The 144,179-nt window shown below is 37.8% G+C and overlaps 2 protein-coding genes across 11 annotated transcripts; both read right to left on the bottom strand.

Moving 5' to 3' along the window:
* Positions 1-23,607: 23,607 nt before the first annotated feature.
* On the bottom strand, positions 23,608-67,674 carry UAP1 (UDP-N-acetylglucosamine pyrophosphorylase 1). 8 transcript variants are annotated; one of them, XM_074221861.1, is made up of 13 exons: positions 67,593-67,648; positions 61,166-61,366; positions 60,229-60,249; positions 59,047-59,369; positions 52,546-52,750; positions 50,928-51,103; positions 39,441-39,613; positions 32,596-32,789; positions 30,755-30,895; positions 29,771-29,959; positions 28,228-28,278; positions 25,149-25,215; positions 23,608-24,066 (listed from the first exon to the last, which is right to left on the bottom strand). In XM_074221861.1, the coding sequence occupies exons 4-13, from the start codon at positions 59,324-59,326 to the stop codon at positions 23,974-23,976; spliced, it is 1,569 nt and encodes a 522-aa protein (XP_074077962.1). In that variant the 5' UTR covers positions 59,327-59,369; positions 60,229-60,249; positions 61,166-61,366; positions 67,593-67,648; the 3' UTR covers positions 23,608-23,973. The 8 variants fall into 8 exon arrangements, with proteins under 8 accessions (XP_074077962.1, XP_074077961.1, XP_074077964.1 ...); XM_074221860.1 differs by lacking the exon at positions 60,229-60,249; XM_074221863.1 differs by lacking the exons at positions 61,166-61,366; positions 67,593-67,648 and adding an exon at positions 65,913-67,243.
* An 11,473-nt stretch (positions 67,675-79,147) lies between these two features.
* UHMK1 (U2AF homology motif kinase 1) lies at positions 79,148-136,803 on the bottom strand. 3 transcript variants are annotated; one of them, XR_012475582.1, is made up of 9 exons: positions 136,447-136,803; positions 134,812-135,104; positions 133,915-134,106; positions 132,067-132,161; positions 124,083-124,159; positions 123,814-123,912; positions 122,838-122,926; positions 90,147-90,279; positions 79,148-80,581 (listed from the first exon to the last, which is right to left on the bottom strand). XR_012475582.1 is itself a non-coding variant. In XM_074221857.1 (8 exons), the coding sequence occupies exons 1-8, from the start codon at positions 136,712-136,714 to the stop codon at positions 116,317-116,319; spliced, it is 1,260 nt and encodes a 419-aa protein (XP_074077958.1). In that variant the 5' UTR covers positions 136,715-136,803; the 3' UTR covers positions 116,219-116,316. The 3 variants fall into 3 exon arrangements, 2 of the variants coding, with proteins under 2 accessions (XP_074077958.1, XP_074077959.1); XM_074221857.1 differs by lacking the exons at positions 79,148-80,581; positions 90,147-90,279 and adding an exon at positions 116,219-116,463; XM_074221858.1 differs by lacking the exons at positions 79,148-80,581; positions 90,147-90,279 and adding an exon at positions 116,472-122,396.
* Positions 136,804-144,179: the final 7,376 nt, after the last annotated feature.

The raw sequence follows: 144,179 nt of genomic DNA, 5'->3' as shown, positions 1-144,179 counted from the left end.
TGGGCAATTCTGCCACACTTAAATTCAATTTTTGTACAAGTAAAGGTATCATTAGGGTTGTTATTGATCCTCCTCAAAAACAAAGGATGAAGACCACCATCAACAACAATTTTATCCTTTCAACAACCCTGGAAAATAGGTGCTATTATTTATATATGTGTAAACATATATATATGTAAACATATATATATATATATATATATATATATATATGTCTGTGCGTGTGTGTGTGAACATATATATATGTATATGCATGCGTGTGTATATAATATTATTACATTATAGGGTTACACAATTAGTAAATGTCTGAAATGAGATTTGAACTTGTATCTTCCTGATTCCAGGTTCAGTGCTCTATCCTTTGAGTCATCTAGTTAATTCCAGAAGGCATGCTCAGGGGGATCCTGGCCAAATACTTAGAAATGTAGGGAAGAAAAAACCTACAGAGACTCAGACTCAGTTCCCTTAAAGGGAAGTCTGCACATCTGCCAGTTCCCTCCAGAAAACCACATATTCCCCGAGGAATGGAACCCCATGGCCAAGATATGACAGCAGTTGGAGGCAATAGTAAAGCAGCTAGGAATTCCTGGAGAAGCAGGGAAATATTGGAAATGAGCCTCCTGGACACTGAGGAGGAGTCCCTGGATAAGATCAGCTGGAGAAATGGAGAGGAATTCCCTAACCCTTTGGTCCACGTTCATGGACAAGCAGGAGCTGATCTATACTATGAAGGGCCAGCTAGAGCACCAAACCCAGAATCAGGAAGACTCATCTTCTTGTGTTCAAATCTGGCTTCAGACACTTACTAGCTGGACAAGTCACTTGTCCCTGTTTGCCTCAATTTTCTCATTTGCAAAATGAGCTGAGAAGGAAGTGGCAAATGCCTCCAGTTTTTTGCCAAAATATTCCAAATTGGATCACAATGAATCAGACATGACTGAAAAAACAGTTAAACAACAAAAGAGTATAAAAGGATAAACTCAGCCCTTGCCCTTCCTTTAAATTAAAAGGTTGTCAAAAAGGGGTGTTCTTTTTTTTTCTATGGGGGAAACCTCAAAACAGGTTAGGATGAAGATGACAACCACCGCAACCACAACAATAATATGAGACACAGAACACTTTTAAAGTTTACAACATGCTTTATATAGATTTTATTCCACCCTCACAAGAGCCCTAAGATATAGGTGCTATTGTCACGTCCATTTTATAGTTGGGAAACTGAGGCAGGTAAAGGTTAACTGACCTATCCACACAGCTGGGAGGTGTCTGAGGTGAGATGCAACCTTGGATTTTGATTTCATGTCACTGGACTATCCACTACACCATCTAGTGCCATTATAATCTATAGCAGGCATGTCAAATGCACAGTCCATATGTATAACATGGCCTCAACCAGATTAGAAGGCAATTGAAAGCTATTTTAACAAAAATATGTTAAAACATAGATAAAATTGCATTTTAAAACCAAGACAATATGGAGCCTGTGGGGATTCCTTTGTGTAGATTAGTGGCCCCAATTTCTATTTGAGTCTGACATTAATGGTCTAGAGTCTTTATCAGTTCCACATGAACAGCAGGATTCACTGGAGAGAGGAATCATACCTTTAACCACTTATGACCTCCAGTCCAAATTCTATGTGCTTTACGTTTTCTGTTTCATGAAATAAAACCTGTCCCATATTGCTGCATTGCTATCCCAACTGCTTTCATGGGAACTGGGAATAGTTTTGCTTTTTCTGTAGAGATATGCTGTTGTTGTTATTGATTGGTCATTTCAGTCACGTCCTCTTCACGATCCCATTTGGGGTTTTCTTGGCAAAGATACTACAGTGGTTTTCCATTTTCTTTTCTAGTTCATTTTACAGATAAGGACACTGAGCAAAGAGGAGTGAGTAACACAGCTATAAATATCTGAGGTTAGATTTGGAACTTGGTAAGATGAATTTTCCTGACTTCGGGTCCAGTCTTACGGTGCTATCTAATAGCAAGCGCTATTCAAATGTTCCCAGCAAATGCTGGGTTGGATGAAAGATGAAATGACTGAGGAAACCAAGGTTCAAGATGCTAAATATCTTGATTTATTAAGCATTGCATACCAATTGCTCATCAAACCAGGATAGGCCCTAAATAGAGGGGGAGACAGATTTTTATGCATGAAAAACAATGAATAAAATAAGACTAATTAATTAAAAGAAAATAATTAACTGGGATACAAAAATTAGATAAGCTGATTTCTAATTGAAGGAAAGACTAGAAACCTTCCAAGTTGGGAGGGGGAGAGTAAACAGGTATAATTCCTTGAAATAAGAAAAAGAGGACTCATACTTGCTCCAAGTGTCTGCATTCAATCAAAGGAACATGGAAACAATAACTGACCAATTTGGAATTCATTTTCAGTTAAGACACATGGGTTACTTGAGATGTTCAACTATGAGAAAATTCATTACATCATTCTTTGGATCTGGTCAGCATAACCTAGGTTTTTAGTTAAGGGTCCCTAAGTAAGAAATAGAGGTGGTTCAGTTTCCCAGCCATACAGGTCTAGGTTCAAACAATGAGACAAGCAAAGGCTAAGTGATTTATTCAAGTCACTTATCCAAGTTTTCTTTCAATTCCCACAATTGAATAAAGTTTTCTCACAAGAGAGAAATTGAATTAGACCCATAATTGAATAGAAAGGGAATTGAACTAGTTCCAGAATTAAGACACAAGATGGAGTCAGTGTGGTTCACTCTATTCCCACAATTAACTCATGTGGTTCTATTCCCTTTAATACCCTGGATAGAAACAAAACAAATTTTAATGTGCCCAGGGAAATCACAGTGATTTGGGAGAAATCAAGACAAGTCAACAAGCATTTGTCATATGTTTTAGGCACTGTGATAAACACTGGAAATATAAAAATAAGCAAAAAAAAAAAAAGATAATCCCTACATCCAAAGGAACTTACATATTAATGGGTGAAGATAAAAGGTAAATGGGAGAAAGAAAGTACCAAGAGTCTTGATGGAGAAAAAAGTCTGGAAAGTCAAAAGAGGAATGAAAGAATGAAAATAACTACTCTAATCACTTTCCTAAAAATGAGTGTGTTCCAGGAGGAACTGGCCAATCAGAGAAATGGGTCACAGGGCTGGGGTTATCTTTCAGGGTGAGTAGGATGCTAGATAATGACAGATAAGGAAGATCAGATAGTCAAAAGAAATGCTTCCTTCCTATGTGCCAGGAAACCACAAAGCCAAAAGTGAAATAGTCCTTGCCCTCAGGGAGCATCCATTCGAAGGAAGGAGAGCATATGTAAAATATATAACATTTATATAATATGTACAAAATTAATATGAGACAGTTTGAGGAAAGAGTGCACCAGCATTTGGGCAAATTGAACTCAGCCTGTATAGTCCCAGAGGATGATTTGCAACTCTAGGCAGAAGTTGCAGATAGATGAGGACATTCCTTTGCTCAGCCATCCAGTTTAGAGATCCAGTATGGACTGGCAATGTGGTATAATATGGTGTATTTTTATGCCAATAGAATATTTGACACAATTGATCTTAAGTCTACTAAAGGAGGAGCTGGGACACCTGAATTCTTAATCCAAACTTAATCACATCTCTGATTTTCATAGATTCAATGCACAAAAGAGCTAAAATATCAGAGGTCCTCTAGTTCAACATTCTCATTTACAAGAGGAAGATGAGGTTTGAAAGAGTCGATTGTCTCAGCAGGCAATCCTTCAGAGTTACTGGTGGATCTAGTTTCCTAACCCCTAACACAATCCTCTTGGCAATGCATCACCAAGATGAGGGGTTGGACAAAGTGATCTTGAAGCTACGTTTCCATCCTGAGATTTCTTTTTAAGGGTTCTACAGCTGGAAATTATCTTATGGACAAGGGTATGTGCCAAAGCCACAAGAACTGATCGTTACAGTATTAGTGGGAGCATTGACACCTTTGGAATCAAACTATAGTACAAATAAGAGTTTAATTTATTGCTTTAAAGATCATCCAAACTTAAGATGATGGAGAAAAATGTTAGAAAGAATAAACTTAAAATGTGTACTGTATATTTTTTTTCTTTTCAAACAGCTGATAATTAAAAATTTTCCAACTCACTATCATCACATTATCAGCAGTTTTCAAATATGGTACCTGGGATTCCTAAGATCCTCCCAGTGGGGTTGAGAAGTTAAATCTATTTTTATTTGTTTTGTTTTGTTTTTTAGGTTTTTGCAAGGCAAACGGTGTTAAGTGGCTTGCCCAAGGCCACACAGCTAGGTAATTATTAAGTGTTTGAGACCGGATTTGAACCCAGGTCCTCCTGACTCCAAGGCCGGTGCTTTATCCACTACGCCACCTAGCCACCCCTAAATCTATTTTTATAACACAGATATACTGATGGATATAACTCATACAAACAAAGTTGGGGGAAGGTCATCAAAAATTTGAAAGAGTATGAAGGGGGACTGAAATTGAAAAGATGGAGATTGGCTTTAATAAAGATCATTTTATTACATAAAGAAATGAAGACTGGAGAAGGTCAAACATCAAACTGTTAAATGTTAGTTAATATTATTAAGATTAGTCCACAGAATATAGTAGGATTGCTTAATTGAATTGCGTTATAGATTCATAGATTTAGGACTAGAAGAGAACCAAATGTCATCCAAGTCAACTCTTCTCACCTGCATTTTGTTGATGTTAATTATCTTTCCAAATCACAGAGGCAAGACTTGAACCCAAGTCCTCTGACTTCAATGCAAGTGCATAGATCTAACAAGTTTGTCTCTAATGAAGATCAAACTAGCTGAAGGAGGAGCTCTCTTAGGACAATCTATCTTTCACCAGGCTCCTTTTTTCCAACCTCCATTTTTTAGCTTTTTTTCCCCCCTGGCATTACTTTAAAAGACAGTGTCTCTAGAAACAACCCACAAACTATTCAAGATCTGAAACAGAATATTATTACACAATCATAATCATATCCCAAAATGTGCAGTTGGAGTAATGGAGAATTCTTTGGTGTCTCAGAGAAAATGCCAAACCAGGAGAGGTGACCACACACAAAATGTTTTATAAAAGGGGAGGGGAGATAGAAAAAAATACACAGGAACTATGATTTTAAGGGATAATTAAAGAAACAACAAATTGGCAAAACTTCTAAGATCAAGGAATTTAAAGCAGGAAGAACCTTGGACATGATTTAGTTCAATCCCTTGATCTTCCAGATGGAGAAACTGAGACAAATAGAGATTTAGTGACATCAGAATCACACAGCTAAAAAGTGTCTCAGGCTGGATTTGAACTCAGGTCTTCCTTAGTCCCAGTCCAGTGTGCTATCCATTGTGTCACCTGAGTTCAAGCCCTACCACTGACACATATTAGCAATGGAATTCTTTAAGAAATCCCATGATGTTTTTTTGAGTATGTGTGAAGTTACAGAGTGGTACATCCAGAGTAGTAGAGGGAGTTTCCACACTGGAAGTCAGTCAGTTAGTAAATATATATTAAGCTCTGTGTTAAGCATGGGGGATAACCTAGAAAACACACACACACACACACACACACACACACACACACACACACACACACACACAGGCTTGTGGTAGCTCTCACCCTCAAAGGGCTCAAAATTTTAAGGGATATTAATGAAATCACAGATCCAGTTCTCCTCCCCTCCCCAAGAAATGTGCAGAGCATTGTATTAGATGATGGAGATATAAAGACAATAAATAATGAAAATTAGTCCCTGACCTCAAGTAGTTTACATTCTATCAGATAATGACAACAGCTTACATTTTCATAGTGATTGATAATTACAGTTTCATAAACATTCTCTCCTTTGATTTTCACAGTCACCTTTCCTAAGTAGCTTAAGTATGATTATCCTTAAAAAAAACCCCAAACAAAACAAAAAAAAAAAAAAGTATAACTATCCTCATGATACAAAGGAAGCTCAGTAGGTGCTTCTTTCTATCCAGAGCAGTGGAGGAACAGAGCAAATTGGGAATGTAATGTTGGTTGTCTAAGACAACTCCAGGGCGCTCCCCCCACTCCATTCCCCCCGCTCCAGCTTTTCTCAAGAGTTAAGAGAGGAGGGCTGACTTTTTCAAAATCATAAACAATCTCAGAGGAAGAAAAACAAAACTAAACAAAACAAACCCTTCCAGAACTAAAAAAAAAAAAAAAAAAAACCTTCTGAAACTGATGAACACTTTATAAAAAATATCTCTTAGGTATCTCTCTCAATCCTAATTCCTCATACCAAAAATGACTAATCTGTAAGCATGTTTATCACAAATATGTACGTGTGATGTGAACCTGACTGTTCGCCGTTGAGGGAAAGGGGTGGGAAGGAAGGATGGAAGGAAATTTTGCAACTTAAAAATATTCATATGCATATAAATGAATGTTGAAAAACTTTCATAACATGTATTTGGAAAATTAAAATATCAATAAAAAAATCATAAACAATCCCCAGGCTCCCCCAAAGAAAATAAGGGTTTCCCTCGTGGACTGTGGGTCCTGTTTTTACTTTACTTGGACAACTCAGTACTTAAATATTCCCACAGAGTTTCCAATCCCACACATTTCCAAGGGTTTGCTTTTGTTCTCTTTCTTCACAAAGGGCCAATTACATTGGAGAGAGTCAGAGAAAAGAAAGGGGGCCTGTTTTGTTCAAATATGGGGAGTCTGATTTGCTATTTTAGGAAGAAAGGAAGAGTCAAATGACAATAAAATTGGAAACCTAGGTTGAGGGTGGGTTCATCTGGCTAAGCTATTCCAACTTAAAAACTAAAACCAACAGATTATGGAAATATGCGGCAATGAGGACCATAATTTTAGAAACATGCCTGAAAAAACAACCCAGAGAGAAAATGACTAGAATTGCAATATTTTTGTGTCCCTACCAAATGAAAGCAATCCCTCTTTTTTAAAAAGCATCCTTTCCTATTGCAAATCAGAGGGGGGGGGAATAAAGAGAGGAGAGATGTTTTCAAAAGCTTCTGAGAATGAATGAGGAAGGATTTGACTTTGAAGGTGTTCTCAGAAAGAAACTTCCATTTCCTAGAAAATTTCTCCTGACTGAGCAGCATCATAATGTAAAGGGGACATTTTCACTCGGTAGTGAATGAATGGAACTAAATCAAATAGAATGGAATGGCCAAACTGAGCTTGTCAAATTTAGAACTGGAACTTGAGCAACTCTTAGGCTGGGACTCTGTTTCCCCTAGATAGGATATGTAAGTAAAGGGCATTGAGTTTGGAGTCAGAAAGCATGGGTTCATACCCCAGCATGACCACTCACTGCTTATGTAGGCTGACTATTTGAATTATGCCTCGCTTTTGGTCTCAGTTTCCTCTTGTAAAATGAGATTGGGTTAGATGACCTCTATATTGCTGTTGGTGGTGGTGGTAATGGTGAGGGTCTCTTCTATATTAAAATCTATGATCCTTTCAACCTACGATGGGATAGGCATGGTTTCTACACTGGTACCTCTTCTTAAAGGAGTGGCATTCTTAATATCTATTGTTATATTCTAATTCTCTCTCTTCAAAAAACTTTCTGGTTAAATGTCTTTTCCCATTTCCATACACACACTTTTTTTTTTTTGCAATCTTCCTTCATGAAGAGGTCAGATTTTTTTTAATATATTAAAACCACCAAACTAAATGACTCAAGTTTTAAATGAAATTATGCTGGTTTCTTCATAGCTCCCACTCCCAAATAATTACTTCTACTTTTCTTACCCCCAAGGGTCAGTATGATGTAGTAAATCCAATACTGTCTCTTCCATATATCAGTTAGATGACTTGAGCAGGAACTTTATTCTCTCAGTATTCCCATGTCATCTCAGCTCCCAAGTACCCATGATTTCAAAATTACAATGTATTTATTTTGTATGTCATATTTATTCTTACAGAGGCAACAGAGGATGGGGAGAGAGCAGGGTACATTAAAAGCCCAAAAGACCTGAGTTTACCTTTGATACAAACTGACTGTGTGACGCTGAACAAGTCACTTCAGCTATAGATGCTTTAGGAAGCTCTCCAAGAAGGGGATGGCACTGTTGGAGGCAGTTTATTCACCATTTCCATCCATCCCTTTGGGCCAAGTGATTACAAATATCTCATTTGATCTTCACAACAACCCCATGAAGTAGATGCTATTATTATTCTCAATTTACAATTAAGAAAACTGAGGCAAACAGAGGTTGTGTATGTATATATAATATATATGTCTATTTATTGATGATAATGTCAGTTCCTTGAAGGTAGGAGCTATTCCCCTTTTTTCTTTGTAAATAAATAGTCAACACAATAAATATCACTGGTGAATCAGGTATAGGATAGAAAACATATAATAATAGAGCAATAAAAGTATAGAATTGAGGGTCAGAAAATTGAGTCTGAATCCTCCATTAGATATTCCCTCGCTATGGGAGCCTGGGAAAATCATTTAACCTTTAAAACTCAGTATCCTCACCAGCACAATGGGGATCATAATGACATCTACCTCCCAGAAACCTTTTCTTAATATAGATAGCATTTTGCAGATGTTAAAACTCTGTAATAAATCCTAGCTATTTTTACTTCATTTCTTTTAGAGTCATTATGGTTCATTTCTCTGCTTTGGATCTTATCTGTTTATCTTTCTGTCTTCCTCTTTTTCTCTTTCCAATTCCACCTCTGAATATTTTGTGTATCTAATCTTCTCCTGCACCATCAATTACTTAATGGATGTCTCCACTCTTTTTTTCCCATAGGAATCTCAAACACAATTCATTCAAAATAGACTTTATTACTTCTCCAGTGGGTTCAGATTGGAAAAGAATAGTTTAAGCCGAGTGGACATAATATCAATTGAAAGTTGAATGAATTAAATGAATTAAAATACCTAGGAATTATTTAGAAGTAGAGCAAAGAGAAAGAAATAGAATGATAGGAGACTGTGTCAGTAAAAGGAAGTCCAGAGTTCTTGGTCATAAGAGTGGAACGTTTGTGGGTTTGTGATGATGACAAGTTCAAGGGTGTGTCCTCAAGTGTAACTGAAAACTGGAATAAGAGTGATAGGTCAGGGGAGGTGAGCAGATTGAGGATCTGGGAGATTAAGGTATTTCAGGGAATATTAGCATGAATTTCCCCTGGTATGAGAATGGTGAGAGATATTGACTCAACCATTGAACTCAATGAAAAGAGAAGGAAAATGTCCTTGGGGGTGGTTGGGGTGATGATAAAAACTAACCACCAGTACTTGGACTGGATAATAAAGTTGGATAGAGTAAAATTCAAAGGAGAAGGAATTTCTGAGTGTTAAGGATAAAGGGAGAGTTTAGAAGTAGCAATGTGGAATAAGAAGTATTCTGACTTCCCCACCAGGACCAATGAGTCAGGAGGTATGAAAGAAGGTATAGTCATAAATGAAAGGAAATTCAAGATGCACTGTCACTGAGAGGAAATATGGTTGCAGTGAAAGCCAAAATATGGAAGGAACTTGAAATGATGAGTCTAAAATGAAGTATGTTCACTATCAATTGTTATTTCCCAAGGACACAGTAGAAGGATAGGCAGAAACTGAATGGGATACTGAGGAGATAGGGAAAGGGTCAAGGTTTTTCGGAGATGAGAAAGGAAGCAGTAGATGTTAAAGAGGAAGGTTTGCTTTTTGGCCATTGGAGATGTGTTGTATTTACCTAAAAATCTACTTCCAGTATTTCCTATAACCGTTCAGAATAACACCATCCTCCCAGTCACCTCATCTTTGCCTCACCACACACATATCAAATTTTCTAATTTCTATCTCCAGAACATATCTCATATACATTCTTATCTGCCCATTCACAAAGTCATCAGCCTAGTTCAGGCCCTGATCACCTTTTGACTCAATTACTACAAAAGTCTCTCAATTGATCTCCCTGCCTTTATCCTCTCCCCATTCCACTCTATCCCACCCCCCATATGATCACCAAGGTGATTTTTCCTAAGGTTCAAATCTCACAATGTCACATTTCTACTTAATAAAATCCAGTGGTTCCAGATCACTCTAGATCAATTTTAAATTCTTCTGTTTTGCATTTAAAACCTTCCATATGCTGGATCCAACTTAACTCTGCAATTTTATTACACATTACTCCCCTTCACACATACCAGTCCACCCAAACTTGGCTTTCTCACCATTCCTCACACTGTGCCCTCTCTCTTAGTAAGCTAATAATTTTTTATTAAGTGCATACTATAAGTCAGACATTGTATTAGTTGCTGAGTTGTCAAAAAAAAAAAAGCTAAAGATGATCCCTGGTGTCAAGGAATGTCCCCTATGCCTATAAACCTTTCCTTCTTCCCTTTCACTTCTTGAAATCCCTGATTTCCTACATAATTATAAAAAGTAAAATTCTCAAATACTTTCCAATATTTGAACATATAGACAGCTACATTGTATAGTGGTCAGAGGACTGGAGATGGAGTCAGGAACATCTGAATCCTGCCTCAGTCACTTAATAGCTGTATAAATCCAAGCAAGTCACTTAGTCTTTCTCTGTAAAATGGGAGTAATAACAGTACCTACTTCACAGGGTTGTATGTGTGCATGTATATTCACACACAAACATACATGTGCAAGCATGCAAATATGCACATGCCTATTTGTGTAGGTGTGTTTTGCATGTACACATAGGTGTTTTGTGTGTGCATATTTATATATTTAGGCATGCATGCACATGCACTCATATATGTAAGTGTGTTGTGGGGGCATTTTTATAAATGCACATTATGTGTGCATTATGTATTTGTATGTATGTGCATTGTGTTATAGGTTTGTGTATTGTGTTATAGGTCTGTGTTATGTTCATGTATGTACACATGTCATATTGTCATAAAATTTATAGGCATAGATATGTATTTGTGTGTGTGCTTAATATAACATATCATACATTAGCATGCATGTATTAAGCACTCACTGCATTCTAGGTCCTATAATAAATTTTGGATATTCAGATAAGATATAGTCCCTACCCTCCAAGAGCTTACAATCTAATAGAGGAAGGCAGCACACAAAAGGAAGCCAAAAAGGGGATGGGGGCTGGTGGAGAAAGACCAGGAGATATCTTGTTCTATAGAGGTAAAATCAGGAAAATTTGCAGATGCAAAGTAGAGTGAGCTAAAAGTTCAATTTCTGACTGTCAAGCAGGGGAGAGGAGGCTGAGGGAGGTGATACCCAAGGTTCCAGTTAGCAGCAAAATGATGAGATTAGAACTGGAGAAGGAAATGGCAAACCAACCCAGGACCTTTGCCAAGAAAACAACCTCAGATGGGGTCACAAAGAATCAGAGTAGGACAGGACAGAAATTACTCAACAACAAAAAATGAGATTAGAAGTGATGAGTTTATCCAGGGAGGGGCAACGTATTCCTTAAAGTTGAAATCAAGCAAAGTAGGAATATTTTTTGCATAGATAGCTAGATTTTTTTTTCCTTTTTATGATATCCTGACTCCAGGGCTGGCGCTCTATTCACTGCACCACAGTTTCCCCATCACTAGAGATTTTCACATAAAGTCTGGGTTTGTAATAGTGGATTCTTTAATAGAGGACAGCCTTTGCAGTCCTTCCCCGCCCCAGGAGTCGGTAGCTCAACAGAGGTAACCAAGTCTCCTGTATGTAGTCTTACTGACCTGACTTAGCCATTACCTCCTCCTCTTCCTCCCCCCCCCTCCATCATTGGTTTTCAATTCTTTTTAACTGAGCCCTTGCACTTGGAGCAAGACCCACATAGAGCAGGAATGAGTCAGAAAGGGCCAGCCCAGCGCCTTCCTCAGAGGGCAGAAGGAGAACCAACCGCTAGAATGTCCCTTTTCAGGCTATGTCTTCCTCTAGGTCACCTCCTTTCCCTTTTGTTTTGATTCTGCATAGCAACATCTTGAGTTCAATTTTGAAAGGGAGAGAGACTGGTCATTGGGCTGTCCTTCCCCTAGCAGCTTCAGGCTGGTGGCCAGGGCTGCCAAACTGCATCCTATCCAGCCCAGCAGGAAAGGAAGGCCAGGAACGTCCCCCAGAGTTGGGCCTCTCCACTCATCTGGCAAACTCTCGGAGAGGTTTATTTAGATAAGCAGCTTCAAGAGTGTGTAGGATGGTGGAGCCATTTAAGGCTGTCTACACTGGATAATTACAGGGTGGGGGGGATAGTTATTCAACTCTGCCACTAACTGGCCTTGTAACTTGGGGAAAATAATTTCACCTCTTTCGGTTTGTTTCCTTGTCTGCAAAATGTGGTGGATGGATCAAATATCCTCCAAGGTCCCTCCCAGTTATGATTATATGAAATGATCTCTCTGCCTTTCTCTGCATGTCCAGAACAGAGACTGGAATGCAATGGGAGCTTAATAAATGCTCATTGGCCAACTCATCTCTCACATGTAGTTCCAGCTCTGATATTCTATCTATCACATGAGCGGGCAGCTCTCATGCCAGCCTTTTTTCAGTTAATTTCCATAAGATCAAAGGGAAAATAAAGAAACTAGGACTGAGACAAAAGAAAGCAATTACCAATCCATGGCTATGACAGTGATTTCTAGATTGTGCCAAAAGGTTTGGTTTTAGAGCAGCTCCTCAGGCCCCAAAGTAGCAAAGATAGACTTTTGACTCAAGAGGGCCCTAGAGTTAGTGTCATTATTATCATTTTCATAATCCCAACTAGCCAAAGGAAAAAATCTCTGACCTAAGTCTAGATAAAATCTCTCATAGAAAGCCCAGGAAAGACATGAAGTTCTAAAACAGGCTCATTAACTCTTTCAAGCTATATAAATTCAGATTTCTATGGCATTAATTTTATTTACTAAATGTTTCAAGATATCTTATTTGACCCTCAAACTGAACCTGTGAAGTCTCTAAAGAATGTATTATTGTGCTTATTTTTACAAACAGAGATACAGAGAATCAGAAATAGAACCAGAGATGGGATTCAAGCCAAGATCTTCTGGTGTATGGCAATGAGGACACAATCCCTCCACTGGAAATAATAGATTGTCAGATCCTCAAGCCTGTGATCCAAAGACGTTTTCACTTTGCAAATATGACTGGCTATCAATTCACTGCCTTTGAACTATCATACCACAAATCCTCAATGGACATTTCTAAGGCTGATAAGTTCTTCTGTTCTAGGTAATGGAGGTTCAGAGAGATTTTTATTCTAAGCAGGGCCAAAACTCATTAATTAAAGAGAATTATCATTCATACAAAGTATGGTTCATTCAGTAACACATTGCAAATCACTCCTCTGCCTCTCTGACCCTCAGTTTCCTTCTGGGTGAAATTGGAGGTTGGACTAGATGACTTTAGGTCATATCAAGCTCTAACTAAGCCCCAGTGTAGACAAGGATGGGCATAGGCGGTCATCTAAATATCTCCTACCAACTAGATTCCTCTAATATTTAATCAGGTTGATAATTTATCCATATCTGCACCATTCATAAAAAACAGAATTGATGGAATGGGAATACACCAGAATTTTATCCTATTTCAGATCCAAGGAATATTTAGCACACAAAAAAAAGATTATCTCCTCCCATGTCAGTGTTGGAAGATCAGGGCAAACTCAGAATTTTAACATTATGTACTCCAAGGGCTCTCTTTCACTAATAATAGTAAAAGCCAGTAGTATTCACATCATGTTTTACATCTCTGTTCAGCCTCATTCTGATAATAATAATAACTAATATTTGCTAAGTGCACTATAATTAGTGTGCCATTTTATCATCATAACAACCCTGTAGATTTTCCATGTAAGGCAACTGAGACTGGCTAAATGACTTGCTCAGTATCACCCAGCTAGTAAGTGTCTGAGACAGGATTTGAATTTAGATCTTTCCTGATTCCAGATACAGCCCTCTATTCACTGAACCAACTTCCTATGAACCATGACTTTATCTAACTTTTTAATAAACTCTATCATAACAAGGTTCAAAAATTTATAACTATTTTTTGAAAGTAATACTTACTTTAGAATTCATTTCTTTTAAATTAATTAGTATTTTATTTTGCTCCAGTTACATATAAAAACAATTTTTAGCATTCATTTTTAAAACTTTTGGGTTGCAAATGCTCTCCTTTCCTCCCTCTCTACCCATCCCCGTCATTGAGAAGGAAAGCAATTCTTTATGGCTTATGCAAGTGTGAAAGTAATACTTTTTTATTATCTCAGTGCCTGACAGTAAGAAGCACTTAATAAATGTTTGTTGTCTATATCATTCTTTATATTATTCTTTTATTATAGTCAATGTGTCATAGACATTGGGTTGAAAAGGGCCTTAGAGGTGTTTTGATCTAATCCATACATTTTACATATTCTGATCTAACCCATTCATTTTACAGAGAAGAAAACTGAAACACACAGCTAGGTTAAATGACTTTCTTGAGGATTAAGCAGCAGACCTAAGATTGAACCCTGAACATTCAACTAACTTTCTCTGTCCCACCTTTAATTGTCACATCTTGCCAGTTTAGGTTTTTAGGTAAAACAAATAGCAATGCCTATATAATACTCTCAGTACAGATAAATAAGCTAGGGTTTTGCAGCAGAGCGTCACAATGTTTTCTGTTTTGTTTTCGATACCCTTCCTGAGTAGTGAAGCAGATAGGTGGTACAGTGGATAGAGTCTGGAGTCAGGAGGAACTGAGTGCAGATCTGACTTCAGATACTTGATGCTTACTAGCTGTGTGACCTTGAGCAAGTCACTTAACCCTGATTGCCTCACATCCATGGCCATCTCCAGTTGTCCTGATTCATATCTGGCCACTGGACCCAGATGACTCTGGAGGAGAAAGTGAGGCTGGAGACTTTGACACAGCAAACCCTTCACTCAAAATCTAATTCATGTGCTTGCCATGGTTTCACTTCCCTGATGTCATGGTCTTCTTTGAGAATGAAGGACAGGGGCGGCTAGGTGGTATAGTGGATAAAGCACTGGCCTTGGAGTCAGGAGTACCTGGGTTCAAATCAGGCCTCAGACACTTAATAATTACCTAGCTGTGTGGCCTTGGGCAAGCCACTTAACCCCATTTGCCTTGCAAAAACCTAAAAAAAAAAAAAAGAATGAAGGACAACACCATCATCATCTTCCTAAAGGTGTCCAGCATTGTGATGGATTCTATGGCTTCTAAGATATGGATTCTATCATATTGGACTGTTCTCTAAAGAGAATGGGCTGCTAAATGGTACAATGGATGGATCAGAAGAATCATTCTCATAAGTTCAAATCCACTCCATACACTTACTACCAGTGTGACCTGGGCATGTCACTTTATTTTCCTCAGTTTCTTCATCCATAAAGTGAGTTGGAGAAGGAAATGACAAATTCTAGTATCTTTGCCAAGAAAATCCCAATAAGCTCACAAAGAGGCAGACATGACTGAAACAACTCAACAACAAAATCAAGGGAAGTTGCCAGTGAATTTTTTCTCCCTTTTTTTAGGTCATAATTAAAAGCTTGAAACCCATCATCCTCCTACTCAAAAGAATTCTTCACCTTTAAGAGTATCATGGGGGAAAAAAAGAGTATCATGGACCTCTTGGCAGTCTGGTGAAGTCTAGGAATCTCTTCTCAGAATATTTTTACTTTTTTTTAAAATTTCAATTGAAGGACATGGGGCAGCTAGGTGGCGCAGTGGATAGAGCACTGGCCCTGGAGTCAGAAGTACCTGAGTTCAAATCCAGCCTCAGACGCTTAATAATTACTTAGCTGTGTGGCCTTGAGCAAGCCACTTAACCCCATTTGCCTTGCAAAAACCTAAATAAATAAATTGAAGGACATGTTAAATTTTAGTTAAAGATTAATAACAATAAAGATATATTTTCCTTTTTATATTCAAAGATCTCCTGAAAATTATCCATGAGTTCCAGGTAAAGACTCTCTGCTCCAAGTAGAATTGGAGGAACAAAACATTTTAGCTTCTAGCAATTAAAACTGTCAGCAAATAATTGTTGCTACAGAGTTATCAAAAGACAAATCTCTCTTGGGGGTTTAGATCTTTTGAGGTTAAAGTTAAAACCCTGGGTTGAAATAAGGAAGAAGGTGCTCTTCAGTAATTTCAGAGGAGCATTTTTCCCCCTTGACCTTGTTACAAAAGATCTCTTTTGTACCCAATATCCTCTCTGTTAGGAGAACTGATGAATAGAGCTAGCACCAGGCCTGTGGAAGAATGGTTTCCCGGAATCCAAGTCAGGATCTAAATAGACAAATTCTGCTGTAATTTGTCCCTGCTAACTCAGCCAGGCTGGTAGTCTCAGACACCTTCCCCCCCACGAATTTTCCAGATCAACAGGAAAAAAAAAATCAAGTTGTCAGCTTGACTTTAGTCATGTGGCAGCATATTGCAGTCTTGAAGTTAAATTGAATTTCACAGTTTGCCTTACTATTTCATTATTACTCATCATGAAATATGAAACTGAGGACTATTAAAGAAATTCAAAAGTAATTATTTAAAAATTGCTAATTTTTCTCCATTTTTAATTTTTTTAGGAAACACAGCAAAACATATTTAAAGGCAGAAAAAGAATCAAACTCTTTTTCTCTAAATAGGTCTCAGAGGAGGAAAACATTGGATTCTTAATTAGAGAATCTGGATTCAAATAAGAGTTTTGTTATTTACTGTCTTTATGCCCTGGGAAAGTCATTTCTCTGTAGGTTTCATTTTCCACAGCTGTCAAATGAGAGGATTGAACTAAAAGAGTTTACAAATCTTTTCCAGTCTAACATTCTCTGATCCCATAAGAACTTGGGAAAATCACAGCTTTAAGAAGGCTAATTAAAAAAGTTCTAGGGGCAACTATGTGGCACAGTGGAGTCAGAAGGACCCAAATTTAGACCTCAGACACTTAATAATTACCTACCTGTGTAACCTTGGGCAAGTCTCTTAACCCCATTGCCTTGCTCCCCCCCCAAAAAAAAATACCTAGAGAGCAATGAGGCAAATTCTATGGGATAACTGATCTTTTTTCCCCTTCAGGAAGATAATTTTCAAGGGATCATTGAATATAAATGGTAAAAAATACATCTTTATTATCATTAATCTTTAAATTAAATTTAGCATTCCTTCAAGTTAAAAAATAAAAATATTCTCAGAAGGGGTTCCTAGGCTTCCCCTGGAAGCTGTCTCTGACCAGGATGCCCTTTGCCATCTTGGGAATTTGCCTAGACTGGTTTATAAACTTAAGCTAAAACTTAAAGAAGGGCAGGATGCCTTCCTATATTGACTATGGCAACAAAAACAAAACAAAATCCCTTCTGATCCAATAAAGAAAAAGGACCCTCATTCCCAAACCCATAATCAAACCAAAAAGTGAAGATGGAAAAACAGTTGGATGGAAAAATAGAAAGTCTGAGTTTACACCTGCCCCCCCCCTCCACCCCTGGGCCTCAAGATTCTTCATCTGTTAAAAGAAAGGCTTGAGGAAGGGTAAAGCAGGGCAGCAGATATAGCTCCATCCTTGCAGACAGGGGAGATTTTGCTTCCAGGCTTGCCTCTTCTCCAAACTGATTCCATGAACCTAGGCCAATCACTTTGCAATGGAAAAGGGGGTTTCCTCGGTGGAAGTTCCCTGTTTCAATGAAAAAACAAATCCACTCCAAAAAATGGGGTTATAGGGAGCCAGGTCTGGGCTGGTTGACCCTAAGGACTCTTTCCAGCTCCATAGAGTTGACACGTTACTTTTAGGTTGTTTCTGGGGAGCATTTTTCCCATACTATGTGGGTCTACTGCCCTCTGCTGAGTAGCACTGGACCAACCTAGGGCAGAAACGATTAGTCTCCAATAAGCACAGCCAACCTAGGACAAACCTCAAACTAATGACTTGTGTCTGACTCACAGGAACTAGCTTATACTGCATGTGCTAATAAAATTAAAAAGTTGAAATAAAGTAATCAAGTCTGCTTAAGTTACCCACTTGATTCTCATTACTCCAAGGGGACATTTCACTTTCACAGGTGTTCACAAATTCCTTCTCAAGCTGTTTTTACTCCTTCCCTTTCCTTTTTATTTTTTTCTTCTTTCTTTCTTTCTATTTCCTTGCTTGCTTCCCAGCTTCCTCTAGCTTTTATGAGCCAAGGCAACCCCTTGGCTGGTCTACAAATTAATAGGTTAGGGTGGGTCGGTCACAGGGATGTTGGCAACAGCTTCAGAAAAATGATTTCTAATATACTGCGAGAAGCAAAAGGTATGTGTGTACATATATATGTATATGTGTGTGTGTGTGTGTGTGTGTGTGTGTGTGTGTGTGTGTATGTATGTAAGTATATATTCAGGCTGAGATCTCCAGAGCAGCCACGCAGATCGTGCTTAGATGGTCTGTCATCTCAAGCCATTTAGTCAGTGAATCAATAAGCATTGATTAATGTGACACTACAAACCCTGGTCCCAACTGCCTGAAGGTTATATTTCACCCTTTCCCTATGATGCTTAGGTACTTTAAAGGGGTTTGGGGTGTGTATAAGCAATCTGCCATCAGCACCAGCTCCCACAGTCCTTTGCAATTTTGGTTCCATATAGACACCCACCATCAGATTCTATTTTACAAGGAAATGTTTACTCAAATATTTAATCACAAACATACAATCACAAAGATATAATCACGAATAACAAGTTTACTTCCCCAACAGAGAGGAGGCATAATCCTCTCTCCCCTTTCACAACACTCTGAGGACAAGGGGTAAGATTCACAGTTCCTCTAATCCAGTGCCTGTTCCAAACTAACCTCCCCACCCAGGCTCAAATCCCAGGAACTCAGTCTTCTTAGGACCTCTTGCTGGGCTGGCTAACTATGCCATCCCTAGCTCTAAAGTCCCCATTGCTCCTTTGGTATTCAAACCAAATTTGAACTCTTGTCCTTCTGATTCAAGGTCCAATACTGTCTACTGCAGACAAATGAAACAGAACAGAAACAAATACTCCCAGGTCTGCTCCTTGGAGCCAAGGTAAAAGAGGGTCTAGGAGAAGGAAATTCTTCCCCTCTTAGCATTTCAATTCAAGGTACCCATACTGAAGGGAAACTGTTATCTTCATCCTGTGGACACAACAGGAACTCAGAGAGAGAACACAAGTCAAAGAGAGAGAGAGAGATTGTCTCAGGCTCAGCTTTTAAAGATAGAACCTTTTAGTTAGATAATCAATCAAAGGAAGCTGCTTCCATCCACACGTTGATGAGGATGCAGAGCAACTCCAGCTTAGAAGACCCACTTGTACCAGGCAAGGGATGGGCATTCTCCTTTAAGGCAAGTCCAATGACTATTCTAACATAGGGGAAAGATAATGTGTCCCCTCTGAAGTGCATAATTAAATGGGTTCTTGATGGTCTTAAGAAGAAAGGAAAAGGAGAAGAGGAAAATACTTGGAAAGAGAAGATAAAATGATCTCCCATAATAGGAGTGGCCAAGGACAAGTCTATACAACAAGGAGGAAGGAGGTAGGCAGTGATTAACATTTGAATCTCATTCTCATATGAAATGGACCTAAGAAGAAAGAGCAAACACACACACACACACACACACACACACACACACACACACACACACAATTTGCAAAGCAAGTTTCATAATTCTCAATGTCTGTGGGAAAGGAGATTTAGGGGGAAACAATCACTTATGTCTCTCCCAAATGGGCATGATTTCATGGTATCCTTTGCTCTAAGTTCAGGATGCTTCATAAAATCATTGATTTAGAACTGGAAGGGAATCTTAGCAGTTCTCTAGTCTAATCTTCTTATTTTCCAGATGAGGATGTTGAGCTGAGGGAAGACCAAGGGATTAAGTCAAAGTCTTGCAAGTAGTAAGATGCAGAGAAGGGATTCAAAGGTTCTCCCATAACTTTGTTCTGTGTCTCCTTCCACTAATATTTCATTTGTTCTCTTAGAAACAATAGGTTCTCCAACATACTATTTCAGAAATAAGAATCAAAGAGGCAATTGTAGCCAATTTCAGATAAACTTTATAAAATGAAAGAAAATAGAACAGGGAAAAGCAGTTGGAAGTTCAATTCCTATCAAACCTTCTTGGAGACAACAGGGAAGGAAGGGAAGAAGCATTAAATGCCTACTTGTCCTAAGTGATTTAATAAGTACTATCTTAATTGATCCCCATAACAACTTTGAGAGGAAGGTACTATTATTATTCTCGTTTTACAGTTAAGGAAATCGAAGCAGACAGTGGTTAAGTGACTTGCCCAGGGTTACAGGGTTTGGAGCTATCTGAAACCAAATTTGACTGCTTGTCCTTCTGATTCAAGGTCCAGTACTGTCTGCTGTGGACGATTTACATTGCTTCCAGAAGGAACTTGCTAATTGCTGATCTAGGAAATCAGGAACACACTAATGGGGGAGAAAAAACTATTGGATAAAGCTTTAGGAACAAGACTGACTACAGATAAAACTTTATCCCAGAGTTACCAACAAGAATGACAGAGGGTTAAGAATCTGGGAAAGCATAGAAGACTATGAGCATTTCCCAGTGACCCAAGTTAGTCTACTTTGTACTTCTGCCTGTAAGAGCTACATAGGAACAAAATTTATACATGGTAGGCGTAGGCTAGGCTTTATTCTAAAAGTAGGGGTGATCTGGTTGGAAAGAACCCTAGATGTGGCCTCAGGTGAGTCATATCAGTTGTCCACTAATAGCTGATCTATTGGAGAGGAGGGAAGTCCCCAAATTTTAAACCTCCTTAGATGTGAAATGAGGGAATTAGGGTGATTAAATTTCCCTCCAGTTGTCCATCTATGATAAGTCCTGAGCAAGAGGTCACTGCTGTTCACTAAAGGTAGCTTCTGAGAAGGAATGGGAGGCAAACAGTTACAGAAGTTCAGGATAAAAGGATGAAACCCTTGGCCAGGAATGGAGCTTAAAACCCAGTGAAAATCTATTTGCCCAGAGATTTGCAAATCTAATCCAGAAAGAAAAGGCAAAGAGAAAGGTAAATATATAGCACAATAAAGGGAAATAAGCAATGAATTAAAGAATTAACCTGTTTCCATCCTCTTTCCCTCTTATACTATGCATATGCCAAGCCAGATGAGACCAGTATGACATTTCATCCATCTTGAAATAGCTAAAAGTCCAAAAGGGCAGGGCTAGGGATAAGTGGTTGAAGTTGTCAGAGACAAACTTCAGCTCAACACTTTTTAGGGAAGTCTCCCAAAGTGGAATAGGCTGTCTCAGGGGGTAGCGGGTATCTTATCCCTACTGTTACAGTCTACAGTCTTCTATCTCTTCTTGTCAAAGATATTAGATATTCCTCTGAGGATCCTTCCAAGGCAGCTAGATATCACTATAATGTGATGGTGGACTTGGAACCATGAAGACTCATCTTCCTGAGTTCAAATCTGAGTTCAGATACTTATTATGGGACCCTGGGCAAGTCACATCACCTTGTTTACCTCAATTTCCTCATCTGTTAAGATGAGTTGAAGGAAATGACAAACCATCCCAGGATCTTTGCTAAAAAAAAAAACCCAAATAGTTCAGAGTCAGACAAGAAGTCCCTTCCAACTCAGAGTTTGAGGTTGAGAAAGATTAGTGTCATTTTGAAAGTATGCCCCCCATTAAAGAAACTCCCATCTTTTTCTTCTTGCTTCCATAAATGTGACCATAATTTCTCTTAGCAGAGTTTTAAAAACTGGGAAGTGATTAAGTATACAGCAAAAAAGTGGAGGGGGCCGAATTAGGATGCTGAGAACACAGGTTCATATTTTTGTTCTGCTATATATTATCCAGTGACCTCAGTTCTCTGGGTTTCTTTATTGGTAAAATGAGAGGAGTGTACTAGATGACCTCCAAACTAGTAGCAATTCAAATAGAAATAGAAATAGAGTCCCGCAGGGAGCATATTAACTTTTTAAAAACTTCACAGATTAACCTTATTTTGTTCAACATACCTCAAATACTTTTTCTTCTGTTTTCAGGTGGCTGCTCACATGCCTGCGAGTTTGACATTTCTATGGTACCTGCCATATGTATAAGGTTCCTAATTCTCTCCCTAATATTAATTCACATTCAATATGATCTGCTCTTCAGGTCTCTGCAACTACTTGGACCACCCCCAAATTCCACCTACCCATAGAGATATGAACAGATATTCTCTTCATATGAGAATTCTATTTCTTCCTTTTAAAGAATATCATATGGTAGTGGGGAGGAATGGATGGAGGGAATTATAATCACCAACAGCAACTGTGGAAAAATGTGGAAGTAATTTCTATGATGGACTTATGATAAAGAATGGGATTCACCCAAGACAGAGCTGATGGTATCAGAACACACATTTTTTTCTTTCACTTTATTTCTCATGAGGTTTTATATTTTGGGGGGAGGGGGCATTATGTTTTTACTCTTACAATAAGAATATTTTAGTAGTGTGTAAATAAATTAAAGAAAATTTTAAAAAATCAAGAATATCCTAAACTGTGTGGAGTAATGAAAGAGAAGAGAGAAAAATGTAAACAAGATACTAAAAACGACCATTATCACTAATGGAAATGAGATTGATGCCAGGAGTACCTGTAAGATGTAAGTCATCTGACTACCAATTTAGTGGGCTGGTAAAATCTGTTAGATCATACAAGTCCTATGAGCTAAACAAAATTTCTGGTGTCCAGTCTTTTCAACTGCTAAAACACTTCAATCAAATAGCAGCTTTTATTTATTTAAAACCCTAACATTGATAGTGTTTTACAAGCATTATCTGAGCATTTTATGTAGTATAAATATGATTGTCCTTTTATTAATAGATCATCAAAATGAAATAAAGAAACTATGAGACATTCCTATGAGTCCATGTTAATGTGGCACAGTCAGGATTTGAACCCAGGTATTCTGAATTCAAGTTCAATACTCACTCTACTAGTGACTACCCAAAGAGTATGTTAGTTCACCTGATAAAATATAAGGAACTTTGGAGTGGGATTTTGCTTTTCTTACTTAATTGGGGTGTGGGAGGGAGAAGGGAGAGGGAGAGAATGTAGAACTGAAAATTTAATTTTAAAAAGTTTATTTGGGAAGTTTTATATATACATATATATATGTATATATAAAACTTCCCAGATAAATTTTTTATTCTAAATTCTATTTTATTCTAAATTCTACATTCTATATATGTATACATATGTGTGTGTGTGTGTTTATAAAGGGGCAGTTAGATGATGCAGTGGATAGACCCCAGTTCAAATCTGACCTGAGATGCTCAATAATTACCTAGCTGTGTGACCTTGAGCAAGTCACTTAAGCCCCTTGCCTTGCCAAAAAAAAAAGTTTATCTGGGAGAACAAGATAGTACTGCATATAAATTCCAAAGCCTCAAGCAAAATAAATCCTGACTATGCCATTCAATGAGGTTACATGTTTCCCCTAGAAGAATCTCTGTTCTTCACATATTACCACTTGGTAGTTCATAAAAATCTCAGGCTGTACATTCTCTTTGTATATGAGCCAGAGAGTAATGAGGTTTAAGATTTAATGAACTTTTCCAAATCTGTAATTTGGAAGCAAGAATAGGAGTTTATTTTGTGATCATATTTTTTTGTTTTTCTTATAAAAAGTTACTATCTGAGAAAATCAAATTCACACTTAGTACCCCAGAAACGATTCATTTGTAATGGTTTATTACTATATACAACTTCAAAAATAAATGTTCTTCAATTTTGAGTAAGACATCAAGAAATACCTTTGGTGGTATTTGAACTAGAGGTAATTTCCTTGGAGAGCCAATGGTTTCCTTGCTCTGGGGGAAAAATAAACAATAAAAATATAAATAACAACTTCAATGAGCCAAAAGCCAGAAGGAAATGTCTGCTCTCAGTCTAGGTGTCGAGTTCTTCAGTAGCTGCAGCAAGCGAACAGTTAACTGATGGCCTCTCCAACGTCAGCCTTCGATGACTGCCCTTACATTGGCTCCCAGCCAGCCCTTACACATGGAGACACTTCTGCAGTTATATGGCACTGCCACATAGTTCAGATGCCATTCTTCACCAGCTCATGGACACCATTCTCATCAATGATTAAAGGAGCATGGAATTCTTGATCTGCCACATAACTGTTAAGGCCCTAAAGGTGGAGGAGAAATGACACAAAGTTAGAAACCTGTCGGGCTGGCTCTCAGTACAATGCACTGAGGGGAGGGTGTCCATAGGTGGACTAACATACAGAAACTCAAAACGTCAATGAGAATTGAAGAAATACAGATTTCCAAAGCAGGTTTACCAGTCCAGCATGACAGCCCTAAAAAGAGGGAATCCATCTATAAATTACAGCTACTAACCCTCAAGAGGACAGCAATCATTCTTTCCATCCATCCACACTACCCAACGTGGCTGTTTCCTAGCAGGAGGAGGGTCGCAGAAGGCAGACCCACAAACTCCCTGAGGGATGCTGCCAAGGAACATGGCAAAAAGAAGGTACCCAAAGAAGTCTAGAACCTATCCATTCACAAGGCTTAAAACATTGAACACACTGTGCATGTAAACAATTGGATTATTCAGGATTAAAGTTACAATGCATTACACAGGTACAAAGACAACCCCAGTTTGGGAACTAAAGTGTGATTAGACTCAGATAAGCCCCAGTGACTTCCAATCTGAATTCACGGCCATTTCATCATCAGTATCTCCTGTGTCCAGAGTATGGTGCTGAGCTCTCCCGTGGGGTAGAGAGAAGGAGCTCAGAAGTTTAGACAGAAGCCTCAAGCTTGTAGTTTACTAGCATCAAACTATGCTCGTGGCTTTGATATACAGTTTTAATGGCAGGAGAATCCATCAGATGCAGGGATTCATAACTTGGGGATTTGTGAACTTAAAACAAAAATTTTTTCGATCAAGGTATTTTGTTACAATTGGGTTTTTTAAATATTTCTATGTTTTTAATTTTATGCATTTAAAGACATTATTCAGAGAAAGGGTCCACTGGCCTTACTAGACTGCCAAGGGGCCACACCAAAAGCAAAGAGTCTCTGAGATTGAGGATATCCAAAACAAATGCAATTTGCTTCCATAATACAGTTCTCTTTTGTCGAGGTACACTTAGAATATTTCTCCTTATTCTGACAATTGAATGCTCTAAAATGTTTTTGTGGATAGATATAAAACTTAAATAAAAATTGAGGTGTAAAGGTGCGTATGATGTGAACTTACTTCGCCAGCATAGGAGACAAGGGGCGAGATTTCACACTGAATAGGCAAATCGTTGGCATCCTTCAAGCTAAAAAAAAAAAGAAAGAAAGAAAGAAAGAAAGAAAGAAAGAATAGCACCAATATGAAAAACTCCACTCCTTTGATTATTTACTAGACTGGAAAGAGATAGAACCTGCAACCTCCTTGAAGTCTGGGAGATAACATAGGTAACTCACAGATATATTTCCTGAATACTTGAACTCACAATGCATTCAATGAATGCATTTCACATCAACTACAGATCCTAGATTGAAAAATAGTAAAGTCGGGGCAGCTAGGTGGTGTAGTAGATAAAGCACCGGCCCTGGAGTCAGGAGTACCTGGGTTCAAATCCGGTCTCAGACACAACAATTACCTAGCTGTGTGGCCTTGGGCAAGCCACTTAACCCCGTTTGCCTTACAAAAAAACTCTTAAAAAAGGAAAATGCTAAAATCATGGGAAGTTACCTTATATATTGTCATCCTGATCATAAAATCTATCAGGGGCACAGGCTAGTGATTTGTTGCTCAGTCTTGTCCAAATTTTCATCAACCTTTGCAGGTTTTCTTAGCAAAGACAAAGGAATGATTCGCCATTTACTTTTCTGTCTCAATTTACAGAGCAGGAAACTGAGGCAAACAGGAAGTGAAGTGACTTGCCCAGGGTCACACAACTAAGAAGTGTCTGAGGCCAGAGCTGATCTCAGAGAGATATGACTTCCTGACTTCAGGTCTGGTGCTCTATCTACTGAACCTTCCCAGCTATCCCATGCTGGTGATAATTGATAGCATAAAGATATTCAATGGCACTAATACTTAGTCACTTTGTTCATATTAACACACCCTATCCTCTCCTACAATTTGGAAATATTCTGGATTTCCAAAAATATCAACAACTCTTTATGTTATTTCTCAGTTCCTGCTTCTCTAGAGATGGGAATAAAAGGGCAAATGGTTTCCCAAATAAACAAAGAAAAGGATTGGCCATTTTTACTTCCAAAGTAGCTTTCTGTGGCTATTACCAAAGACCCTTTCAAAGAAGTGGCACAACCTGGGTATTATAAGTTGACAATGGCCTACATCCAATTTTGGGCTAACTCCATCAAGTCATTGCAATGACAAGATTAAATTTACTAATTTCTTTTAAATAAATTCATTTTATATTTAGTCTAGTTTAAGACCTTGAATTTCTAAAATACTATAAACTCTTATCAAAGCCAATAATGCTGACAATATTTTTTAGTCTCTTGGTTTATGGCCTGGACATTAATCCAAGATAACAATGACCAACAACACTAGAATCTCATCTCCTGCTGACCTCATGACATCGAATCCTAATGGTTTCAGAAGACCTGAGTGAGAACAGCACTGCCAAATGTTAAGAGCCACCCTCTGAGCTAGGAAGGTCTGAGCTCCAGCAAGAGATTTCCCTAGCACCCTGTGTTGGTGCTAGCACCTGTGATTCATTCACTTTGATAATATTGCCAGGTCACTGCTGTTTTTTTATCCTTTTCATCAAAAATACCTCTTATTACTCTAATCCTTTTTTGCTTATTTTCTCTCTCAACTAATCCTCACTTTTTTTTTTTTAGTTTTTGCAAGGCATTGGGGTTAAGTGGCTTGCCCAAGGCCACACAGCTAGGTAATCATTAAGTGCCTGAGGCCAGATTTGAACTCAGGTACTCCTCACTCTAGGGCCGGTGCTCTATCCACTGCACCACCTAGCAGCCCCTAATCCTCACTTTCATTCAATCTTTTCCTCTGGCTTTAAGACACCCCCCCCCAAAAAAAAAAAATTTCAGCCTCTCATGACTCTGTTTTGGGAGAAACTTTAAATTAGCCTTAATGGGCCCAAATAACAGTATTGAAAAGGTTTGCGTAAAATGAATGATTACAGATGATATTCAAGCTCTTGTTTCAGGTGAGATTATTAGAAGCTATTAAAACAGACATATAAAGAACTATTGCTTCCTTTTATAATAACAGTTGCTGAAACCCAATGACAAGAAATTTGATGTAAGAAACCAAGAAGATAGTATACAGCCAACAGTTTTTTAAAAGATCAAAATGAGCTACCATGAACATTGACTAAAAGAAATCAATACAATGAGCTCTTTTCCTCATCTACAGATGCACCTGACAGGACAGACTGCCCTCATTAGGAGTAGATGGCCCTTCAACTGGAAGTAAAGGAATCTAAATAAAATTCACATTTACTACTCTTGTCAGGACTCAACTGTCACAGTGGTGGGAGAAAACCTATGGGTGGAGTTTTTTTCATAGCTGCCTTATTTGAAAAAAAAAAAAACAGAACAAAAAGTTTCCTTCCCCAAGAGGCCATTTTTGCAAATTTTTCATTTTCCAATTCATTTTATATTTACATAAAAACTTAAAATTCTAACTTGAGCCTAAAAAATCTTCAGGGTACATCAAAAAGATTAAGGTAATTCTTCAGGTACCAGGATATTGCTTTCATCACATCCTGTGCTCCCCATCAGACTGGAGAAGGTCGGTCAGGTTCTAACTGAAAAATCCTTGTCAATCAAAAGGAATGAAATGTTCATTCTGTTCACAAAGAAAGCAAAACTAGTACGAGACGAGAGGAGAAAAGAGGCATGAGAGATCTCCCCAGAGATCCAGGTCCCTGAGGTGACCAGCTCTGTTTCGGATGAGAGTCATCTGCTCTGAGGTGGCGCTTTCTCTTCCCCCATAAGCAAGAGTTCTCCCAGACTGGGAGGAGAAGGTCATTTTGATCACAGTGATGCCTCAGTGGAGTGCTCTGAACCAGTCCAAGCCATGGCTAGTCAGAACCTGCTCTCACTTTGCCTCCACCTGAATGGCCCTCTCAGATTCTTTAGTACAGCATGCCCCCTACCCCACATCATGCACAGCAAGTCTACGTTAGTGCATCTTCCAGGGGCCCACCACCAGGGGAGCGGCGTACCCCAGCCGAGCCCCCAGAGGCAGCTCCCAGCTGCTCAGGACTCTGAGCCCAGGCCTGTTAGTACCCAGGGAAGCATAGCCCCATCACCATGCACTGCAGGCAGCCAGGTATATTTACTTGTGATTGACATCAGCTCTGAGTGTCTCTGACTTTCCATTTGTAGCATGGCTATGTGGGAATAAACAAGCATTAATGGGAATGAATAAAAATAAAACAATGATAATGAAAGACATTGAGTATACAAGACACTTGAGTGTCCTACTGGGACTTTGTTATTAATGTTGAAATTGCAAGGAAGACAAAAACAAACAAACAAAAAAAAACAATGAATAAACACATAAGCATGATGTGCTTCAGAACACTCAGAGATCAATCTGGTTGACCCTGAAATCTGCTGACCTTTTCCATGAGCTGAATGGCAATGTCAGTGTGAGCACCAACAGTATGAAATGCACATCACACAAGACATTTTGTCTATGGTCCAGTCTGACCCCCATTCACCAATCCTCACCAGGAGGGCTGCCTGGCCCTACCTGCACATTGCCAGCCTCCAGGTGTGTGCTGTCCACAAGCACCCTGGACAGTCAAGTCATGGGTAGTCAAGTCATAGGCAGTCTGGTCCTATGTAATCAGACTCCAGAAATAGCTCAGGGTTTTAAATAAAACATGAGAACCATGCAGTTTAAAGGTTGTCTCTATCATGTTAATTTATCTGGATCCCAAATATTTCCACTTGTTACTATCTCTGAAAATCTCCTAAGCTCTATGGGTTCTCCATCCAGGAGGGTCTGGGCACCATGGTGAAATGCCCTTCTCTTGGGGCTCCTGGATGTCAGACTTGGATCCATGGCTCATGATCTTCTGAGATCTCCTGGGGGGGGGGGGTGAAAGGAGATCTGATGGGATCCAGAGAACATGCCTGGAAGAGCCACAATTCTATCGCACCAAAGTTGCTGCTTCCAAGGAATCAGAACGTACAGGATTGGAAGAGAGAAATTAAATCAAGGTGGAGAGTATATCATAGAATGGAGATAAGAGTAGCTGAACCTCTGATTCCCTTGGCTACAGGGGGCTCCTGGGTGAGGAAATTTCCAGTGCAAGTTGGCACTTTCTTTGCAACTGAAAGTCTTAAAGAGTTAGAAACAGAGATCACTGAGGTCCCATGTTGACTTAAAAAACCACCTATTATTATCTATGTTGCACTGCATTTTTATTTTTGATTGACAGACATCTCTCAATGACACATGGGAGTTTTGCCCTAGCCTGGGAAGGAGGACAGGCACAAGTCTGACTTGTGTCATAAAGTCCCAGGTTCATATACTGTGTCTGAGATCGTTCTTGAGCTCAGATCTTCCTGGCTTCAGAAAACTTCCACCTAAAAAAAAAGTGCATGGAATATAAAAAGAAAATACTTGTCACCTAATATTCAATAAGTAATGAATAAAAGATGGCATATTTTAGTAATAAGAGATTCAAGATAGTTAAATCTTTAACTGGATAATGATCTCTTTTTCTCTGCAGCAATCACCACAGTCAAGTTCTTCACATGAAGAGCAGCTCCCATCTCTATTTCCCCCTTTCTAAAAGGGTGGAGAATAATGGACTACAGGAAAAAGAAAGTAAAAAAGATGATCCAACCCCAGGGGGATGTCACACTTACCGAGGAATGGCAGGAAGGCGAGAGCCATTTTCATCTATGAAATAGCCACCAGCATTGAGAACCCAGCGATGATGCAGAGACATTAGTGCATGCCGCGCCGTTGTAGGATTGTCCTTCCCATTCTGACTATTGGCATTCTTCAAGGGAGAGAACTCATCTTCTCGCAATACTTCATATACCACAAACTTCCTGGAGAAGAACCATAAGGGACAATTACTGTGAAATAATACAAGCCTAGGCCATCTCCCAGCATAACCATGCTCTTCATTTTCAAGATTATACTCTCAAATTAATCCCAAAAGAATGGTACAAGAATTAATGCCAATAGAGCAGTCTCAATTCTTCATACTGGAAACTTGAGATTTTTCTCTCCAATATGGAAATGAGGTAGTATGTTCAGGTCTCAAATGAAAAGCATATTTCAGAAAAATTACACATATCATTGTGAAGAAGGATAATGCTAAAATTTGTTTTGAATCAAAAGTATCAGAAAGAAAAAAAAGAGAAGTCAAAGGCTCTCTTTCACAAGTTTATGGAGAAGCTACTAGGAGCAAGGGAAATGTTAGTTCTTGTTCTCTTATATAAACTCTGAAAAGCTCACCTTAAACCAGATTTGTTATCTCCTTCAGAGAGCTTTGCAATTTAAAAAACTTGCATTGAGACAAAGTTATTCACAGATCAAAAATATCTCCTAAATACCAAACATTCATTCCTTCATCTTGGCAGCCACAGGCTTAGAACCAAAAGAAGAAAGTTGAGTTTGTAAGGCAGCCAGCCAGATAAAGCAAATGATGAAACTGGGAATTTATGACCCAGACAATTCCAATCAAACTGCTAGGACAGAGGTTGCACATGGGGCAGACATAGTAAGCCTAGATTGAATATGTGAAATCAAATAACCATATCTGGTACCATAGACACAATATGCTTATCAAGTTGTTTCTTTGGGGCAGTTCAGAGGGTAAGAGATAACAGAAAACATACTTAGCAAACTGAAAGATGTCAAAGACAAATTTTTCCATCTTTATCCCATTTGGTTTGTCCGGCTTAATTAGATGACCCTGAGTATCCACATATGGAATCTTCTTCTGAGCCACGTGGTGCTGCAGCTGAGGTTCATATATGCTAGGTGGGGAAAAGAATGAAGTCATCAACTTTCAGACTTAGGATAGTGGGTAATCCAATTGCATTACATCTGTCACTCAAATTTCCAAATTCAAATTTGTCTTGATCCATTCACCAAAGCTGTCAGGAATGAAATATCCAGTACTGACTACTAAGTTCCAATTCATTTCTAAATTATAAAATGAACAGACTTGCCTATTCATAAGATTACATTATTCATAACAGTCACATTAAAAAATAAGAATATAGCAGAAACTCCTGAATCTGACCTCATCTTTAGTTTCTTTTTTATATTTTCATTTAATCAAGCAGATACCCAGGTTTGGGGACAGACAACAAAAGTGCCATATGGCAAGTGTCTAATGCTACATTCTTTCCAGCAGCTAGAACATCATGAGTGAAGATTTACTATTAATACCCATTATGACTACAAAATGTTAAGTTTCTCACTTAAAACAACCTGTTCCTTTTTCTACTAGTTCTGCAAGACTACAGGACAGGTGCTCTATATATCTGTAAAGAAATATGATGTGATGCAAAAGCCCATCTGAATAAGACAACGTCTCTTCCTTCCTCTTCAATTTACATTCCTCAGATGTCTTCTGCCACTATCTTCACCCATTTTATATTATGAAGTCACTCTTCTCTTTACCAAAGCAAACATTTCTACATGAACAAGTGATCCCATTACATTCCATCTTCCCTTCTACCAAGGCCCCACTCACTCACTAATCCTCAATCTTTCCTTGTCCATTAGCAACTTCCCTACAGCCCCCAAATATTACTATGTCCTCCTTACCCTGAAAAAAACCCAAAACTCTGCCCTCTGGCATTTTCACTGGCTACCCCTCATACCAAGAATTCTTTCTCTCCTCATCCCCATCTACTGGCTTCCCTGGCTTCTCTCAAGTTCCAGATAAAATTCCATATTCTATATGAAGCCTTTCTAAATCCCCCCTTAATTCCAGCACCCTCCCTCTGCTGCTTATCTCCTGTATTTTTCCTGTATACATCTTTTTTTGGTATAAATTTGTTTGCATGCTGTCTCCCCCATCAAAATATGAGCTGATTGAGAATAGAACCTGTGTTCAATCTTTCTTTGAACCTGCAGGGCTTATCACAGGGTCTGATAAGCATTCTAATATTTACTGACAGAATAACTGACATTAATTGATAACTGACAAATATTGATGATATTTCAGTGTTTCTGAAGATCTCTAATCTCTATCCACCAGCTGATGGTCTTTAAGAGTTATCGTGTCCAAATTCATCACCGGGTGATCAATCTCCTACTAGCCAACCTTCCCAAAACTTAGCTAAAATGGTTCTAATACAAAAAATATTATTAAGTAATAATAAAAACTCTTTACATTTGTAAAGGGTTTTGTAAAGCACTTTGTATATTCATTACCAGAGGTGCAGGGTAAGAATAACTATTCCCATTTTACAGTATGATTTTGGAATGTGTAAATCAACCTGCAGTCATATAGCTGGTAAACCTCCCTTCCTACCTCAGAGTGTTACTGTAAAGGTCACTGAGATAATAGATATGACAGAGGGATATGGATAGGTACATAGGTTAGAGGCCAGTCTGAGCATCTGGTTCCTGATTTAGGGGTCTACTACTTCAAGCTTCCAGGAACAAAAGCTGAACTGAGGTAGAGTAAATGAGAAGAGGAAGGGTTCTGGAACGTCCATACTTGACCACATCTTTCAGGAAAGGCACAGTGAAGAAATGATTGGCAATGTTCCCTGCATTGAACAGCAACCGTCCATCAGGGCTTCGTCTCTGGGCTGTGGCCAGGGAGATTTCACTATATTCAACCACCTGGTAGACACCATCAACTCTACACACGACCCCAACAGGCTCTGTAGGGTTGGTCTTCTCCACAACCTGTCCACAAGTGAAGGAAAAGAGAGAACATCCTCAAATGCTATTGACTTGCTTCAGCATCCTTTACTATGATTTTATTTTAGTCTTTCTCTGCCAGTAAAAAGGAAATAAAAAATAGAATTCTAGAGTCAGAATATTCTTAACCCTGGGTTTAAAATTTTTTGACAATTTTATTTTTATAATTTCATTTCAAGAGAATAGATTTCTTTTTGTGATACTATATAATTTAATTTTTACTTTTTAAAACATGACTCTTAAAAGAAACATAAAGGTTTTTGTCAGACAGTTGTCAGACTAAAGGATACAGGATATAAAAAAGGTTGGAAGAAGGTCAGGCTAGACCTCAGTCATTGAGGCAAAGACTGTCAGGCTTAGGAGAACCTAATAGAGATTATACTGTGTTAAAATAAATAATTTTTAAGAACTCACAATCAAGTACATACTATGATGGAATATCAGACTAGTGATATAGTAGAGCAGAAGAAACACGATATTAGATAATTTAGTTAACCTAGATTAGCTGAATATCTTTACATGTTTTCATATAGAATATTTCTGAATTTGATATGGGCATGAGCTGTCTCCTTCCTAGTCAGCTCGCCTTATTAGAGATCTCCAATCAGAATATTTTTTTGAAATCTACATGTATAAACATAAAAATTCAAGTCTATACACATATGCTTAAAGGAAAGCAGACTAGAAATAAATCTGCAGTTTAATCCCAGTCCTGACAATAAATCTATGCTTGCTACCAAATTACTCTATTAATTGGTCTAAATCTATCCAAACCTAACCAGAGCTAATTAAAAGATAAATGAAATAATATGATTCTTTGAGAAACACAAAAGAAAGGTGCTTTGTGAATTGATACCATTCTCATTTTGTTATCCAAATATTTCTTATATGCTGTTTCTTCCAAATACAAAATTCAACTTGAATATATTCTCATCATTCCCACCTAGAGGGTTGCCCCCATTCCTGACTTCTGAGCTATGATTAGGGTGGCTGTTGCACATCTGTAGGTCTCAATATCCTTCACTGCAAAATGAAGCTAGGCAACCTCTAAGGCCCATATAAATTCTACTCATCTATATCAAGTATGATGATGGTTTTATGATTCCCAAACACTGGACACTCAGACAAGAGTCTAGAAAAGCATACATAATTAATACAAGCCAGTTGAATGCACCATTGGTGGAGTTGTGAACAATATTACCAATACCAGGTCTGTATCCCAAAGACAACCCTAAAAAGGGGAAAAGACCTATTTGTCCAATATTCATAGCAGCTCTCTTTGTGGTAGCACTTAGAACCACTTGTTACACAAGGGAGCAGTGAAGTCTCACCACCTGATTCCAAGGAGCTCATCTGGAAGGAATTTCAGAGGACAATTAGAGCAACACTGAACTGAAAGACAAACTTGCAGGAAAAGATAAAGCTGCATGACAAATATATTTCATAAACCACTCTTTGTCCAGTTATTAGCCAATTCATGACCAGCACTGTCTGAAATGAGCCCTGGATCAAAAGTTCATAGAAAAGACTGAGAGGATATTTTATCTCTCTCTCTCTCTCTCTCTCTGTATATATATATATATATATATATATATATATATATATATATATATATATATATATATGTGTGTGTGTGTGTGTGTGTGTGTGTCTGTGTGTGTGTGTGTCTGTGTGTGTGCATGTATGTGTATGTATATTTTTATTTTTCCCCAATTACACAATAAAAGAACTTTTTAACATTTTAAAAAAGTTTTGAGTACTATATTCTATTCTTCCCTTCTTCCACCCCAAGACTGGTAAACAATCTGGTGGGGATTATACATGTACAATGATATATAACACAGAAACCAGTAAATTCAAATAGTATGGAAACCTCTTTAAAAATTCTATACAAGTCTTGTGCTAGAATTCTATGAATACTTGTGCTGTCATACGCAGATGACTCCAATAAAGGTGAAAAAGTTTTTGAAGAGATTAATATGGCAGAACAAGAATTCACTACTTAACTTAGATTTTTGAATTGATGTCTACCTACCCAATAGATAAGTGGTCAAAGGACATGAACAGATTTCAAAGGGATTGCAAGGCATCAAAAACCATATGAAAAAGTGCCCCAGATCACCAATAAATGAAACAAAAATTAGAACTATAAGGTTTTACCTCTTATTCATCAAACTGGCAAAGAAGACAAAAGAGTCAGAGCTGGTAGGTGGGGCTATGGGAAGAAAAGCATACTGATATACTGTCCATCCAATCAAATATTAGTCTACCTAATCTAGAAAACAACTGAGAATTCAGATGATTGACTGGGGTTCACAGGTTTGAAAATAATTGCCTTCACAAGATAAGAAAAGTCAAACTAGAGAGAGATTATGAAAAAAGATATGTTTTAAAGGACTGTTAGTTTAAAATAGGCATGTTGCTGATGTGATCTTAGACTGCATTAACAGAAGCCAGAAGGAAGGGATTGGTCATTTTATTGTATTGTATTGGCACCAGAACAATCTCTGCAACACTGTGTAGAGTCCTGGATACCACATTTTAGGAAAAGTCATATGCTAGAGAACTTCAGAGAAGGATAAACAGGGTGGTGAAAGCTTTCAAGTTCATGCCATATGAGGATCTGATGAAGAATTTGAGTATGTCTAACTTAGAGAAGGAAATATTTAGGGGTATGTCATATCAAGAGCTGTCATAAGATTAGATTTGTTCTGTTTGGATCCAAAGGGCAGAACTTAAAGCAATGTGTAGAAACTGTGAAGAGGCAATTTAGGGCTTGATGTAATAAAAAAAAAAACCCTCAAAGACACTGTCTAAAACTGGAAGGAGTCTTCTGGGAAAGAGGGGAGTGCCTTATCTTTAGAAACCTTTGGGCAGCTACTTGTCAGGTTTGTGGGAGATGGTTTGCTTAGATACTCAACAAAATCCATCCACACCCACATTCCTGGCTATCTTTCCGGATCTCCATTTTTTGGATACACATTTAGCACTTTTGTTCCCAGACAGTAACATTTCACATCTGGTGTCCAGATTTCCAACCTGGAGCTAAAATCTGGAATAAGTTCTGTTGTAACAAAAATCTTTTTCAAGTGTCTTTAACATGATCAATTTCTTCCAGTGGTGAGCAGGTGCAAATAAGTAGTAAGCTCAAGTTCAGTGATGGGATGATAAAACACTGTGAAGCTGAACTGTTTTAAATTTTACCCAGTATTCTAACCATTATGAACATATTTTTCTCATTTTTCCCAAATTTGTAAAATACTCTAAAAGGTAGAATTTTTTTTCCATTAGAGTATCAAGATATATATATATACATATATACATATATATATATATATATGAAAAGGTAACAGACATGTATTTGTTTTTATGGGACTTTTTTTAGTATCTTGCACATTCATAGCTGGTATTCAAAGATGAGTTATCTGACAGTATTTCTATCCTAGAGATCTTTGAAAAAGTTTCCATTTATTTTTACATAATCTTGTAATGAAAAAATAGAGATCACTAAAAAGCCAACATATTGATACAAGATAAGAAAATTAAATATTTCACATCTACTTGATTATTTTCTATAACAACCATTTTTAAATATCACAAAAAAATCTCTCCTTGATTTTGTGGCTTCTAAGCATTCAAGGGGTCTAAAGGTCACTGAATCCAACTTCCAGAGAGGTGATCAACTTGTCTAACCTCTTCTGGTGGCAAGGAGCTCATCCTCCCATGATGACTCATTCCATAGCTGGGTTGCTATGTCAGATATGCCTGTGGTAAAGGGAAAAAAAAAGAGATCTGGACCCCGGTGGGGCGGGCACAGAGTCAGGAGGTCCAGGTTTAGATCAAAGTCCTATCACTTGAACAGGAAGATTTCAGAAAAATCTGGAAAGACTTGTGTGAACTGATGTAAAATGAAATGATCAGAACCAGGAAAACAAAGTACACAGTGTCAGTAATATTGTGAGATGATCAACTATGAATGGTCCAGCTCTTTTCAACTACAGAGACATCTGAGGCAAGTACAAAGGCCTCAAAGGAAAAAAATAAACTTTATCCTGATAAAAAATGGACAGACTCTGATTGAAGATTGAAGTATATTTTTTCAATTATTTTATTCTTTCTCATGGGCATTTTTTTCCTTTTGATCTATTTCTTCTTCTTCTTCATTGGAAACTAAATAATGGAAATATGTCTTACATAATAGCATATGTATAAGCTACATCAAACTGCCTATTAGAGTTTTGCAAAGTACATACATCATTTTGATTTAAGAAGCCAAAAGACACTGCTACATGTGGAATTATTAAAAAGTAGCATTGTGAGTAACCTTAATTTCTTTGTTTTAGAGATAAAACAATCATAATTTGAGTTAGCTGGACCTGAGTGGTCACCTAGTCTAACCCACATGAAAAGAAGTCTTTAATGTGAGTTACAATGGCAAAAAAAGAATTGGGGGTAAATAATAACTAGCACTAATAACAAGCTGATGTATTAACAACACCTAATGAATTCAGGTGCCATCATTATCTGTATTTAATGGGAGAGGGAAGGTGACTTATCCAAGGTCAGTGTCTCCCTACTCACCACAATGTTCTAGAAGCCAGAAAGGCCTCAGTTTCAGTCTTAGCTCTGGCACTCACTGTGTGACCTTAGAGACAATAGATACACTGGACTTTGAAGGAGGAAAGGCCCAAGTTCTAGTGCTATGTCTAACAGTATCTCTGTCACCACAGGTCTCCATGGAGGCCTCCTGACTTCTCTGAAATTCAGTTTCCTTATCTGTAAAGTGAGAGGAAGGCAATTAGACCAAATTAAATATAAGGTCCAGAAAAGCCTCTAAATTGTACAACCTATTTGAAAGATTTCATCTAGCTTGAAAGTTCAGTGCACCATGTATGATGCTAAAGTAAAAAAAAATATATTAAACAGGAGTGGCACTGAGTGATAAAAGTGAAAACTACATTTTGTTTCCATTAGTGAATCTTGGCTGCTTCCTCTGTAAATAGGAACAACAAGTAAAATCAATATGAGTAAAATCAATTAGAACTATGAAGAACAGATTTTTAGAAAGATAAAAAAGGAAGTCTTATTAGTCCTACGAGCTTCTATTTGTGCATATTCTATGATTTTAATACTTCAAGAACTACAATTTTGTCTGTATAATTCAAAATTAGATGATATTTGAGGGTCACTGTGCTTAAAAAAATACCCTTCAGCCACCCTGATAACTATTCCAGGCTGGTATTAGATACCAGTCAGATTCTATGACCAAGTCCATGCTCAAGAACTTTCCAAGCCCAAGTTTATGTTCTCTATTGGTCCTACCTTTGAGAAGAGGAGTTGAAAGCCATGCCACAGCAAATGTCTAAGTATTCTCTCCTCCTTGACTGGAGTCCTTGCTCTTTTCCCTCACTGTGAGTCACCTTGTTATAAACATGGTGCCACTCTCTGATCAGAATAAATCTTCCAATGACATTTTAACAAAACATTATATAGTTTTCATTTTTCCTAGTTGTCATAAAGCAAACATTCTTGAATATAAAATGATATCAAATTCCATAGAACACGATGCTTATTTTCATCATCATAGGGTTTTGATGAATGGCTAGGATTCTCCCAGAATGGTTGAAACACTTAAGAGGAAGAACTGTATGAAGGCTAGGACTGGGGGTAAGGGTGGTTTTATACTACATACATACATGTAAGTCTATCTAAATGTGACATACATAAATATTAAACATCTATGTGTGTTCATATGTTTATGTATCTATGTGTGTATATATATATATACACATAGATACATGTATGTATGTGTGTGTGTGTGTGTATACTTAATAACTTGACACATCACTGATCCAAAGCTTAATCTTCACTGGATCAGATGGCATGTGGAAATCAGTCTGGCAAAGTGCTGAAAAGTCACCTGAGACCGACTCTGCCACTTACTTACTGGCAATATGACCATGGGCGAGTCACTTCCCCTGTAAATCAGGAATAATGATAGGGATGATGATGACACTTGCCTTATTTGCCAGATGGAGTAGGTGTGGGGATAGTGCTTTATTACTTAGTGCATGCCATGAATATCTACTATCAGTCTCAAACCACTTTAAGAGGAAAGTAAAAACTATTTAAAACAAATGGAGGGAAAGTAATTCAAGTAAAGTTCTTAAAGGGGAAGATTATATCAACCCTTTTCATAGTCACATTTTGATCATCTTTTCTTCCAACCAAAGGCCTTACAAAATCTGCCACTTTGAATGTCTTCCTAAAAAATGTCTGAAAAGACACCCAACCAGGCCAGCCTACCTGAGTAATATTCATCCCAAAATGGAAAATTACCTAGTAATGAATAGGAATGCTAAGTCATCTGAAGGGTGCTGAGAAATAAGTTAGACACCCTAGAGATTCCAGTGTTGACCCTCTTATGGGTGGGTCCCCAGGTTTCCCTCCTCTCTAGACCCGATTCCTCAGCTGTAAAATGAAGGGAGAGGACCACAGTAAGTCCAATGATCCCCAGAGATAAAATCTTCATGAAGCCATCTAGATTTGACAAGTTTAAAACCTAAGATGATTGTTAACATTATTCTACTAACTCATAGTAGAGACTCCTAAGGATTAATCCAGGCAGGATATTACCTTTGCTCCACAGTCTGCTCCCTTTTGAATGCAGAATCCAATGAAACGTGGGTCTGCCACCTTCACCAAGATGTTATCAACACAGTAGACATGGATTCCCCAAATGCCCCTTTTCTCCATATCTTCCATAATGCCATGGGCTGCAAGAGCTCGGTAAAGACCACCATTCCCATCTAAGAAGTAAAACATTTCAATAATGAACCAAAGTGCCCAAAATATTCCCCCAAAAGTATGTGTTCCTAAGCTGGTAAAAGGACTTCTGAAAATCACAGTTTCACATTGCAAATTCAAATATTCCAAAGGGAAAGAAGTCAAATGCTAGATGATAATGTTTAACTAAAATACCAAGATATCATCTAATTAACTTGGATTTTCTGCCCCTTTTCTTTATTCCATTGCCTCAAGTATATCTTATTTAACAAAATGGTAAAATACCACATTCTTTTAAAAAGTAAACATTATTTCATATGATCTCAGGTTCTATTAATAACTCCCTGACATAAGGCAATTGTGAAATTATAGCCCCAAAGACACGTTCTTCAACCTCAGAAATATAAATATTTAAAAGGTATCACTCAAAGTTACTTACCAATCAATCAAACTATTGTACTTTACCTAAAGAATGAAAATGGAAATAAACTGGCATCTTTTAAAGGTTCCCACCACCCAGGGTGTTGCTTGTGTAGTTTTCACATATTATTTCTTATTACAAAGTTGCAGGTGACCTTTCAATATCTTTTCACAAATAATGGCCACACTATATGGGATCGTCAAAATCTAAACCACCCCTCCAAGAAAAGATTTAGGTCTTTCTGCCACCAATTAATCCACCCACCAGCAGTCCATTTTTATTCCTTTTGTTAGAGGGAGGGGAGATATAAGAACATATCAATAAGCTTCCTCAGATTATGATATAAAGATCAAGACAGTCAAAAATTAAGTTCTAAAGAAAATGAAGAAAAATATTCTATTCTAACAGCAAGAACTCACCTTTATACAGAATATAAAGACATGCAAAACACTTTTCCCACAACAACCCTAAGAGGTAGGTGAATCATTTTCTTCCCTTTATAGATGAAGAAGCTAAGTTTCTTTTTTTATTTTATTTAAGGCAGTGGGGTTGAGTGACTTGCCCAGGGTCACACAGGTAATTATTAAGTGTCTGAGGCCGGATTTGAAAGGTAATTATTAAGTGTCTGAGGCCGGATTTGAACTCAGGTCCTCCTGATTCCAGGGCTGGTGCTCTATCCACCAAGCCACCTAGCTGCCTCAAGAAGCTAAGTTTCTTAGTGGTTAAACAATGCAACCATGGAAATACAGTTAATAAAATAAATCCTGGGGTAGGATGAGAACCCAGGTCTCCTGACTCCAAGCCCTTTTTTTCTGCTGCATCATGCTGCCTCTCTCAATATAAAGTAGAGACTATTGAGAATTATTAGGTATAGAGTACAACTATAAAATCTTTATGCGAATCCTTACTTTGTACCTATTGAGGGTTTCTCTAATGTAAACAGAAGAGAATAGATAGGATTTTTTCTTCACAGTCTATAAACTAAAAGCTGTGATTTGTTGATTTTTTTAATCCACATTCACAAGAGCAAAAATGTAAACTTTAAAGGCTTCCAATAGGAAGCATATCACCAATAGGCAATAATATCAAGCAAAGGATAAAACTGAGAATAACAAAGGTGCTCTCCACTGTCACAGAGGACATTCACACTAGGGCAAATACAACTGGGTGACATAGAGGCTTCCCTAGAGACAGTGAAGACTTCCAGATGCTCAGGCTCCTGAAAGGACAACATGGGACAGTGGACAAAGTGCAGACCTTAAAACCTGGAAACCCTCGGTGGAAACACCACCTCAAAGAGCTCCTACCCGTTTAACCTTGGCAGGTCATTTACTAGTTCATCTCCTCCATGGGCATGAAGATAGCAGCTATTTCATAAGGTTATTATGAAGATCAAGCAAGATAACATATTTAAAATGCTTTGCAAGTCTTAAAGTACTCCATCAAATATCAATGATTATTATTTATATTACTCTTTCAGAGAAAACAGGACCACTCAGAGGCAATAGTCACCCTTTATCCCAGGTATGTCTATCTATCATCAGAACACCAAAACCAAACATGCCAAACATATGATCAGGGAATGTGAGTGGTACAGTGGAAAGTATCCTGAAAGGGTAGATAAGACACCTAAATTCTTAATTTTGGCTCAGTTACTAACTAATAGTTTCTTTTGTCAAACTCATTTAATCCCTGGATGGAGAAATAGGGGAATGGGGTTGATGGTGGTAGGGGCACAAGCATCTGTATGCAGCAATACAATTCTACCCTGTTTGTTTGGGAACAAGGAAGAAATATATGTCCAAGCACATATCTATGTGCAGTTCATGTGAAATTCACAATTTGAAAAAATATTCTCATCTTATAAAGGTCTCATTTCTATAATATACAGGCAATTGAATCAAATTTATAAGGTTACAAGTCATTCCCCAATTGATAAATGGTCAAAGGATATAAACAGGCAGTTTCAAATGAAGAAATTAAAGCCATATATAAAATCATATGAAAAAATGCCCCAAATCATTACTGAGAAATGCAAATTAAAACAACTATGAGGTCTACTTCACAAAGATGACAAAAAGGAAAAATGATCAATACTAGAGAAATGGTGGTGAGAGGATTAGGATATTAATACATTGTTGGTGGAGTTGTGAACTGATCCAACCATTCTGGAGAACAACATGGAACTATGCCCAAAGAGCAATAAAACTTTTCATTCCCTTTGACTCAACAATACCAATACTATGTCCATATCTAGAAGAAATAAAAAATGGGAGAAGTTCCACATGTTATATAATATTCATAGCAGCTCTTCTTTGGTGTCAAAGAATTAGAAATTGATGGGATGCCCATCAACTGGAGAATGGCCGAACAAGTTATGGTACATGAATGTTATGGACTATCATTGTTCTATAAGAAACCATGATTGGTTGGATTCTAGAAGCATGGAATGAATTATAGGAATTGACGCTGAGCCAAGGGAGCAGAACCAAGAAAACAATGCACGTATTAATAACAACATAACAAGTTGATCAACCTTGATGGATGTAGATCTTCTCAGTAGTCCAGAGACCAGCTATGTACAATGCTATCCCCATCCAGGGGAAGAAAAGCAAAACAAAACCAAAAATAAACTAATAAATATGAATGAACATTAACTTTACTTTTTAAAAATTTTTCTTAAGTCTTTCCTATCTCGTGATTTTTTCTTTTCCCTTAGTCCCCATTATTCATACAGAAAATGACTAATTTGTAAACATATTAAACACAAATATGTATATATAATGTTGAGACTGTTAACCATTGAGGGGATGGGGCTAGGAAGGGAGGGTGGAAGAAAATTATGTATCTTATAAATATGTATATGTACATGGATGAATGTAGAAAAATTTTCAAACATGTAATTAGAAAAATAAAAATATCAATTGGGAAAAATAATAACCACCTTAGAGGTGGATGTGGGGGGTAAGAGGGAGAGAAGGGTCAAACAGAATTATCCAATGTTAATTGGACATAGCAATTATCAGTTAGCACAGTGCTAGCAATGAGGATCCTGAACAAATTAAACTTGGAGAAAAAAGTTCAGAGTAGATTATTTCAACAGATAAACAGAAAGGAATCACCATGTAGGTGGTAGGATATAAAGAATAAGGTGAAAGGGGAATCATGCTAACTTGGTCTCCATGTATTGATAGCTAGATGACCCATAACAAAAGGGAAACTTGGGACAAAATGTACAATATTCAAAGAATAAGACCCACTGGGTATAGATAGGCTAGGAAGACAGACTATTGAGAAAAGAGGGAGCTTCCAAAGGATGGAACACCAAGACCCCTAGGAAATACATAGGTTAGCTATATTTCAGGTGGGAAAGATAGCCTGAAACCCAAAGGGAAGGATTTATAACTCCACAGACATTTACTATCCTATTATATAGATACTGTATTAATTATTAGGCTACCATAATCCCAGAACAATGGCTTTGAAGATAAAAACTACAACATTTCCTGCCCTCAAAAAGTTTTCATACTGCTGGATTCTTGGGATGGGCAATGAGATCACCATCTCACTCCTCTAGGGACAAGAGCAATAGCATTATTCCCCAGGTCAGAGGGTCTGAGAGGAGAGAGGGACAACCCTGAGAAAGAAGGTCTCAGCCTAGGACCAAGAACTTGTTGGGGAAGCTAAAGAAAGTGAGGAACTGGATGTAAGGATTATCTAAAGTTTGAACAATTTTTTTTTACCAAAAACTTTACAACTTTTACCAAGCCAAATTTATTGATCTAGGACTGAGATCCAATCCTGGAATTAGAAAATGAGTGATTAACTAATGGGAAACTACAGCATATTCCAATGGGGAAAACAATGGCTCTGTGGTCAAAGCATAAATTCAAATTCTTCTGCCCATTATCTGGATGATTGTAAGCAAGCTCCCTAGAATTTTGGTTCCCCTTATGAGAAGTTAGATCAGATAGCCTCTGAGGTTTTTTTTCCCTGCTCTATAGCTACAATCCTCCAATTCAAAGAAGAAGAAGACCAGGAAAGTAAGGCTAGCTCCAGTTACAATTATTTACATTGCCTAATATCATTACATGGCTCCATGAAAACATGAAATTCAATGAATATTATGGGAAAATTAATTCCACAGAAACGACTTTATGTGCCATGTTGCAATATGAAGAGCATCTGCAAACCAGCCTCAGAACATGACTACCCCTGGGGCTGTTCCAAAACTGGCTCCTCATCAACACTGAAGGGTTCCTTTGTGCTACGTGAGAAAAGCTGAACGACCACAATGGAGCTTTGCCTGGAGAAGTTGAAGCTGACTATCTGCCTGTGATATAATTAATGGAGGGAATGTCCAGATAAAGAAACTCCCTCTTCTAATGAAAGCTGGAACCTTTCTATAGCTCCTAGTCTTAGGGATCTTCCTGGAGCACTGAGAGGTTGTGAAGAGAGCATTCTATTAAAAACTCTAATGAGTTTGCTTGAGAGAATCTCCTAAGATGGCAAGAACCAAACAGAACCTTCTAGGCCCTAATGGCTTTGTCAGAGAAAAACTAGAATCACAGAATCTTACATTATTACAGTATTACTCAGTTAAAGCATCCCTGTCACAACATCTCTAACACAGTTGGTGAGTGGCCTTATTTGAACATTTTTGGGGACAGGGAACTTTAATTGAAAAACCCATTAACATTGAATACCACATTTCTGTAGGTCGCTAGAGGGCCTGGGACCTGCTTTCTACACTTTGCATGCTTTCTTTTACAATCCAAGCTCAGAGAGACACAATGCTTTCCTTAGAAGGAGTCATTAAAATAATTTCTATCAATGTTACCAGAATTTCATTAATTAAAGCTTTTCAGACTCCAGGAGCCTTCTTCCCTTTCAGAATCTCAGTCCAAGTTATCACAATTAGCTTTCTTCTCATCTTTTTTTTTCTTTTTTAGGTTTTTGCAAGGCAAAGGGGTTAAGTGGCTTGCCAAAGGCCACACAGCTAGGTAATTATTAAGTGTCTGAGACGGGATTTGAACCCAGGTACTCCTGACTCCAGGGCTGGTGCTCTATCCACTACGCCACCTAGCTGCCCCTCTTTCTTCTCATCTTTATGAAATGTATTTTCTAAAAGTCTCAGGCACAAGTTGAGGCTAAGCATTCTCTTCCTTCCCTACTCTAGGATAATGTGGCTATTTTGATTCCAAAGATTACTCTTCTCCTGCTGGTCAGCTTTAAGCCCAGGGAAGTAGGCAGAGTTATTTTTTCAACCTTTAGAGATAAAAACCAGTAAGCGAAGAATTAAATCAAAGCTTTTCACAGAATAAGACTTTTATCAGATTTCTGTAGAAGCAAAGACTTTTTCCTCTATGCTAGTCTTAATATCTGTCTCAGGAACGTACTATGCATTTCTTCAGCTAATCTTGCCATAAATAATAACACCCTCCCCCTCCCCTTTTTCATCTCCAAAATGATCTCTAACAGGCTAACAACCTCTGGTTCAGTTACCAAATAGTTATAATATACTTGCTTAAGAATCTAGGCTGATTGACTCCATTTATTATATGACTGTTCTATTCATAAGTGCCACCCCACCAAATCTTGATGATACGTAAAAGATCCATTTAACTTTCATGTGTTAAAAATTCAAGTTAGCCTTGTTTCATTACTCATACTCAATGCAATGATCCCCCTAGGTATCCTTCCTGATTCTCTTACCTATTATTTTTCCTTAAGAATTACTGGGGGGGGCGGCGGCTAGGTGGCGCAGTGGATAGAGCACCAGCCCTGGAATCAGGAGTACCTGGGTTCAAAGCCCGTCTCAGACACTTAATAATTACCTAGCTGTGTGGCCTTGGACAAGCCACTTAACCCTATTGCCTTGCAAAAACCTAAACAAAAAAAAAAAAAAGAATTACTGTGGGGACAGAGCCAAGATGGCGACAGGAGAGGACTGTCTCTTAGGTGCTCTCAAACAAAATTTATAAGCTAAGGACTCTAACTACAATTTTGAGGTACAGAACCACAGAGGGATCCAGTGAGGCAGTTCTCCAACCCAAAGTAACCTGGAAAAGAGCAGAAAGGCTCAGCTCCACAGAGTCAGAGGGGTAGCACACCAGAACGCAGGAACTTCAGCCTCTCAGAGGCAGCCCAAGGGTGCTGGGAGCCCCAGCTCACAGCAGCGCGGGCAGTTTCCTGAACTACACCCTGGGGAGCACCGGGCACAACTTGGGGGATCAGCAGGGGACCTCTGCCAGAGCCAGCACCTGAAGCCCAGCCCTCAGGGCACACAGCGAGCAGCCCAGATCCAGGAACCAGAAGCCTAATAAGCAGGAGCCCCCAGGACATGAGTGCTGAGCCCAGGGACAGGAATGGAGAGAGATTGCCGAGCTCTGTCCTCTGTCCCTGGAACAGGACTCTGTGGGAACACAGACTATTGTAATGGACCGCCACCTGGCAGGAGCTGGCACGCTGCCCTGAGAGATAAGGTGCTCCAGAGTCCTTGGGAGCTGGACATTCCGCCCCACAGACCAAGGGCACAAGACACAGCTGTGTTTCATCACCTCCTCCCTAACATAACCCCTTATCCTGTAATGCAAGACACTGCACGTATACACCTCTTGTGCACAACCATTCCCTCAATTATTCTTTGTTCTACACCGGAAGACCTAAAAGTATATATGTAATAGCTAAGAAGTAATAAAACTGAGCTGGAGGCATAAGGCAGTGTGGCTTGACTCCTTATTCTCAGCTCCCCTCCAGGAGGGAGGTCGTCGAATGTGGGCCACAAGGTAAAGCAAGCTACAACAGGACTCTGAGGTTCTGACTACATTCAGATCCTGATCGCAGTCTAGACCCCCCCCCCCCATATAACAGCAGGCCCCCCCCACCTCAGCCCCGTGGCAGAGGGGGACACTTATGGTCATTCACAGAACAGGAGGGAAGACAGAATCTCACACATGGAGATACATGTCGGGGGGGGTGTCCCAAAAATACTCAAAAGCTCAGGAAGCACCCCAAAACCAGGCACAGGCTGGAGAGATGAGTAAACAGAGAAAAAAAGAGGAACACCATTGAGAAATACTTTGCCTGCGATCCCAAGAAGGATCAAAACACTCAATCTGAAGATGAGGAAGCACAAGCTTCTTCATCTAAAGACTCCAAGAAAAACAGAAATTGGGATCAGACTGTGACAGACTTTGAAAATCAAGTGAGGGAAATAGAAGAAAAACTGAGAAAAGAATTGAGAGAGATGCAGGGAAAACATGAAAAAGAAATCAGCAGCGTAGTCAAAGAGATCCAAAAAAAATGCTGAAGAAAATAACATGTTAAAAACTAGCATAGGTCAAATGGATAAAACAGTTCAAGAAGTTGAGGAGAAGAATGCTTTAAAAAGCAGAATTGGTCAGATGGAAAAAGAGATAAGAAAGCTCTCTGAGGAAAACAAATCCTTCAGACAAAGAATGGAACTGAAGGAGTTTGCTGATTTTATGAGAAATTGGGACACAATACTTCAAAACCAAAAGAATGAAAAATTAGAAGAAAAGGTAAAACATCTAATTGAAAAAACAACTGATATGGAAAACAGATTTAGGAAAGATAATTTAAAAATTAATGGAATACCTGAAAGTCATGATCAGGAAAGAGCCTTGACATCATTTTCAAAGAATTACCACAGGAAAATTGCCCTGATATCCTAGAAGGAGAGGGCAAAATAGAAATGGAGAGAATCCACTGATCTCCCCAAGAAAGAGATCCAAAAAAACAACCCCCCAGGAATATTATAGCCAAGTTCCAGAATTCCCAAGTCAGAGAAAATATTACAAGCAGCCAGAGGGACACAATTCAAATATCATGGAGCTGCAATCAGGATCTCACAGGACTTAGCAGCAACTACATTAAAAGCTTGTAGGGCTTTGAATATAATATTCCGGAAGGCAAAAGAGCTTAGAATACAACAGAGAATCAACTACCCAGCAAAACTGAACATCCTCTTCCAGGGAAAAAGATGGACTTTCAATGAACTAGGGGAATTTCAAATGTTCGTATTAGAATGGCCAGAGCTGAACAGAAAGTTCGATCTTCAAATACAGGACTCAGGTGAAAAATAGAGACTGGAGAAGGGGAAAATATGAGGGACTTAATGATGATGAAGTGCATGTATTCTTGCATAGAAAATGACACTGATAATACTCATATGAACTTTCTCATTTAATAGAGCAGGTAGAAGGAGCTTTTATAGATGAAGCACAGGAGAAAGCTGAATTCGAAGATATATTGTGGTGTAAAAATGGAGTCAAAAGATAAAGGGGAAATATAATGGGAGAAAGAAATAGGTTAAGATATTTCAAGATATTGCAATAGGTTAAGATATTTCAAGATATTGCAATAGGTTAAGATATTTCATATAACAAGATTTTTCTTTATTACAATGAGCTATTATAAGATATGGAAGGGGGGAAGGCGAGGGGGAATAGGGGAATCTTCGCTCTCATCAGAGGTGGTTAGGAGAGGAAACAGCATATATACTCAATGGGGTATAGACATCTGGAGTAAGAAGGAGAGGAAGGGGGACAGGGGGAAGGGGGGATGTGAGTGATAGAGAAGAGGATGGACCGTGGGGGAGAGTGGTCAAGATATAACACATTTTCTTTTTTACTTCTTGCAAGGAGCTGGGATTGGATGGCCTGTCCAGGACCATGGTGCTGGGTGGATGCTGGGACTAAGGGGTGGTATGTTGGCTCGGGGCCTCTTGGCCCCAGGGCTGGGGATTTGTCTGCTGCGCCACTCAGTGACCCTACAGCAGAAACAGAATGAAAGGAGAGAGAAAATATAGTACATGGTAGTAGAAAAGTACAAATGGAGGGAGTTGCGATCAGCAATGGCAACAGTGGAAAAATATGGAAGTAACTTTTGTGATGGACTTATCATAAAGAATGTGATCCACCCGTGACAGAGCTGGTGGTGTTGGAACACAGACTGAAGCACATTTTTTATTATTATTATTATTATTTTGGGGGGGGTTGCAGGGCAAATGGTGCTGGGTGGCCTGCCTAGGGCCGCACAGCTGGGTGATTGTTGGGTGTCTGAGGCCGGATTTGGACCTGGGTGCTCCTGGCTCAAGGACTAGTGATCTGTCTGCCACCTAGCCACCCCTACTATTATTACTATTTTATTTTATTTTGGGTCTTTTTTTGGTTTTTGTAGGGCAATGGGGTTGGGGTGGCTTGCACAGGGTCATACAGCTGGGTGATTGTTGGGTGTCTGGGGCTGGATTTGGGCTCAGGTGCTCCTGGCTCCAGGGCTGGTGCTCTATCTACTGCGCCACCTGGCCATACTTATTATTATTATTATTATTATTATTATTATTATTATTATTATTATTATTATTATTATTTTAATTTTTCTCTCTCCCCTTTACTTTATTGCTTGCAGGTCTATATTTTTGGGGGAAGGGGTTTTATGTTTATTCTTAAGCAAAAATATTTTAGTAATGTATACAAACATTGTTTGTACAAAAATAAAAAAGAAATTAATTAATTAATTAAAAAATAATTACTGTGTATCATCTTCATTACGGGTTGTGTGTGAGCTACTAAAAGCTCTCATTAATTGGAAAGAAACATAGGAGACAATCTAGGCCACCTTCGCAAAATTTCCCCTAGACTAGAGCATCCGCATGAAGTGATCATCCAGCTTCTGCTTGAATACCTCAATGAATAGGAATTTATCTCCCAAGGCAACCCATTCTACTTTTGAAGTTTTTTTCTAATACATTACTGTATTACCTAATATATTCCATTGTCCTGCCACTGGTCATAATGTACCTGGAAGGACAGAAGAAATATCCCAAAATCATGATTCTCTATGAAGTAGACAAGAAGACTGTCCCTGCATTGATTATAGCAGAATTTGGGCTATACTTTGTTGTATTCCATAGAACCCTGAATATCATTTAGATACCTCTCAATCCCAGGGATTAGCTGGAGTCTAGTCATTTGCAGATCTTTCAATCGAGGCTTATCCTAAGAGAACCAAAGGATCAAGGTCATGGGTCTGTCTACCACTAGATGGTACCTGTATGAGGCAGGGCTGGGGGATGGGAGAATAGGGAACTATGGGGCTAAGTAATCCCTTTCAAATAATAATAGAAATGTCTCAAGAGGTTTCATTATCCCTTCACAGTTCTGTAATATCTATATAGTCATATATGACTTCTCACATCCATAAGCCATTTCTTAACATTTAATGAAAAAAAAATCCCAAAAAATGGGGGTTTTTTTAGGTTTTTGCAAGGCAAGCAGGGTCAAGTGGCTTGCCCAAGGCCACACAGATAGGTAATTATTAAGTGTCTGAGCCTGGATTTGAACTCGGGTACTCCTGACTCCAGAGCTGGTGCTCTATCCACTGTGCCACCTAGCCGCCCCACAAAAAATGTTTTGAAAGATATTCCAATAACAATGATACCAATGATAAAAAAGAAAGATTGGTTGTGAGTTTTTAAGAATAAAACTCTACAACAAATCTCAAAACTATTGGGTGGGGGCAGCTAGGTGGCACAGTGGCTAGAACACCAGCCCTGGAAGTCAGGAGGACCTGAGTTCAAATCCAACCTCAGACACTTAATAGTTAGCTGTGTGGCCTTGGGCAAGTCACTTATCCCACTGCCTTGCCAAAAAAAAATCTATTGGGTGATTATGCAAACATCTTCATTTAACAGGCAATTTATATTTTTTCATTTTTAAAGAAATAAGTCCTTTGAAGATCATTCCTAATGATCAGCTTTATTTAAAAAAGTATTATCAGAACAGGATTCATTTTTACCTTAGAGAACAATTATGGCTTAGTAAGTTAATTGGAGTTTGATTATTCAGATCATGAGGGTCTCTAATTACATTAAGATAATGGTCAACACAGACCTGGAGCCATGGAAACTTTGCTCTTCTCTTCCAGAATAATTTTTCCATCAAACTGCATTGCTGGTAGCATTCCTTGTTGAAAAAAGATTATATTCTCCTTTTTTAAACCAAAGTGCTTGTGCTTTGCAAAAAACTCCTTTGTAGATTCCATTGTCCTGCCACTGGTCATAATGTACCTGATAAGACAGAAGAAAAGTCCAAAGATCATGATTGTTTATGAAGTAGACAAGAGGAGGACTGTCCCCTGCACTGACTACAGCAGAATTTGGACTAGACTATTTTGGTCTCCTTAAATTTCATTCTAGATAGTTCCTATTAGGAGACAGTTCCTGATAAGCACATGCTATCCTCAATACATTTCTTCAAGTAATCCAGGACTGAAACTGTGCTATGAAATGGAATCAAGATACATTTCTAAAATTCTTAGAGCACCTTAGCATATATTTTATGATATGTATTCTAAGTCACTGTGAGACATTCTACAGAAATAAAAAGAATAAGGGGCAGCTAGGTGGCGCAGTGGATAGAGCACTGGCCCTGGAGTCAGGAGGATCTGAGTTCAAATCCAGCCTCAGACACAGCCTTGGGCAAGCCACTTAACCCCATTTGCCTTGCAAAAAAAAAAAACCTAAATAAAAATAAATAAAAAGAATAAAACAACATTCAGTAATATGTTCAACTACAGAATTTTTTATAAAAATTTTGTAATGAAATTAGAAATATTCTCTTAACACTTCCACTGACTTTGCAAATATAAAATAATGAATAATCCTCTACCTTACCATTTTCTGTGATGGACACACATTAGAACAACAGAAAAATATTCAATCCACACTAACAATTGCCATCAACATGGAATAGTAAGTGTATGTCAGAGGATCCTAGCAGGGGTATTTCCAAGAAAATACTGAAACAAATACTACAATCTAGGAAGTCTGGAAACTCATATATACAGGCAGATGCAATTCAAAAACTCAAACAGAAAAATGTGGTTTTAGTTGCATTAATGTGGTTTATAAAAGCAGAAAGAAATAAAGAAACTCAGTTTTCCCTGTTTCAATTTTATCAAAAAGGAGAAGTGCTGGAAAAAATAAATCTGGTGTTAAGGTAATCAAACTATTGTTAACTTGAAGAAATTATTTTTCATCCTTAAAGTACAGGAAGAAGACACTTGCAAATGACAGCAAAGTACCTCCTTCAATTTATAGGTCACATGGAAAAATGGAGTGTAAAATGAATTTAGTTTACAATATCCTATTTATAAAGCACCTATGGTAAATTCTCTAAGGTAAAGAATCTTTTTGTCACATTTACATGTGACAAAATGTTCCCATTAAGAAATCACCTTTATCTAGGATAGCTGACCTCTACTCAATCCCTATTAATCTTTGACATAATGAATTTTCTTTCTTATTCCTAACTCTAGGCAGGGTGTTCAAAAAACAGAAGTGCATCACTTTTTGAAGCCACAATGACTAATGAAATGTGGATGGCAAACTTAATGCCCCTTTCTTCCACAAAGGACAGGCAATATATCTGGTTACTACAATCAACATACATTTTGAATCTCACAAACCAACCTATATTAAGAAATGATTGCTAGCCAAGGCCGTTTTACCAAGGAATGGTGCACTGGCTGCCGTGATGTTTTTCAACTAGTTGTTGTAGCTTCAAAATGCGCTCAGCTTGGATCTGGAAGAGAGTTTTATGCGATGGCAAACCCACATCATACATTCCTTTGGGATATGCCACACCAAGTCTTGTTCCCTGGCCACCAGCCAGGAGAAGAACTGCCACTTTGTTTTGGGAAATCTGAAGAAATCCTAAAAGAGAAAAACATGGATTGATACTGACTGGTCCCAAAGTTGTCCATCTGCAGGAGTTGTTTCTGTCCTTAAGGATTGAACTTTTTTTTATCAACTATTCTCATATCCAACACACATATGCAGGTGACAACAGGATCTCAGGAGCATGATCTCATATGAATCATTAGAAATTAGCAGAATTGCATTTTTAAGCTTTTCTTACTAAAGTCATTTAACTGAATGAGAAGTCATGCTTCAAGTATGACAGATTTCCTATTTTCATTTCTCTCCCTCCCACCTCACCATCCCCACTGAGAAAGGAAAAAGAAAAAAAGAATCCTAGTAACTAAAATGCATAATGAAGTAAAATAAATTCCCATATTGACCTTCTCCAAAAATAAATGTTTCATTCTATGTCTTGAGTTCATCGCCTCAGTCAGGAGGTGGGTGGCATCCTTCAACTCAGGTCCTCCAGAGTCATGGTTGGTGAATGCACAGATAAGAATTTTTAAGTTTTTCCAAATAATTTTTTTTTGGCAAGACTGATGCCAATATGTTCTGCTCACTTCACTAGTGAGTCTTCCTAGATTTCTCTGAAGTCATCGCTTTCATCATTTCTTAAAGCACAACAGTCAAGTAATAAATGCTACACTAAGTGCTGGAGATAGGGAGAAAGGTAAAAACCCTTCCCTATTCTCAAGGAGTTCATAGTTTAATGGGGGGGGATGTACAGGACAAATTGGGGATAATCTTGTAGGGAAGGGACTAACATTAAAGAGGCTAGAGATATTCATATGCCTTATTTGGTTTAGCCATTCCCTAATTCTTAGGTATACCCTTAACTTTCCAGGTCTTTGGATGCTTCAAAAAGTGCTACTAAAAGTATGTTTTTTGGTATATAAAGGGCCTTCCCCTCTTTCTTTGATTTCTTTTGAGGTGGATATAGTGGTGATATAGTTGGGTAAATGGTATGCACAGTCTAGTATCTTTTGGGGCACAGTTCCAAATTGCTTTCCAAAATGGATCAGTCAATTAATAGTTCTGCCAACAGTCCATTACTGTGCCTGGCTTCTTGTAGCCTTTCCAATACTTGTCATTTTCCTTTTTTTGATCAACTCGGCCAAAATGATTTCTTTCCTAGAGGATTATCTATCCTATCCTTTGACCTTTTGGCTACTGGGGAAATCAGTCAGTCTGTCAATAAATGTTCATTAAACTCCCACAACATTCTAAGCATAGGATGAAGTGCTAAGGACAAATGGGGGGGGGGTGGGGAGAAGGAATCCATGGTCTCAAAGAGCTCACTTTCTAATGGGGGGAGACAAAGTACAAACAAACTTTGGACAGGATAAAAGATGGGAGATAATCATCAGAGGAAAGTCATTCAAATTAAGGGGGATAGAGAAAGGTTTCCTGTAGAAAGTAAGACTGCAGCTGAGACTTTGAGAGAGCCAGGGAATTCAGGAGATAGAGATTAGGAAGAGAATGCTCCAGACATAGGGGATGGTCAGTGAAAATGCCTGAGGTCAAAACCAGTGTTGTGTGCAAGAATCTGCAAGGAGGTCAGTGTCACTGGATCACAGGGTATGAGGGGGGTGGTAAGCTGCAAGAAGAATGGAAAGGTGGGGAGGACAGAGGGGCAGGTGAAGAAGGGTTTTGGATGCCAGGTGAAGCATTTTTATTTGATCCTAGAGCTGAGAGGGAGTAGAAGGGTTCTGTGGTCAGAACTGTGCTGTAGAAAAATCAATTTGACAGCTGAGTGGAAGATTGACCAGAGTGGGGAAAGACTTGAGGCAAACAGATGATATAACCAGCTACTCTGATAGTCCAAGTGTGAGGTGATGAAGCAGTGTCAGTGAAGAGGAGAGAAAGGGGCAGATGCAAGAGATGCTGCCAAGGTACAAAAGGGCATAAGATTGGATATGGTGGGAAGGGGGTGACAGTAAGGAGTTGAGAGTGACACCCAGGTTGGGAACAGAGGTGACTGAGGATGACAGTCCTATCTATTTTAAGAGTTGGAAAACAGGAAAAAGGAGGAAAGATGAATACAGCCTGTGTCAAACTAAGTTTAGGATGTCTATGGAACCTTCAATTTGAGATGCCTGTAGGAAGTCTATGCAAGACTGTAAGGCAGAAGAAAGGTGAGGGTCAGATAAGCAGATTTGACCATTATTAGCATATAGAATCCCTGAAAGACCATGAGATTACTAAGTTAAATAATACAGAAGGAGAAAAGAAGAAAGTCCAGGTCAAAGACACGTACAATTACTAGGTATGACCTGGATGAAGATTTGGAAAATGACACTGAGAAAGAGTGTTCAGACAAGTAGGAAAAGAACTAGAAAAGAGAAGAAATTACTAAGAAAAAGGCAATTCTGGGGCAGCTAGGTGGCGCAGTAGATAGAGCACCAGCCCTGGGGTCAAGAAGACCTGAGTTGAAACCAGCCTCAGACATTTAATAATTACTTAGCTGTGTGACTTTGGGAAAGTCACTTAACCTTATTGCCTTGCAAAAACCATTTTAAAAAAAGGCAATTGAGAGTGTTTAAGGGCTGCAAAGAGATCAAGAAGGATGAGGATTGAAGAAAAGTCATTAGATTTGGCAATTAAGAGGTCATACTTTGGAGAGAGCAGTTTTGATCAAACAAAAAGGCTAGAATCCAGAGTGTAGAAAGTTAAAAAGACAATGAAAGGAAAGGAAGCGGAAGCACCTATTCCCAGTGACCTTCTCAACTACTTGAGCCATAAAAAGGAGGAGAGAGATGGAATGACAGACATAGAGGTTGGATGATCAAGTGAGGATTTAGGGTTTGTTTGTTTTTTTGAGAATGGGGAAGTCATAGGAATACTTTTATAGGCAGCAGGAAAGCAATCAGTAAACAGGGAGAAATGGAAGACAGGTAAAATGGGATTACAGAGGTAGTAATCCACTAGAGAGAACAAGATGAAATGGATCACTCGTGCTAATAGAAGGGTTTGTCCTGCTCCACTAATATATTCATTACTGTGACCTTTTATATATGTCATATGGGAGTTTATATATGTCACTGGGAGTTTATCTTAGCTTAAAGTATAAGGTCCTGATCTACACCTAACTTCTGGTAGACTCTTTTACTATAGATATTTTGCTAATTGTTAATTATTCTTAATTTTGCTTCCTTTAAAATCAAAACTTGGTTCTAGAGGGAGTTTTTCCTCTTTTTTTCTTAAATAAAACAGTTTCAGGACTGTTAAAGACTCCCTTTTGCTTTGGCTTCTGGCTGCCTCCTCCCCTTTCTTCTCCAAAAAAGAGATCTGCTTGCTTCTTCAGTTTTGTTTCTCAGAGAGAAGTCCTATTTCTCTTCAGAATTTCCCCAGCTTTCTCAAGTGATGTAAGAAACCAAAGATTAAATGCCAATAAAACCCTTCATGATCTAAATTCCTCAGTCATAGAAGAAATGTTCCTTTAAACATTATGACTTCTTCCCTTACAAAGAAAAAGAAATGCTCCCAAACCTTAAAAAAAAGTCAAACATTGGCTTTTCAGTCTACATGAAAAGCCAGCTGAGGTTTAAACTTTAAAATTCCCAATTAACTTAGTAACTAAAAAAGGAGTTTCTGAAACACTAAATTACAAAACCAATCTATAAAACAAAACAGGAAATTAAAGAAATTTAAAATGTTTCCTCACCCTGTGGAGCATGCTTGCTGAAGAAGAAGAAGAAGAAGAAGAAGAAGAAGAAGAAGAAGAAGAAGAAGAAGAAGAAGAAGAAGAAGAAGAAGAAAAAGAAAAACAAATTCCTGGCCAAAAATAAAAACAAATAGGAAAAACTTGTATTTCTAGTGCAATGCTATCCTGTCCTTTATTAATTCAAGATGTTCTCTTGTGATAGAAACAAAAGGGATGAGGAAACATGGAGCTTGATAGTTCCCAATCTGCTCACTAAACAGGCACTAATGGGCTAAAAGACAGACTTTGGAGCCAATTATTCATTCTTTTTTAAATACAGATCTGTGGTTTCACTGATGGAGGGACTTCCCATCTCAGTCTTCCCAGAAGCCCCAAATCTTGAACATTCTGGTATTCCTTTCTAGAGCGCTTGCTCTTCTACTCAATTATTTCTTGGGTTCCCTAATCACTGAGAAAATAAAATCTAAAGTATCTCCTTATATCTTAAAAAAAGCATTTCCCATCTAGAAGCAATTAAGGATACATTGTCAATTTATCATTCACTGCACTGCCAAATCTGCCTGGCAATAATACAAATACTTTAATAAATACTATGGAATATTGTTTAAATGTCTATTCTGCATAGACCCATGGGATCTACTTCAACCTAAGTTGCAAATTATCTCCTTAGAGTTACCCAAATTTTCACATTGGCTCCTTCAGTTGTATAAAACACCTTGTGCTAGCCTTTTCTCCTGGATCATAGTCAACTTTTCCAAGTTGTTCCTGATTTTTAATCCTTTGTAATTCCTCCTCAAAAAAAATTTTTTAATTGAATACTTGCTATGACTCACATGCCACAAAAGTCTACCTTCTACTGGGGTTTCCAAGTCCCTAGCTTTCTATAGCACAGTACCCAACCTCCACCTCTTATATTCCTATCTTGGGTCCCCACAGATATCAACTATGGTATGATGAATCCCATAAAAGTATCAGATAGTCAGAATCCTCTAGCAAGAAACCATTTTATAAGCCTGAAAGTGCTATAAATAGAAACTACTATGATTTCTTGGGGGGGGGGGGAAGGAAATCAAGAGATCTATTGCTTTCTTTTTTTATTTGCTTCTATTCATTTTCTCACTCATCAAGACACGCCAAACACTATGTTCTCTTGGTAGCAGATATCTCCCAGCATGAGTACAAATAGATCTCCCTACTTATGTGCAGCCATCCCAGACAACAAATAATCCATGTCCTTCCTGAAAACTTCCAGGGAAAACAGTACTGAATAGTTATAATGATGCTTCCCAAGGTCAAATGCTTCCTGAATAACTTCCTGCTTGGACTACATTACCTCAAATACACACAGATATGGTTATTTGTTTGAAAACTAGTGCTGATAGTGTATTGAGAAAGCTGGAGGCTTTTAATTTTATTTGTCACCAGTCTGAGATGAGAGAATTGAGAGCACAAGCTATCCAGTCAGAGAAAGAAAATAATAAAATCCAAAAGAGACTAGGAGGAGGTACCTGAATTTTTTTGTTTTACATTTTATAACAATGCATTTCCTCTATAAATATTTTCTCAATGTGTAAGTCTCTTCATTCATGTGAAATATTCACTCTTCCTAGTCTGGTAATTACACCTCAAATTTTCAGATTTATAAGTCTGTTTTACCGAATAACATTTTCCATAACAACATTAAAAAAAAAGATTACAAATGTGGAGAAAATTATTATTTACTAACGAATAATCTGCTAACTTGGGGGTTAACAGCAGTTACACAATCTTGGAGATGTTCTTACCATTCCCCCCAAAAAAGAATGCTCTTAACACATCTGCCTGGGACCCAGTCATGGTTAGGAATATACCTCTGAGTATAATCATCCAGAAGGATTTGTGATATTATTAAGAAGTTCTTTCATATAGAAAGCGAGGGGAGGGGAAGGGAAATGGACATTTAATGAAATAGAGGACTTTCAAATATCTCTGATGCAAAGGGAAGAGTTGAATGGAAAATCTGATATTCAATCCAAAACTCATGAGAAGCATAAGTAGATAAATATGAAAGAGTAATCATAAAGGACTCAATATATTTAAACTGGTTACAATCCTATATTGGAAGATAATAATGTTAATTCCTAAGAATTTTATCATTCTTACTGCAGTTGGAGAGAATCTACATAGATAAATGGTGTAAACTAATTATTTTGGGATGCTTTAGTAGACTGGAGCAAATTTTTCCTCACTAAAAAAAGAGGAATCCAAAGAAAGATTTTTATAGTGTCAGGGAAAATAGAGGATGGAGTTGCAGGTAATTCTTGAACCTCACTCTCATCAGAACTGGTTCAAAGAATCTTCCATAGGATATAAATTTATCTTAACCAATAGAGAACTATGAGAAGAAGAGGATAAAAGTTATGGTGGGAGACAGGAGATGGTGGTGATAAAAGGGTGGGCAAATTAACGGAGGCAGAAGCAAAACAGACTTTTGAGAAAGTCCCGCATAAAAAGAAAGGACAAATAGAAAAAAAAAAAAAACAGAATGGAAGGAAAATGACAGTTTATAATCATAATTGTGAAATTAGAGAGGATAAGCTCACCAATAAAATAGAACTTAAGTCTTAAATGCCAATCTTGGAAGAATTTACAGTATGTTAAATACCTTCCCTTTCCCAGTGCTGGATCTGTTCTTGATCCCTTGTGGCACTGCCCAATACTTCTCGAGGAACAGGCTCCATCCTTGCATCTACCTTCTCCTGATGGGAAGACTGATTAAATCCTTCAATGGCCTTTTGAAAAAAGCAGTTCAGTTCCTCAAAATTAATAGCCTGTAGTTCTTCATAAAGTTCCTCCTGTTGGGCTTCTTCCAATTCATCCCAGAACTGTAGTAGGTGATCCTGTCCAGCCAGGGACAACCTACACTTGAGGTCATTCACATTCATAATGTTTCAGTTTCCAAGTCTTGTAATGAAAAGGCTGTAGCAACTATAAATGTAAGGATGAAAGAGAAGAATCATTAACAACAATTACATGTTTCATCTGCAAGACTCAGTATTTTTCTGTTAAAATATAAGTAACTGCTGTTTTAAAAAAAAACACAGGAGGGCAGTTAGTTGGCCCAGTGGATACAGCACTGATGCTGGAGTCAGGAGAACCTGAATTCAAATACAGCCTCAGACACTTAATAATAATCTAGTTGTGTAATCTTGGGCTAATCACTTAATCCCATTGCTTTGCAAAAACAAAACAATAAAAAACCACCTTAAAGTCACTAGTGTCCATCTTCCAGAATCCACATATTTTGCATAAAGGTCATAAGTGTAAATTAAAAACCTATAGGATGAAAGGAAAATCGTGGAACAAAGTAGCATACTCCAATGGATAAATGTTTAAAGGATATGAAGTCTTAAAAAAGAACTGTACACTATGAACAGCTATATTAAAGAATGTACCAAATTAATAAGAGAAATGTAAACCTAAATTTAAGGCTTACCACAAAGATGACAATAGATGATTATCACCAATGTTAGAAGAATACTAGGAAGCTAAGTACACTTGTGCATTATTGGGGGAATTGTGAATCAGTATGAACATTTTGGAATTATGCAAGTAACTAAAATGTCTAAACCTTTTAACTCAAAGATAGCACTCTTAAGTCTATAACCCCCATCAAAGCCACTGATAGGAACAAAGTCCCCATTTACACCAAACTATATTATAGCAGCACTTTTTGTATTAACAAAAGAATTGAAAACAAAGTAGAAGCCCATGAAAATTCCTCTTCCACTTAATAGCTGATGACCTTGAGCAAGTCACTCTGCTTGCTATGCCTCAATTTTCTTACCTGTATAATTAGCAGAGTGAGCTATGTCAGGGATTCAAGAAGGCAAAGAACTGTTAATTTGGATAGGAAAAAATTTCAGCTTTACTTTCATTAACCTATGAATGTAGTAACTGAAAAATTACCAAAGCTCTCAGCAAACACCTAAGAAATATCTTTCCTTCCAGAAAGGCTAAGTCAGAATCCTGACTATGTCACCAAATGGATGTCTGTGCCTAACTGCACAAGGCAAGATTCAGTGGGGAAGCTGGAGATTTCCTAATCCCATAAATGACAGTGATATAAAAACAAAAAATATCAATAAAACATTTTTTAATTTGCTAGAATTAGAGCTAGAATCACCCAACAGGTACTAGAAATAGGATCACAAAACAAAATGACTTCATCAATGACAAGAGGCTCAAAGCAAGGAATCTATGCTTGCCATTATCAGTGCTGGATGTGGTTCCAACTGATAATAAACTAAGATCCTAGATAGCTTTTTGTGATAATCTAATCCAGACACCTGAAGGACCTAGGGAAGGCTGAAGGGAAGGAGGTGACCCCTGAGCTGTGTCCAGAGGAAAAACAAGCCTTCAGAGAGATAGTGTGAGAAGGATCTGTGGGCCAGGCCCTGGGGAATGCCCTCTGGGCTTCTGGGAATATATGTGAGCAGTCTACTATGGTCGGATTTTAACATAGTCCAAGTGGGTGGAATCAAGAGTGCGGATGGCTTTCAGGATCAGGTGAAGGAGTTTGGATTTCATGTTTTAGACCTATAGCTTAAGAAGACTCCTTTATTGATTGAGAAGGGCAAATCAGAGAAAAGAGAAGATAGAAATAGGGAATAAAAGCAAATAGGACCTGACCTAGAGTCAGGTCTATGTGAATGGGGGGACAGAATCTTAGGGCCATAGATCTAGCATTGGAAGGGATATAGAGGTCAATGAGTCCAACTCACCTCTATTGCCAAGATGAGAAAACCTAGGTCCAGAGAGGTTAAAAGACTTGCCCCAGGTCACACAGAGAGAGTAAATGCCCGACTCCTTGGGATGCAAACTCAGGGCCTCCTGCTGCCAAGTCCAGAATACTACCTGATGCCACCTCTCTACCAAAGGTCTGGACGTAGAATCAACAACACTTTGGAAGTAATTTTCATTTCCTGACAAAAGAATTGAAGCTTTAAGCAATTTTCCGGAGAACTGGTTCTTTTCTAGGTATCATTTTGTTCCTATTGCTACAAAAGTTCACAAAAAAAGAGAAGAAAAAGCATTTTAAAAAGGCACCATTCTCATCCCAAAGAATAAGAATTAGCTAACTAAAAAGAAAGCATGCACATTACAAGCAGCTGTTTATTCTTCCTGGGGAAATGCTGTGGATGCCCAGCTGCTATCAGGGAACAGACTACTCAGAAGAGACAAGAGGAAGGGAGCTAAGTGAAGCTGCTCTCTGTCCATGTGGAGACAGGCTTCCCTTCCCTATTCTCCAGAAATGCACAACCCCAGAGCTCCTGTTCACTCCTGGTACTCTTGATGGATGGGATAAGACCTGAGACTGATATGACTATAAGAATATTCCTTATTCAAAGCAAACAGGAGATGTTTGCTTTTGTTTTTTTTCTTTTAAGCTGGAAGGGCATAGGTACCCTTGAATAATAAAAGACATACTCATGAAAAAAAATTCTGAAATAAGAGGAAATAAGGATGGAAAGTTATCTGTGTGAAAATAAATGTGAGGAAAAACAGAAGCAATTTTAGAATACTATAGAGGTCCCCAGGACAGAAGGGGAAAATGGATGAGAAGATAGGGGAAAACCTAAGTTTGGTTCAAGGGTATGAGACAGGAGTAAAGAGAGACTCCAATTATTTTTTAATTTCATTTAATTTTTTTTTCAATTAACAAAATGTATTTTGTTTTCTCCCTCTGCTTCTGCCCAATGGAAAAAGCAAAATGAAGACCCTTGTTACAAATATGCAGAGTCAAGAAAAATAAGTTCTCACATTAGCCATATCCAAAAATATGCCTCCTTCTGCATGCTGTGCCCATCACCTCCTTGTCAGGAGGTGGAGAGCCTGCTGCCATACTTATCTGAAATTATAAATGGTAGGAGTATACTGATCTGCATTTTTAAGTCTTTCACAATTGTTTGTCTTTATAGTGTTACTGTTATCCTATAAAGTCTTCTGGGTCTGTTAACAGTTCATTCCATTATATGAGTCTTCCCAGGAACTGTTCTCTGGAACTGTTCCTTTCATCATTTTTTATGGCCCAATGTTATTTTTTCACATTCATGTGTCATATTCTGTTCAGTCATTCCCCAAATCATGGGCATTCCCTAACTTTCCAGTTCTCTGATGCAAGAAAAAAGAGCTGCTCTAAATATTTCTGTACATGTAGATAAGAGATACCAATCACATGGACATCTACAGAGCTCTTTCTATGCCAAAAGCAGAAAATTTGTTGATGATCTAAAAACAATATCCTCCTTCAAAAGATGGAGAAATATCCAAAAGAAAATCATGTTCTTAAAACCAAGAGGAAGAGCCTGCTTGCACGTAAATCCCCCCCCCCATGGGGGATATGGCCCTTCTTATATCTTATAATATGTAATAGAAGACAGGAAATCAGGCATAATTTGATAAGCAGCCTGGATTTTGAAAATTTCAAAGAATAGGTATTTCTATCCTAGAATTCCAAATGAAAAATAAGTCCTGAAGGGATGAGGATCTTTTAAGAATGAAAAATCTGAGGGGTGGCTAGGTGGCGCAGTGGATAAAGCACCGGCCCTGGAGTCGGGAGTACCTGGGTTCAAATCCGGTCTCAGACACTTAATAATTACCTAGCTGTGTGGCCTTTGGCAAGCCACTTAACCCCATTGCCTTGAAAAATCTAAAAAAGAAAAAAAAGCCAAAAAAAAATGAAAATCTGAAGATACCAAGAAAAAGAGCCAAAAACTGTTCATTTGAAGAAGGAAAAGGGGAGTTAACTAAAGATTTATATATAGATGCAAAAGGTACCCACTAGCCAACTTAAATTTTTAACAAGGCACGTGGAGAAAATGGAACAAAGAAGAGTTATAATGAACAATAAATACAAAGCATGGTTCAGTCCCATGAGATAGTGTTGGGAGTGCTAAAGCTGAGAATAAGGTGGGACTGGTGAGGAAGGGGAAGGATGACAAGGAAAAAAGGCAAAGAGAAGAATCAGAAAAAGTACAGGATAGGATGATGACTGACAGACAAGGCAAGATGAGTTCTGAAAAGAACAGAAGAGAAATGGATAACAAAACTGAAATCTAAGGTAAGGAGAAAGAAAGAGCCCAATTAATAACCTACAATGAATTGAATTCAATCAACCCAGAAGAAGTTGAAACTGTGCAAGTTTGGGGACTAAAGGACCTAGATTTAAATTCTTCCCGACACATAAAAGTGAAATCTTGACTTTTAATGGGTTTCATTGTCCTCACCCTAAAAGTTAAAAACCTCTAATGCTTCTTTCAGCTTTGAATTGATCCTAAGAACAAGTAGAATGAATTAACAAATCACTATTAGCAATCTGTAAAAGATGGGGGGGGGGGGGGCGGTAAGAGAAGTACCATAGAACTGAAGATAGACAAATGTGATGATTTCAAAAAAAATCGAGAATAAAGTCTGAACACCAAAACCTCTAGCAATTTTTTCAGACACATTCTTGAAGAATGGCTGGAGAACTTCATTAAAAAATCCAATACCACTACTAGGTCTGTATCTCAAAGAGGGTGGTCAACAGTGCTAAATGCTGCAAAGAAGTCAAAGACACCAGATGACAAAAGGTCAAAGGATTAAGAGATCACTAAGAAATTCAAAAAGGACAGCTTCCATTGGGTGATAAGATCAGAAGTCAGACTGCCAGGAATTCAGGACTGAGTGGAAGGACAAGAATAGGAAATCAGAGGATAACAAAGGCAAAGCACTTGACAAAACTAAAGTACTAGATGTACAGTATTATCATCCTTGGGATGTTTTTTGAGGAGTTTCATGAAAATGAAGACTCAAAGAAATATGGCTTGAAAGTAGGAACATTAAGACTGATTTTGAGATCAAACACTGACCACTGTTATGTGTATATAAGCTGACAGACTGAAAAGTCAGAGGTATCTGAAGAGTCATTAACAGATATACTGAAGTCCCCAGAGTAAGAGCGGAAGACAAGAAGGAATGCCAGGAAAGTAAAAGAGGAAAAATTACGCAAGATCCCATAAAAAACTATAATCAGGATCTTGGGAGAGAGGCTTATGAATCAAAGGGGACAGAGGCAATCTATCTAGATATATCCTGGCCCATTGTTTTTGGGGGGAGATTGAAAAGGAATGAAACAAAATGCTCCCCAAGAAATGGAGCCAATGTCCAAGAATATAATAGCATCCTTCATTGTGAGTCTGATTTCTATTAGACCCAAAGACAAAAGATGAAAGGAAGGTGATGGGGAAAAAAATGCAAGAGAATTACAGCATCTGAGAACAAGGAAGGGACAGTTCTCAAGCACTATCCTGTATAAATTTCGAAAAGGGCACTGTCAAGCTGGGTACATTCAGGAGGAAAGATGGAGAATGGTTAAGGATCTTGAGTTCCAGCTGTATGAAGGCTCAGTTCAAAGAACATGGAAGGTTCATCTTAGAGAAGAGAGGATTTGGGACTGGGGAGAGAGGAGATGTGCTAGCTTTCTCTACTCAGTGAGAAAGGGATTAGATTTGTTCTTCTGGCCCAGTGGGTGGAACAAAGAACAATAGACACAAGTTGCAAAGAGGGAAATGTAGTTATGATTAGAACTATCTGAAAATGGAATCTACTGATTTGGAAAGAAGCAAGTTTTTCTTACATTGGAGGTCTTCAAACAAAGGTTTGTCAGAAAGGATTCTTTTGAGTGAATGTATGATCACTGAGGTCCCTTCCAACTCTGAAATTCCGTCATTCTGTGAAAGATGTAGAGAACTTGCAAGCTATACCTTGCTGGAATCACAAATTTAAGATTATTCTTAAGAGATAGCTATCATATCATTGGTCTCACAAAGCCTAGTCATTCCATTTCTATCAAACAGTTTAACACAAAGCTTGGGCCACAGCAGGCACAATTTGAGTTCTTATTCCTTTTCTCCGTCCGCTCAGGAACTCCTGAAGATATGAGCATTTGGCAACAAACAGCAACAAATGTAAGAGCTAGTCTGCAAAATTTGGGACCTGAATTAATTGTATTGCTAAAAGTAGATTCTGGGCAATTATTTGGGGGACGATGCAAAAGATATGCCAAACTAGTGTTAGAAGGGACTACTGAGCTCTGTCCAAACCCCTCTTCTAGAAATAAGGAAAATGAGGTCCCAAGAGGGCCAGAATCTGGCCCTATACTTTGCTTAGCTTTAAAGATCAGATGAGCTTGGATTCATTCATGGCCACAGACAAGCAACTTTCAGCAAGGTCGTATAGATAATATGTGCCTGGTGCTAGAATAAGAACAAGGTCTTCTGACTTCAAATCTAGTCCCCTTTCTAAAAAAGTTTCTGATGCATCTCTAGAAGAAGAAACCCTTTTGCAATTCTGATTTCTAGAACTCAGCTTTTTTAGATTAGAAACAAACATGATACTATTTGGAAAATCATTACAAGATTTTATATAAATCAAAAACCTAAGGTCTACTTTCTTCCAAATGTCTATTTTTAACCTGTGAAATTTTACCTTCCTTTGATTTCATCGATTGCCACAGCCAAAGGATCCATCACCAAATGGTCAAGACAATGTCAAACACATCCAATTAAGGGAGAGTAGTAGCCCCCTTCCTAACCCTATCCTCAAGCAAAAGCTGGCATATGGAAAGCAGTCTAGGCCTTTCCTCATTAATATGACATTTGTTTCTAACTTCCACAAACATGAAAACTTGTTAAAGCACCTTCTGATCAATATTTGTCTTTTGTAGAGGGTTTGAGTAGATGAGTCTTAGAAAGTATTAAAGTTGTTTCCCCTTAGAAGAGGTATGTGATTATTAGTTAATCCCCATTATCCCAACATACAGTATTTAGACTTAAAAATTTGTCAAAAAAGACAAAAGGGGAAAAATAATGTTTAAATATGAAAATGAGTAAAAGTTTTCTTGAGTTGCTGTCTGCTAAGGTAAAGGCCCATATTGCTTGGAAGGGACAAGGACAATTGATCCTGTAAACGCCTGGCAACCTAGCCTAGGAAGCAGTTCTTGGTCACTGCTAAATGAGCCAAATGACTAACAGAGAAGACTTGAAAAATTACATTCAGTCTCTTCCAACTCGACAGTCTTCACCCCACCCCCAAAATACACAATACACTTCAGCAGGACTTCCTTAATCCAAAGGTACTGGGCAATTATTTCCCTATAAAATCAGCCAAACGTTGTCAAGGAATCCCCTACAAATAGAGGGGTTTGCCCAGCTTTGGACAAAGAGGGTTCCTTCAGAGCCCAGAGCTCCCCCAAGAAGCATCCCCAGCCACTCCCTGCCTCCCTTCAGGATAGGCTTAAAGCATATACATATATATGCACATCATACACAAACACTCACATCATACAGACACACAGATACCCACACACTCACATATATACACACATACTCACTTCACAGAGACACACGGACACACCTGCACTTTCACACGCACATACTACACACAGACACGTAGGCAGAGCCACACACTCACAGGGACACATACATCAGACGCACAGGCACATGTCACAGACACACATGTGGACACACCTGCACTTTCACACGCACATACTACACACAGACACGTAGGCAGAGCCACACACTCACAGGGACACACACATCAGACGCACAGGCACATGTCACAGACACACATGTGGACACACCTGCACTTTCACACACACACGCATACACTCACATAATGCACACGTACACACATGCAGAGACACGTAGGCAGAGCCGTACACACTCACATAGATAGACACACACATGCTCACCCGCAGTCATACGTCCACAGACACGGGTCACGCAGACACGCACTCACATGACACACGCACTCACACACGCCCCCTCCCCCGGCGCTCCCCGCGGGTGTGCGCCCCCCCAGCTCCCGGCCCCCGGCCCGGACGGCGGCCGAGCATACGGCAGGTGCTCGCTGGGGCCTGGCCCGGCCCCGCTGCGGCCCACGGTGCCACCCGCCGCCGCCCCGCGCCCCGCGCCCCGCGCCCCGCGTCCGGCCCGCTTAACGGGCGAGGGGCAGGGTGTCCGGGCGCGCGTGCCCGTCTGCGCGGCGGCGCGCGTGTCTGGCGCAGAGGGCCCGGCGCGGGCACGGGGGGCGCGTGCGCGCGCGCGTCGGAGCGCCGGGCCCGAGGGAAGCCGGGCGGCGGCGGCGGCGGCGGCGGCGGCGGCTCACCTCCTGGCCGGACGCGGCTCTGTCTCTGTCCCTGGGCCGGACGCTCGGGCCGCCCCGCGCCGCCCCTTTATAGCGCGGCCGCCCCCCCCCCCCCAGCCCGCCCCCGGCTGCCCGCGCGCGGTGGTTCGACCCGGCGGGGGCGGGGCGGGGCGGGGCGCCGAGGCCACGCCCCCGGCCGGACACGTCAGCGCCCGGAGCGCCACGGCGAAGGGGCCGGCGGGAGGGGGCGGGGCTGCCGGGGGCGGGCCCTGCCGGAAAGGGCCCCCGGGGGCGGGTCTGCAGAGGGGGCGGGGCCCCGGGGGCGGGTCTGCAGAGGGGGCGGGGCGTCTCGGGGCGGGGCTGCGCAGGGGGCGGGGCGCCTCGGGGCGGGGCGGGGCTGCGCAGGGGGCGGGGCGCCTCGGGGCGGGCCGTGCCGGAAAGGGCCCCCGGGGGCCGGGACGGGTGAGGATTGCGTCAGCCGGACGGGGCGGCTGCGTGATGCGGCCCCGGGCCCGACCCCGCGCCGCCTGCCTGCCCCCTTCCGCCCCCACCGCCAGGCCGTGCGGGCCTCACCCCGCCCCTCCGGCCCGGGCCCGGTTCGACTTTCCAGAACCCTCCCCCCCCCCCCCCCACACAGGTTCTCAGGAACGAAACCTGCGAGAACCGGAGCCGGAGCCGGAGCCGGAGCCGGAGCCGGAGCCGGAGCCGGAGCCGGCCCTCGGGCATCACCCGCCGGCCGGCCCGCCGGCCCGGCCGCGCCACGGGAGGAAGCTGCTTCCTCTCGGAGCTGCCACACTAGGCTTCGGGCTGACTCCTGCAGCCGCGGGTCGGACCTGGCCCCCGGGGCCCGGCCCCCAGGGGCCGAGCAGGGACTCCGGCCTGGACCTCCCGCCCGGGCCAGACACAGCTCCGGAGCTGCCTCCTACAACCCTGCTTCGGGGACACACCATTCCTGCGGGAAAGGCGGCCCTGAAGATGGGGGACTGATGGGGGTGGGCTGGGGGACCCTTGTGGTAGGAATTCCTTTTGGGTTCTGCAAATGAGCCTCTCTGGGTCTCTGTCAGCCTCCGGAAAGCTTCTGACTGTCTAATCCTAGTTCTCCCTTTGCCTCTCGGACTCCTCTCCCTTCCCTGCTCCCCCCCCCCCCCCCTTCTCTGTACATTTCTTCTTCAGGGCTTAAGGGTTTCTCTTCTCTGACACCATCACTTAAGCCCCCATTGCTGGGAAGTTCTCTCCCACAATACTCTAGCCATCAATGATTACTACACTGGTTGCATTTAACCACAACATGGATTAACTCTTACAAAGAAGTAGATACACAATTTATTTCAAAACACTTTATAGCAAGAATAGAACAATATTCACTGCCCTGATTCCTCAAGGATAGATTCTCCCCTCTGTCACCTCAATGTCTGGGGAAAGTCGGTTCAGATGGTTGCTTGGTTGCTTGCCTGGTCATTGCCCTGAATTCTCAAAGAAGACCAAAATATCACTACGTTGGAGTCAAGGTTCAGCGTGTGTCTGGCTGTGCATGATCAGACCAATATGGGCTTGGAAGGCTCTACCACAGTTTGGGCAGAAATAGTCCATATGAACATTGGAGTGGAGATGTCTCTAGATTTATGCATCTCAAGTTTCTGTTGAGCTACTGAAACTATGGCATCTGCTTTGTTGTGCTCATGTGATGCTGAAGGGTCTTATGCCACTGTCTCCCATGCTCAGCTCAGATAAGACAATTTTCTCACAGTATTGGTCCTTCCAAGTTGCCATTCAAATGTAGCATTGCTATGGGATGTGCCCTCATCTCAGCTATTGATACGCTGGGTTCCAAAGGACATTTTTTGTTTCTGATGAACCAGCTACAAAATTCAACTGACCTTGACTCCTAGGATTCCCACATTCCTGAATGGCTCACAGGTTTTACCTTTTGCAACCTCCAAGATTAAAACCTATAACTCTCTTCACCTTAAAAAAAAAAAAAAAGGAGGCCACCAAAGAGGAAAGGCTGATCTTCAAAAGACCTCATGTCAAACTGGGAGGGAGAGGACCCAAAGCCTTCTTATATTGTCTCTCCCTGGACATCCCAGATAAGAAGTCAGACCATGAAAAGAAAGGTTGACTAATGCCTTTTGAAGGCAGTCCTAGTTATAATTGTTTTTTTTATTAAAGATATTATTTGAGTTTTACAATTTCCCCCTCAATCTTACTTCCCTACCCCACCCACCCCCACAGAAAGCAATCTGTCAGTCTTTACTTTGTTTCCATGTTGTACATTGATCCAAATTGAGTGTAATGACAGAGAAATCATATCCTTAAGAGACAAGAAGTCTAAGAGATAACAAGATCAGACAATAAGATATCTGTTTTTATTCTAAATTAAAGGGAATGGTCCTTGAACTTTGTTCAAACTCCACAGTTCTTTATCTGGATACAGATGGTATTCTCCTTTGCAGACTGCCCAAAATTGTTCCCAATTGTTGCACTGATGGAATGAGTAAGTCCTTCAAGGTTGGACATTATCCCCATGTTGCTGTTAAGGTGGACAGTGCTTTTCTGGTTCTGCTCTTCTCACTCAGCATCAGCTCATGCAAATCTCTCCAGGCTACCCTGAATTCCCATCCCTCTTCATTTCTAACAGAACAATAGTGTTCCATGACATACATATACCATAGTTTGCTAAGCCATTCACCAACTGAAGGACATTTACTTGATTTCCAATTCTTTGCTACCACAAACAGGGCTGCTATAAATATTTTTGTACAAGTAATGTTTTTACCCTTTTTCCTCATCTCTTCAGGATATAGACCCAGTAGTAGTATTGCTGGGTCAAAGGGTATGCTCATTTTTGTTGCTCTTTGGTCGTAGTTCCAAATTTGTGCCCAGAAAGGTTGGATGAGTTCACAGCTCCACCAACAGTATAATAGTGTCCAAGATTTCCCACAACCCTTTCAACAATGATCATTATCCTTTCTGGTCATATTGGTCAGTCTGAGAGGTGTGAGGTGGTACCTCAGAGAAGCTTTAATTTGCATTTCTCTAATAATTAATGATTTTGAGTGATTTTTCATATGGCTATGGATTGCTTTGATCTCCTCATCTGTAAATTGCCTTGCATATCCTTTGACCATTTGTCAATTGGGGAATGGCTTTTTGTTTTAAAAATATGACACATTTCTCTGTATAGTTTAGAAATGAGTCCTTTGTCAGAATCATTAGTTGTAAAGATTGTTTCCCAATTTACATTTCTTTTGATCTTGGTTACAGTGGTTTTATCTGTGCAAAAGCTTTTTAATTTAATGTAATTGAAATCATCTAGTTGGTTTTTTGGTGATGTTCTCCAACTCTTCCTTAGTCATAAACTGCTCCTTCTCCATAGATCTGACAGGTAAACTAATCCTTGATCTTCTAATTTGCTTATAGTATTGTTTTTTATGTCTAAGTCCTGTAACCATTTGGATCATATTTTGATAAAGGGTGTGAGGTGTTGGTCTAATCTAAGTTTCTTCCATACTAACTTCCAATTATCCCAGCAGTTTTTATCAAAGAGGGAGTTTTTATCCCAATGGCTGGACTCTTTGGGTTTATCAAACAGCAGATTACTGTAATCATCTCCTGCTTTTATACCTAGTCTATTCCACTGGTCCACCACTCTATTTCTTAGCCAATACCAAACAGTTTTGATGACTGATGCTTTATAATATAATTTTAGATCAGGTAGGGCTAAGCCACCTTCTTTTGCACTTTTTTTCATTAAGCTCCTGGCAATTATTGACTTTTTATTTCTCCATATGAATTTACAATTTTTTCTAACCCATTAAAGTAATTTTTTGGAATTTTGATTGGTAGGGCACTAAATAGTTTAATTTTGGTAGAATTGTCATTTTTATTATATTAGCTCTACCTATCCATGAGCAGTTGATATTTGCCCAGTTATTTAAATCTGATTTAATTTGTGTGAGAAGTGTTTTATAATTGTTTTCAAAAAGATTCTGAGTCTGTTTTGGCAAATAGACTCCCAAGTATTTTATGTTGTCTGAGGTTACTTTGAATGGGATTTCTCTTTCTAGCTCTTCCTGCTGTATCTTGCTAGACATATATAGAAGCGTTGAAGATTTATGAGGGTTTATTTTATAACCTGAAACTTTGCTAAAATTGCTAATTGTTTCCAGTAGTTTTTTGGATGATTTCTTGGAATTCTCTAGGTAGACCATCATGTCATCTGCAAAGAGTGAGAGTTTTGTCTCTTCCTTCCCAATTCTAATTCCTTCAATTTCTTTTTCTTCTCTAATTGCTGATGCTAACATTTCTAATACAATATTGAATAGCAGTGGTGATAATGGGCACCCTTGTTTCACCCCTGATCTTATTGGGAATGCCTCTAGCCTCTCCCCATTGAATATAATGCTTGTTGATGGTTTCAGATAGATACTGCTAATTATTTTAAAGAACAGTCCATTTATTCCTACACTCTCTAGTGTTTTTAATAGGAATGGATGCTATATTTTGTCAAAAGCTTTTTCAGCATCTATTGATATGATCATATAATTTCTGATAGGTTTGTTGTTGATATAATTGAGTACACTAACAGTTTTCCTAATATTGAACCAACCCTGCATTCCTGGGATAAATCCTACTTGATCATAGTGTATTATCCTAGTGATAACTTGTGATTGTTTTACTAAGATTTTATTTAAGATTTTTGCATCTATATTCATCAGGGAGATAGGTCTATAATTTTCTTTCTCTGTTTTAACTCTTCTGGTTTAGGTAACGGCAGCACATTGGTTTCATAGAAAGAGTTAGGCAAAGTTCCATCTTTCCCAATTTTTCCTAAGAGTTTATATAGAATTGGAACCAAATGTTCCTTAAATGTTTGGTAGAATTCACTTGGGAATCCATCAGGCCCTGAAGATTTTTTTCTTAGGGAGTTCAATAATGGCTTCTTGAATTTCTTTTTCTGAGATAGGGTTGTTTAGGTATTTAATCTCCTCTTCGTTTAACTTGGGCAATTTATATTTTTGTAAATATTCATCCATTTCACTTAGATTATCAAATTTATTTGCATAGAGTTGGGCAAAATAATTTTGAATTATTACTTTAATTTCCTCCTCATTGATGGTGAGTTCACCTTTTTCATTTATGATACTAGCAATTTGGTTTTCTTATTTCTTTTGTTTAATCAAATTGACCAGAGGTTTATCAATTTTATTGGTTTTTTCATAATACCAACTTTTGGCTTTGTTTATTAATTCTATAGATTTTTTGCTTTCGATTTTATTAATTTCTCCTTTAATTTTTAGAATTTCTAACTTGGTATTTAATTGGGGATTTTTAATTTGTTCTTTAATTTTTTTAGTTGTGTGTTTAGTTTATTGATTTCCTCTTTCTCCAATTTATTCATGTAAGCATTTAAAGCTATAATATATCCCCTGAGAGCCACTTTGAATGAATCCCATAGGTTTTGGTATGTTGTTTGGTTATTGTCATTATCTAGGATAAAATGATTAATTCTTTCTATGTTTTTTGGTGCACTCATTCTTTAAAATGAGGTTATTCAGTTTCCAATTGGTTCTGGGTCTATATCTCCTTGGCCCAATATTGCATATGACTTTTATTGCATTATGATCTGAGAAAGATGTATTCACTATTTCTGCCTTTCTGCAGTTGATCATTAGGTTTTTATGCCCTAGTACATGGTCAATTTTTGTATAAGTTCCATGTACTGAAGAGAAAAAGGTATATTCCTTTCTATCCCCATTCAATTTCCTCCATAAGTCTACCATATCTAGTTTTTCTAACAATCTATTTGCCTCCTGAACTTCTTTCTTGTTTATTTTATGATTCAATTTATGTAGATCTGAGAGTGGGAGGTTGAGGTCTCCCACTAGTAGAGTTTTGCTGTCTATGTCTTCCTGCATTTCTTTCATCTTCTCCTCTAAGAATTTGGATGCTGTCCCATTGGGTGCATATATATTCAGTATTGAAATAACTTTATTGTCTATGGTACCTTTTAGGAGGATAAAGTTTCCTTCCTTATCTCTTTTAACGCTATCTATTTTTGCTGCTGTTTTGTCTGAGATAAGGATTGCTACCCCTGCTTTTTCTACTTCAGCTGAAGCAAAATATATTTTGCTCCAACCTGTTACCTTTAGTCTATATGTATCTCTTTGCTTCAAATGAGTTTCTTATAAACAGCATCTTGTAGGATTCTGGTTTTTAATCCACTTTGCTATTCACTTACATTTTAAAGTAGAGTTCATCCCATTCACATTCAAAGTTATGATTACTAATTCTTTATTGCCCTCCATACTATCTTCCCTCTGTTTGTATTTTCCCCCTTCCCCCTTATCTGTATTCCCCAGTATTTTGTTTCTGAATACCACCCCCTTCAGTGTGTTTGCCCTCCTATATCCACCCCTCCCCTTTCTTTCCCCGTTCCCTCCCCTTCCTTTTGTTATTTCCCCTTTTCCCCTTTTAATACTTGAAAGGTTGGATGTTTGTTAAGTTAACTAAGTATGTGTAAGTTGACTTTAAGCCAAGTCTGATGAGAAGAAGATTCAAGTGTTTCTCATCTCCTCCCTTCTTCCCCTCTATTACCATAGGTATTTTGTACCTCTTAGTGTAATGAGATTTCCTCATCGCCCAGACTCACCCACCCGAATTCTCCCAATGCTGCTACAGGAGACAAATCCTGAGGTAGATGTTGTTTCTCCTGGCTTTTCCTTCTGGGTTTTGTGGGTCGGATTTCTGTTAAGAGGTTTGTTTCATATGATAGATGGGGAAAGATCAGGAGACTTTTAGAACTGTGACTGTCTTCTCTCTGCCATCTTGGCCAGAAGTCCTAGTTCTAATTCTAAGGTCAATCAAAGAAGCTGGCCTTAGATGACTAGAACTAGTTATGGAATATCTATGAATACAACAAAGACTCTCAAAGGCACTTCTATTACACATTGTCATCACTCTCCTGGAACAAGCTTGCCAGCCTCTGCCATTGGGGAATCCCGTAAGCAGAACTCTGCTCCTATTCATAAGGAGAGAAATAATTAGTCAGTTCCATAAGAAAGTAATATAGACCTGATTTTACAGGGAAGGAGAAAACTATGAGCACATGTAGTTTCCTTTCTCTTAAAGTTGCCTCTGGCTACTTGAGTTCAGTTCTGCCTACGAGGGATCATTATTCAGACTCAGGAAAGTAAGGGTGGAAATGAAAGAAAAATTTATTGAAAAGGTTACAAGACATAGGAAGGAATAGGGAGAGAGAGGAGAGAATGATAAAAGAACAGCCAAGTAGTGTTGGCTGGGCCACCGGTTGGGAGAGAAGACTGTGGCCCTGAGCTGGAATCCAACCTAGGTTTTTATATATTGACTCTCATCCAGAGGGCAAAAGGTGATTTCCCTTACCCTTTACTGCACCAGGAATTAGGTAGAGGGTGAAGCCAAAATTTAATTTAAATAATCAATGGTACATTAAGAATGGGAGGTCTCCACTCAAGCAGCCTTTAAGATTACAAATTTTGTTTCTGTTACAATCATAATTCTCTACTTCCAGTCAGTTTACATCCCCGCCCAATTTCTACATTCACAATTCTCTCCATCTTTCCCCTGCATCATTTCCCCCCCTAAAAATAATTCAGGACCCAGATTCTTCTGGGCCTTTCAGAGTCCATTTAGAGATGTCTGTAAGGGTTAAGAATTATACTTTATGATCCTAAGTCAGTATCAAAATACCTTTTATAAGAACATGGGTTCCAATACAACACAGATTTGTTGATGTTTGCCACATAATTTATAAACAAAAGCTCAAAAATAGTATAAACAAATGTACTGAAAAGGCATTTTTAAAAAAACTGCATATGTCCAAAAAATAATTTGCAACAAAATTTTCTATTTTAGCTTTGGCCATGTTTACAATGAACAAAAATTCCAGTTGAAGAATAGATTTCCCTTTAAATCAGTTAAAAGGTATACCAATAGGCATTATCCTGATCCACAGGCTCACTCTCATCCTTAATTATGATGCACCTGGAATGATCATGGTAATTTGCTCTTACAGAGTTGAAGCTAGGGTCATTCTTTCAAAGGTCACTTGCTCTATCTGCAGCATTTAACATCAAACCTCATGGGGCTAAATAGTGTCATTAACATGTCTTTCTATTTTAACATACCTGATGTCAAGGCAGATCAATTATCAATATGTTGTAATACAGCAGTTATTTAGAACCAGAGCTTCAGGTGGCTTGAGCACTATGGAGAACCAAGAGTATACCAGACTGTAATTTGAATAAGAGATCCAGGGGGAAAAAATATCATAATTCAATCGGTGCTCATGTACTAAGGACAGTGCTGTAAATGAAATGTAATAAACAGATTTAGAGATGTAAAAACCAAAATCCTAATTCATATTTTTAATAAAATGTTTAAAATAACTTAAGCAGCTCCTTCTGGCTAGGATGTTGTTCATCTTCTCCATACTTCTCACATAATAATTGGCTAGAGATTGCCACAGAGCTATCTCAAATCATCATTATTTTTATCTTCCTCCTGTTACATAGGTGCTTTCCCCTGAAAGCAAATAATCAGTTTAGTCCCAGTTTATATAAAGCTAGAAATATCTATGCTTAAACTTAACTACTAGCCATCCTCAGAATACAAATTATTACTTTCAGAATTCTTTAAAACCATTAGAACATCTTAGGTAGCTTTAAATTTCTAACATGTGTTATTGATTTCAATGCAATTAAACAATAGTAAAAACAACCAGACATTCAAGTCAAATAACAACATGAGTTATTAAATTTTACAAAATCATATTTCCATTATATTATGAATGAATCCACAGATGTATCCCAGAAGGGGACCATAATTTGTGATATTTCCCTTAACACCCCTTCAAAGCAATCACATGTTAGTTCCAGGCTTTAACATTATGGTATTCAAAAAGCTGACATGTTCACAACAGAACCAAACACTTTTAAATATAATTTCTTTGAAGTCACAAGAGAATATCACATAACTGATAAATATGTATAGGAATATAAATACATAAGCATATATTCCCTTCCATAAACACATGATGATAGATGATGAGACAAAGATTACAAACTTTCTTCCTTTATCAACAAAAGACCTTGTGAGATTGTTGACAATGTATATCAATTTAACATCAAAACAAATCAGATTACAAAATTTAATACAATATTTCTCTTTCCCAAATTTATCAATACATAGGATTAAATATTACCAAATTCCTTGACATACAATTTATCCCAATTATATTTTCCTTCTTAATAGCACATATAAATTCAAGACTTTCTTATAAAACTTTCAAAGGTGACTAAATTACTCTCATTTAGCTCTCAGATAGTTTCTTTGTAAACACCAGGTAGAAACTTTTTCCTTTCAAGGGCCTTCCCACTCTTTTCAAAGCCTCTGGAGGGCAGGGAGTCAACATTTACTAAACCTTAAAGTCTCAATTAACCTAAGTTGAATACAGCCTTCAATCAATATTAGGTTAATAAAAACTTAGCTCACAGCTGAAATCACTTCAAACTTTGCCACTTATAAACTTTCAAATGCTATAAGATGACAGGCTCAGATTCCAACTGCATTAATTACTTAATTTTACATTAGACCTTTTTAAATTCAAACCCAAACTAAAAGGACTAACATTTAATTCAGGTAACTGTAACTATTTCAGATCTGAATTACACACACAGGAGTTTAGCAACAGACACAACTCTTTGTGTCTAATTTGCCAAGCTCAGATTGATATGGTACCAGATGTCAGATTATAGAAACAGTTTCCCACCTCTCCAGGCCAGTAGAGAGCTGTGCAAATGTCCCATTGATGTTTAAATGCACATGGTCACACATATACACACGTTCATTTATATCATATTCTTTAATGTACCAATTAAGACCAGTCAAAAAAATAACTTTTAGAATCAATCAGAATTTCTTGAGGAACCTCATATATATTCATTAAGATCTTGAAACAGTCAAGCAATAGTTAAAATTGAATACATTCTTAAGTAACTTTATAAAGTTCAAATCCACTCACTCTATTACAGAGATATTAGTTATTAGCACAGGCTTAATTAAAAGATGAAATCTGAATTTCCTAGTCCTAGAAAAAGTTATCTCCCCCCCTTAACTGACCACAGACTCCCCAATTAATCTGCCCATTTCCCCTCCCCCCTCCCAAGGGTGAGACTTTCTCAACCCAGCTAATGTGTTTCCCCCTCTCTTCCCCAAACCAGAAAGAAGGAATGGGAGTCTCCTATTTTAAACAGTAGGGTCAAAGCGAGTTTTTTTGGGGGGAGGGGATTCTTACCCTTTGAGTTTCAAAGTTCTAAAAATGAGTATTTTCCTTCTCCCTCCCCCCTCCCCTGCAGAGGGTGGGGGCCACAAAGAATGAGAGAGCATTTCAAAGAGAGAGAGAGTTCCATCAGGTGTTTTGATTTTGTCAAATGTAATTCCTTCCAAGGGGCAAGCACACAGCTGGGGGAGGAGTATTGGTACCAAATTTTCCCTATATTTTAATTCTCTGTCAATTTATAGGTAGGCAAACACATGAATTGAACATATGCCAAACATCCTTCCTTAACAACCTTCACTCCTCAGAACTGAACAACACAGACAGGCTCACTCCAGGGCTACTGCAAAACACCACATGGGATCAGCTTAGCTGACTCCCCACAAAACTCAACCTTTTTCCATTTTCCAGAAAAAGGGAAACACAGAAGGAGGGCTAGAGGTCAGTAATTTTCCTACTTTTCTAAAAATCTAGGATTTTAAAAAAAGGAGCATACTTCTCACCTATTCAACTCAATCCACTTTCCCAGTCTGGGCAGAGAATTTTCTCCTAGTTGGCTTGCCATTATGTTGCTGCTGGCTTCTTGAGTTCAGTTCTGCCTATGAGGAATCATTATTCAGACTCAGGAAAGTAGGGGTGGAAATAAAATAAAAATTTATTAAAAAGGTTATAAAACATAGGAAAGGGATAGGGAGAGAAGGAGAGAGAGAGAGATAAATAAAAACAGCCAAGCAGCATTGGCTGAGTCACAGGTTGGTAGAGACTGTGGCCCTGAGCTGGAGTTCAACCCAAGTTTTTATGTCTTGACTCTCATACAGAGGGCAAAAGGTGAACTCCCTTCCCCTTACTGGACCAGGAATTACATTAAATAATCAATGGTACATCAAGAATGGGGGGTCTCCACCCAAGTAGCTTTTAAGATTACAAATTGTTTCTCTTACGATCATAATTTCTCTACTTCTAATCAATTTAAATCTCAAGAGTATGTGGTAGTCAATTTATATCTCCATCCAATTTCTACATTCACAATTCTCATCTTTCCCCTGTATCATTACAATTTGTGATAATTTGCTTCAGAAGCACATGAGAGGTGCTGCTATTCTTGCAGAGAACCTTAATTATAGGATTATGAGATAAGTCTAGATTTTGAAGGATCTTCATAAGGCATCTAGTATAACCCCCACTTTTTAAATTTTTTTTTAATTTTACAATTTTCCCCCAATCTTCCTTCCCTCCCCCCCTTCCCCTCACAGAAGGCAGTCTGATAGTCTTTACATTGTTTCCATGGTATACATTGATCTAAATTGAATGTGTTGAGAGAGAAGTCATATCCTTAGGGAAAAAAAACAAAATATAAGAGATAGCAAAATTACATAAGAAAACTTTTTTAATTAAAGGTAATAGTCTTTGATTAAATTCCAGTTCTTTCTTTAGATACAGATGGTATTCTCCATTGCAGATACTCTAAAATTGTCCCTGATTGTTGCACTGATGGAATGGGCAAATCCATTAAGGTTGATCATCATCCTCCACGTTGCTATTATGGTACAGTGTTCTTCTGGTTCTGCTCATCTCACTAAGCATCAGTTCATACAAATCCCTCCAAGCTTCTCTGAATTCCCATCCCTCATCCCTCCTGGTTTCTAATAGAACAGTAGTGTTCCATAATGTACATATACCTCAATTTGTTCAGCCATTCCCCAACTGATGGACATTCACTCAATTTCCAATTCTTTGCCACCACAAACAGAGCTGCTATGCATATTTTTGTATAAGTGATGTTTTTATCCTTTTTCATCATCTCTTCAGGGTATAGCCAATAGTGGTATTGCTGGATCAAAGGGTCCACACATTTTTATTGCCCTTTGGGTGTCATTCCAAATTGCTCTCCAGAAAGGTTGGATGAGTTCACAGCTCCACCAACAATGTGTTAGTGTCCCAGATTTCCCACAACCCTTCCAACATTGATCATTGTCCTTTCTAGTCATATTTATAGCCCCCACTTTTTAAAGATGAAGAGACAAGTGATTTGTCAAGGTTAATGAACAAATCTTCAATCTCAGGTACAACCTCTTATATATGAAGGTACGTTTCTGAATTCTCCAGTCAGGATGGAATTCAAACTTCTAGACACAAAAAGGAATATTTTCTGGGCAACAGAAAAGTCTGAAAGTCCACAATTTCAAGTATTTCTAGAAATATAAGGGATTTCCTGAAGCGCCATGCTCCTTGGGATCCCTCACAAGTTCTCATGTAGTATCCTAGCTAGAAAACAAAAACAATTAGTCACAAAAACAATTAGACAGTGCAAGTCAGAAATGAAAGGAATTGCTCATTTAATAGCCCCCAGAGTATGTTTACTTTCAAAGGAATCTAAATAACTATATTCCACATGTGGAAGTTATATAACCCTTTGCAAAAAAAAAAAAAAGAGAGAGACAGCATTGTCAATTTTCCAAAAGAAATCTAAATTCAGTTCCCTTCCATGAGAAGCTGATAGATTATTTGAGGCCTTTCTAGGTTTCTGGAACTGTTTATAGGGCAGTTAGGTGGTTCAGTGGTTAAACTGTTTTGGCTAAAGTCAGGAAGAGTCATCTTCATTAGTTCAAATTTGGTTTCACACCCTTAGTAGCTGGGTAACCCTGGGTAAATCACATAACCGTCTCTGTCTCAGTTTCTTCATCTGTAAAATGACCTGGAGAAGGAAATGGCAAACCATTTCAGTATTTTTGTCAAGAAAATACTCCACAAAATGGAGCCACCAAAGAGTTGGACATGAATGAATAACAAAAATAACTTTATGGGCTCCAAAGAATCCTTTTTCATCTTACCACCTTCTAAGGGGCTAAATAAAAGTTAAATCTTATATTTGCCACATCATGTATTGCTTCAAGAATTGGTGAACCCCTTTTACCCACATTTGGGGTTGAAAACAAAAGTTATATATAGTATTTCCACTTCTGAATGTCTCTGTTAGGATGTTTTCCCTCCCGACATACAAAATTAGTCTTAAGTCTGGGTCCCTTTTCTCCCATGGAGATTACACTTCAGCAAGTGGTATATGATACCATATTTCCCCATGTATAGGACACAACTTTTTAAAAAAAAAATTGGGGTCTAAAAACATTGGTTGTAGTTTTTTTTTTACTTGCATTTCCCTATTTTTCTGCTTGTTGTCTTTGTGATCATTGTTTCATCATTGGATATCATGCTGCTGAATATCAGTTTGGTCCTCCTCCAACTAAGAAAACAATCTGAGACTGGCTATGGGAAGAAGAAACCCTACTGAAAATGCCTGGCAGAAGAAGGCCATGAGAGACAAGTCAGCCAAATGGCCTGAGTCAGAGAGGGAATTGAAGAGATAGATTGAAGAGCAAAGGGAAAGTGAAATTCCTTTATCCACAAATATGGTTCAGCAGGAGGCAAGAAGAATTGCTGATGAAAAAGAGCTTACTTGATTTCAAAGGCAGACACAACTGATGCTTCAGATTCATGAAACAAAATGGACTAAGCATGCATGCACACAACAGACTTGCCCAAAAGATGCCTGAAATCTACGCATAGAAGGTCCTTGAATTTCATGATGAATAAAAATTGAGTTCAACAATTTTATGTAATATATTTTTTTCCCAAATTTCGAGCTCCCAAATTAAGGTGCATCTTCTATGTGAGGAAATATGGTACACAAATAACTGCATCTTGTATTCAAGAGAGAGACCAACAAAAGAAAACAAAATACAAAGTCCCATTACAGTATGGGGGTTGGGGAGATCCATTTGTGAATAAACATTAAGTACCTTATTGGTGATACAAAGAAAGGCAAAAGACAGTCCCTTCCCTCTAAGAGCTTACCTTCCAAGGGGAGAGACAACTCATAAAAAGAAACTGAAAAGCAGGGGTGAGGAAGAGTCCCCAGCTCTGAGGCATATAGTCTAGATGGGGAAGACAGATGGGGAAATTATGAGGCATCTGCCCAGAGCAACTGACTTCAAAAGAGGAGTTGATATCCATCCTTCACTCTCTCTACTTAGAGAAAGGCATATGAATTCCTATCTAGGAAAGCTTTATGGAGGAGATGGCAGTGTTTGAAATGAATGTTAAAGGATAAGTAGAAATTTAAATAGAGAGAAGACAGTAGACGTTGTCCAAGTGGGGAAAGCATCCCAGGAAGTCAGATAGTGGGAAATGTGAGTCAGATTGTCTTAAAACTCTACCATGCTTTTATCTGGTGAAAAAAAGAGGTCAGCCCAATCCAAGAGAAAGTTCCAAAATCAGTGAGGAAAGAAAAGGCAAGTGCACAGAAGAATATAGTGATATATTAGTGATATATCCATCACATGTCTTATGATATTCTGAGAAATGACCACATCACCAAGAGAAGACTGCAATCTCGTTTCTGCTCTTTGAAGTGACAGACATGGGAATGCTCATTCTTAGAAATGAAATATTCGAGAGGATCATAGACTTAACTAATCTTTTTTATTTTAAAGATAAGCAAATAGGCTGATAGAGATGAAGTGACTCATTGAAGACTATACAAACAATAATATCAGAGGTAGAATTTGAACTTGAGTCTTCTGACTCCAGAGCTTGCAGGAAGTTTTTCTTCTGATTCCCAACCTTACTACTAAATATATGTATTAATAATGTAGCATATATTAGAGTAGGGATGAGTATGCAGAAGTACTTGTGAGGCCCTTTTTGTATCTGTAGAGGGCCTTGGACTAATGCTTCCAGATATAACTGATATATTTTCAGGATTCAATGAAAGTCTTCAATTTCGTCAGTGCAAACTGCATCCCTTCCACATCTTAAATTGTACAATTTTTATTTCTGTTCTTTCAGAAAATCCTTCAGAAATGATCTACCTAATGAATTAGTGGCTTTCAATCTTTTTCTTTCGATGTTACTAGATATTGAATTGGGTCCAGAATTTAGAAAAGGGATGAGATCAAACTAGATTATATTGGGGAAATTTATATCCTTTTCAATACCCCCATAATTCACTGTTTCAAAATCCCAAATTTTCTAACGTTCTTCTAGTGATGCTACTTGATTGTTCATCAGTAAAAGACAATGATGAAAAAATCAGTTATAGGTCACCTAAAGGGCCATGAAAGACCTTTATTAATTGCCTGCTATAAGTCAGGCACTCTGCTAGGTACTGGGGATACAAGGCAGAATGAAATATTCCCTATCCTCAAGGAGCTTATCTATCAGGAAATTCATCATGCATGTATATGCGTATATATACACACACACATACACACAAGCATATTCACATATACATATATAAGTATGTACAATTAAGCCTTTCTATTATTGCAACTTTCTTCATCGTGTTTTCAATACATTGCAGGTCTGCAAAAGAAATTAAATGGGAATTTTGAGAGTTTTGCAGAAGCTGCAGATTACATGCAACAGCCAGCAGATGAAAATTCATGTAATATGAAAAGTATTGAATAAAATCAACATATTTTTTTCTTGGAATGCTATAATAATTCAGCAAAAGGAGGGCCAAAATTTTTACAAGGATTTTTCAGATAAAGGGAGCAATGCACCCTAACCACAACACCTTAGCCACTATTAAGGGATAACAGTACTAAATATTTAGGGTAGGATGGCAATAGGCCATAGCTAATTGCCACTCACATTTTATATACAATGGTATACAAGATATCCATCCAAAAAAATGACAAAAATAATAGCCCAATCTTGCAGCCCCAATAAAATATTCAATCAAATTTGTCAGGTGAACTTTTCACTGAATGATTAATTTGTGAAAAGATACTCTGTGTAAAAGCACCATGGTAGGAAGAAGCTCCTTCCCTCAGGATCCTTACAATCTATTTGAATATACAAGATATATGTTAATCATATCAAGAAATAAACTACAGATGTCAAAAAACACATCCACTGGTAAACTAGGAATTCAGAAAAGAAATTTCTGGAGACTGCTACAAACTAGGAAGCTTTTCTTCATAACGGAAGTAGAAATTGATTTGGTTCCTGAAGGATGGGTTGCTTTAATAGACAAAAGAAAAATAGGAAAAAAAATGAGGATTTGAATATGAAAGGGACCTTAAAAAACCATTTAGTCTAACTCCCTTACTTAATAGACAAAGAAACTGAGACTCTGAAAGGCATGACTTTGCCCAGGATAACAGAGTTAACAACCTACTGACAGGAGTTGGACATAGTAGGGGATACCCATTAATTGAGGAATGTCTAAACAAATTATGGTATGTGATTAACATGAAATGCTATTCTGTTATAAGAAATGATGAACAGGATGCTCTCAGTAAAAAAACTTATATGAGTAGGTGCAATGGGAAATGTATTACATGCAAAATAACAATGTTGTAGGATGATCTGCTATGACTGAACTACCTTTTCTCAGCAATGCTTCAACCCAAGAGAACACTGAAGAATTATGATAAAAAATGCTAACCAAGTGGAGCCAAGATGGTGGGATGAAGGCAAGAATTCCCAGTTCTTCCTTAGGCCACTGCAAATGCCATAAAATTAGGACTCTAATCAAATCCTAGTGTCAGAATCCACAATAAGACCAAGTGAAATAACTTTCTAGCCCAAGACAATTTGAAAGATCTAAGGAAAGAGTTTGTTCCACTACAGTCAGAAGAGGTCACAGTGCAGCCCAGGCTTCAGCCTTGCCAGAGTGAATGAGCTCCAGCCATCCAGGAACAGCCCATGAGTTTCCTGAATCCCTGGAGGCACCTGGGTCTGAGACAGCATCCTTTCCAGACCTCTCAATCCAGAGATTCTGGGTGGATCAGTGGGAAAACTCTGCCACACTGGAGTAAGCGTGGAGCCCAGGCCAGCCAGGTCTTAGCACAGTCCCATACTGGGAACTGGAAGCAGGCCTGTAGAGCCATTCCAGTAAGGATATACCTAGCAGCTGCTTCCAGAGCACTTAGCCCATGGATGGTAAGGGTGTCAGGGAAGACTGTCGAGGTCTCTCCATGATCCCTGGGGCAGGACTCTGTTGATTTGTGCATACTCAGATCCAAATTGTAGTCTAGGGCCCCCTACTGGCATGAATACTGCTCACAACTCAAGGGCAATATGGAGTGCTTGTGACCATCCACAGACCACAGCACAGGCCAGGAAAGCAGTTGAAGTCTCACATAAGACCTTGAAGGAATTAAGGTACAAAAAAACACTCAAAAGTTTGGGAAGTACTCTAAAACCAAGTCATAGGCTGGTGAAATGCCTAAACAACAGAAGAAAAAGAATCTGATCATAATTACTTTGGTTCCATGGAGAATCAAAACACACACTCAGAAGATAACAAAGTCAAATCTTCTATATCCAAGTCTCCTAAAAAAAATAGGAATTGGTCTCAGGCTCTGGAAGAACTCCAAAAAAAATTCTGAAAATCAAGTAAGGAAAGAAAGAGGGGGAAAAATTGGGAAGAGAGATGAGAGCAATGCAGGAAAATCATGAAATCCAAGACAGCAGCTTGGAGAAGGAGATACCAAAAAATACCAAAGAAAATAACATGTTACAAACCAGTTTAGGTCAAATGGAAGAAGTAGTCCAAAAGGTCAGTGATGAGAAGAATGCCTCAAAAAGCAGAATTGGTCAGATGGAAAAGGAGATAAGAAAACTCAAGAAAATAATTCCTTCAAATGTAGAACAGAGCTAAAGGAAGCAAAAGACTGTGAGAAATCAACAAACAATAAAAACAAAACCAAAAGAATAAAGAAAATTAGAAGAAAATGTGAAATATCTCATTGAAAATACAATTGACTTAGAAAACAAATCCAGAAGAGATAATTTTAAAATTATTGGGCTACCTGAAAGTCATGACCAGGAAAAGAGCCTAGACTTCATTTTTCAAGAAATAATCCAGCAAAATTGCCCTGATATCCCAGAAATAGCAGGTAAAATAGAAATTGAAGGAATTCACCAATTACCTCCTGAAAGTGATCCTTCCCCCAAAAAGCTTTCAGGAATGTTATAGCCAAATTCTAGAACTCCAAAGTCAAAGAGAAAACACTACAAGCAGTCAGAAAGCAATAATTCAAATATCATAGCACTTCAGTCAGGATTACATAGGATTTAGCAGCACCTACATTAACGGCTCATAGGGCTTGGAATATGAGATTCCAGAAGACTAAAGACCTTGGATTACAACTGAGAATCAGCTATCCAGCAAAACTGAACATCTTTCAGGGGAAAAGATGGACATTCAATGAAATAGGGGACTTTCAAATTTTCCTGTTGAAATGACCAGAGCCAAACAGAAAGTATGACCTCCAAGTACAGGTCTCAGGTGAAGCATAGAGAGGATGGACAAGAAGGGCAAATTATGTTGAACTGCTTGTATTCCTGCATGGGAAAAATGATACTGATAACTCATATGAACCTTCTCATTTATCAGGGCAGTTAGAAGGAGCAAATATAGACAAAGCACAGGAAAGAACTGAATATGAACGTATAATATAAAGATGGAGTCAACAGGTGAAAAAGGAATGTACTGGGAGAAAGGGAAAGGAGAGGTAAGATATTTCACTTAAAAGAGTCAAGAAAAAGCTTTTGCAATGAAGTGGAAGGGGAAAGGACTGAATCTTCATTATCATTGGAAATGGCTCAGAGATGAAACAATGTACACACTCAATAGGATTGTGAAGTCTATCTTACCCTAGAAGAAAAGGGAGAGGAAAGGGATGGGAGAAAGGGGAAGGGGGAGGAGGGGTGTACTTGATAGAAGAGAGGGAAGATCCAGGGAGAGGGTAGTCAGATACAACATTTTTTTGTTGTTTTTTACAGGGATTGGAGTTGAGTGGCCTTCCCAGCCCACATGACTAGGTGGTTGTTGGGTGTCTGGGGCCAGATTTGAGATTGGGTCCTCCTGGCTCCAGGGCTTGTTTTCTGCCCACAGCACCACCCAGCAGCCCTACAACATACCTTTGAGGAGGGACAAAGTGAAAGGAGAGAGAGAATAGAATAAATGAGAGTGGGGAAGAATAGAATGGAGGGAAATACAGTTAGCAATAGCAACTGTGGAAAAAATATTGAAGCAATTTCTCTGATGGACTTATATTAAAAAATGAGATCCATCCCAGAGACAGAGTTGATGATATCTGAAGACAGATCCAGTTTTTCTTTACCTTTCTTCCACTTTTTTTCCTTGAATTTTCTCTATCTTTGTTGTGGGGGGTTATGTTTACTTTTACAACAAGAATACTGTAGGAATATGAAAATAAACAAATTTTAAAAAGAATACTACCCATCCCCAAAATAGAACTAATGGTGTATGAATATAGACCGAAGCATACTTCTTTTTAACTTTATTTTTCTTTAGGTTTCTCTTTTTTTTTTTTGGAGGGGTTATGTTTACTTTTACAACATAGCTATTATGACACTGTTTTTCCATGACTTCACACTTTTAATCTATATCAAATATCTTGCTTTCTCAATGAGGGGAGGGGGTGGGAGGAAGGGAGAGAATTCAGAACTAAAAGTTTTGAAAGTTATTGTTGAATGTTGTTCTTGCATGTAACCAGGGGAAAAAAATAACATAAAGAATTTTTAAAAATAAGTGATAGAGTCATGATTTGATCTCAGGTCTTCTGACAACAAACCGGTATTCTTCCCATTGTATAACACTGCCTTATCCTCACAGACTAAGAAGGCTCAGAACAGAGATATAAAGGAAGAAACAGAATGTGAATCTAGAGATCAGCAATAGATTACTTTGGTGGGAAGAGATGGTTCCCATAAGAGTAGAATAGAAATTTTGAAGCACTGGCTCAGGATTTTTAGATTATGGGAATTCAAGCAGGAATGAACATGATCTTTATCCCACCCACCCTCTATCTTATTCTCCCATTTTATTAATAGCAGTGGAACTCACTAATGTTAGCACTGGAGGAGACTACTAAGTTAAGACAATCTGTCAAAAAGTATTTAGCCCGGGCTTAGTATGGGTCAGGCACTATGTCCCAAGGAAGCATGGAAAAAACAGGCCAATGCTTGGGAGTCTTTGAAGAGTACTTGGGATGGAACACAAGAAAACATTAAAGGGGTGGTGAGGTGGCGCAGTGGATAGAGCACCGGCCCTAGAGTCAGGAATTTCTGAATTCAAGTCTGGCCTCAGACACTTAATTACTTAGCTGTGCAGCCTTGGGCAAACCACTTAACCCCATTTACCTTGCAAAAACCTAAAAAAAAAAATTAAAGAGTTTTCTAGGAAAGAGACTAGATTGAGAGTCAGGAAACTTAGATTCTAGTTCTGACCTTGACTCTATCTGTTTATTGATTGATTGAATATGAGACTTGTAAGAGATTATCTAACCTCTCCATCAAAAAAAATGAGATTAAAGTTAATGATTTTACCTGCTCACAACAGTTTTCAAAATAAAGATGAGTCAGCTGACTGAGAGGTTATAAACAGGACCAAGGAGAGAAGAGTTTGTAGGTACAACCTTCTCTACTCCTTCTCAAAGTAAAACTGGCCAGACAGGTAAAGACCTATGTTCTCTGTATTTAGTGGACTAGTTCAGCTTTTGATTAGAGTGACTATTGCCTCACTCTAGATCTCTTCCCTTTGAAGTCAGGAAGATCTGAGTTCAATCTGTGCTCTTAGTTGCTGTGTGACACTGAGGAAGTCATTTGACTCCTATTTGTCTCAATTTCCTGATCTGTAAAATGGCAAAAATAATACTATCTCACTCCTGAGGTCTTCAGGCTGACCAAATGAAATATTTGCAAATTGCTTTGCACCCATTAAAGTGCTATGAAAAACAAGTTATTATCATTATCAGAGAAATATGGCCAACAACATGAAGGCACTAGTCTCATTAGACCGTCTAAAATACTACATTGAATCTTTTTGAAACCACTAGGGAAGTAGTATTATGGTTCTTTTTAGTAGAAATGGGAGGAGCTTCCCAGAATTACTGAATGTGTTCACAAATCTTGAGTTATAGGCTTTTTAAAAAAAATTTAGTATATTTCATGGAATATCTTATAATTTAAGTAGAACATCCAAGAAGGGAGAGGTAGAGGCTACAGAAGATTAGTAGGATTGCATCCAGCCTGACCAAACTGGGAGAAGCTTTGGCAACACCAAACTGGTTCAGCACATGATTGTTTACAGTGAGGCCAATTCTGGATAACTGTCAAGCAATTCAAGGAAGGGCAGAGAAGGGAAATTGCTGGAGAAAATGGAGCATGATACTCTTTAGGGGAAGCAATTCACAATGCTCTTGAGAGAGGTTCTGGCATGATGGTCTGGAAGTCAGGGCAAGAATCAAGGAACTCTGGCAAACCAGCTACCCCAGAAAGAGCCAGCTGCCCTCAGATTGAGCCTGCTCCCATACCCTCTCTCATTGCCTATCAAGAGCTCTGCTTGCCCAAAGCTTCACTACCAGGTTCCTTTCTGCCCTCACTCCAAGGTTATGTCTCACCACAGGTTTTTGCTCCTGACTTCCTTCTTACCTGAATACTTGTCTGTATCCCCTTAAATTTTCCTATCCAAGAAAAATGTCTCTGCCCTATTAAAGGTTTTACATGGTGCTTTAAATATGGAAGAAAAGGAGGAAATAAGTATAAGGAGTGAGGGGAGAGGGGGGTATTGGTCAAAAAGGTATGGACTATGCACTCTCATTCAAAAATAGCACTGCAACATCTAAATATTTAAAGGGCTCACTAATGAATTTTAGTTGTGAAGGTGTAGGGGTTAGAAGTCTCCGCACAGTGGGTTAGAAAAAAGAATGCTAATTTGGAGATGGTTTTGCTTTGAATCCTGACTTTATAGCTGCATGACCTTAATTAAATCATTTAATCTCTTGAGACCCCAGTTTCTTCATCTGCAAAAAAAAAAACTAGATGATGATAATTTATGTATACTGAATATATATATATATATATACATATATATATATTTATATACACAGACATTTATACTGAATTTACTTCTATGTGTATATGTTTCATCTTCCAAAAGAAGGCAAGCAAGGACTGTTTGGGATTTGTCTCTGTATCCCCAGTACAGATTAGGCACTTAATAAATGTGTAATGATTGATGGATAAATTAACTGGGTTCTCCTTTACATTTTTTTCTTGCTTCTCCTCCCTACCTCTGAACCCCAACATTATGGGAATCCCAGATGGAGAAAAGCCTTTGAAGTCTTCCACATAATAGGAACTTGATATGTACTCTTGAGTAAAAATAATGCTATCAGAGAGCAGGGTGGAGATGGGGAGGAGACCCAGGTGCCTGCACTCACCTTGCCAACAGAATGTTTAAAGAGCTGACTGGTTCTTTAGAGCTTTAGTGCATGTTTGACTCCAGCTGGCACACTACTTAATTCTTCTCTTCCTGGTGCTCCTCTGAATCATGCAGGAACCCTGTTAAAGAAACTGAAGAAAATAGGCGTAAAGACCTTGAGAAGCAATGGTACCACATAACTAACCTTGAGTAATACATACTCTCTGAATCTCCTTTGTGAACAACACAGATTTCCTAGACATTTGGCTCATATTGGTGAGAGAGGGGGACTAGACTCCAGTGTTGCCTCCTCAAGACTATTCAGTCATAGCCTAGTGACCTCAGACAATTAGCTCAGCTTCTGAAACTAAGGTTCCTGTAAAGTAAATTTATGAAATAGGAGATGTTGGCTTAAGACTTAAGGGGTAGAAGCTGGGAACTCAAGAATTCACAAAAAAGAAAATTCTATTCCAAGAATAAAAGAAATATATGTCCAGCACTATTATTTCCTACAAGATGAAGATTTCAATCCACTGTAAAGGCCTTCCTGACAACAGGCTTATAGTTTTCCCCCAAGAAATTCACATATAAACACAGGCATATAATGTATATATGTATATATATGGTTATTTACATATATGTCTATATTTATGACTGTGTATATATAACCAAATCATAAATTAGTTCCAGAGGCAGCTTGATAGTAGCCAGAGCACTGGACTTAGAATCAGGAATTCTTGGATTTTAATCCTACTTCAGATACTTAATTACTTTATGACCATGACTCAATCTGTTTGCCTCGGTATCCTCATCTGTAAAATAGAGATTAAAATCTCACCTTCTTCGGAGGGTGGTTACAAGGATCAAATAAGATAATGTATTCAAATGTATCACCCAATATGATATCTTCTAAATCTTCAAGAACAATATACAATGAATTATTATTCAATTATTCCATTGGGAAAATGTAATGCACTCTGATTAAACAATGATTCAATTATTGACACATTTTTAAAAAAGAAATTTGCGATAAACATTGGTAATTGTTTGTAAAGAGAATTTCTGTGGTAAATTACTGAATATAAAGATGTGTTATTGTCTAGAGAAATATTCAGTGCTTTTGAGCATCTTCTTTCTCAAGTCCAAAGGCTGTTCCCCCCCTGGCCCAGCCATACAACATCCTTACTTGTCTAAGACTTCCTCTCCCCTCATCCTATGCTCTTTTTGTTCCCCTCTCCTATATTTAGAGCCATGTATGCAGAGTTCTAACTTAGGTGGTACAATCAGAACTTTCTCCCTGGAGGGAGAAACTTAAGGGGATACTGGCAAATGAATTCCTTTAAGGAAAAAGCAGAGGCAAAGATTTGGGGGCACGTGGAAGTGGAGCTTTAGATGGGCAGAACCATTGACAGGATAGTAAGGATGTGTATATATATCTCCATATATGCAAGGGGCTGATGAGATGTGAAGTTCCAACAGAATCCCTTAAGGAACACTGATGGTAATCACATTCCAGCATCTTTCTCCATCATCTTAGGATATTCTATTGGCTAACTATAAGTGTCAATAAATAAACTCTACTTAAACATATATCATTCTTTGGGCTTTCCATTTATTTTTTTAGTAGGTCAGTAGTAATACTTATCACATAACAATCCATTGTGAGGACATTTACTGCCAAGTGTTAGAAGACTGATCGAGAGAAGCTGAACATGGTGCAGTGGTTAAAGAAGCCTCAAGTCAGGAAGATCTGAATTGAAAATCTAGCCTTGGATACCAGTGGGGTGACCTTGGGCAATTTCCTTAACATCTGTTTGCCTCAGTTTCTTCATCTATACCTGCCCAGGGTTGTTGTGAGGAGCCAAGCTCTTAGCAAAATATCTATCACATAGAAAGAGCTATGTAAATGTAAGCTATTATTATTAATAATAATATTTACTATCATCATCATCATCATCTCTCCAACCTCTAATAGATAATGAACCTCAGACTTACATGATATTAGAAATTCTGAATGTATTAGACTCAACAACTCATTCCATGAAAAATATGCCTCCTTGCCTCATTTCACCATAGCTCAGAACTGCATTCCCAAAAGTCCCTGTGTAAAGGGGAGATGGTGTAGAGTAGGAGTACCTAAAGCCATGATGAGACAAGACAGAGTCATTACATATCTGTGTCATCCTTTTATTTTTTAGGTTTTAAAGTCACTATTTTTGTGATTTCTGGGCAAAATTCTGGTACATTTAGCTTCTTGAAGCTCCAGGGAGACATGTTGGTGGTAGTGGGTAAGGGGCTGCTTCAGTCATATGGGGCACTGAGAGAGAACTCTGTCAACCATAGTCTTCTTATTGATATTACCTTATAGAACCATAGATAAAAACTGGATCAGAGCTTAGAAGACATTTAGTTCAATCCCTTCATTTGAATGATAAAGAAACCAAGACCCAGGGGAGGTGAAGTGATTGCCTAAGGTTATAAATGCATAGAAAATATAAAAATGAGATTTGGATTTAGATTTTCTGTCTCCAGAGGTAGTGTGGACTTAAAACAAATGAATGCTCCTATAATATTTTTGTTTCTTAAAACTAAGAAAAAGAGGGGGGAAAAGGAAACAACTTAAAACACCAAGAAAATCTTCACTTAAAATTATAAAGCATGTTTGACTTCTGAATAAAATTCCTGACCCCAAAACTCTACAGCCTGTATGTGGTAGAATCGCTGCCAGTTAATATTAGATCATAGGGTTGGGTCAAACTGGGTGGTTTCTAGATTTCTCTTCCCATCAATTTCACATTTTGTTGTTATTCAGTCATTTCAGTCATGTCTGGTTTTTCATGACCCCATGTGGGCTGTTTTTGTTTTTTGTTGAGTTTTATTTTTCAAAAATACTGCACTATTGCCATTTCCTTTTCCACATTTCATTTATAGTTGAGGAAACTGAGATAAAGGGGGCAAAGTGACTTGTGCAGAGTCACACAGGTAGTAAGGGTCTGAATTCAGATTTGAACTCAGGTCTGCCTGACTTTGAACTTGGTGTTCTATCCACCTTGCTGCTCTAATTTTCACACTGGTATGGATTAAGTGTTTATATGATATATACAGGTTAGTTGGGTGAAACAGCTAACAACAATATGGTTTTAGCAGTAATATCCATTTAATTCCATAGATTCAATGACATTTAGCATTCATGTCAAGCTAAAAATGATTCATGGATCATAATTTAGCTGAATATTTCCCATGAGGCTGAACATGAAGTCATATAAAAGAGTAGAAGGAGCCATTGCTATCCCTTCTAGGAGATGATATACAGAGTTTTGTGGATAGTTTTGTGGAAAGAACACTGGAATTCAGAGAAGTTGGTTTCTGCCACTTTTGCCACTTAATCAAAATCCTGAGATTTTGGTTAAGACAGTTAACCTCTCTCAGGCTCCGTTTATTAATCTGTTAGATAAGCAGGTTGGGTCATGATAGCATGGTACAGAGGAAAGACAGCTAGAGTTAGAAAACTCTTTAGGTCACTAGATGATTGTATGCCATTGAAATAGTTCTGATTGTACCAGGAAACTGCAGTTGTGGATACAATACTGGTCTTGGAGCTAACAAGGTCTGAATTCTATTTCTGGATCTGAAACTTACTGTGTTACTCTAGAAGAATCACTGCCCTCTCTTGCTGGGTCTGTTTCCTTCTCTGTGCAATGAGAATGATGACATTTTCACTATTTTACCCACTGAATTGACTCTGACCCAATAAATAAAATGCTTTATAAATCCTAAATAGCATATGTGTGTGAACTGCTGCTTCCAAAATGTTACTGCATATATAAATACAGCAGAGATCCTAATATACAGAACAAGGTCTTGAATCAGGCGAGAAAGTAGGAGAGAGTAAAGTAAATGTTCCTGCCATCACCTCCCCTTCCCCTACAATTGTTTGGTCTCAGTATAAGAGCTTCTACCAAGTCTTACGTCATAGGACCGGGTTAATGCTCCTCCTCTTCTTTAAACTCTGAGTGGTTTCCATCTTCCATTATTTAGAAAAGCTGAAGTTCAGATGGAGATACTACATCCAACTCTACTCATCCTGAGCACTAAACCAGCAAAAGGTAAGTAATTCTGGCACTACTTTGGTATGGGCTGCTACCTTGGTATTACATTATTGTCTAGAACAGAGCTGACCAAAATGCTACCTGCAGACCACATGTGGCCCATAGGGTGATTTTATGCAGTTCACCAGTGGGTTTACTAAATGCTTTAGTAGACAAAGCCAAGTTACTACAGAACTCTCACTAAAATGGCAAATCAAAATATACTGTCTATTGTTTCAATAAAAACTTTTAAAAGTAAGGTTGGACAGCCCTGAATTAGAAACATGTATGTGTCAGGTCCCATATGATTTGTGAATAAATGCATATATATATGTGTGTGTGTGTGTATGGAGAGAGAGAGGGGGGGGGAGAGAACAAGTAAGAAAGAGATAACTACCCTAAATAAACCATACTATATGAATGGAATACTATCACGCTGTAAAAAATTATGATTTCAGGCAATACTAGGAAGACTCCTATGAACTCATGTAAAGAGAAGTGACAAAAACCTGGAGAATAATTTATACTTTATTAATATTGGGGTGAATGGGCTGTTAAGGGAAGACTAGCACCTCTGTTATAAGGGTTTGTCAAGTCTTTTTCAGGGCTCCTTATATACCTTGGGAATTCACCTATCAACCAACTCTCACCTATAGCTCCAAGAAATTGTAACATATGCAGTAATCACACTGTGGTAAAACCATTTTGGCAGAAGGGCTAAACCAGGTTGAGGGTAACCAATGGGTCTCAAATCTGTTGGTGAGTTAGTCTAATCTTATGAATACATTCCCCTGACAAAATGATCTGAACAATAGATTGGATGACATTCTGACCAAGCTCTAAATGCTCCACAATACCAACTTCAACCACCTTCATAGCCTTTGGAACAAGGTGTTCTCATCCACCCATTCCAGTGGGGGAAGTCTTCACATGCTTGGGTAGAGAAGCTAATGCAGTCATTATACTCTGCCAAATAAAACCTCTTCCTTGAATAATTAATTCCGTTGACATATTGTATGCTTAAAGGAAAGTAGCATAGAGCCAAATATTGTCACAGCTGGAATAAGTAAACGGCTTAGACAACTTATCATTTCATACAATATTTCCCTATATCAGAGAAATGTTGTTTTTTATTCCCCCCCCATTATTTAAAATGAACACACTAACACAAGCAGGGAAAACAACAAGCCTTAAAGAATATTACTATATTATTTAGGGTAATCTGGATCTCCAGTAATAAATTCCCACTCACTCCACAAATATATCCTCTTCCCTCTTAATGCTGTATGCTCAGAGAAGGATGACCCAGCCTAAAAGAGTAGTCATCTAAGTGTATGCTTCTGTGAGAACTAATCAAAACAACTGATTTATCTAAAGATTTATCTAATATTACTTTATAAACCAATGGAAGTATCAATAAGTTAAGGCATTTAGATTTCTAAAAGAGAATTTTTGCCATGCCAATGGGATTGCCTAAACATAGACCAGGGTTTTAACTTGAGACCTTCTTCCTTCTATCTAAGGAGAATTTCCCATAACTACCATAACTTCCCATAACTTCCCATAACTTCTTTAAAACAAGAAAATTGCAAATAAGGTGTTGTTTCTTTATTCCTGCAAAAAACTAATCAATGCTAATCATGCCCTAAAAGTTATTGAGGCATACAACTCCATAAAGAAAAGAGGAACAAAATCAACAGAAAACCATGGTATACCTTGGCTTACATAATGGACAAAAAAATTAAATGAGAAAGGGTCTATATTCATTTAAAAGAAATTTAAATTGTTCTTCCAAAATCATTCTGCCCTTATCAGAAGGAAATTCACCATAAAGCAGGGATTTTTAATGTCCGTGTGTGTGTGTGTGTGTGTGTGTAATGGACTATATTGGTAGTCCTTTGAAACCTATGAATCCCTTCTCAGAATATTTTTAAAATCATAAAATAAAATAATTAGAACTAGAGAGAAAACTAATTTTATTTTTAATATATATGCATATATATATATATATATATATACATATATATACACACATATGTATATTGAAGTTAGCAGATACTACCTTAAGAACTCCTGCCTTAAAGGAAAATGCTTCACTTCTTAAGTTATTAGATGTTTCCTAGAATTTCTTTCCACTGCTTATTCTCATTAGAGAATCTAGGAATGGGAGACTTGGGTAAGAAAACTTCAAAAGGGTACTATATGCTTCCCTTCTAACTGGGCTTTCTAGTATCCAAAATGCTAGCTACCATCAATAAACAATTTAGGTGCTGATTCTAGTGTCCAGTGAGTATATCCAGTTCAGTTCACAGAATTAATCTTTTAATTAAATAATTAATCACACTTTTTCCTTATGTTTTCCTCATGGGTCCATGCCATGTTTACCCCAATTTATTCCTTGCTTCCTACTGTAATTTGTTCCTAGATTACATTATAAATGCCTATTGACTGAGATAAATTCCTGTTCCAATCAATTTCTAGTGTACTGGTCCCAGGTTGTATGTACTAAGAAGAAATTGTTAAATTTTCCGTGTTTTTGTGTGGGAGCCCTTATACTTCATAAATTGGGATAAGGAAGCAAGCCTTGAAAATTTAAATTGTCTACTCAATATTACTCAGGTTCCAAATGGCAGACCCTTTATTCAAACAAAGCTACCCTACATTATTGCACTCCAGGTCATCTAATTCAGCACAAAAGTGACAACCAATGCTTTCTATATAATATCTCTGACAAATCATTTTTCAATATCTGAAGACTTACATTCAAGAAGATATTCTGCAGCAGCTAATTCTAATTTTTCCTACAATAAATCTAAATACATCTCTCTCAAACTTCTATTCATTGTTCTTCTCTCCTTTCAAGTAGAACAGGACTAATGCCTCTTCCACACAATAACCCATATCCCCTTAGCCCCAAATCCTGTTTTCTCTAGGTTTAATGCCTATCTCCTCCAAGCAATTTTCATAAGTCTTCTCACTCTCGATTACTCCAGAACCTTGTCAACATCTTTCCTAATATGATGTCCTCAGATTCAATGTGGTATTCCAAATATAGTGTGACCAAAGCAGACTTTAGCAGAACAACCACTTCTCTTATTAGACATTACTACTCTTTATTTTAATAAAGTCTAGGGTGAATTGTGTAACCAAAGCCTACACTTGTGAAATTGATTTTCTAAACTCAAGACTCTTACATGTCTTTCTTGCTATTCCTCATATGCAACAATTCATCTCCCATTTTCTTGTCTTACAACATCTCTTACATCTCTTACAACAGCTGTATCCCAAAGTGAACAAAGAAAAAGGGAAAGTATCTATACATACACAAATGTTCAAAACAGAACTTTTTGTTGTGGCAAAGAATTGGAAATCAAAGGATGCCCATCAGCTGGGGAATACCTGAGCAAGTTGAGATGCGTGATTATGATGAATACTATTGCACTGCAAGAAATAATTGTGGGAAGGAGGGGTGTCAGAAAAACCTGGGAAGATTTAATAAACTGACACAAAGTAAAGTGAGCAGAACCAGGAGGATTTTATACATAACAGCACCAATATTGTAACAATGATCAGCTATAAAAACTTAATCATTCTGATAAATATAATCATTTGTGACAATTTCAAAGGACTCAAGATGAAAAGTGCTTTCCACCTACAGGGATAGAATTGATGAATTCTGAATGCAGATTGGAGCAAATTTTTTCATTTTTTTCTTGCTTTTGGTGGGGGGGGCAGGGCAAGGCTAACACAGAAATGTTTTGGATGGACAAAAAAAGAAATAGACATATCCTCTTTCCCTGATATACTGTCTAGCTGTCATGTAAAAAAATTGAATTTAGTCTGACATGACCTATTGATTAGTTACTGACTAATCCATGCTGCCTTTTAGTTAGAGAGAGAGAGAGAGAGAGAGAGAGAGAGAGAGAGAGAGAGAGAGAAACACAATAAATTATTGAAGGAATAATTTCAAAAAGAATAACTTTGGATAGGTAACTTCAGATAGTTTCTCAGGTATGGAGTAAGGGATATGATGGATCTTAATAAATAGTCTATTTTCTCAGTACTGTAGAAAGTAATTTCATCTGTCATGAAACATTTTTGTTCCATCTCCAAACCAAAATTCTCACAATCTTTCATTACCATCACCCTATTTGTCCTAAAGAGTGGCCCTATTCCCTTCTTCAACCCTCTGCTTGCCTTTAATATGGCTAAAGATTAATTGGCACCATTTTGCTGAGTGTATAGTCTGAAACTTCTTAGAAATATGTTATTATCCATCCAAACTAAAAGTAACCCAAAGTCCATGTAAAGCTGACCTGACTAATGTGATGCTGATCTCTTGAGATTCCATGACTCTTTTCTTTCCTTCCTTTTTTCCTTTTTCTTCTTCTTTCTTTTCTTTTTTATTTTCCTTCCTTCTTCCTTTCTTTCTTCTTTCCTTCCCACCCTCCCTTCCTCCCTCCCTCCCTTGCTTCTTTCCTTCCCACCCTCCCTTCCTCCCATCCTTCCCTTCCTCCTTCCTCCCTTCCTGTCTTCTTTCTTTCTTTCTTTCTTTCTTTCTTTCTTTCTTTCTTTCTTTCTTTCTTTCTTTCTTTTCTTTCTTTCTTTTCTTTCTTAATTTCTCTTTCCTTTCTTGAGACAATCAGGGTTAAGTGATTTGCCCAGGATCACATAGCTTATGTGAAGTGTCTGACATGCTTCCTTGTCTCTCCTTTATTTTGTCTCTTTCAGCATTTTATTTTCCACACTTACATATAAAAAATTTTCTTCAGTTAATAGTACTTCTCAATTTCATGAAAAGATAGTTATCAATATTCATTTTTGTAAGATTTTGTGTTCCAAATTTTTCTCCCTCCCCAAGACAGCAAGTAATCTGATAATAGTTATACCAGTACAATCATTTTAAACATATTTATATATTAATCATATTTGAAAGAAGAATCAAAACAAAAGGGGAAATAACTGTGAGAAAGGAAAAAAAATTTAAAAAGCAAAAATAGTATGCTTGGGTCTACATTCAGACTCCATAGTTTTTTTCTCTGAAAATGGACAAATTTTCCAGTACAAATCTTTTGAAATTATCTTTGATCACTGTATAGCTGACAAGAGCTAAGTCTATCATAGTTGATTATCACACAATTGTCCACTTCGTTCAGCATCAGTCCATAGAACTTTTTCCAAGTGTAAAAACAATTTTTACTATTCATTAAAAAAAAAACTTTGCATTCCAAATTCTCTCCCTTCCTTTCTCCCTCCCCCATCTTTAATTGAAAAGGCTAGCAAGTAGATATAGGGTATAATATGTGTAGTTTAAGCAAAATATTTCCATAATAGTCATATTGTGAAAGAAAATAAAGATTTTTAAAAGCCTCAAGAAAAATAAAGTAAAAAAGTATACTTCAAGTTGTATTCAGATACTATCAGTTCTTTTTTTCTGGAGATGCATAGCATTTTTCAGCATAAGTGCTGCAAAGTGGTCAAATCATTGTATTGCTGAGAATAGCTAAGTCATTCATATTTAATCATCTTACGATGTTGCTATTACTTTGTTCACATTTCACTTTGCATCAGTTCATATGTCTTTCAAGATTTTTTTGAGAGCGTCCTGTTCATTGTTTTTCATGGCAAAATAGTATTCCATCACAATCACCTATGACAATTTGTTCAGACATTCCCCAATTGATAGGGATCCCCTTAATTCTGAACTCCTTGCCACCAGAAAAGAGATGCTATAAAATTTTTTGATATAAAAGCTTTTTACCTTTTTATTTTATTAATCTCAATTGGGAAACAATCTAGGAATAACATTACTACCCCACCAACAATGCATTAGTGTCTCATTTTTTCCATATCTCCTCCAACATTTGTCATCTTTTTCTGTCCTATTAGCCAATTTAATAGGTATGAGATAGTATCTCAGAATTATTTTTAATTTGCGTTTCTCTAATCAATTAGAAAATGACCCTTATTTTGTTATAAATTTGACTTAGTTCTTTATATATTTAAGAAATGAGTTTTATCAGAGCAACGTCCTTCAAATTTTTTTTGCAATATTGCTAACTCTATTTCTCTCCCTTCTATTCCCATTTATTCTTTTTTCTCCCTACTTTCCCTCCTCAAAAGTGTTTTGCTTCTAACTACCCCAATATGCCCTCCCTTCTCTCATCATACTTTCTCCTTTTTTATGGTTTATGTCAATATATTTTATTTAAATTTTTATTTTATTTTTTCCAATTACACATAAAAATACTTTCAACATTTCCTATAAGATTTTGAGTTCCACATTTTTTTTATCTTCCCCCCCTCCTTCTCCCCTTCTTATGATACCAAGTAATCTGAAATAGGTTATATATATACAATGTTAAACATTTCCATATTAGCTATATTGTGAAAGAGGAATCAAAAGGGGAAACTATGAAAAAAAACAATTTTTAAAAAATGAAAATAGTATGCTTTGATCTGTATACACTGCATACACTATCTCTTTTCTTATCACTTTCCCCCTCCTACTTTCCTATGGGGTACTGTGTCCAATTGAATGTGTTATGTTTTTCCATCTTTGAAATGATTCTGACTAGATTAAGGTTCACTCACTCCTTCTCTTCTCCCATTGTTAAAGATTTTTTCTTGATTCTCTTGAGATTATTTAACCCATTCCACCTCTCCCTTTCTTTCAGTATATTTCTATCTCACCCCTTAATTTTATTAAGATATCATCCCTTCATATTCTTCTCACATCTGTGGCCTCTATACCTATTCCTTCTAATGCCCTAATTTTAAAAAGTGCTTATAAGATATGAGTTATCCTCCCATGTAGGAATATAAACAGTTTAACCCTATTTTAGTCTCTTATGATTTCCCTTTCCTCTTCATGCTTCTTTTGGGTCCTGGATTTGAAAATAAAATATTCTATTCAGCTCTGTGCTTTTCAACAGGGAAGTTTGAAAGTTCCCTATTTCATGAAGATTTTTCATGAAGTCACTAGTTTCCTTTTTCTTATTTCTAATTTTTAAGGAATTATTTTCTTCAATGAGCTTTTGTGCCTCCCTTTCCATTTGACCAATTCTCCTTTTTTAAAGTATTTTTGCCTCATTGGTGTTTTTGTTTTGTTTTGTTTTTCCTGATACTCCTTGGTAGCTTCTTTATTCATTTTTTCAATTATATGCAAAGATAGTGTTCAACAGTCAGTTTTGTAAGATTCCAAATTCCAAATCTTTCTCCCTTCCACCCTTCCCTCTGATAATCAACATCTGATAAAGGTTATACATGTTTAACTATCCTAATTGGCTTTTGTGTTTGTTCTTATCTTTTGTGTTTTTAAGGTGCTATTTTCTTCAATTTTTTTTGTATCTCATTTTCCATGCTATCGATTTATTTTTCATGGTTTTCTTGCATCACTCTAACTTCTCTTCCCAACTTTTTTTCTACCTCTCTTACTTGATGTTTAAAATCATTTTTGAGCTCTTCCAGGGCCTGAGGCCAATTTATTTTTTCTTGGAACCTTTTGAGTTTAGGAGTTTTGACTTTGTTATCTTCCTCTGAGTGTTTATTTTGATGTTCATTGTTACCACAGTAACTTTCTAAGGTCTGAATGTTTTCCATTTGCCCATTTCCAAACCTATTACCTGATTTTTAACTCTGTTAAAGTAGTAGGGTAAAAGAACACTGTTCCAAGTTTCTAAAATTTCATGCAGCTGTTTTCTGAGATATTTCAAGGCATCTTAAGTTTTCAGTTCTTCCAATGTGGTATGATCTAAGGAGAGGTGTTTACTACTCTCTTGGCCTGTGCTCTGGTCTGTGAGTGATCACAAGCACTGTTGCTGCCCTGGAACTGTGAGGACAGTCCTTATTCCCCTGTGCTTCAAGTTCTGGTGTGTTGGTGCTCCTCCTTACCCTGGGACTGCCACTCAGGAGGTCTGTGACTGTGACCCAGATCTGAAGTGATTTTATCTTAATCCATAATTTGGTTAATGAGGGTTTAAGTACCATGGTTGGGGACCTAAGTGGGGGGGGGGATGTGGAAGACAGTATGGTTGGGGGGGTGATACAAATGGTTCAAGAAATTATTTGACTTTGCATGATGCTTTAGTTTATGAGGATTGTGTACCCAAGGAGAGCAATTGAAAAGGAGGTAAGGAATAAAGTGATTTTAATTTGATGTGATTCATAATTCTTGAGAAGTTTATTTCTAATGAGACAGAAGAGGGGCAGGTACTTAATGACTTTGAGGCAATGCTGCTTATCAAGCAATCAAGCAGTCAATCAACCTTTGGTTGATTGATATTTTGATTAATAGTACTTTGAAAACAACAAAAACATTAAAAGGAGAAAAAAATTAAAAAGTTGTGAAATACTGTTGTAACATGATAGTACAGACTCACATCAGATTATTTGCTATAGTGGGGAGGGGTAGAGAAAGGAGAGGAGAGGAGAAAAAATTGGAAACTCAAAATCTTATAAAAATAAATGTTGAAAAATATTTTTACATGTAATTAGAAAAAACAACAAAATACTATTAAGTGCAAAGGGACAAAAATCCTGTTGTAGCCCCTTGGACTACATCATTTACTCTTCCAGAAGGAACTTGTCCTTCGACTCACAGAATCATTTAATCATCTTAGTTATGGAATACCTGAACTAAATTTAAATTTGAAATGAGTGAATAGTCTTTTCACCTCAGCAAAAGAAATCTAACTCATTTTAAAGCTTTCTTTTAGCCAAGCCTAACTGGGAAACCCATAGTTACTCCAAAGAAATACCAAAGTAGTTACAGAACTTGGAATCAAACCTCAGGGTGTCATTGTGGATGAGTAATGGTCTCAGCTGGGGATTGCGAAAGGAATTTAATCTGTAGCAGCAAAATCAGAGTCCCACTCCTCCCACCCCTTCTTTTGGGGGGGAAAAACAATTTAAGGCATTGACAGCAAAAACTATGAATTGACTTAGAAGTTTCTAGATTTGGACACGTACTGCTGTTCTCATCCCATTTATGCAAACAGGGTTCAAAATTCGGTTCAATTCATCATTTCTAGTGGCTGTCCACTTTTCAGAGTCAGGAAGGCCATTCCCAACACCTCTGAATGCAGCCAGTTCTTGTTCTGGAAAACTCTGTAGAAAAGTTTGTTCTGACATCTTGCCAAAATGTGCTCCTTGGAGACTTCCATCCAGTAACTCCTAACTTTGTCCTCTGGATTCAAGCAAAACAAGACCACTTTCTGATCCACGATACCACAAAAAAAAAAAAAAAGGAGGATGTTTAGCCTTTGAGGCAGGAGGGCTGTATTAAAAAGTATCCTTAAGAAACAAAGATAGAATTTTATTTAATAGCTAGCATGATAATAATAATAAGCTATATTGCTTATATAGCATCTACTATTTCACAGACCACTAAAAACTTTACAAACTAACACATTTTATACTCACAATAACTCTGGGAGGTAGGTGCTATTATCATCATCATTTTGCAGTTGAAGAAACTGAGTTTAACAGAGGTGAAGTAACTCCCCCAAGGTTACACAGCTAGTAAATGTCTGAAGCTGGATTTTAGATGGTACAGTGGGTAGAGCACCAGCCCTGAAGTCAAAAGAACCTGAATTCAAATCCAACCTCAGACACTTCCTAGATGGGTGTCCTTGGGCAAGTTACTTAACCCTTGACTACCTTGTATCCAGAGCCATCTCCAGTTGTCCTGTTCTTTATCTGACACCAGACCCAGAAGGTTCTGGGAGGAGAAAGTGAGGTTGGTGACTTAACATAGCACATCCCCTCCCTCAAATCCAATTCACCTGCTTGTCATGGCATTACCTCCCTGATATCATGGTTTTCTTTGTGAACAGAGGACAAAAACACCATCACCACCAATCACTATCATCAAGGCTGTATTTAAACTAGGGTTCTTTTTAGACTCTAGTCTCTATGCTCTATCCTTGGCACCACCTAGCTGTCTTATTTCAAAGGGATCTTTGTTCACAGCTAATTGCAACATTTCATCTAGCTTTGGGGGACTTCTCTCTCCCCCTTCCCCTCCTCCCCAGTGTGATTAGGATCTATGAGTGGCTCTAATTATCTAGTGATGTAATGAATCAGTCATAAAGAATAAGAACTTGTGGACAGCAGAAAACTTCTAAATTAAACTACACAGTGATGATTGTCTAGCCAAGAACAAGCTGAAGTCATCCCTTATATCATGTCTCATCATTCCCCACCCCTGTCCAGTCAGAAAAATATTAGTTATTAGTCAATAGGGCAATTTAGATGCCCCTTTTATTTCATTATTTCTACCTAGTTTATACAATGCTTAAATGTAAGTTGTAGTACAAACAACTGGCTATGCTTTTTTTTTAGTTGTTTTTTTTAACAAGGCAGTGGGGCTAAGTGACTTGCCCAAGGTCACACAGCTAGGTAATTATTCTGTGTCTGAGACTGGATTTGAACTCAGGTCCTCCTGAGGGCCTGTGCTCTATTCACTGTACCACCTAGCTGCCTCTGACTCTACTTTTAAAGAAAATCAAGGCTATTGTTTATACACACACACACACAGATATATATGTATGTATATATATGAAATGTTAATTTATCTCCTAATGGGGATCAGAGCTTTTCACTGAGTCTAAAATTTGTCCTTTATCCTAAGTCAGCAACATCCTGAGGCTTTGCCTGCTTACTTCCAGAGTCATGCTATACATCACTAGATATGGAACTTGATATGATAGAAAAAAATTTGCTTTTCATCAAGTGAGCACTCAGACAATTGTAATGTTAGGTTGTGAACTTAGAGATTTCTCAAAGCCCTGGTGAACCCCTCCTTTCCTTCTTGACTTAACAGTCTTAAAGATCTAGGTCCATATTATTATGCCTTTTTTCTTCTTGTCAAGTCAATCCTTCAAATAAGAATTTATGGTGATTGTGTGATTTGAATACATTATAGGATTCAGACCTGGCTTTGAAACTTATTAGCTCTGAGATTTTAGAAAAATTATTTAACTTCTCTGTGTAAAATGAGAGAATGATATTTATATCTATCCTACTGTGTAGTAGTGAGGAAAGTCCTTTGTAAACCAAAACTTGCTACAGAAATAGGAGTTATTCTTACCACCAATGAATAGGGTTGAATTTGAAAATCTAGCACATTTCTAAGAGGAACTATGCCTGAAATCCAGGCTGACACTCTGGGCTGTGGAGCTTGAATAACTTCTCTAAGTATGAGTCTCTACAGATCAACTATTCCAGGCCTTTATAATGGAGAATAATTAAAGTTTCCAAGTTTTCCCCCCCTTAAAAATAATTATTCAAGCCTTCTAAAAATACTTAAAGAATGAGAATAAAGTGAACAAGTTAGGTAGTATAATAAAGGACTGGATGAGGACTGGACCTGGAAGCAGAAAATCTGAGTTTGAATCTTGCTTCAAACACATCAGCTGTGTGAACCTGGGCAAATCACTAAACTTTTTAATCTCAATTTCCTTATTGATAAAATTAGGTGATTGGATTCAATGGACTTTAAGATCCCTTTCAGAAGGCTCAGCCATGCCCCTGCAGACTTTTAAAATGCAAAACACTCTCTAGGTGGTGGCTGAGGTGGATCCTAAGCTCCAAGTATGAATACTGGTAGTCAAGAAGAGAACCAACTTACAAGAAGAACCCATCACTTGAAAGAGAATTCTCATCTCTTGGGGAAAATGAATTTTAAGTTAATTGAATTTTCTAGAAGTTAAAGGTAAATATATAAATTGGGGCTTTAATGAACTAGTTTTATGAGTGCGGATTCAGAAAATACCTTGAACTTAAGGTAGTTATCCCCAAGGAAACCTTAGCTTTTGAGTATGTTGAGTAGTTATCCTGACTTATTGTTTTATATTTAATGTTTTGTGGCCTATTGCACAGGCAGCTAAAATAATTTTTTTTTACAGATAAAAACAAAGCATAATTATAGTTATCTTGTGTAGTATCACTGAAGCTTTCTTAGGACCTCTCAAATATCAAACAAGATAAATGGAATGACATATACATCATGCTGTTCACAGATGATTTTGACTTCTTTAAATAATCATTGAATCACTAAGTTCAAGCTCATTAAGGATAATCCTTCCATATTTCTGCTGGAAATGTTTTCATCTGGAATTGCCATCATAAATTCCTGTATCTCCATAAACAAATCCACACACTTCAGTCATTTATTTGAATCTGAATGTGAATGTTTTTCATGGAGAGCCTTTTGAGCCTACTCTTGGATTTTAACTCTATTCCAAAGTAAGACACTTTCAGTTACATCTGACAAATCCCATAAGTAGTTATTATCATTGCTTGAAAATGTCTGCATGTTTCAAATGTTCCCATAGAGATCAGCTGTTTATCTTATGCTCTGAAAATGTCCATCAGTTGTCTTCTTCCTTTTCCTCCAATCCCAAACCCTACCAAATTTTCTTCTCTGGGCTGAAATATTCTGTGTTTTATCAAATGATTATTATATGAACAAGATGCAAGGACCTTCACTGTACTGGCTGATTTTCTCTGGACATCTTCCAACTTATCAATTTCCTTCTTGAACAGTGACAGCAAGAATTTAACCAAATACTTTACACGAGGTCTAATAAGGCAGAACTTCCTTATTCCTAGAAGCTACACCCCTCTTAATGAAGCCCAAGATTGCACTATCTTTTTTGGCTGTCATATCATACAACTGACTCACATTAAACTTGCAGACAACTAAAACATTCAGAATAACTTAATTTTTCAGAATAACTGCTGTTTAAACATGTTTCCCATATCTTCTATTGACAAAGTTAATTTTTAAATAGCCAAATCTAGGGCTTTATGTTTATGGCTATTTAATTTAATATCAGAATAAGTCAAATGCTCTAGCTTGTCAAGATTTTTTTTAGATCATAAATCCATTGTTCATTGTTTTAGCTTTTTTCTCCTGGCTTCCTGTCTTCTGCACAATGAATGTGCCACCCACATATTTGCTCAAGTCATTGAAAAAATGTTAAAGGGCACAGTACCAAGCACTAATCTCTGGGCAATTTCACTGAAGGCCTGTCCTATTGCCATTCTCTGAATCTGTCCAATTAACCAGTTCTGAATCGAACTAAGTATATTACTTTTTTTCCTCTATCTCTACATTTTTTTTCTATATAGAAAACTGCTTTATGCAAAGCTTTGCTAAAAATTTAGGTAAACTATATATCCACTGCATTGCTTTCAAAAATGAAAAAAAAAGAAAGGAAGGAGGAAAATATCATCCAGGCATTCCCTGTTTATAATGAAGTCATACATTAATTATTGATGATCTTCTTGCTTTTCCAATTCAGAATTAGAATCTGGATCTGGGCTCCTCTTGGAACTCAACTTCTGACTTTCTTCACTAGACCAAACCCCTCCAATTTATCTACATTTCTCTACTTTTTTTATGGCTCAAATATTTCTTCTGCTCCTACAACTTCCAACAGAACTTAATTACCAAACACTAAAATATCTATTTTTCATGGTATATCTTTCTAAAAAGTGATTAGGCATAACACCTACTATTAATGGGATAAGGGCTGATCTGATGATGGCATAGCAATAGGGAACTCCTGGTGAGGCACATGCTTGAGTACTGCAGACTGGGCTCTTCTCTGCAGGAAAAAATTTTAAAGAATTGCTGAGAGTACTTGAAGTTAAGTGATTTGCCCAGTCACATAACCAGTCTATGTCAGAGGAGACTTGATCAAAGGTCTTTCTGGCTTGGAGATCATGATTCCATCCATTATGTCTATATATATACATATATATCATATTGATTCCATAAAGATTTATGAATAAGACAGGAATCAATCCTGAATCTCATCAATGATACATAATAATACTATCTATTACTATCTATTAACTACCACAACAAGAGCAGTTTTATATATATATATATATATATATATATATATATATATATATATACCATCTCATTTTCAGACTAGTTAAATTTACTCTTAATAGCTTATATTTGCTATATAACAATGCTTTACAGAGCTATGAGCAATGCCTTTTATTTTTTCAAGGTGTTTTCATTTTTCACATTTTGTTTTCATAATAACTGTATGGTTAATAGGATGTTATCATTATCCTCATTCAACAGATGAATGGCAAAGAAGTTAAATGACTTGCCTAATATACCAAGAAAAGACAGGGCAGAAAAGCAGATTTCAGCTACTATACTAATAAACTATACCAAAATATTTCATTTCACTTCCTGCAAAGCAATGATGCACCTAAAAGGTTTAGCATACATTAAAATCTCTTCAAAGTTACTTGTCTGAATACTGTTGCCTACTTTGAGTGATGGATCATCTATTACAGAGATAAGTTCTCTGAACCTAATGAACTCTTGAGTACAGATTAAAGCATACTTTTTAAAATTTTATTTTTCTTGCTTCTATGTGCATGTTTTCTTTTCCAACATGGCTAATAAAGCAACATGGTTTGAATGAATTCACATATATAATTGATATATTGTTTGCCTTCTCAAGGAGAGGGAATATTGAACTCAAAATTCAAAACATGTGATTGGGAAATAAATGTTTTATAAAATAAAAGATACTTTAAAGGAAACATTCTCTGAGTTTAAGAAGCTTTATCCTAAGAATTGATAGTTTAAATAAATAAACAAAACATCATTTTAAGCTTTATTTCATCACTCTTATCAAGCACACATCAGAAAACATGTCAACAGTGCATCATGGTAAGTCAGTTTACAGCAAAACTGAACAAGGCAATCGTGTTTACAGAAAAATTTATAGTAAACCAACTATATGCAACAAAGTCAAGTTGAAATGCAGTGTTTATACTTTTAGGGCAGAGGAAAAGTAGAAAACAATTGGAAGTTCTTTGCTATTCAGCAGCAAAAAAAACTTAATACTCAAGAAAGACTTGAATGGAAAGTTGAAAAATAACTCGTGTCCTTGAATACAATTATAATAAAGCAATTTTATTTCTTGGTGTTCACACAAGTCTACATTTACTATTCTGTTAAATTATTTAAAAGCAACAACTTTTAAAGAAGCAGTATGAAACTCATCTAGACCAGACCTCATCCATATAGCCAAGAAAGGGCAAGACAGTGAATGAGCACTGAGACCTTCTGTGGAAATGTTACAGAGATGATGCATTGAATTGTTCACTATGCACCTGCAGGTTCCTTGTAGTTCTGAGGTGAAGGTGGATGTCAGGACAACACTCCCTCTCACTGGCTTTGGTTAAGAATTCTTTCTCATTTTCAATCATAACTCACTCTAAAACCCACAACAGTTGTGTACTTCTGGACTCAAAGCTGCAGGGTTTGACATTCATCACCATTCTAATTTGAATAGAGGTAACGAAGGTTAAACCTTCTTGATCCTCATGAATGGATTGAGAGTGAACCAAAGGTGGCAAAGAGAGAGTCAAACCTTTGTGGGAATATAGTCCCTGCTCCCCAAGCTTTGAAACAGAATATGAAGGAATGTTCAATGCTTTCAGGTTATACTATGAGAAAAGAGATGAGATTACACCAAGTTTCACATTTCTTAGAATGAATATTCTATACAGATGCACACATAAAAAAACCTACCTCTTTATAAATAAACACTATTTCCTCCAATAATAAGGTGCTCTTACTTTGCAGCTAGTGCATACGAACGCCACCTACTATATATATCCGATGTGCAAATGGAAATACAGAGATGGCTATTTCCCAGTTTACAATGCGTTTACTCACATGGGCGATACCAAACAACAGTTTCCACTAAATTCAGAGATCACTGAGTTTAAAATACAAAACAAAAACAAAAAATAGGTTTTTTTGGTTTTTTTAAGGCCTGGCTTCATAAAATTTAATAAGGATTTTCTGGGGGATGTTGGAGGAAAGGTAAAGAATAGTTCTGTTTCAGGTGCTGAATCAGAAGTGCTGTTTTTTTGTTTTTGTTTTTTAATGAACTCAAATTTATAGATAAGTATGCATAAGATTACTAAGACCAGTAATAAGTAAGACCATTTTTTCCTACTATTTCTCTACTTTTAAATATGAGGAACTCTACCCAGGAAACAAGGTCATTTTCATGTGGTTTTGGACTATTTTATGATTTTATTCTAGAGGTTCCATGTACTAATAACACATTATGATTAATAATTACTTTTACTATCTGAGCGCTAGGAAGTAAAGGGTCATTGGCTGACTGGAAGAAAGGGAAAATTCCAATTAGAGTTAAAAACATTTATCATGGGGAATTCATATGCTGATCATTAAAAGTTGATTTCAACAAGTAACCCTAAGCCTTTAATGAAGGGTTCATTATAAACATTTTTTTAATTTATTCCAGTTTGGGTTAAATGTGATTTATTTCTACAATAACAGCCCTGCAAAGTGAAAAGAAGACTGGTGAGCAGTCAGAGGACCTGGGTTCAAATGCTACCTCTTGACACTACCTAAGTGGCCATGGACAAATCACTTAACCTCCCTCAGTTTCCTCATTTATAAAATGAGGCAGTTGGTCCAGACAAGCCTCTAGGGTTCCTTTAACTGTAGATCTGTAATCTAGCTATACTTTGTATTAAAATGTACTTACTACAAAAAAATTCAGGGCCAATCACCACACATGGAAATTGAGTTTCCTTCTGAATTTATATTAATGTTATGAGAAACAAGACCAGAAAAAAAGTGTAAAAACTATCCACCTGTTTTCTCCAAATTATGGTAAAAATCTCTCTACTTTGTATTCCTTTCAGGCAATCATTGGATAATATGCAATCCAATAGTTGGGCAGCCACAAACAAAACCCATATAAAGTATAATTCTGGAATAAATGTGAAACATCAATCCCCATAAAACTAGTAAGTGGCAGCTGAGGATTAACATATAGAGCACTAGACATCTGGAGTCAGGAAGACCTGGGCACAAATCCTGCCCAACATTTACTAGCTATATTCATTGACCATGGACAATTCTACTACACAATTCTACTATACTCTAAACCTGCTGGTCTATAAAATGAGACAGTTGGACTCAATGGCTTTTAAGGTCCCTCCAACTCAAAATTTTGATCCTAGGAACCTATGAAGCTGCCTTCAGCACAAAGAGTTTAGGTTATATAAGAAAAGGAATGGAAAACTCTGTATTAAGAGATCAAAAGGTGTTATGTTTACTGTTTTGCATTCTGAAGACCACTTGATCCAAGTTGCCATTTAATTTACAGATACTGTACTATATAGTTCACTGCTCTTAATAGTTTAAATTGTGAAGTTGTTTACAAATCCACAAAACTCGCCATCTATATGCCACTGTGTATCTCTACTTAAGTCATTATGCAATAGAAAAAACTTATAGGGAAGGTATGAAGATCAATATGGTATTGTCTGTGGCATTAGGTCAAGAAAGTAAACTCTAATAAATATTGTGACATTTAAATCCATGAAGCTCCCAAACCTTAAAATATTCATATTCCTCTCTAAGAAAAATTTATCTAAACTAAAAGTATCACAAGAAATGTGGTACATTTACAATTTTATAGAGGCTAAATAAATTTTGAATTATAGAGTAGGCTGAGATTACTAAATCTTGTTTGAAAATCCATAATTCTCCAAATAAAAAAATGATATATTGGTAACTTAAAGAAGAAATGACCACTTTCTGCATGTTAAAGATAATCACAGACATCTGGAATAGCCATCATGTGAATATAACAACACAAATCAAAGACAAACCAACTATGCCTGCCAATACTATGGCGACTTTAAAAAAGAAATTAGATCACAGGTGAAGTTATAGTAGAATCAGACTGACTGACTTCAAAGACTTGATCATCACAAAAATAAAATCAAACCGGAGAGAGGAAGATATGGAATTCTGCCAGACAACTCTACTTTTCCAACATTTATGGCATTAGAAAACAAACTACAACCAGTTATAAGGCAAAACTTAAAAGCAAATTAATTAAATATTGAACCTTCAAGACAGTTGCTACGTAACTCATTCTGAGAGTTCTGCCAAGGGGAAAGTCAAAGATTATTTCTCCACTTAAAAGGCTCACAACTGAAATAGTTATTAATATTTTCCAGTAAATACAAGGCACTTGCTTAAATCTTTGCGTATCCACATCCATTAAACTAAAATTAGTTATCTAAGTGTATGTGCACTTAAATCTAAATAATGCCACTGAACATCCCAGATAAAGCGCAGGGTAACTTAATGATGAGCCCTCAAGTGCAACTATACTGATGAATTCATTTCCACAAAATATTGGATTTTTTAAAAAATTCAATTTAAAAACATGCCATACTGCAATAACCAGTGATGCAGCAGGCCATTGTCTAATAAATAAACTTGGAATGGGCCCAACTTATAAATAAAGACAAATTATAACTTCTAACATCAATCATATTTAACAAATATGCCAAATTAACAGCAGGATAGCATCTGCTTTTTCAGCAGGTTTTAGTGGCCACACTACTAAATCCCTCATGAAATATTATGTTGAATATTCTGTTATACAAAACATTGTTTTTCTCTTGGCCTTCTTTCACACAGCTGAAGGACATTCTGAAAGGTAATTCTAGAATTACTTATAATGAATGTGATCAACTGTTGTAACATCACCAAAAGTAATTAGTGTAAAAGAAAACATTAAACAAAGCTTTCAGGATATTTAAAAGGTTCATTTTAATAGAAGGGTAATCTCAGGACTGTTTAGCAGCAAGATTCCTAAAATGAAGGCAAATCTTTACCTTGGTGAAACTTGGAAGATGATGACTCAAATAGAAGCAGTCTTACTTTCAGCTCATGGCTTAGTAGAAAAGGATCTCCTCAATAGAGTGATACTGTGTTGATAATTGCAAGGCAAGGAAGATATTCAATAGGATAACTATACAATTTCCTCATTGCAAGCAACTTCAGTCACTCTGAGGTGTCAGAGTGTACTCAATTAGTCAAAATTACTTCTTTTCCCCTATAGACACAAAAGATTTTAAAGTTACCTCTCATAACACCTCTCACTGAAGGATTACAAGGGAACAAAATAGGTTTTTAGAAAGGAGCTCATGTATTCACTGCTTTTGAGGGGGCACATGATAACTGTTGGATAATTATATGTTAATTCTATGGAATAGTTAAGTGAAGGAAATAATGGGAAAAAATTCAACTCAATCAGTATAAGTGCTGAAAAAAGAAAATATAGGCATAAAATCAGAAAAATAATTACCTGAGTTGCAATTTTGCCAGGATACTGGGGATAAGTGATAACAGACCCCTTTTATCCTGTTCCATCAAAAAAAAAAGATCAAAAGATTCTGATTTCAAATCATCAAACTCTTGCCATACATTTTATCCTAAGAATGAATTGGGAAAATTGCCTCTTTTGATATTCTGTAGTCTGACTTCAAAAGGTTAAAACTATGTTAAAGTGGGCAGCTAGGTAGCACAGTGGACAGAGCACTGGCCCTGGAGTCAGGAGGACCTGAGTTCAAAACCAACCTCAGGCACTTAATAATTACCTAGCTATGTGGCCTTGGGCAAGCCACTTAACACCATTGCCCTGAAAAAAAAAAAAAAAAAAGCTAAAAAAACCCAACATCTATATGTTAAAGTCAGGATGGGGAAAGACCAGCCAATATCATCTTTGGTAATAATCCTAAGCCAAGATCCAGGAAAGGCCTTAAAATTTCCAGCATCATTAAGAGGCTGTCTTTGTTTTGTTTTGACTTAATATTTTTAAAAATTACCTTGGCATCTCAAAGCACTATCGCTTTAAAAACTCTCCATATTCTTTGTCATTCCCAAAATTTACCTCAAAATGTTGTGTAATAAAATTCTACAGTCTCTGTGTTAACTACACAATACAGTGTAAGGTATATATACCAAGATGTCATCAGCAGGAAAATCATCAAGTAAAAATTGCCAGCAGCACATTGAACTAATAAGCTTACTAGTCTACCTGTAGCTTACTTCAGAAGATATTTTTGGAGAGATGAAAAAGCTATACCTACTGATGTAGGATACTTTTCATAATGAAGAATTTACTTGTGTTCTGTGCCCATCAACCTTTATACCTTCAAACCTGGCTTTACTAACCACTTTGGAAGGAAGATGAGTTCATGTTTCAGGTAAGCAAAGGTTCTCTGCATTGCTGAATCTATAGGTGAATCTTAATTCTAGGAAAAAAAGAGTTCTAGGGAGGAAAATAAAATAATAGTAACGGTTCTTCATTTCAAAAACACAGTGCAGTCTCATAATATGGTATCTCTGGATCATATGCCATATGATCATCTTACAGATGAGACTACCTTATCACAAAGTCCTTTCAGTACATCAATAAATAAGGCCATCTACAACAAATACTATTTTATGGGGAAATTCCGGTATGCCTAATTAACACTTAATAATCTAGGTGACAAACACAGACTCATTTAAAATGCTAAAAAAGCTCACTCTAAAATGAAAATTCTAATTAATATAATTACAATTAGTGGCCTGCACATGTCATACACAAGGCAAGACTATGAAGAGGGTCACTGCTATCAGTTTCCAGTCTGAAAAGAACAAGACATTTTCCTTTTTACAAAAACACTTGGTTCATATAAGGGAATAGACAATTCATATTATTATACAATTTTTTTTACACTCATTAGAAGTTGAAAGCATCAGTGCTATCTATTGAAAATCACACTTCCTAATTTTAATACAGTGAAATCCTTGAAAGGAAACATTAAGGAAAAATAAGTCTCAAGCACCACTATGAAGAACACAACTGCATAAACAGAATATACATCTAATGAACTCATTAATATTGAAATCTTCATATCACATTTGATTTAGCAGCTCAGATTCTGAATCCCTTAGAACCAAGAACAGAGACTCTTCTCTGACTCAACTCTTCACTTCTCCATTAACAACACATCTCTATTGCTTCCTAAACCACCTGCAATTCCAAGCCAGTTCACTCACCTCCTTCAACTACTGTTTCCATCAAATATAATTAAGAGAACATTACAAAAGAAAAACTGGACCTTCTACTTCTTTTGCCTGACCTTTCATCTCCTTCTAATATATTTTATTTCATTCCTTCCTTTTTGATCCCAGTTCAATTTTCTTACAGCAGAGAAAAGCATAGCTCAAGAAGGCTTATTGCTGGACTTTTCTAGGCCCTACAACAGACTGGATATGAAAATGTATGTGTAGTAAGACTCCTAAAGTAAATGCATTTCCTCAGTTCCTTAGATTCACTTTTAAGAGTATTTCAATGAACATTTAAATAAATACAGTTTAGATTTTTATTTTTCCCTTCTCATTATTCTTCCAAACCCAAAGCTTGTTATAAATGGTTTGGGAATCAATAGTCTATTTTGAAATGTATAGAAATTACAACTGAGCACCTATTTACCAAATTTACTTTTCATATCTTATAGCTCTGAGACATACAGGGGAAAATAAAAAGCCTAAACTGTACTAACCAACAGAAGATACACATCTGACTTTGGCAGGCAAACATACACATACATACACATACATACACACACACACACACACACACACACACACAGCATAGAAATTGTGCAAGAGTAATACTGACTTTCCAATTTAAATGCTTCAATTAAAATAAAAATATTTAGGTAGCCTCATTGGAGTTTCTATAAAGGAAGAATCTGGGCTATAGTACTCCTTTTAAAAAATCACAACTTCATGTTAAAAACCAACTTATAAATTACTGCCTCAGCATTCATTACTTCATAGTACTGAGAACACCCCAATGCCAGTTATGGATATCATCATAAGAAAAATTACCTGACAAGACAAAAAAAAAATTTCTAACTGGTAACAACATCCTAATATTTTTGGTGAAACATTCACTGCCCTACTACCAAGACAAAGGATGCCACACGGATGCTACAGAACACACCAGTGTTTAGGAAGGTCCTGTCCTACCCAGTATGAAATATGACTGAGTTTGCAATCACTGTTTGGAAGAGGCGGTAGCCAAGAGGATAAATATACAAATTACTCCTGTTAGGATGGTAAGCTTCTTTTGCATTCAGATGGAAAACACAATAACCTAGAAAATGGAGGAAGAGGAGCTAACGAGTCTGCTGACAGCAGGTCAGTGATTAAAGCAAGGTTTGGTACAGATATCCTCTCTTATAGGCACTCAGTGGGTAGAACGTAGCCACAACAAACTTCCCATCAAACATCCTTCCAGTCAGTAATTTTTGGGCCGCTTTGGAATCGCCAGCATTTGCATATTCAACAAAGACCTAAGAAGGACAGAGAAAGTCACATTAAGTTTGCTTGCATAAAAACACTATGGGAAAAACTAATGCAACCAAGATTAAATAGAATGTAGTAAATTGGAAAAAAAATTTTTTTACAACTAGTGCTTCAGACAAAGGACTGAAGTCAAATTTATAAGAAAACAATTCATTCCCAGTTGATAAATGGTCAATGGCAATCCTCAGATGAAGAAATTAAGGCTACCTAGAGTCATTTGAAAAACTGCTCTAAATCACTGATTAGGGAAATGCAAATAAAAACACCACAGGAATACTTTCTTAAAAGAATTTCTCTTAAAAGTTTAAATGAAAATGGTTATATTTTTGCCACATGAATAGTAGAATTAGCCAGGAAGGATGGGTTTAGATGACTCCAGAAAACTATGTATATTTTCATAGAGGTAACCTCAACCTTTTAGAAAGGACAAGAACTGGTCAAATAGCTCTTAAATTTTAACCTAGTGACCTAACTTCATAGAACTATCCAGTCTGATATGGGGAGATCATTCATCCAAAGACCAGTTACAGGCAATATTATATACAACTTAAGTTAACAGTTTCTCTACCATTGTTTGACCCACAGTGTTTCCATTCTCTTCTGAGGAAGAATGTAAAACTATCTCCTTTTTGCCACTGTCTGACCCATTAACATCACTACCAAGCTTCAGTATAGAAAAAAGATGAGAAATTTCTATAGACTACCTTGTGAAATTCAACATTCAAAGCTGGATCATGCATCATCATCATCTAGATGAATGGTCTTTCCCTTTCCAATACTGTTGGTCTCCTTGAAAATTAAAACTATCTGGCACCATATCTGGTTCATAATTACTGCTGTATTCACTATTAAAGCCTGCTTTGGTAAAGATTTTATAAATCTCAACGTTAAGCAGAATATATAATTAATATAAGAATTATTTCCCAGTTCCTGTCAAAAATTTCAATTTGGCAAGATATATATAAAAATTAGACTATACTTTTAGATAAGGGATTTATTTTTAAAGAAGAAATTATCAGTCACAACTCTAATATCCCTCTTATCTTAAAAACCAACTTGAAAATTACTGCTCTTGAACACAAGACAGCTAGGTTTATGATATGCCTATTAAGGATTCTGCCAATATAAAATGAATGTATTTTTAATGTAGTTAAATCAGACCTTGAACTGCTGGCTTCCACTCATTTTCTCCTTATTCTAAATTACAGAGTTCACATTCTGGGTTTAAAACATTTATGAAGCTTTATCTGTAATCTTAAAATTTTCAAGGAAATAATTGCTTTTTGAGTTCTGGCTCAAATTGATTCATTAAGTCTTTGTTGAAAGAAAAAAAAACTAATTTAAATTTGTGTTTCATCAAAACATCTGAGGTTTAACATACTGGTGGATTTCATCCCAATAAGGCATTTCTGAAACATTTCTGAGGCTTAAATCTCAATTTACTAACAGAACTTCAAAATTATAGAACAGCCTCTAAATTGTAAAACAGTTGCCAATTAGCATTAGTAGAAGTAATTTTCTTGCTGGTAGGTTTCCATTATAATGAAATCACAGGTTCAGAAGTAAACTCCCTCCTCAAATCAAAAATGACATTTATTTAAACAGGTATTTCTTAAATATCTATTAGTGAGCATTATGATGTAATGGAGGGGGGAATAAGCCAATAACAACCCATAAGTTTATGAGTAAGAAAAGCAAGGTTTAATGATCATTTCCATCACTTATGTCCTCTGTGACCTTGAGCAAAATCACTTAATTTATCCAGGTATCCATATCCTGGTCTATAATACTGTTTTGGAATATGTGTATGAAAGAGAGAGTGTTTAAGAATCGATCTTATTTCAAAGGGTTGTTCTGAGAAACACATAATATAATGGACATGAAAGCACTCTGAAAATCATAAAGCCTGTTTTATGTAATTTTAAAATCTAACTTAATTAGATTTGAACCTAACATTCTTAGAATCAGAACTGAAGCTGGTCTGCAGCATTTATGACCATTGATTATGACATCTCAATTGTTCACTCCACCTCATGATTCAAAAAATATATAATACATATTTGGTAAATGCCCTTCATTCCTTGAAGACTCCATTTGTCCATACGATGCAAGAGGCAATTGTTTCTTGTCTGGTATTCATCCTCTATATTCAGTTTTCCATGTGTCTAGCACCCAAAGTCATCTAGCTGGAGACAGTGTCAATCCAAAGCTCTTAATATCTCTCAGTTCTCTTTCTATCACATCCACTTACAATATCAGATAAGACAGAATGTGATGCAGGGAAGCTGACTACTTTAAACATGTTATGGTAGCAATCCACCTTCCAGTCAACCAACAAGAAGTCACTTTGTGCTAGATTCTGGGCAGACAAAGACAAAACAAAACTGTCACTGAAGTCAAGAAGTTCCCAATACTCATCCAGCCTTTCTGGAGAGCAATTTGGAACTATACCCAAAGGGCAACAAAAATGTGCATACCCTTTGATCCAGCAATACCACTACTGGGTCTATACCCTGAAGAGATGATGAAAAAAGGTAAAAACATCACTTGTACAAAAATATCCATAGCAGCCCTGTTTGTGGTGGCAAAGAATTGGAAATCAAGAAAATGTCCTTCAATTGGAGAATGGCTTAGCAAACTGTGATGGAACACACTATTCTTCTATTAGAAACCAGGAGGGATGGGAATTCAGGGAAGCCTGGAAGGATTTGTATGAGCTGATGCTGAGTGAGATGAGCAGAACCAGAAAAACACTGTGCACCCTTAACGGCAACATGGACTTGCTCATTCCATCAGTGCAACTATCAGGGACAGTTTGGGGCTATCTGTGATGGAGAATACCATCTGTATCCAGAGAAAGAATTGTGGAGTTTGAACAAAGACCAAAGACTATTACCTTCAATTTAGGGAAAAAAACCATTATCTTATTATGTAATTCTGTTATCTCTTGTACTTTACTTTTCTTCCTTAAGGATATGATTTCTCTCTCATCACATTCAATTTGGATCAATGTATACCATGGAAACAATGTATATATATAGACCCCTCTGTGAGGGGTGGGGGTAGGCAAGCAAGATTTGGGGAAAAATTGCAAAACTCAAAATAAATATAATATTTAAGTACAAAAAAAAAAAGAAGTTCACGATCTACTGAAAGGAAACAACATCTGGGGGCAGCAAGGCAGCCCAGGGGAGAATCTAAGTTCACGTCCAGCCTCAGGCACTTACAGGTTATATCACCCCGGGCAGGACACATTACTTCTCTATGCTTCATTTTTCTCATTTGCAAAATGGAGACAAGAATAACACCTACTTCTCAGGTTGTTTTGAGGATAAAATAACCATAAAATGCTTTTTAAACCTCAATTGTTCTACAAATATTTACTATTATTAATGCATATATAAGTAAATACAAATTCCTTTTTATATTAGGTTTTTTCATGTAAGGACAGAAGTTCCCCAGAGTCTTACACTGTTTGAGCACAAAGTAGGCCTTTCAGAAAGGCCTGTTGGTTGATAAAGAGGGTGGCACTAAGCTACACTTGCAGGATTGAGGTGAGGGACCAGCGTGTCTACAGGCAGAGAGAAAAGATAAGGGACATGGTGGAAAGATGGCAAGAAGTCGGTCTGACTCTCATTTAGAGTGTGAGGAAAATTAACATATAACAAACCTGCAAAGATAGACTGGACTTCAATCCCCAAGGTCCTTCAATGCTCAACAGGAGGCTGTAGAAAGCCTCCTGCCCTTTTCTGTTTGGGGGGACAAGGCCCAATCCATGCTTGATTCACCACTTTAGCAGTCCTACGAAGGATGGGTTGTAGAGAAGATTCAAAGGAGGATGGAGACAAAAGGATAAATGCCAGGGGTGCTGTGCAAGTAGAACTGAATGGATTGAGGTAATGGAGTGAAGAGCTGAGGATGACCCCAAGTTTAAAACCCTGGGTGACTGGAAAGACGTCAGTATGGTCAACAACAACAACAAAAGAGAAGCTCAGAAAAGAGGAGGGTTTGAGATGATGAGTTCAGTTTAGGACAAGTGGAGTTCAAGATATCTATGAGATACCAGGATCAAACATCAACTAGGCAGTTTGTGAAACCAGAGGAGCTCAAGGGTGTGCAGAGGTGGATTGTAGCTGAGGAGACCTCTGAGAAAGAGGAAATAAAGAGAGAAGAGGAGAGGCCTAAGATGGAGAGGAGGCAAAAAAGAACAAGATGAAAACACCTTCCTGGCATTCACAGAATTAAGTCTAATAATAACAGACAATAATCATGTTTTATTAATAATGAAAGAAATTTTGTGGGGGTTTTTATTCCTGTTAATCCAATCGCCTTGAGAAGCAGTTCAGCATAACGTCCAGAGAGTCAGCCTCTGCAGTCACAAGAACTTTAGTCTCGTCCTGATACAGACTGGCTGTGAGATCACAACCAAGTCTCTGAACCTCTCCTTGACCCAAACATCTCTCTGTTCATCAGTAGAGGGAGCTTTCCACACTAGGAGTTTCCCATAAAGAAAATAAGTCTGGATTGAAACAATCCAGGTCAGTGATATTTTCTAGTAATGAAGTTCACTGTCTTTCATTTGGCAAAAAAATGCTTTCCAGAAACAAGGAAGCCCTCTTCAAAATTCAATACCATTGAATTTCATTGAGAACCACAAGTTCATATCATATGATATGGAAAGAGCCTGTAGCATCAAACAGAACAACAGCTTCATTCATTAAATTAGAGATGTGAAAATGGTAAGTCCCCAAAATCTTAACTGGCTCCTGGGTTTTCTGAGTCACCTGGTTTCATTGTATTTACTACCATACCACTTGACCTCTCTAATCTCTACTTTATTTTCTCAAGTGTTGCTGATACAGAATTGTTTCAACTTAATGCAAATACATAAATTCATTGGATATTTACATAACATAGAATATATATACTTAATATAGTAAATCAATAAAAATCCTAAATTTCAAATCTATATTTCTATCCCTAATCGTTCTCCTTTTATAGTCTTGTATAATCAAATGTCTGTCTGTACCTGAACATCTTGAAGGTATCTTGAAGGAAATCTTCATCAATTCTATCCTCAACCCCCTGCCGCCACCACCCCTCCAAGTTTGTCCTTCTTTCCAACCTGTTTCTTTGGAAGGCACTATTCTACTCATCACTCAGATATTTATTCACACTATCATCCTTGACATCCCTCATCCATATCTAATCATCGATGAATTCTTATCAATTCCACCTCCACAAGAACTGAAATATATTTGTCACCTCCTCTACCCACAATGCCATTCAGAGTTCTGAACTTTGTTGCCTCACACCTAGGTTATTATAATAGCCTAAGTGATTTCCCTAAACTCATATTTTTTTCTCTCCAATTCAGCCTCTGCATGGACGTGAAAATAATCTTAAAAGACAGCTTTCTAACCAGGTTGCTGCCTTACTCAAAAACCTTCAAGGACTCCCTACTGCCTACAGCAGTGATGTCAAACTCAAGTAAGATCCCTACAGGTTGTATAATGACTTAAAAACCACAAATTAGCATTAGCTATGATTGACTGTATATTTTTTTTATTTTGTTAAACATTCTCAACTAACATTTTAATCTGGTTCTTGCAGCATTTAGGAGTTGTATCTGTTACTAGTCCAACTCCTCTGGCCTACAGGATAATCCAAGATAAAACACAAGCTTGTCAGCCTGGTTTTCAAGCCTCTCTAAACTTTGTTTCCAATCTGTCTTTTTCATTCTTCATAAAGTTAATGCTCCAGTCAAACTGGATTACTTCTTGCATGGCAGGTGTTTAAAGTAGAGTCTGGACAGGAAGGCTTCCTTTCCCATTTATCTTGAATCAGACATCCATGGAAGTTCCTTCCCAATCCAGTCTTCTATGATCATTTGATTCCCCGCTCTCTGCCTTCGCACAATCTGTTCCCATGTGGCAGGAAGAAGTCACATCAACATTTCAAATTCTCATGTTTCCTTCTTGGTTCACTTCAGGCACCATTTCTGGAATACCTTTTCTGACTCAAGGGTGCCAATGGCTCCTCAAACTATCTTGTATTTATTGTTAAAACTATCTTGTGTTTATTTATGAACATAGGATTATAATTGTGGAGCTAGAAGAAACTATGGAATTCATTTCATCCAACCTCCTTATTTTTCACATAAGGAAACTAAGACTCCAGAGAGTTCAGTGATTTGTCTAAGTTTAGCTGAGAGTGTCAGCATGAAGAGAGAAGTCTTAAACCTGAATCCTCTGACTCCAGAGGCTGTTGCTTTTCCCCCTCTGCTCTGGCTCTGGCTCTGAAACTCTAGAACCATGCAGGGAGCCCTTCCCAGACAAACACTTCCTCACCATCTGCTTACCTGACCTCTGCCAGGATTCTCCTTTGGAACAAGCAGCGACACCACTGGTCCAAACTTCTGACACTCTTCTCTCACATCTTCTACCACATCTGATTGGTAAAGTGTAAAAAGTAAATCCCTTACTTAAAATTAGCAAGCTTTTTCTTATTAAAACATTTTAATGCTAGCCCATATTAGAAATGTTTCCTAGTACTTTGCACATATAAATGCCTATGTTTTAAAATATCAGACAGTTCAGAAATGGAAAATCAAGGTACTTTCTCTCTCTGATGGCTTTTTGTTGGAACAAACCATTTGAACAAAAAAAAATATTATCTTATAATGATAATGCTCATCTAAATTAATAAAAATTTAAGTATTAGAAAGCTATTTCTATAAAGAATTCTCTTATTACTGTACCAGAGACATGGTAGCATAAAACTGGCAAAAATGAACTCAATAGTTCAGACATTTAAAGACAACCCATTTTGTTTCTAATCCTATGATTGGCAGAGGGCAGATAAAAAAGACACTGGTGCAAGCAACTCTGCCCCTCAGGAACATATAAAAGAAGATATAAGATTCTCAAACAAAGGTCCAATGAATACAGACACAGAGTTTATGACTCATAATAGTTACTAGAATTATACGCTGGGCTGAGTGGGAAGAAGGTAGGAAGGAGGGGTCGAAGGCAGTAATTGGCAGGGTTAGTAAGTTTCATGGAAAGAGGAGTTTGGGGAAAAATTTTGAATGAGAGGAGGGAGGGGGAGGCATTAAATATGGTAAGAGACTAGGAAGCAATGATATAGAAAACAATGAAAATCATAGAAAAAAGGACCTCAGCATGTTAAAAAAGGAGCAATTTTGAAAGACCTGAAGACAAAAAAAATCAATGTCCTGAAGTAAATCCTAATGTCAAAATATCTATCTAAAACCACAAACCAATGGCCTTTCCTAAGTCTCTGTTAAGACTACAGTTAGGTCATTACAGATTTACCTTCATATTCTTCTTCATTCTCAAGATAGTCATCATCCAACACATTCAGCAGTCTTAGCACAGGAGTAGGAAGCATTACCAAATCTTCAATATGAGGGGCTATTAAAATAGGTTACATTGTTAAAATGAGAACACTTAGAAAAACAATGTGGCAGAGACAGCCATGGAAAGACACAAGAAAAGTGAACTGACTGAGAACATTCATTAACTACAATCATACAATTTTCAAACTACCAAAAGAGAATTTATACTTTATAACTATAACTTACCAAAAGGAATGCTAAAGAAGGGACTGCACAGCGCCATGTCAGCTGGAATTCTTCTGGCTGGGTCATCATGAAGCATGCTAAAATAGGAAACAGTTTTCTTCTTTAATTCAATAGCTCTAAAATCCAGTTATTTTAAATAACAAGTTAAAAATATCTGGTATCATTTCAATTGAGCTACAAAATTGATGCATTAACAGTGAGAGAAGAGAAACTGAATTTAAAATTTACTTAAGTTTTCCACATTCATCTGAAATGATAAATATGCAGTAATGTTGTCACAGCTTTCACAAGGATTCCCTTTTCCTTTGCACTGAAAAGTCATTGATTATCCATTTTTGATAAATAGGTTCAGTGAAAATTGGAGGGGAAAAAAGTAAAATTCAACAATTTGAATTATTATGTTTCTTCATAAGCATTTTCACAAATATTATTATAGTTTATTTTTACAAAAATGCTGTGGTGAAATAGGAGCAAGTAATGAACATATTTATGTCACTTTATGGACAGCAAGACCAAAGTATAAAGAGAGTTAACCAGTTCAACATTAAACACTCATTAAGCACCAGCAAGGAGATACAAAAGTTAGACAAGAGCCTCAAGAAGCTGACAGCTGAGGAGTGGGTTAAATCAGACATGTATAATTCTGACATACAATAACTGTGCCAAGTTATGACACATAACTATGAAATAATCCTCCCATGTGAAAGTTGAGAAATGCCTCTGGTGCTGGTACCTGAGTCAGAGTATGAGACAATCAAAGAGTGGAGGACACTGCAGGTTGAGGGAGCCTAAAGCACAGACCTGGCAAAGGGAGGGTACCTGGCACAAGTAACAGCCCCAAGTACTAAGAAAGACAGGGTCACAGCAGTACCAGAGGATGGTCAGCTCCTCAGATAAAATCTAAGGTTTTGAACATAGCTTTCCTCTCCCCTCTCCACTCCCTGTCCCTTCCCCCAGTTAACAGCTAAACTCCATGACAGCAGGGCCTGTCTTTGTGTTCCTGGCACCAAACACACAGAACAGACACCACATGACAGTTTACTGAATCTGAGCAGGGCCTTCAAACTTTACTCAAAAGTCTCCAGAAAACTAAAGCAATTTCTGAGCATGAGATATATGTCAAATCAATGCATAATTTTCCCAGGATAACTTTCTCCATACAATAAAGCCAACAGTGTGTCCTAGATCTCATCTAGTCTCTTTCTATTAGGTTATTAAATTTCCCAAATAAATGTTAATTATTCAGTTTTTTCAGTCTTAAAATTATCCATTTAACATTGAATAGAGGTTACTATAAAAGGCAAATGATTTATCCAACACTAGATTACTACAGTCATTTACTCCAGTGTCCTGTGTATCTGATCTATTCCATTGATCCACCACTCTATTTCTTAGCTAGTACCAGATAATTTTGATTATTATCACTTTATAATATTACTGGGATATATTATGGCTAAACCATCTAAACCATCTATCTTTGCATTGTTTTCCATTAATTTATTTCCTTGATGTCCTTGACTTTTTTGTTCTTCTATCTATATCAATAGATGCTGAAAAAAAGCCTTTGACAAAGTACAGCACCCATTCCTACTAAAAACTCCAGAAAGCAAATTGTTCCTTAGATTAATAAGCCATATCTATCTGAATTTTGGTTATTTTTTTCTAGCTCTATAAAAAGTTTTTGAGTATTTTGATTGGAATGGTATTTAGGCATAATTGTCATTTTCATGTTGGCTCAGCCTACCTATGAGTAAGTGATATTTTTCCAATTGTTTAGATTGACATTATTTTTATAAAAAGTGTTTTATAATTGAGTTTATATTGCTGCTGAGTTTTCTTGGCAGATAGGAATCTAATTATTAAGTATTTTATATTTTCTACAGTTATTTTAAATGTAATAGCAAATGATTCAAACCCATCCTAGCTAATTTAAAATTAATTTGAAAGTTTGTAATCCTGTGTGTAAAAAAAATGGTGAAACCATAATTCAATCAAGACATATATTCTTAAGACTTCCAGCCAAGATGGCAGAGAGAAGACAGGCACTGTGCTAAGGTCTCCGGGCTTTCCCTCATCAGCAAAAGTACTGACCTTGAGAATAGATCCAGGAGAGACAACTTAAGAATCAATGGACTCGGGTGGCTAGGTGGCGCAGTGGGTAGAGCACCCACCTTGGAGTCAGGAGTAACTGAGTTCAAGTCCAGACTCACTTAATAATTACCTAGCTGTGTGACCTTGGGCAAGCCATTTAACCCCATTGCCTTGCAAAACCTTAAAAGAAAAAAGAATCAATGGGCTCCCTGAAAATATTGAAGAGGAAAAAAAGCCTGAACTCAATATTACAGGATTTAGTGATGGAAAATTCCCATGATATCATGGAACCAGAGGGCAAAATAGTTATTGAAAGAATACATCGATCCATTCTGGAGCCCATCCCAAAATGAAAACCACAAGTTTTGTGGTCAAATTCCAGAACTATCAGATAAAAGAGAAAATCCTGCAAACAGCCAGAAAGAAACAATTTAGATACCAAGGAGCCACTGTAAGGATTACACAGGACCTGGCTGCATCAACATTAAGGGATCAAAGGGCCTGGAATGTGATATTCTGAAAAGCAAGGGAGCTTGGAATGCAGCCAAGAATTCACTATCTGAGCCTTCTCTTCCAGGGTAAAAGAGAGACACTTAATGAAATAAGAGACTTCCAACTTTTCCTGATGAAAAGATCAGAGCAAAAATTTGGACTTCAAACAGGAGAACCAAGAGGCACATGAAAAGGTTAAAAAAAGGGTAAAGAAAAAAAACTGCTATCTGATAAGATGAACTGGCTTATCCCCACCTGGCGGAAAGACTCTCATAACTGGAGAATTATAACTCTAAGAGAGAGAATATACTTAGAGAAAAGTGATGGACACTCATGACTTAACTGTGACTCTGATAGAATAATTTAAAAACAATTATCTCCTTAAAAAGGGGACAGTAAAGAGACAGGAGGATGGAGGAGATTGAATGGGGTAAATCACATTACATAAAGAAATACAAAGGACCTACTGCAATAGAGGGGAACAAGAGAGGAAGTAAGAACTGACTGAATCTTACTTTCATCAGACTTGGCTTAAAGTTAACATACACACACACACACACACACACACACACACACACAATTGAATTAAGAAACTTATCTTACCTTTCAAGTATTAAAAGGGGAAAGGGGAAGGGGGGAAGAGGAAGGGGAGGAGGAAGGGGCAAAGGGAAAAGGGAAAGAAAGGGGAGGGGGTTAGATATAAGGGAGCAAACAAAGTGAAAGCAGTGGTATTCAGAAACAAAATACTGGGGAATATGGATAAAGTGAAAAAGGGGGAAATACAAACTGAGAGAAGATAGCATGGAGGGCAATAAAGAGTAATTATAACTTTGAATGTGAATGAGATACTCTCCCATAAAATGTAAGCAAATAAAAAAAGTGGATTAATGCTACAATATGCTACTTACAAGAAACTCATTTGAAGCAGAGAGATATATAGAGAGAGTAAAGGTAAAAGGTTGGAGCAAAATATATTTTGCTTCAGCTGAGGTGAAAAAAACAGGGATAGCAATTCTTATATCAGACAAAACAGCTGCAAAAATAGATCTCATTAAAAGAGATAAGGAAGGAAATTGTATCCTCCAAAAAGGTACCATAGACAATGAAGCAATTTTGATACTAAATATGTATGCACCAAGTGGTATAGCATCCAAATTCTTTTTTTTTAGGTTGTTTTTTTTTTTTGCAAGGCAAATGTGGTTAAGTAGCTTGCCCAAGGCCACACAGCTAGGTAATTATTAAGTGTCTCAGACCAGATTTGAACCCAGGTACTCCTGAACTCCAGGGTCAGTGCTTTATCCACTGCACCACCTAGCTACCCTAGCATCCAAATTCTTAGAGAAGTTTAATGAGTTACAGGAAGACAAGGACAGCAAATCTCTACTGGTGGGAGACCTCAACCTCCTAAGCTCATATTTAGATAAATCTAACCATAAAATAAACAAGAAGGAAGTTAAGGAAGTAAATAGATTGTTAGAAAACCTAGGCATGATAGACCCCTGGAGAAAGTTGAATGGGGATAGAAAGGAATATATATTATTTTCTCCAGTACATGGCACTTACACAAAAATTGACCATGTACTAGGGCATAAAAACCTAATAATCAAATGCAAAAAAAGCAGAAATAGTGAATACATCCTTCTCAGATCATAATGCAATAAAACTTACATGCAATAATGGGCCAGGGAGAGATAGACCTAAAACTAATTGAAAACTAAATAACCTCATTGTAAAGAATAAGTAGATCAAACAACAAATTATACAAAAAATTAATGATTTCATCCTAGATAATGACAGTAATGAAACAACAAACCAAAACTTATGGGATACCAAGGCAATTGTCAGGGGATATGCTATATCTTTAATTGCATACATAAATAAATTAGAGAAAGAGCAAATCAAGGAACTAAACAAGTAACTAAAAAAATCAGAGAAAGAACAAATTAAAAACCCCAATGAAATATCAAATTAGAAATTTTAAAAAATTAAAGGAGAAATTAATAAAATCAAAAGCAAGAAAACTATTGAACTATTAAATAAAACCAAGAGTTGATTTTATAAAAAAAACAATAAAATTGATAAACCTCTGGTTAATTTGATTTAAAAAAAAAAAAGAAAATCAAATTGCTAATATCATAAATGAGGTGAATTCACCACTAATGAAGAAGTGATCAAATACCTAAATAACCCTATCTCAGAAAAAGAAATTCAACAAGCCATTACTGAACTCCTTAAGAAAAAATCTCCAGGGCTAGATGGATTCACAAATGAATTGTATCAAACATTTAAGGAACAATGGTCAAATAAAACCAAGAGTTGATTTTATAAAAAACAAAAACAATAAAATTGATAAACCTCTGGTTAATTTGATTTAAAAAAAAGAAAATCAAATTGCTAATATCATAAATAAGAGAGGTGAATTCACCACTAATGAAGAAGTGATCAAATACCTAAATAACCCTATCTCAGAAAAAGAAATTCAACAAGCTATTACTGAACTCCTTAAGAAAAAATCTCCAGGGCTAGATGTATTCACAAATGAATTCTATCAAACATTTAAGGAACAATGGCTCTAGTTCTTTATAAAAACTTTGGAAAAACAGATGGAGACAGAACTCTGCCTAATTCTTTCTATGACACCAATATCGTGCTGATACCTAAACAAGGAAGAGTCAAAAGAGAGAAAGAAAATTATACATCTATCTCCCTGATGAATATAGATGCAAAAATCTTAAATAAAATCTTAGCGAAATGATTACAGCAAGTTATCACTAGGATAATACATGATGACCAAGTAGGATTTATCCCAGTAATGCAAGGCTGGTTCAGTGTTAGGAAAACTGTTAGTATAATTAATTATTTCAATAACAAACCTATCAAAAATCATATGATTATATCAATAGATGCTGAAAAAGCCTTTGACAAAGTACAGCACCCATTCCCACTAAAAACACTAGAGAGCATACGAATAAATGGATTGTTCCTTAGAATAACAAGCTGTATCTATCTGAAACCATCAAAAAGCATTATATGCAATGGGGATAGGCTAGAGGCATTCCCAATAAGATCAGAGGTGAAACAAGGATGCCCATTATCACCACTACTATTCAATATATTAGAAATGTTATAATAAAAATAAATTTAAAAAAAAAGAAATGTTAGTTTCCACAATAAGAAAAGAAAAAGAAATCGAAGGAATTAGAATTGGGAAGAAAGACAAAACTCTCACTCTTTGCAGATGACATGATGATATACCTAGAAAAATCCTAAAACATTATCTAAAAAACTACTGGAAAAAATTAGCAACATTAGCAAAGTCACAAGATATAAAATAAACCCTCATAAATCCTCAACATTTCTATATATGACTATCAAGATATAGCAGATAGAGCTAGTAAGAGAAATCCTATTCAAAGTAACTTCAGACAATATAAAATTCTTGGGAGTCTACCTGCCAAGGCAAACTCGGAAACTTTATGAAAACAAAACACTTCTCACACACAAAGAAATCAGATTTAAATAACTGGGCAAATATCAACTGCTCATGGATAGGCCAAGCTAATATAATAAAAATAACAATTCTACCTAAATTAAACAACTTATTTAGTAAATTCATATGGAGAAATAAATAGGGATTTAACAGAAAAAAAAGTACAAAAAAGGTGGCTTAGCCCTACCAGATCTAAAATTATATTATGAGGCATCAATCATCAAAACTCTCTGGTATAGGCTCTATATTTATGCAAAAATATTCATAGTAGTCCTGTTTGTGGTGGCAAAGAATTGGAAATTGACTAAATGTCCATCAATTGGGGAATGGCTGAACAAATTGTGGTATATGTACATTATGGAACACTAATGTTTTATTGAAACCAGAAGGGATGGGAATTCAGGAAGGATTTGCATGAAATGATGCTGAGATGAGCAGAACCAGAAGAACATTATACACCATAACAGCAACATGGGGTTGAAGATCAATCTTAATGGACTTGCTCATTCCATCAGTGCAACCAACAATCAGGGACAAGTTTGGGTTATTTACGATGGAGAATACCATCTGTGTCCAGAGAAAGAATTGTATAGTTTGAACAAAGACAGAAGAGTAATACCTTTAATTTAAAAAAACAAAATCTTATCTTATTACGTAATTTTGCTATCTCTTATATTTTCTTTTCCTATGATTTCTCTCTCAACACATTCAACTTAGATCAATGTATAGCATGGAAACAATGTAAAGACTATCAGCCTGCCTTCTGTGAGGGTGGGGAGAGGGAGGTGAGATTAGGGGAAAAATTGTAAAATTCAGAAATAAATAAGCAAAGTAAAAAACATTAATTAAAATTTTAAAAAGACATATATTCTTTCACAACCTTCCTCTATAGCAGGGGAATGGGACATCCAGCTAGTGGGTCATATAAGGCCCATGAAATTATTTGGTCTAGTACTGTCCCCAGGCAGGACTCAAAATCTATCAATCAAGGAGTTTTTAAAGGGCGAATTAATTAAATGTTTGACCAAATAGAGTAGGCAAATTTTGATATAAATATCCAAATGGCTCTTGGCAGAAAAAAGTTCCCCATTCCTGCTCTACAGGCAAGCTTACTCTTGGTCCATATAACTAGAAATCAAAAATGTCGCTTAATAGGTCACATTATTATTTATAAACTATACACAGTGTATTTGGATTTGAAAGGTATCAGAAACATTCCTACCCCCTTAAAAATAATTTTGTAAATGTTTAATATCCTATTAAAAAAGTATCAGGCTTGTTGTTTTAAACTTCATAGCCAAAATTGTACTTCATTTCACAACATAGGAAAGTCATCTAAGTGATCTTAAAAATGTTCTTCTCCTTAAAATAAAAACATGTGCCTAACTAAAGCTTCAAGAAGTCAAGGAAATAGATATTTGGCTTTTTTGTTTTAATTTTGTTTGGTTTTTAGTAGTAGTTAATAAACATCTGCCAGGTCAAAGTTTTAAAAAGGGGCACAGCATCTGGCTCTCAACAAAAAGAAGTTAAAAACTCTTTTGAATACAACATTAATAACAGATGGCATGAGATATTATTCAAGATTCCTAGAGCTTTTTTTATATATAGCTTCATCTGTTCCTCGGAAGACAGGTGCTATCACTATTCCTACACTTCACAGTCAAGAAATCATCTCATACAAGCAATTAACCCCACACATACTTACCAAATGTCTGAACCTTTCAAACCCAGGTCTCCTAACTCTACATCCAGTATGGTTATAACACAATGTAGTAGCTCAGCCATCTCAGAATTCTTAATACAAAGTAACTTCTATGGGATACACAAGAACTTCTTCGAGAGCAAAGATTTTTATAGGTTTGAATAACTTTATTTCCTAATTATGGAAAATTTAAGAAGTATGTGATATACCTTTTGATAAGGTCTCTGAGGTGATAGGCTGGGATTGCAGAGGTCACCACACCTTTACTGGTAAATATGTGATCGATGATAGCTGAACTGTTTGCCTTGGGGTGAGAAAAATAGAAAGGAAGGAAAAGGATATATTTTGGTAATTCAATTCCTTATGCAGTGAATGTTTCTTATAATGGTATATTAAGTGTTATGGGGATTAAAAAAGTATAGGGCATAGTGTCTGGTTCCAATGAACCTATTAGGGACAGGTGATGTGTCAATTAACTCTCCCACAAAAGCAACAGAATCATGTTGTTGTTCAGTCATGTCTAATTCTCTGTGAGCCCATTTTGGGGTCCTGGCAAAGATACTGTAGTGCTGGTCATTTCCTTCTCTAGCTCATTTTACACTTGAGGAAACTGTGGCAAACAGGGTTAAATGACTTGCCCCAGGTCACACAGCTAGGAATGGTCTGAAACCAGATTTGAACTCAGAAGGATGAGTCTTTCTGACTTCAGGCCAGAGCTCAATCCACTGCAATGCCACCTAGAAGCCAGCTGTATAGAAGCACAGTTCTGATGTGGCACATGAACAACAAGTGCAAACTCAATTGAACAGTTATTTTATGGAGCATCTGCTAGATTTCAAACTTTCTTTAGATTATGCCTTGTCCTAAGTAAAGGATGAGAAGAGAAGGACATGACTTGATTTACGACTTTTCCTGTATACTTAATTGAAGACCCTTAGGTGATGTTCTCCTTTGTAATTATTGGTTTGAAAATTCTTACCTGCTATTGATTACACTAATTGATCAACATAGTCTAGAAATGTCTGTAAAATACGGTAAAAATCTGGAATTCATAGGTGATTTTTAGTGCAGAAAGTATAGAATTGTCAAAGTACAAAACAGAGATGTACATGTTCTGATGCAGTAAGCATTGTTATCTTTATACATATACATATAAATATACATACATATATATTATCATTTTTCATCTCTAACATTGTGATAATGGAAGACTCTCTCTGGTTTCTAGCAGTGTTTCATATATATATATATCTGTATGATACATTTTGTTTACAATTGTATCTCTTCTGCTCCATCTCCTCATTTTCTGAAATGAATGAACAAGCAAGTGGAGACCAACCATGTACTCCCTCTTACACTTTCATTACTATATCCCTCACATACAACAGCAGGCAGAATCCTGGAATGAAAGCAATATTGGATCCTCCATTTATTTCCCCCAAAATAAATTCTGACAGCACACACTAGGTGTGTGTTTCTTCTATGTCCTGCAACGTCAGCAATATAATGAGCAGGTGGGGGGGGTGGGGATAAATCCCTGTTCTGTGGTTCAAAGTGCTTGATAAATGAATCTATACATGCTTACTGACAGATACCAAAAGTCATCCTGGTTTCTTAATACAGCATTATTCATATACTACCATGAAGACTTCTCTAAAGTACTGAAATTACAAAAAAAAAAACACCCAACAGAATTTGTATAGAATTTCAATTCATTAAAATATTTATGGTTGCCTTTTGCTGTCAGAACACACTTTTTCTCCTTAACCACCTGCCTTTCTAGTGGACAATCCTTTATTCAAGTTTTACCATACATTATCTCCTTGGCTTCATAGGGCTGCGAGGTAAGCAGGCATCACAAATATAATCCCCATTTTAGAGAGGAAAAAACTTAGGCTCAAAGAAAGTGACATGTTCACAGACAGTTCACAGCAGAGGGGAGAAGAGAGATCACAGAGCCTTCTGGGGCTGTTCTGGTAAAAGTGGCATTTTTAAAATAGGTAAAATGATGGAAATATATCTATTAATAAGCTCAAAATCAAGGAGTGGACAGTTACCTTCCATTCCTGAGATCTGACTGTATGTTTCAGTTTCATTCCTGAGAACATTTCCAGTAAGATGATTCCGAGGCTCCACAAATCAACAGCTGAGGTACATTCCGTTTCACTCTGCAACCCAGCCTGGGCCAAACAATTCTGCAATTCTGCTTCTGGAGCCCGATACCCGTCTGTCTGGATATACTTTACATCCTAAAAATGAGTAAGAACAGAAAAATACAAACCAATGTAGAAAAGTTCTTCCATCTCCCATAATTTTCTATCACATAATATATGTTTTCTAATAGCTCACTGTCAAGTCAGTAATGTTGATAGCATCATGAAAGGGCTATTCTGATTCTTGGCACAGTGGTTAATCTGTTCCTACAATCAATTATATTATGTATGCTTAGATTTCCAGGATAATAAATGCACAAAAATACATTTAGTCACAATTTTCACACCTATCAAGTACTAAAAGATAAGGACATTCAACAGAGATCCAATAAACCAAGATAAAGGGAGTCTGCTAGAGCTTTGAGCTGAATTCTTATAAGAAGGCCAGTCCAGACCCTCAACAAACACTAGGATCACAGCAATCAGGTAGATATCCCACAGACACCTACCAAATATTACTATAGAGAGCTGTCATTTATTTTTTTTCCTTCTACCAACAAAGAATTACATCCTTTTTTTTTAAAGGCAGTAGCAGTAGAAGAAATACAAAGATCTCTATCTCAATGGCCTCAAGAAACTTGCTAGACACAAAAGAAATTCTGTTCAGTTCTTTTCTGACATTCAATTATGTCAGATAAAATTGTCCCCAAACTCTAGTTAAACCTCTCCCACTATGAAATAGAAGTCCATTGGCTCAGCTCAAATTATGCTGCCTGTCATTATGAAAGGATGGCCTCATACCTGATTACCTTCTTTGAAGCTAAGACCAAAGTCAATGAGTTTGAAGCACTCATTTTCTGCACTCCATAGTATGTTACGTGGCTTTAGGTCTGCATGGACATAACCCTCATGGTGAAGAAAAGCCAGGGCCTCTAAGACATCTCTGGCACAGTGCTGGATCATCCACATGGAACACCCTTGGTGATTAGAATATAAAAGTAGTTCCGAAACACTGACATCCAGAAGTTCAAGAAGTAGACAGCGTGATGGCATATTTGGAGAAAACTGAATCGTAAATACTCCATACAGAGTCACTAAAGCAAGAAACAAATCATAGGAGACATTACAGTGTCATAATAGATTACAGAAGCTCTTAATAAGGATAACAAAAGAAAAACACATTTTCTAAAGACAAGCTCTTGGCAATTAGATAAAAACACATATTTAACTGCATATGATAATCTTTACAAGTTGATCACAAAACATGTTAATAATTATAAACACAGGCACTGGGAAGTAAAAGAATATGAATTAAGAATGCAAACAAAATTGATAACAGACAAAATGTCATGAGGCAAAACAAGAGAAAAAGTTGGAGGAGAAATAAAATATCAAATGTTGGCTTATTATCTGTGATTTTATTGGGGATTATTAATTACAATTGGAGAGGTGTAGGGTAATGGAAGGGCCAAGAAGATCTAGGTTTAAGATAAGCCTCTGATACAAGGTATGTCCAGTATCTCAGTGCTGCAGAGAAAATTTTGATTAGCATGCACTGAGAAAGTTTCCTTAGGTCTAGTTCCTAAGTCACTTAAATTAGGGGGAGTTCAATGACATCTGAACTCAAATTTTCAAAGAAATTCTATCTTTTAGGTCTGAATAATGAATGCTACTGTCTTAATGACTTTCTTAAGTCCTTTTCACATTTACTAATGTCATAGAGACAGTGATGAATCATTAATAAAAAATGCTAGTATTTTTATATTTATATTTATTTATTTTCACTAGCAGTATTTCTCCTTTCAGAAAGGAATTTGAAAACTCAGCAAACCGGAAACAAAAAGTCCTGCCTTTTCTTAAAAAAAAAAGCTACAGATAATCCAATGTTCATCAAGAGCCTTAGGATAATAAAGGAAGGTAGTTTTTATGCTCAATTTTCAATTTCATCACATTTTTTTAACATTATTGACTTCAGACCTACTTTGTGACTAGACCCTCATAATAATAGGGTAGTTTAGTCTTTATTTTAAGATAGATCATCCGGAAAAACCGGTAACTGTCAGGATCACAGACTCAGACCTTATAAGGCAGTGGTTAAACACCTTTTAGGCGCCGGTTTCTGGACAAGCCAAGCCGCTGGATTAAGGGGGCAATCCTGGGCGGGCTTCCCCTCCTCTACAATAGGATTAAGGGCAGAGGGTTAGGTCTCGTCCCGGTGGCTGACTTAACAACACACTTGGAGCATTTCCCTTTTCCTGCGCCTAAGGGCAGTGCCTGCCACCTAGTACACGTTTATGGGTTAAAAAGCCCTCGGGGGGCTGGGAGGGCGGGGTGCCCCTGGGCGCCAGAAGCCGCGCCCCTCTCTGCCCCCCGTTTCATGGCCCGCCCCGGGCGTTCCCTCGGGGGGGGGCAGGGCCGGCTCGCGGCGGCGGTTACCGATGTTGCGGTGGCCCTGTAACTGCTCCAGCGCCGCCCGCTCCTTGCGGAAGCCGTACTCGGCGGCCGAGGCCGCGGCCCCGCTGGTGCCGGGCGGAAGGAACTGCTTGAGGGCGCCGGGCGGCGATCCGGGCGTCCCGCAGCAGCGCACTCGGTACACGGAGGCCGAGGAGCCGCTGCCCAGCCGGCTCTGCACCTGCCAGAGCCGCCCGAAGGCCTCCAGGAAGCGGGGCGGCTCCGCGCCCCACACGCAGCCAGACCCCGCCATGGCGGGAAGAGGGCGAGGCGGGCGACGGGCAGGAGAGCTGGCGCGGAGCCCGGGACAGGCCGCTGCGGCCCTCGGTCACATCCCCGGACGCGGGGGCCAGCGACTCCGCCGCCTGAGGGACGGCCGCGGCGACCAGCGCGACGGCGGAGCCCTCAAGCCGCCATGACAGCGGAAGCCCCCGGGGCCGCCGGAAGTCCCCGCCGAGCCAATCCCGAAGCCGAACCCACGGAGCGGGCGGGGCCGCCGCCCAGCGGACATGCGCAGTCGGCAGGCGGCGATGACAGGCCTGCGGGGGCGGGGGAGGCTGGGGCCGAGGCGGGAGGGGGGGGGGGCCTCCGGAGGCGTCTCCCGGGCCCTGCCCTTAAAGTGAGCCCTGCCAGGAGGGGGCGCCCACCCCCGCCTCTCCGGCGCTACTTGGGGGCAGCTGGCCGGGGCCCCCGGCGCCCCGCGGCCCCTCTAAAAAGCTCTCCCAGATGGCAGGCCAAGGGTCCTGTGCGACCACCGGGCTCGGCCCCGGGACAGCGACAAGGAAACAGTCTGACCTCTCCGGGGACAGGGGACGCCCACGGGGGGCTGCGCCGCTGGCATGTGGGGGGCTTCCCACGGAACGGGGGGGGCAGAGCAAGGAAGGAAGGAGGGAGGGAGGGGAAAAGAAGGAAGGAAAAAAGGAAGGAAGGAGGGGAGGAAAAAAGGAAAGGAAGGAGCAAAGAGGAAGGAAAAGGAAGGAAGGAAAAAGGAATGAAGGAGCAAAGAGGAAGGAAAAGAAGGAAGGAGGGGAGGGTAAAAGGAAAGGAAGGAGCAAAGAGGAAGGAGAAGGAAGGAAGGCAGGAGGGAAGAAGGAAGATGAAGGAAGGAGGGAAGGAAGGAAAAAGAAGGAAAAGAATGAAGGAGCAAAAAGGAAGGAAGGAAGAAAAGGAAGGGACATTTTTAAAGTTTATTATATACCAGACCCCTTATAAAGCATTCAGGATACAGACATGAAAAGATAGTTCCTATCCTCAAGGAGTTTATATCTTCACAGAGAAAGACTAGATACCAAATGAAGCTGAAAAATGGAGGAGTGAGGATTAGTAATGAAATGCAAATGATTTTGAAGCTCCAGGGAGTCAGGAGCAGGGCTAGAAAGAGCATAAAGGCAGTTTGGTCTGAGTCTTTCCACAAAATGAAAGCTTCAAGAGGAAGTCATCAATAGGAAAAGGTGGGAGTAGGGATGGAAAGTAGGGAAACTGTAGGGGTGGGTACTGGAGAAGAAAGGAACAGGGCTGGGAGGAGAGTAAAGAGGAAGAAGGTTAAAGGGGAGGACAGATTACTAAGAAGCAAAAGTGATGTGACTAAAGTACCATTTCATTTTTTTTAAATAAGTACTCTGTACAGTGAGACAGTTGATCAAAAACTGTACCCTTTTTTTAAATTTTAAATTATTTATTTTGGAATTTTACAATTTTTCCCCTAATCCTGCTTCCCTCCCCCCACCCCCACAGAAGGCAGTCTGTTAGTCTTTACATTGAAGAACTGTACTCTTCAAAAAAGAGGGAACAAAAGGAAACTCATTTCTCCAGTTTGTTGAAGTGAGTGATCTTGTCACCCACCTTGAAACAGAACCAGAGAAGTGAATTCTGAACTGAGAGTCCTTAACAAAACATGAGATTGTATTATTTAACTGGAAGAACCTCTTTTCAACCCTTTTCCTAATAGTTGGCAAAAATTCCTTCATGAACTCCAGGGGTATAAGGTAAGACATGATTTTTCAGTCTGACACTTTCCACTGGTTAACCTACCTACCCCTTTATCATAATAAGTTTCTAAGCTACATGACCTAAGTTTAAAAGTCTTATAATCAACCAAATGTATTGTGCACTTTGTTTTAAACACCCATGCCTTTTATATACCCTAAACTCTGCTAGATATAACTAGGGTTGGGATACAAATACAATGAATGAAACATCTCTCCTCAAAAGGAACTTACATTATGAAGGGGAAGATATAAAAAGCAAATTTGATTCAGAGTAAATACAAATAAATAGGTCTAAGTCCTAGAACTATAATTGTCATTGCTTTAGGAATCTTTTGGGTTAGGATCCTCACTCTACCAGTACAGATTGGCAGCTTCTCCATAAGTTGTATAGCACATTGTTATCAAAGTAAAACAAAATGGGGTCCATTAAACTGTTCCTAAGGATCCCTGCAAGCTGCATATTGATTTGTTTTAAAATGTATTATTATCTATGTTTTAGTGTATTTTTATTTTGTTAAATATTTCTCAATTACAATTCCGTCTGGTTTGGGCAGTTTGCAGCCTGAACTGTATTTTATACCCCTGTTTGGAATACTAGAGGTTAGGTTGTTTAGGGCCAAATAGCCAGGATATGTCAAAAATGGGGCTTGAATCAAGTTGTTCTTGACTCCAAGGTCAGCACTCTGCACTACTTTTCTACTCCTTCCACTAAAACACTTTTTTAAAAGTATTTAAACACAAGACATTTTGAGAGAGAAAGCACTTGTATTTGGGGATGTCAACAGGCAATCACAGTGTCATAAGACTTAAGTGGAAACCAGGTTTCTTACAAGAGAAATGTACATGCATGTAGAACCCAATGAGTTCACATTTTTACAGAAGTTTTCATATTTGTAACAGTACAACAAAAGTAAGAAGAGAAAGCAGAAAGGGGTGTGGCATAGGAAGGGAAAGGTGCAGTGACTCTTCTTGAAGGGGAGGAGCAAGACTATGGCGCAAGCTGAATTCTTTCCCCTTGGGAACCTAAGAGGATCCATTTATCTGCAAAAAACTCCAACTACAGAAGCATTTTCCTCAGCCTGGCATAGAATGACTGGTGTCTGTCTTGCATCCCAAGGACATTCAGGGAGTTCAGTTTGGGTTCCTGCCATCAAATTAAGTCAGCTGTGGAAGTGTATGGGGTGGGGGGAGGCCTTTGTCCTTAACACATTTGAGGCCTCTTCCATGTTCTGGGTCCACTGTTTCTGGAAAATATAACAACTCAAAAAAAGACAAGCTCAAGAGACCCCTTACAACCTTTAATTGGGGGGGGGAGGATTAGTAAATATTCCATGTAGAAGGTGGTGCTTAAATTGTAATGATATGAAACAGAGATGAATTTCACACCTGGAAGTAGGAATACAATGGCCAGAACAAATGCACAGAGGCAGGAGTTGGAATGTCACCTTCAAGAAAGAGAGGGGAGGCCAATGTGAATGAATCAACAGATGTTGGAGATTAGAAAGACAAGTTAGGGCAAAGTTATAAAAATGCTTTAAAAGCTAAACAGAAACATTTGTTTAATTTTTGCAGTATTTTAAGTGAGAAGTGGATAAGGGTCCAAATTAAGGTGGTAGCTATGTTAGTAGAATGAAGAAAGTGCATTTAAGACAATTTGAAGGAAGAAACAGTAAGATTTGTATGATTAAAAATGGGGGCTGGGAAAGAGTAAGGAGTCTAGAATTAAGTCAAGTGAAGCCTGTGAAATTGGGAGAGAAGTGGTATCTCTGAAAGAAAAAAAGCAAGTTTTTGGAAGAGAAGTGGATTTGAGAGAAAAGAAAATGAATTTAGTTTTAAATATGTTGAGTCTCCAGGATATCCAGTTTTTCTAATAGGCAGTTGGTGATGAGGAACTGAAGCTTAATGGAGAAATTTGAACTGGATACATAGATATACAAAGGGGAGAAGTAAATTTTTTTAAGTTTTTCCAAAGCAATGGGGTTAAGTGACTTGCCCAAGGCCACACAGCTAGGTAATTATTAAGTGTCTGAGGCCGGATTTGAACTCAGGTACTCCTGACTCCAGGGCCGGTGCTCTATCCACTATGCCACCCTAGTGACCCCAAGAAAGGTGAACAATTTGATTACATGAATTGAAAAATTTTTGTAGAAACAAAATCAATGCAGCTAGGATAAGAATGGAAATTGTTAATTAGGAAAATATTTTCATGTCAATTATCTCATAACAGCCTGATAGCTAAGACAAATAAGGAATTAACACAAATATATATATATATATATATATACATACATATATATGATCAGGAGTCATTCTCTATAAGTCAAAGGATGTGAGTAAACAGTTCTGCAAAAAAGAATTTCAAACTAGTAACAATGAAATGAAATTTTGCCTCAAATTGTTAATGATAAAAAATGCAAATCTAAACATCCACAAAGTTTCACCTTACTCCCTGAAAATTGGCAAGATTACGAAAGATAGGGATGGCTAGGTGGCACAGTGGCACAGAGCACTGGCCCTGGGGTCAGGAGTACCTGAGTTCAAATCCGGCCTCAGACACTTAATAATTACCTAGCTGTGTGACCTTGGGCAAGCCACTCAACCCCATTTACCTTGCAAAAAAAAGATTATAAAAGGTGGAAATAGTTAATGTTACAGGGTCTGTAGGAAGACAGATACATTAATATACTATTGGTGGAGCTGTTGAACATATCCATCTACATGATAAATCTCCTTCAACTGATCTGTAAGATAACAGAGGAACTATTTATATATCTTGTACTACCTAATTATTTTCCTGTTATCTCTACCATAGGAATGTAAGCTCCTTGAGGGCAGGAGTGAGGTTTTTTCCCTTTCTTTGTGTCCTGTACATAGTAAGCATATAATACATGCTTTTTGATTAGTTGATTCTGAAAGGCATGAATGGCTCTTGGCTTGATAATCAGAATTACACTTTCTTTGCCTTCATTCATAGAGAGAAGTGTTTTAGAAAATAGCAACTACTTCCCAGGTTATTCTGTGTAGAATTAGTTATAGTACAGTACAATCAATAAATCAATCAGTATTATGTGCCTGATATGGGTCAGGTATAGTATAGGTCCCAAGGACAGAAAGACAAAAACTAACACATTCCCTACCCTCAGGAAACCTAACATTCTATTGATGAAGTGGAAATACTGGGCAGAAAGGAAAAAAATCTAAATTTTCCCATTTTGACCTTCTTCCTGCAAAGCACATCTTGTGTAATATGTTTTTTCTAACATCTCCCCTCTGTGTTGCCCTTGAGCTTATCTGAAGGTAGTAATGAGGCTATGCAAAAAGAATTTAAGTGGTTATAAAGACCAAGTTCTTTTCCAGTTTCTCAACAGGCAGTCCAAAGGGCAATGTCTTGATGTGGTTCTAGAGTGTCCCATGATTTTATAACCTTAATGAGTGGTGAAGATCTCATACCAGTAGAGTCTCACTTCTACTTTAATTCTACCTCTACCAGAGTCCATGGGGAAGAAGTTGGCTTGCTGGGAAGGTCCAGCAGAAATTCTCAGTCAGGCATCCCCATCAGAAGGAAATTCTATGAAAAAAAAAACACCCCAAGCATGTTATAGGTTTCAAGGAGAGTGCTGAAGTATATAGGTGCAAATCTTTCCACAAGTCCAGACTTTCTAGAGTCAAGAGTTGATGCTCACTTCCTTGTCAGGGAATCAAAATGATGGAATTTGGGTTTTGAGCAGAGTGAAGCACATGTTAGTGACCCCAGAGATATGGGGGACATATAGTTTATTTAACTTAAACAAAAATATAGCTTCTCCAAGCAATCTGAGTTCTAAGAACTTGAAACATGTGGATCTTTTAAAGGGAAAGGCAAGGGGGTGAGCTATGAGGAATTAGGGAGGGCTTAGAAAGGGAGCTTTCTGCATGTGTGATTCAGGAATATGGGTCAGAAATAGTCAAGGATAGTTTGCTCGTTATTTGGACAACATTGTTATCTCAACATTTTTTCAATGCCTCAGTGAGTCAAATGGTTTTGGTTCATAATGCACAAGGTACAGGATACAGAGGATATCTGATCAGATATAGGTTTAGTCTCTATTAGAGATAGTCTTTACATGCCATAAGCCTTTGAAACCTGGATAATCTACCAGCACCATGTCAGGAAACTGAATCCCCTTCATTTAAATTATCTAAGGAAAATTCTGAAGATCACCTGGCAGGAGAAGATACAAGACACTGAGGTCCTTTCTTGAGCTAATCTGCCTAGTATTCCAACACTACTACAGAGAGTATAACTATGATGGATTCTGAACACATTGTTAGAATGCCAGATGTACAAGTGCCAAAAAAAACTTCTGTTATGGAGAATTCATACAGGGTCAGTGCTCACAAGGGTGTCAGAAGAAGTTATACTGGTACACTAGTACACAGGAGAGGGAAGTACACAGGAGAGATGTTAGTAAAACATAATATTACATAAGATTTCACAGGGAGAAAATCAGAGTGGAAATATCAACTATTTGCTTTCAGCCCAGTATTTCTACTTTATCATTATCATGGGAAAATACATGTGTGTGTACACATACACACACATATATGTATGTATACATATATATGTAAATATTAAATATGTACAAAGAAAATATGAAGAGTGTGTATGTGTGTATGTGTTAGTGGGTAGAGGGAGGAAGGTGGTCCTAGTTAGCTCCTAGATAGATTAAGAAAGGTTTCATATAGATGACATTTTGGCTGAATTTAAAAGGATGCTTGGGATTGGAAGAAGCAGAAGTAAGAAGGGAGTATATTCCAGGCATGGGGAACAGCCACTTTTGCCTTTGTTTAAATAGAAAAGTATGCTGTCTAGAAAATAAAACTAGTATCCTTAAGAGTCATAGCTTCACTTTTTGACTTATAGCACTTTTCAAAGTACTTCATCAAGCATCATCACTCTTACCCACATTCATCTGAGTACAACTGAGTCAGCTAGTAAACATTTACTAGTTCTTGTCCTTCATTATCAAAGAAGATCAAAATGGCTTCACTATGTTTGAGACAAATTACAGTGTGTCTGACTGTGATTGATCAGATCAGCATGAGCTCAGAATGCTATACCATAGGTCTATGTGAACATCTGAGGTACTTACTCTAAACTTATGTATGTCTTGTTTCTTCTGAGCTATTTCAGTTATGTCCATCTCACATTGCAGCACCCTCTCTTTTGAGAGTATGCTAAGCTGGGTGATCTTATGCCAGTGTCTCTCATGCTGTACAATCAATTCTAAAGTTCTTAAAAGAGATCTTCAGGGTGTTCCAGTATTGCTTCTTCTGACTCCCTTGTGAGAACTTGCCCTGTCTGAGTTCTCCATAAAATATTTTTTGGGGTACATCTGACATTCTAACATTGTCCAAGCCATTATAGTTGTACTCTCTGTTTTAATGTTGGAATGCTAGGCAGATTAGCTTGAGAAAGGACCTCAGTTTCTGGTATCTTCTTCTGCCAGGTGATTTTCAGAATTTTCCTAACACATTTTTAAATGAAAACGATTCAGTTTCCTGACATGGTGCTAGTAGATTATCCAGGTTTCACAGGTTTATAGCAATGAGGTTACCACAATGGCTTTGTAGACCTTCAATTTGGTAGTTAGTCTAATACCTCTTCTCTCCCACACTTTCTTTTGGAGGCTCCCAAATACTGAGCTAGCTCTGTCACCCTCATTGTCAATGTGTGCCTCTCTGTAAAGG

This window comes from Macrotis lagotis, chromosome 2 (assembly GCF_037893015.1).
Source record: "Macrotis lagotis isolate mMagLag1 chromosome 2, bilby.v1.9.chrom.fasta, whole genome shotgun sequence".
NCBI lineage: Eukaryota > Metazoa > Chordata > Mammalia > Peramelemorphia > Peramelidae > Macrotis > Macrotis lagotis.
Note: the sequence above shows the minus strand (reverse complement) of the source record. Positions and strands in the feature narration are given on the sequence as shown.

Coding starts and splice junctions, on each gene's coding strand:
- UHMK1 (XM_074221857.1), bottom strand. CDS start 136,714: ATGGCGGGGTCTGGCTGCGTGTGGGGCGCGGAGCCGCCCCGCTTCCTG. Junction 135,105..136,446: donor ACAGGGCCACCGCAACATCG/GTAACCGCCGCC, acceptor TTCTTGCTTTAG/TGACTCTGTATGGAGTATTT. Junction 132,162..133,914: donor TCAGATCTCAGGAATGGAAG/GTAACTGTCCAC, acceptor TCTCACCCCAAG/GCAAACAGTTCAGCTATCAT.
- UAP1 (XM_074221859.1), bottom strand. CDS start 59,326: ATGAATGTGAATGACCTCAAGTGTAGGTTGTCCCTGGCTGGACAGGAT. Junction 51,104..52,545: donor AGCCAGTGCACCATTCCTTG/GTAAAACGGCCT, acceptor CTGTCTTATCAG/GTACATTATGACCAGTGGCA. Junction 28,279..29,770: donor CGCCTTCCTGCCATTCCTCG/GTAAGTGTGACA, acceptor ATTCCCACATAG/CCATGCTACAAATGGAAAGT.